Source organism: Acomys russatus, chromosome 32 (assembly GCF_903995435.1).
Source record: "Acomys russatus chromosome 32, mAcoRus1.1, whole genome shotgun sequence".
Classification (NCBI taxonomy): Eukaryota; Metazoa; Chordata; class Mammalia; order Rodentia; family Muridae; genus Acomys; species Acomys russatus.
In genome coordinates, this window is record NC_067168.1 from 39,659,242 (window position 1) to 39,786,809 (window position 127,568).

The 127,568-nt window shown below is 46.1% G+C and overlaps 2 protein-coding genes across 4 annotated transcripts; one reads left to right on the top strand and one right to left on the bottom strand.

Annotated features, from left to right (window-relative positions):
- Positions 1-397: 397 nt before the first annotated feature.
- On the top strand, positions 398-45,138 carry Ubp1 (upstream binding protein 1). 3 transcript variants are annotated; one of them, XM_051140742.1, is made up of 16 exons: positions 402-671; positions 14,248-14,399; positions 18,483-18,559; positions 23,599-23,704; positions 24,304-24,410; positions 26,250-26,402; positions 26,492-26,602; positions 27,041-27,148; positions 32,909-33,012; positions 35,113-35,167; positions 36,476-36,569; positions 39,066-39,156; positions 39,885-40,003; positions 42,313-42,455; positions 43,104-43,155; positions 45,058-45,138. In XM_051140742.1, exons 1-16 carry the CDS (start codon positions 559-561, stop codon positions 45,093-45,095), a joined length of 1,623 nt encoding a protein of 540 aa, XP_050996699.1. In that variant the 5' UTR covers positions 402-558; the 3' UTR covers positions 45,096-45,138. The 3 variants fall into 3 exon arrangements, with proteins under 3 accessions (XP_050996701.1, XP_050996699.1, XP_050996700.1); XM_051140743.1 differs by lacking the exon at positions 27,041-27,148 and having other exon boundaries at positions 403-671; XM_051140744.1 differs by lacking the exons at positions 39,885-40,003; positions 42,313-42,455; positions 43,104-43,155; positions 45,058-45,138 and adding an exon at positions 39,326-39,856 and having other exon boundaries at positions 398-671.
- A 3,096-nt stretch (positions 45,139-48,234) lies between these two features.
- Fbxl2 (F-box and leucine rich repeat protein 2) lies at positions 48,235-97,378 on the bottom strand. Its single transcript, XM_051140397.1, has 16 exons — positions 97,263-97,378; positions 96,843-97,071; positions 90,478-90,539; positions 72,682-72,736; positions 72,377-72,451; positions 69,495-69,589; positions 62,415-62,483; positions 62,221-62,316; positions 60,445-60,571; positions 60,262-60,336; positions 57,836-57,966; positions 56,676-56,736; positions 55,875-55,919; positions 55,293-55,349; positions 49,730-49,942; positions 48,235-49,085 (listed from the first exon to the last, which is right to left on the bottom strand). The coding sequence occupies exons 1-16, from the start codon at positions 97,376-97,378 to the stop codon at positions 48,978-48,980; spliced, it is 1,614 nt and encodes a 537-aa protein (XP_050996354.1). The 3' UTR covers positions 48,235-48,977.
- Between the last annotated feature and the right edge of the window lie 30,190 nt (positions 97,379-127,568).

The window sequence follows — 127,568 nt, forward strand, 5'->3', positions numbered from 1 at the left end:
CCTGGGAGGGGAGCGGCCGCGGGGGCGGGGCCGGGGCGGGGCCGGAGGAGGAGACGGAAGCGGCGAGCGAGCCCGAGCTGGAGCCGCATCGAAGCTGCGTCCGGGCCGGTGGAGCGGCGGCGGCGGCGGGGTTGGCCGGGGCGAAAGGGCGCTGGAGCCTGGGCGGGCGGGCAGAGGGCCGGGGGGGCGCGGCCCGGGAGTGGGAGACGGGCGTGCCGGGGGGATGCGAGCCAGGGCCGTGGGGCGGGGCGGGCGGCGGCCGCGGGAGCGGCGCCGGGGGCGGGCGGCGGCATGAGGCGCGGGGCCGGCGGCCGCGGGAGGGCGGCGCGGCCCGCGGCCCGGTCGCTCCCGCTGCAGCTGCTGGCCGGCGCGCTGTGCCCTGACAGCTGGGCCTCGGCCGCTCTCGTCTCAGCCGCGTCCCGGGCCGCCGCTGGTGACCACTCGCCGCGCCGCCGGAGGCTTCACCCGCGTCCTCCCTCAGGACGCGCCCGCGGAGCTCGGGCGCCTTCGCCCCGGACCCGGAGGCCGCGCTGCGCGGGGCGGCGGCGAGGCCGGAAGATGGCCTGGGTGCTCAGTATGGACGAGGTGATCGAGTCCGGGCTGGTGCACGACTTCGACTCCAGCCTGTCCGGCATCGGGCAGGAGCTGGGCGCCGGCGCCTACAGCATGAGGTAAGGGGCGCGCGGCTGCCTCCGTCGGGCGGGGCCTGGGCCGCGGGGTCGGGGTCCTGCCGCGTGGCGCGGTGGTCTGGGGGGCCCGACGCGGGGTGGCTGGCGGTGGACCCCGCCGCGGCAGCCCGGGAAGCGGCCGTGGCTGTTGAGGTTGGGTCACAGGAGAGAAAGGAGCTTCCTTCTCAAGTGATTTACGAGTCCTTTTAGCTGGCATAGGCTGTACAAAAGGCGCCGCTTCTAATGGGAGAGCTGCAGCCTTTCCTACGGTGCGTGCTAGCGTGGCCCATGGATTTCAGCCGCTTGACTTTAGAATAGTAAGTTATATTGTGAGCGAAAGGAGCCCCGAGGGCTGGCGAGCGCATTGACTTGCTTGTATAGTCTCCTGATTGTCTGCGAATGAAGTTGGGCCCTTGACTTGGTTTCTTTATTCTCAGAGTGACTCCCCTCAGGCTGTTTCCTGTTGCAGAGGGTTTTTAAGATTGTGCCACAAACAATAGTTTAGTCACTGCTGTCTGCACCAGCAGCTGTTCCGTTTTGTGTAATTGGGAGAGTTGGAAACAGATAGGGGCCAAGTGTGTGTGTGTGTGTGTGTGTGTGTGTGTGTGTGTGTGTGTGTGTCCCTGATCCCCGAAAGAGTTGAAGACTTCTTCGTGGCTCAGAAGCTCTTTGCTTTGATATTGGAATATGACTTGTGTAGTAGTGTATAGTTTATCCTAGGAACCAAAACACTGAGTGGTCTTTGAAATTGGTGTAGAATTAAGTGAATTAAGTTTAAAGCACACCACCTGTGTGCGATGCGCAGGGCCAAGTGCCGTTTCCCAGTACTCCTATCTTCCTGCCACCCAGGGGAGGGCGGAAGCATTAATACCCCACGAGAAATGGCCTGGGTCAGAGCTGGTCTGGAGTAGTCCAGCCCAGGCTCATCCCTGAAGGAGTTTGGCTTAGCTCTGGCCTACACAGAACTCAGAACAGTCGAGAGGTTTCTTGGCCCATGGAAAGGTGGAAAGCATACTAAACTGAGAATTAAGCCGCTAGCATCTGACCCTGATTTGGTCTCTGCTCGCCTCCCTCAACTTGGCACCTCCTTTCTCTCCAGTTGTGTAACTAGAGGGTTTTGGATGAGGTGGATTGTTTTCCAGAACAACTGTCTTGGTTGGTGAGGAAATTGAGCTACTGAAAGTCTCCATGTGGCCCAGAGAGAAGTACTGAAGAGGAGGCTTTTCTGTGGAAAACCTCCAATTAGTGCCCTTGTCTGCTTGAGAGCACAACATGGGGCTGCTGGAAAGCTTGCTTATTGGTAGTTTTTAGAACTTGGCTTGTTTCTAGGGTCTTCCATGAATCTGCGATTGGGTTTTTTGTTGTTGTTGTTTGTTTTCTGGTGATTCTGCCAACTTGGCTAATTTGTGTTTAGGGTTATTTCTCTGAAAAGGAACCCCGTCCTTGGTAATAGCCTCCCCTTGGTTGTATTCTCAAGTCAGGCATCTTTGTGGTTTTCATTTATGATACTCCACTTGGGAAAACCTTCTCCCTTAAGTGTTTCTGGCTGTGCCATTAAATCTAAAATGTCCAGGGTCTCAGAAAGTGAATATTAGTTTTTGAGGGGGGCTTGTTTATTTGTTCATGTATAATTGGGTTATGAGAAATCAATAAGAGTTTGCCTCTTGTGCCTTCAAGACCTTTGATTTGGAATTTTCATATATGAGACATTACAAAATTGAGCTGACAAGCAGAATGTCTGAAGGGCATTAGGGTTCTGCAGAACTACCTGATTTGCTGTTTCTCTCCCCATTTACCAGGAGTCCCCTGGAGCAGTCTGCTTCTTCTGCATAGGAACTAGGAAGCAAACTAATAGCTGTAATTTTAAGACTTGGGAGGCTGAGGCAGGGAGATCACCTGAGATCACTTGTGTGTGTGTGTGTGTGCTCGCGCGCGTGCTCGGGCAGCTCAAGAAGTATACTTGAACTTTTGGGAAAATCTTGATAGAAATTTGGTTTGGTGGGCTGCAGAGATGGCTCAGCAGGTAAAGTCGCCTGCCACCAAGCTTGTGACATGAGTTCTAGCCCTAGGACATAGATGATGGAAGGAGAGAACTGACTTCTGCAAGTTGTCCTCTTAGCACACGCATGTTGCAGGCACGCTTATGCTAACTTTTATAATTAAGTGCAAGCTGCTTTCCAGTTTTCTTTAAACTATATTTGCTTTATTTGGATATCTTAAAACAAAATGTATTCTGCCTCTAACCTCAGGGTTCTGGGAATTTAACCCAAGGCCTTGAGTTTACTAGGTCCTTTTTCCTTCTTTCTATTTTTTTGAGATGAGGGCTCACTATGCAGTCCAGGCTGTCCTGGGACTCACTGTGTACCCTAGGCTTGCCTTGAATAGATCCTGAGTGCTGGAATTATATAGGAATAAGCCACTGTACCTAGTAAGGCAAAAGTATTAAAAGTTTTGTTTTCTTTTTGTTGTTGTTTTTTTTTTTCTTTTTCTCTTTTCTTTCTTTCTTTCTTTTTTTGAGAAGGGTCTCATTAGCCCATACAGGCTTTGAACTCACTGAGTATCTGAGGATAACTTTGAACTTCTGATCCTCCGGAGAACTTGAATTATAGGTGTGAACCACCTCCTGTTCTGTGTAGTGCTGCCTTGAATACAGGTCTTTGTGCATGGTAGTGGGCCAAGCACAGTATCAGTTGAACTATGTCTTCTGCCTTATTTAGACTGTTGTTTTAGGTTGTCTTGGAGCTTACAGTATAGTCCAGGCTGGCCTCAAACTTGAGACCTGCTTCTGCTTTCCAAATACTGCAGTTTTATTCCTAAAATTTGTTTCAGGAGGTACTTTTCTTAGTTTTTTTGTGGATGATACCTTGAAAGAATTGGAGAACTGGTTTTCTTCAGATGTATGGCCTTAAATATGTTTTATTAAATAATGTAACATTGGAACTGTGTTTAGGCCACTTTTTGGTATTCCCTTTGCTTCTCTTTCTGTGGGAAGGAGTCTGATTCTCATTTTGCAGATATGTGTTCTGTGGCCAGACTTGTAAGTTCAGATTCCCTTTGAAATGAACCAAGTCATACATAAATCTTAACTTTTTTCATTACAGTATCAATTCTAGGCTGGGGGGTATAGCTGAATTCTTAAGAGTGCTTGCCTGGCATGCATGAAGCCCTAGGTTCAGTCCCTACACTGCCTCAAAGTTGGCACAGTGTTACACACATCACGTGTAGATGGAAACATCAGAAACTCAAGGCTATTCTGGACTATATAGCAAGTTCTAGGCCAGCTTGAGAGACGGGGTCGGGGAGGGAGGGAGGGAGGGAGGAAAAGAAAAGAAAGAAAGCTAGCCCTTACTGATTGATAAAATGATTACAAACCATTTGTGTTACCCTTTTTTTTCTAAACCAAAAACTATTTTGCAAAACAAAACTTAGCCATAAGAGTGAAATTCCTTTTTTTGTAAAACTTAATTTGCTTACCTGATACAAATAAAGAAAATCAGCCTCACATAGAACAGTGCTTAGAAAAGGCAAGTGTATATAGAAACCCTTTTCAGATAGTTTGTGAATATTCTTTTTAGAACTTACCAACATTTGACAAGTGGTAGATTACTTATGAAAAAACTTACTAGGTTGTAAAGATGGCTCAGTTGTTAAGAGCACTACTGGCTGTTCTTCCAGAGGACTCAGGTTCAATTCTAAGCATTTACATGCAGCTTACAACTGTCTTTAACTCCAGTCTCAAGGGATGCACATCCCTCTTATGGCTTTCTCGGACACCAGGCAAGCATGTGGTGCATAGACAGACAGATATGAAGTAAAACAGCCATACACATAAAATAAATAACTTTTCCCCCCAAGACAGCATTTTAAAGTGTAGCTCTGGTTGTCCTGGAACTTACTCGGTAGACCAGGCCAGCCTCGAACTTGCAGAGATCTGTCTGCCTCTGCCTCCCAATTTCTGGAATTAAAGGCAGCCCTGATAAAATAAATAACTTTTTAAAATGTTATTTATTCAGTGTGTGTGTGTGTGTGTGTGTCTGTGTCTGTGTGTACAACTCTAGGGTGGAGGTCAGAGAATGGACAGCTTGCTTTTGTCAGTTGTCTCCTTTTATCACCACATAGGTTCTGCAGGTTAAACTCAGCTTGTCAGGATTGGCAGCAAATGCCTTTATCCACTGAGTGGCCTAGTGACAGTCTCCTAAAGCTCTGCTGACATGTAGAATCTAAAACCATCACATTTCGGTGTTTTCTGTTGTTGTTGTTGTTGTTTTGAGGCAGAGTCTATTTAGCCCTTTTAGCTGGGACTCTCCATACTCCTGCTTCAGAGAGCTGGGTTACAGCTATGTGCTACTGTGCTCAGTAACATTTTGACATTTTTAAGTTACACAGTATCAAGAAGTTTTATTCTTTAATATAGCTGTCTGCACATGGTGGAGACCTAGAGTTTATTACTGTAACTTATTGTCAATTTTTTTGCCTTGAATGATGAGCTCCATTTGTTAAATTTGTAATTTTAAAAATTACATTTATGCCCATGCCTTTAATTCCAGCACTCGGGAGGCAGGGGCAAGTGGATTCCTGTGAGTTTGAGGCTAGCCTGGTCTACAAAGCGAGTCCAGGACAGCCAAGGCTACACAGAGAGACCCTGTCTCGAAAAAAAAAATTAAACTTATTTTTTTTGTATTTGCGTACCATAGGGCATGCTTGGTGTAAAGATCAGAAAACAGCGTTTGGGTTCTCTCCTTCCACCAGGTGTTTCAGGAATGGAGCTTGGGTTGTCAGGCCTGGCCACAAGACCAGCTAAGTCATCTTGCCAGTCTCCACTGGCAATTTTGAGAACATTTCTGTTCTATATCCAGGTCTGAGTAATCATACCTTTTCAGGTTAAATGATGTCTCTTTCTGTCTCACCCATTTGTAAGATCTTTCCCTCAACTTCACCAATTATTAGAGCCCAGAGAAGTAGAGTAGCCTGCAGAGTGTCCCTCAAAGACAGCGGGAGTTTGCAGATCCAGATGAGGACTGGCCTCTGGTCCTTTCCATCACCTTCTTAAGCATCCTCCTGATATGATAGTGTGTGAGCAGTCTCAACATAGACAGAGTGGGATCTCAACAGGAGGAAAGTGGTCTGAGAATCATTTGGGTGGTGGTGTGTTGCGTTGCTTTTTGAGTGAGGTTTTCTTACATAGTCCATGCCATAGCCCATGGTGGTCTCAAGTTAACTATGTAGCTTAGGCTAGCCTTAAACTTGTGCAGTCCTCATGTAGAAGCTCGCGGCTTGGTTAGAACTTATGTTGTTGTGTTACCCCTACCTTGCTTGTTACAAGTCTGATAATTTTATTTCATTCTAAGATATAGGATCTCATGTTTTCTGCATAGCTAGACAGTGTCTTTATTTGTTTGTTTGTTTTGTTTTTCAAGACAGGGTTTCTCTGTGTAGCCCTGGCTGTCCTGGACTCGCTTTGTAGACCAGGCTGGCTGGCCTGGAACTCAAAGCGACCCACCAGCCTCTGCTTCCCAAGTGCTGGGATTAAAGGCGTGTGCCACCTCCGCGTGGCCTTGATAGTGTCTTTAAATGGTGATGGATTTGTTTTTCCTGTAGTTCTAATATTTCCTTCTGTCTCCCTCTTCGTGACGTGTGAAATGGTTTCAGTGAAATGTTGGCCAAAGACACCAAAAGCTGGAACCCTTCGTTATCTTACTGATTTTATAGAGAATGTTTTTAAATTTTCATAAACTGTCTTGTCTCTGTTCTTAGAAAACATTAGCTTTTAGCGTTCTTGTCTTTTTAAGAATATTTTAAAGCAGTTATTTTACATGTGTATGAGTGTTTGCCTGCATGCGTGTCTGTGCACCATATTTGAGCCAGGGACACAAGGAGACCAGAAGGTGTCAGATTTCCTGCAACTGGGGTTATGGATGTGTGTACCACCTTGTGTGGGTACTGGAAACCAAACCCAGGGCTTTTTAAAGAACAACAAGTGGGTTTTTTCCCCCCTCTTCCCTTCCCCTCTCCTCCCCTCCCTTCCCCTGCTCTCCTCTCCTTTTTTGAGCAACAAGTTCTTAACCATGAGCCATCTCTCCAGCTCTCTTTTTACCGCATTTTACTAGAAAGTGTGTGCAGGGTGTGTGTGTGTCTGTGTGTGTGTGTGTCTGTCTGTCTGTCTGTCTGTCTGTACTTGCTACTGCACATATGTAGGAGTCAGAGGACAGCTTTTAAGATTCTGTTTTTTCCTTCTACGTTGTGTTCCTAACTTTGTCAACAAGTTCCTCTACCAGATGAGCAATTTCACCTGGCCTTGTTTTTCGTAGAATCTCATTCTATAGCCTGTGTGGGGCTATTTATTCAAAGGTTGAAGCCAGTCGTGATGACACACACCTGAAATCCTAGTAGTACTTAGGAGTGGAGGCAGTTTAGGACCATCTTTGCCTACTTAGTGAATTCGAGGTCATCCTGAGCTACCTGAGACCTTCTCTCAAGACAGGAAAAAGTTTTGTGAAGTTCACATAGAGTGAATTCTGGATTTGAACTTTCAGCTCTTTTTCAGTGAGAATGTTTATACCTGTAATTTATTTCAGGGACATGGGAATACCCAGATTATCTTAGTTGTGATTGACTTATGGTCCTAGCTGAGTCTTGGCTTCAAGCTGCTCAGTGGTTAGTGACCATACCCCTGCCCCACCGCCACTGCTTTCCTGGAGGGCTTCCCACCTTAGTGTGCTTCCTTTGTGTCCGGGTGACTGACTCCCTTACTTCATGTTGAGTGACAAAAACAACTCTGCACATACTCAGAACTTAGTGTTGTCTGAGCTGAGGTGGGTCATTTTGTGTTTATCCTACTTTGGTTATTTGGGTTGTCAAGTTTGGCATTTGCTCAGCCTTTTTCTCTTCAGATGTTGCCCTGCTGCAGCAGTCTTGCTTCTGGCTAGAACAGGAGGTGGTAATGTGCAGTCTTGGTCAGGCGTGAGCACCCATCTTTAATCCCAGCACTGAAGGTGCAGAGGCTGGCCAGTTTCTGTGAGGTCAGCCTGATCTACATAGTGAGTTCAGCCTGATCTACATAGTGAGTTCCAGGAGAGCCAGAGCTACATGGTGAGACCCTGTTTCAATCCCCTGTTCTTTCTTTGTTTTGTTTTGTTTTGTTTTTCGAGACAGGGTTTCTCTGTGTAGCCTTGGCTGTGCTGGACTTGCTTTGTAGACCAGGCTGGCCTGGAACTCACAGAGATCTGCCTGTCTCTGCCTCCCAGTGCTGGGATTAAAGGCACGCGCCACCACCACTTGGCTCTTAATCTCATTATTAAGAAAAGAAAGTCTGCAATCTTTTTTCTCTTCTCCTTCATATTTCTCATTCCCCACTACCCCTCTGTGCCATCTCTAGATAACTTCTTTTTCTTCATTCTGTTTTTCTAAGTTTCCAGTTACTTAGAGCTGCCGTTCAACCTGAGTTCTTAATTTGGGTCATCTTAATTCCTGTTCTGAGAATTCTGTGTGCTCCCTTTCGCGTTTGCTACACTTGAAATCTCCTGTTCCCTGTACATCTTTCCAGACCTGTCTTTTTTATTTCTTCAAGCTAGGTAAGCATGATTTCATAATTTGGGTCTGATAATTTTAGTGTTCGACATCTGAATCATTTCTATATCCAATTAGGAAAATGAAAACCACTGAGGTGTTTTCTGGTAGAGGTGCTGAGATAGCTGGGGCAGGGGCTCCTGCTGGCTGAGCATCCAGCTCTCTGAGGCCTGTGTGTTTCCTGCCTTGCACCTGCCTCATCTGAAATCTCTCACAAGTGCTTCTCCTTAGCTTAGACTAACAAGATTCCAGTTAGTGAGAAGTGTGCAACGAGTGGTTGTGAGGCCTCTATTCTCTGCAGCAGAGGTAGAAGAGCTGGGGACTGCAGCAGACGGAGTCTGACTGGGTGTTAGCCATCTGTTGTTTTCACTTTGGGTTCTTATTCCTAGAGTGTTGTTTGTCCTTTTATGCTCAGTTATTTTTGAGTCTTGGCATTGTGGAGTTACCTGGAATAATTTGATGCTTGTCAAACTCCAGGAGGGTCTTCCTACCTGGTTAGGTCCTCCTTAAGTCCACATTGAGCAGTTTCTTGGAGCATCTGGAGAAACTACTGTGATAGGCATCCTTGCAGGAGCTTGCTGTCCTTTATCTTTGCTCTCAGACTCTTAGCTCTCCAGTTCATTTGGCAGTGGGAGTGTTTTAGACCCATACGGTAGCCAAAACCATCACAGTGTTATGGTTCTATCTTCAGGCTGGAATGGTACCCTTTGGTAAAAGCTGCTTTGTGTTCCAGGCTTGCTCAAAGATTTTGAACTTTGCTTGTATGTCAGCCTTGTGTAAGGAGAATATTGAGGTTGGAGAGAAAGCTCAGCAGTTAAGAGCACTTAATGCTAATTAAGTGCAGACCAGCCAGTGTTCAGATAACCACCTATAACCCCAGTTGCAAAGGATCCAGTGCTCTCTTCTGGCACACACAATTCTACATACATACAATTCATGCTTGGGCGTGTGCACATACACACTACATAAATAAACCTTTTTTTAAAAAAGAGAACATGTGATATTATAGAACCCTTCCCCATTTGCTGGCCTGGAGCTCTCAGTAGTCTTGGCCTTGAGTTGATGATCTACCTCAGATACTTGCTGTCATGTTCTTTGTGGGGCAGAATTAATTATAGACTGCTCTGTTAGTTCAGACCTCCATGTTATTTCCGTCTTGGTTTTATTCTTATCTTTTGAATTTTTTGAAAAAATATCACATTTTATTTATTACCATGTGTGTGAATGAAGATATGCATATGCATGCCATAGCACACATATGAAAATCAGAAGAAACTTGTTGGAGTTGGCCCTGTTGTTTCACCATGTGGGTCCTGGGGTCCTAGTGGCTGATCACTAGGCTTTATGTGGCAGGAGCCTTTCCTGGATGAGTCATTTAGCCAGCCCTGGGGCTTTTGAATTCTTCAGAATTTCACCTTCCAAGTGTGTTTTCATTACATAGTTTCTCACTAAGAAGGCATCAAATTTTAGCTTATTTTTGAAATCTAATCCATTGCTATAGGTGTGTTCAAAGCTATGAAAGGAGATGTAACACCCCGCTGCATGCGGGGCCCAGCCATCCTCCTGGAAGGCAGCATGCGCTGCTGGGCTTTTAGGTGTTCTTACAGTTCTTCATATAGTCATCATATCAGGCTTGGGGTGTGTGTGTGTGTGTGTGTGTGTGTGTGTTGTTGTTGTTTGTTTGTTTTTTCGAGATAGGGTTTCTCTGTATAGCCTTGACTGTCCTGGACTCACTTTGTAGACCAGGCTGGCCTGGAACTCACAACGGCCTGCCTGTGCCTCCCAAGTGCTGGGATTAAAGGCGTATGTCACCATTGCATGGCTTCTTTTTTTCTTAAGACAAGGTCTTGTACAGCTCAGAGGGAACTGAAACTCAGATGTAGTCAAGGCTGACCTTGGATTCCTGACACCTCTAGTGCTGGGTTACAGGTGTGCACCACCACACCCATCATATTTGTCTTGTGAGACAGAATCTCCTGTAGCCCAGGCTGGTTTTCATCTCCACATGTAGCCTAGGATAACTTTGAACTCTTGACCCTGAATCTGCTGGGATGATGGCAGGCATGCACCACTGTGCCCAACTTCAGTACTAAACTGTGTAGATGGTTCAACTTTTCTCATCAAGAGTTTTATCTGGGTTGTGTGCATTTTGAGGCTATGCAGTAGATACATTGTAGGATCAAATCTGTTGGATCATTCATGTGTGTTTCACTCAAAAATGTTCCACTTGTTTGAAATATCATGTAATGTCCCATATATATGTATTATTTGTCAGTTTTTAAAAATGAAATTTACTTACTTTAGTTCCATTTAAGAATCTGTCCTGGGCTGGAGAGATGTCTTAAGGGTTAAGAGCACTGGCTGCTCTTCCAGAGGACCCAGGTTCCATTTCTAGAATCTACATGGTAGCTCACAACCACCTATAACTCCAGTCCCAGGGGATCCGATGTCTTCTTCTGGCCTCTATTTGCACCAGACATGCACATGGTACACAAACATACATGCAGGCAAAATATCCATACACATAAAATAAAATTAATTTAAAAAGAGTCTGTCTTTAACATTCAAAAGACTCTTCATTTCTGGAATTACAAAGACCATTAAGGGTTAGTACTTTTCATATGGCTCAACATAGGAAATCTTGACTTGTAAGTGTTTTATTGATTCAGCAAGTATTTTTGGCTCCTTTGTATTAGATGACAGTGAAGAAGCAGCTTTGGACGTGGTTAGGCTAGGAAGAGCACAAACCTGTCAGCTCTCTGTGTTAGCAGCATAGCGGGCATGCATAGCAGCCTGCTGCTAACCCTGACTGAGGTAAGCCGTTGGCATGTTCTGTAGAAGAACAGAGCCACGAAATGGCCCTGAAAAAGGCATGTGGAGAGGTGAGTGTGCCCAGGGCCTGCTGAGGATGAGGAGCACTCGGAATGGGCTTTGTGTGATTTTGTTAGGATCCTGGTTGAAAGCAAGTAGAGGGTTTAGGGGAATAAGATGATCTAATTTCTGACGTTTGCTGTGTTGACTGGAACTTTTTCATCAAGAATATTTTTATTACTATTTCTGTGTGTCTGTGCATGTATGTGTTGTGTGAGTCAAAGAAAGTTATAAACAGCTATCAGCTGCTATGTGGATGCTGGGAACCAAACCCAAATCCTATACAAGAGCAAGAAGTACTTAACCACAGAATATCTTTCCAGCCTCTTCTCTTTCTTTTGGGATACATGGTCTCACTGCCCAGACTATCCTCAAACTTGGGGTGATCTTGCCTCAATGCTGTGATCACTAGCGTTCCCTGCTCTGCTCTCTATCCTCTTTTATCAGGGATTGAACCCAGGGCCTTGTAAATGCTAGGCAAATGTTCTGCTATTGCGCCCCAGCCCCAGCCCCTTTTTGAAGCAAGGTCTTATTATATAGCCTGGCTGGCCTGGAGTTATGTAGATCAAGCTGCCACCATGCCCCACATTTTATTTTTAGTTAAGTTTAAGAAACATTTAGCATCACAAGTAACGGTGGTACGGGCCTGTAATCCCAGCATTTGGGAGATAGAGGTAGGAGAATCAGTTCATGGGAATTCCTTGGCTACATAGTTACTTTGAAGCTAGCCTGGGCTATATGAAAGCCTTGGTAAAAAACAAACAAAACAAAACCACAAAGGGGCTGGAGAGAGTACTTGCTACATTTACAGAGGACCTAGGGATTCTGTTCCTAGCACCCTCGTGGTGCATGTGGTGGCTTACAATGCCAGTTCCAAGGGATCTAATGCTCTCTTCTGGCTTCCATGGGCACCAAACATGCATATGGTGCACACACACGTACATACATACATACACACATATATACATACATACAGGCAAAAACACTCATAAAAATAAAATCTTTTTTTTTTTTTTTTTTTAAATCCTCCCTGTTTTAATGGTGGGCATGTGCTATAGCTGCTCAGGAAAGCTGTTTGGCCATGAGGACTCTGCTAAGGTTCAAAGTCAGAGAACTGAGTCATATCTACACAGAAACATAAGGACATTCCCAGCATTATTCATAGCTGGAACAGCGAAGAAGCCCCATGTCATCAGAACAGATGCAGAATGTGTGTGCCCATGTAATAAAGCAAAGTTGTATAAAGGAGAGAAGTTCTGGTTCTTGCTGAACCACAGATAGACCCCACAAAATGCTAAGTGCAACAGGCCCATCGTAGGAGACTGTATATAACTGATGACTCCATTTGCATTAACTGTCTAGAATCAGCAAGTTAGTAGAGGCAGAATGGAGGCCAGTGATGGGATAATGGGGGTGGAGCAGAAAGAACAGTGAGTCATTACTGTTGGCTATGGGCATCTATTTTTCCCCCTTTGAGGCAGGGTCTTTTGTAGCTCAGGCTGACCTCAAACTGGCTCTGTAGTAAGGCTGACCTTGAACTTCAGGGATTACAAGTGGGAGCCACCATATCTGATTTGAGTGGTGCTGGAGATGGAAGCCAGACTTCAAAGCATAGTAAGCAAGCACTCTACCACCTGAGCCACATTCTTAGCCCCCCTCTTTTTGTTGTTGTTTGGTCTTTTGAGACAGGGTTCTTCTGTGTAGCCCTGGCTGCCTTCAAACTTGCTTTGTAGACCAGGTTTACCTCAAACTCACAGAAATTCACTTGCCTCTGTCCCTCCAACGCTGCTGATATTAAAGGCACATGCCACTATGGCCTTTTTTTTTTTTTTTTTTAAAGAAAAACCTCATCATATAATCCAGGCTGGCATCAAACTGTCTATTCTCCTAAGAGCTGAGATTAATAAAAGACTTGTTGTTATTGTTTTGTTTTTCAAGACAGGGTTTCTCTGTGTGTAGTCCTGGCTGTCCTGGAAACTCACAGAGATCTGCCTGCCTCTGTCTCTTTGAGTGCTGGGGTTACAGGTGTATGCCTGGCTAATAATAAGTGATTTCTTTTTGAGGAGGAAAATGTTTTAGAATTAGATACTAGTAGTGATTGCATGGCTATCAGTATGCAAAAAGAAAAAAGGAATTGAACATTGTTAAAAGATTGCTTACTGTTATTTAGTGACGCTGCTAAACACCAGCATAGCCCCCAAGCCCTGCCCTGCTCAGCTACAAAGCCGCTGTGGTAGGTAGTCTCAGGGGACCCTCGGATACAAGTTACTCCTAAGAGAGAAGGAGTTGCTGTTTCTACTGCCAGTTTGCTTTTCAGTCCTTGTTTTGGACTAGATGAGAAATTTTATGTTCTCAGCTGTAGCAGGTCTCCGTCGGGAGTGTTTTTCTTAAGCGCCATTTTATTTGGTTCTTCTTTGTGATTCCATGATGCTAGTGTGACTGTCTTCTGGCAGCAGTCTTAGTTCCTTCCTTTCAAAACAGGTAGCTATGCACTCTGAATTTACTTTTTTTTATTTTTTAAATAAAGGTCATCTGCAGTTTTATTTTTTACTTGATTGGAACAGGGTGTCATGCAGCTCAAGCTCTTCCGACTGAGCTATATCCCTAGCCAGTGCTTACTGTTTTATTTATTTGGAGACAGTCTCAATGTGTAACTTTGCAAATCTGGAACTTGTTACATAGGCCTTGAACTCACAGAGATCCACCTGCCTCTGACTCCTTGGCTGGGATTAAAGACCTATACCACTATACTTGGCCAGTTTACTGATTTTAAAAGAAAAAAATTTCCAGATGATTATTGTTGTGGTGGTGTTGGGGGTTAAGCCTAGGTCCCTGGCAGGTTAGGCAAGTGTCTCCACTGAACTACACGCTACAGCTATTATTTTACCGTGTTCTTCATGTGCTCTCATTACAAAATGGATAACTTATAGTATCTTTTAGACGAACGAGATTAGCATTAATAGTTTCACTCTATAAAACATCTCTTAAGTTTTCAGTGAAATAATGCATTGGCTGCCTAGCATGTACAGCTTTAGGTCCCACCTTCAGCAGTGGATGAGTGGTGACAACCCTGGATTACGTTTAGATACTTTCAAGTGCCCGAGACACAAAGGAAGGTCAGTTCTGATGTTCTGTTTTTCAGTGATGTATTGGCATTGCCCATTTTCAAGCAAGAAGATTCCAGCCTTTCCTTGGACGATGAGGCCAAGCACCCCCCCTTTCAATATGTAATGTGTGCTGCGACTTCACCAGCTGTGAAACTGCATGATGAGACACTCACGTACTTGAACCAAGGTTAGTATGGTTGGTCGGATACTGACATGTAAAACTCTACAAAGATCTTAAAAGTAATGTTTTGGTATTGTAACATATAGAGCCAGTGATAATTAAGAATTAGGTCCTTCAATTGTACAAGCTTAGCAAAAACTATAGGACTTTTTCTGTGAGCCAACAGTGTTATACATAAATAGCCCTTTCACGTATATGAAATTAAATGGAATCTTCACTTCACTGAACAGTAGGTTTTAGGCTTTATATTTATGGCTTGGTGGCACATGTTTTTAAGCCCAGCACTTGGGAGGCAGAGGCAGAGCTCTGAGTTTGAGGCCATTCTGGTCTATACAGTGAGTCCCAAAGCTACAGAGTTGAGACCCTGTCTTTAAAAAAAAAAAAAAAAAAGATGGAGGAATAACTAGTAATTACCCTGATAGGGAGTTTACAATCATGAGGCTCTTTGCGTTTAACATATAGTACTTATTTGGGCTTCAGTTATTGGAGATTTAACTCTCAGATAATTTTATTTAGTACCGTATTTTCAGACCATAAGATGCACTCCCTTCCCGCCCCCCTCGAAAAGTGGGGCAGAAATTAGGGTGCGCCTTATGGTCCGATAACTGTTTTTATTGTTTTACTGCTCTAAAAACTGGATGTGTCTTATGGTCCGAAAAATATGGTAATTTGTTTGGGGTTTAATATTTTCAGAAGAAACATCATAGAGGCAAGGATATGTATTTAACTTTTTTTTTTTTTTAATTCTGTTGGTTAATTCTGTGGTGTTAGGGATGGAACCCTGAGAATTGTTTAGGAACAAATGAAAGGTGTGGTTAGTTTTTAGCTATTTAATAAGAGGTGTTTTGTCTATTGTTGAGGTGCTTGGGATCCAACCCAGGGCTCTGTTTGTAAAGTAAGTGCTCACTCTATACCTGGCCCACTAAAGGCCTTTCTGGAACAGGGCCCTGTTCCAAAGGGAAGTTCTGAATGCATTTGGAATTGACAGGCCAGGTACTTGTGCTTTCTGAGTTGCAGGGGGGCTGAGAGCGAGGTTCCTAGTAGGTTTGGGACAGGACCCAGGAACTTTGCCTTTCTCTTTCTCCCCTTCTCCTCCCCCTCCCCTCTCTTCTCTTTTGAGACAAGTTCTCTGGCTAGCCTGGAGTTCCTCGAGGTCCACCAAGTGTTGAGGTTGTTACCACACTGTCAGGAACTTGTTTTTCCTGACAGATTGCTGCTGGCTTGGGTACCCTCTAGCCCTCCAGCATCACCTGTTGAAGGATACTGTTCAGAGGAGAGTTGGCAGGTATTCAGGAGTTAATGTTGTGATTTGCTGTCTGTTAGTAGCTTTCCCTTAGGCTCGCTGTTCACCTGCCTCTTGGAGCTATTCATTAGGACTCTGCCATTGGATATGTGAAGAAAACAAAAGAAAGAGGAAACTATATGTAACTTAGGTAGCAGAAACTGGAACAAGAATTCTTAGCTGTGTAGGAGGAGTTTGTTTTCAAACTATATGAGTACCGTGTTTAAAAACTGCAACTGTGGGGCTGGAGAGACGGCTCAGAGGTTAAGAGCACCATCTGTTCTTCCAGAGGTCCTGAGTTCAATCCCCAGCAACCACATGGTGCTCACAACTATCTATAATGAGATCTGATGCCCTCTTCTGACCTGCAGGCACACATGCGGGCAGAATACTTACTAAATAAATAAATAAATAAATAAATAAATATTCTGTGTGTGGGGGTGTGTGTTTAGATCAACAACAGCAATAAACCTGCAGCTGTGTTTGGTTGGTTATGTCTGAGGAGCATTTGTAAGAAGCGTTAGGTCCCTGATTTTGACCCTGGAGTAAAAACTAGTCCAGCCTGGAGTAACCGATTCTCTTTTGAGCAGGGTTACTTTTTGCTAGGGGACTGAGTCTTTGGAAGGGGGTGTGAGTGAGACCTATTCTGCTTTACTGCATTCTGGATTACTTGTAACCACCGGAGCATCGGAAGCCATTCCCCGATCAGGTTTCCTGACACCAGGTAGTGATGCCCACCAGCCTCATTTCTGGCATTCCAGTGTATCTCCAGTATATTCACTCTATGTTTTCTAAAAGTTTATTTAGGTTTTAGCTGAAAACACTTTGGATAAAAATTTAATCTCTGTAAGATGATAAATGGTTTTTGCCACAAAGTAAACATAACAATAACAAAACCCCCCAATTGTCAAATAATTGAGAAAATGATGATAAAGTGTCAGTATACTACATCTAAACTTAATACATTTGTGATAGAATTAGTTCAAAAGAGATATCTGGTGGTGACATGGGACATCTACACAGGCCCAGGCTGCCATAAGACCATGGACCAGGCATGACCCCAGCCTGGGCCTGGATGTCCGCATGACCTTAGGTAGTAGCTCAGACCACTCAGATCAACTTCCTCACTCAGCCCTTTCCTCCTGTCCCCATTTCTTTGCTTCCCCTCCAGCCACCCAGCACAGACCACAGATGTCAGCTTGGTTTTAGGTGGTAACTAGTGGTGGAGATAGCAACGCAGACTCCAACTGCAGCAGAACCACAGACCTAGACATGGTCCTTGGCAGCACCCAGGCCAGGACTGCACCGTGGCCTCATATCTGCCTGCTCCTCACTCCAGTCCCACCTTTCTCCACAGTGTAGAAACCCCTCAGCCTTGCTTTCTCTTTCATCTATCTCTCCACCACATACTTCATCTTTCCCCTCTCTCCACCTCACATTTGCTCATCATAGTGGAACAAGTGCTTGGGTGACTTTCTTTTTGGTTTTTTGAGACAGGGTTTCTTTGTGTAGCCTTGGCTGTCCTGGACTCACTTTGTAGACTAGGCTGGCCTCGAACTCACAGTGATCGCCTGCATCTGCCTCTGCTGGGATTAAAGCCACCACCGCCCAGCTGCCCGGGTAACTTTCTTTGGGCCTCCCTGGGCCAGCTAACACCGTGAATTTGTTTGTTTGTTTGTTTGTTTTTTAATGCTTAGGCTTAGCCAGGTGGATTTTAAAGTCTGAGTACTCACAAGGTAGGTAGGGATATGAGTTCATCATAGCAGCTTTCTTTCTTTCTTTCTTTCTTTCTTTCTTTCTTTCTTTCTTTCTTTTTGTTTTTCGAGACAAGGTTTCTCTGGTTACCCTTGGCTGTCCTGGACTCACTCTGTAGACCAAGCTGGCCTCGAACTCACAGAGATCCCCTGCCTCTGTCTCCCATAGTGCTGGCTGTTTGTTTTTTTTTTTTTTTTTCCAGCATATTCCTAATTTTTAAAATTCTCTAGACCAGTGTGTAGAAATTGTGTGTGTGTGTGTGTGTGTGTGTGTGTGTGTGTGTGTGTGTGTGTGTGTGTGTATACACAAATGAAGCAATGGGCAAATGTGACTTGGATTCAGTAACACAGAGAGGCTCCAGCTTAAAATTGGTGTTGGTCCATACAAAAAATGGTTTGTCCATGTTCACAGTACCATTTGTTGTCACCCTAAAATTGGGAACAACATAAAATATACATCATTTGATGAGTGGATGAATAAAATTTGGTCTGCTCATGCAATAGAATCTTTTCTGGCAATAAAAAGGGAAATTTTCATTAATTTACATTCAGTAAAAGAAATCAGTCTCCAACGCCTCACATACTATGTTTTTGTTTATATCCATGACTTTAGTAGTGAGTGTCTGGGAGCACAGGAAGTGACTGCTGCTGGGTTTGGGCTTCTGTTTAGATAATGAAAATACTCTAGAACTGGTAGTGGTGATAGTTGAACAGCTCTGAACATATTTACAACCTCATGAAGTTTAATGTAAAAGTAAACATGCTATAAATTAATATTTCAGAAAAACAGAAAGTTAGTCTCAGATCTATGTGCAGTAAAACAGTTCAGGAGACTAGCAAGTGAGAGTAAACTGACAGATGACCTCCCATGTGTAATTAAGAGGATAGAATGGTGTGATTTTTCAGGGAAAAAAAAGAGAGATTTGCTTCTATGGTGCACTGATACATACTCTCATGTAGCTAGCTGTATATGCTAAGGTCCACTTAAGTTACGCAGAATGGAGTAGTGTTCTTTACATGGATTGTTTTTGATACATAATTTCTTTAAATTAGGCCAGTCTTATGAAATTCGGATGCTGGATAATCGCAAAATGGGAGATATGCCTGAGATCAGTGGAAAGTTGGTAAAGGTAAGGACAGTCTGTCTTAATTGTAATAGCTACTGTGGTGACTGAGTAAAGTGGCTCTTTCTTGTGCAAGAGGTTTCTTTTTTGTTTTGTTTTTGTTTTTAAATGTGTGTCTATCTTGTGAGTGTGCCACTGCCACAGCATGCCATTGGAGGCTGCAGGGAGCTGGCTCTCGGCTTCCACCATGTGTGTTCTGGAAATTGCACCTAATTCCCTGAGCCATTGCTGTAAGCTTTTTTAAATAAAAATTTTAAAATATCTCTTTAGAAAAATGACTATTTTAAAAGTTTGGGCCTTTTAAGCTATATTTTGCTTACTCGTGTGTAACATGGAAATTACAGTTGTTGGGAACCAGGAACCAGTAAAAAAAAGTTAGTTTAGTTATGCAAAACCCATCGCCACAGCTAACCCTGAACTCTTTAGATTTTATTTATTTATTACTGGGGGGAGAGAGGTCACAGTGCACAAGGGTGTACATTGCCATATAGGAAGGCCAGAGGATAAGTTGGAAGTTTGTCTTTGCCTCCGTTGTGTGTTCTGGACGTTGAGCCTGGGCGTCAGGCTTACACTGCAGGCTTTTACCAGCTGAGCCATCTGACCACCCTGAATCTTTAATTTGACAACATGTTGGTTTTTTGTTTTTGCTTTTTTGGCTTTTCAAGACAGGGTTTCTCTGTGTGATAGCCCTGCTGTCCTTGACTCACTGTGTTGATTAGGCGTGAAAACACACTAATTAATTTTTTAAACATCCTTTTATTTTACTTTTTAAATTTTTCTTCAGAAGGACTTGGAATTTCAGCTTAGCTACTAACATATCTAAAGGGGATGTCAGTCATCCTACATAGCCCTTGTCTGGCCAGTGAGGATTGCTCCTCAGATGAGGAATACACACATTCTCACATGGGTCACTTGAGTGAGTCCTTATAGCTATAAACACACCACAGCACTAAAGGCAGTGAGCTCTGTAAGAGGCTTGTTGGGAAGGTAGAACCAGCATCATCAGCAGGATGCTGCAAAGCTCAGCTATATAATGTACCCCACTACTCCCAGTGATAATTTTTTAAAGAGGAGATATGACTGCATTTTTCAGTGAAAGTTAAATTTGATAACTGTAGCATGCTCCTTTTACAAAAAAAAAAAAAAAAGTGTTCTTATTGATGAGTATTTGATGTGTCTTGGGTTGAGCCCTTTGAAACTGGACCCAAAAATGGTACTGTCCATGTTTTGGGACAGGGTGTCATGTAGACCAGATTGGCCTCGTTCATCGTGTAGCCTTGAATTTCTGGTCTGTCTCTGTGAGTGCTAGAATGCTAGGTGAGTCCCACTGTGCTCAGAGTGTACACACTGGGACACTACCAACTGACAGTTAGCTCCAGCCTCCAAATTTGTTAGAATGTCTTAAAAACCTTTTGATTGTTCGGTTTGTTTGTTTTCCTCTTTGTATTGAAAATTGAACCTAGGGTGCCATGTATGCTAGGCAAGCACTCTCTCATCAGTGAACTAAATTGCAACTCTATTGGACTTTTAATCTCGTAACTATTTGAATAAGCTGCCTTGAGCTCCCTGTGTAGACCAAGCAGGCCTTGAACTTGCAATCCTCCGGCCTCAGAGTTCCTAAGAGCAGAATTGCTGGGCTTTTTTTTTTTTTTTTTTTTTTGTAAACTTTGAACATACCCAGAATAGAGAGGAATGGCTGCCTGTTATGTGGTAGTGTGTGTCTATCTTTCTCCTGACAGATTCTCTTGTCAGCAAAGACAGTTACCAACAGCTTTCCAGCCTTGTTTCACCTATATGTTCTGTTTTAACAAGAGTTTTTAAATGTGTGTTTGTCTGTGTAGTGCACTGCACGTGCATGCTTGTGTAAGAACCTTTAGAGGCCAGAAGATCCCTAGTAGCTGGAATGAGAGTGCTGGAAACAGAACTTGGATTTTCCACAAGAGCAGGTTCTCAGCAGTGACTGCTAAGCTGTATCTCTTGTCCTCGTACCCCTTATGTTCCTCATATGCATGCTGGGTTAAACAGTTCACTAATTCATGCTCTTGTTTAGGTTTTCATCCAAGACTGTTGATGTTTGATATCCACACCAAATGTTAGGATTGGATTTTTGTCAAAGCACGGAAAAGTCAGTTCTAAAACACATGTCATTTACCAGTGAAAATTGGCTTTTTTTTTTTTTTTTAAACAATGGGATTTCTCTGTGTAGTCATGGCTGCCCTGGAACTCATTCTTGTAGATCAGGCTGGCCTTGAACTCAGACCCTCTTGCCTGTGCCTCCCAAGTGCCAAAATTAAAGGCATGTGCCACCACACCTGTTGAAATTGGCTTTCTAAGGCAGTTACTTGATTGAGAAATAGCTAGATAGGTAAGATGTGTTTAAAATAATTTCATTAAGCTAGTTAAAATGCCTGTCAGATTGACTTGTTGTTGAACTACTTTGGATTTACTTCCAAATTAAAGCACACAGAAATATATCAGACTAAATAACTCAAGTGAAGAAACAGCCAGTTGGATCTGTACTGCTGACATCATACTAGTTAATATTGACACTGAGCACAGAGAGAAAGAGCTCAGTTTAAGATGTTTTCCTTCCAGAGCCAGGCGTGGTGGCTCACACCTTTAATCCCAGCACTCGGAGACAAAGGCAGAAGGATTGCTGTGAGTTCGAGGCCAGCCTGGTCTATAAAGTGAGTCCAGGATGGCCAAGGCTACACAGAGAAACCCTGTCTCGAAAAAAACAAAAACAAAACAAAACAAAAAAGATGTTTTCCTTCCAGTTCATGTTCAGTTCATAAACCATACACTGATTTTTTTTTCCTGTTGAATATGTTAGAATGCACTCAGTTATATCCTGAGGGGTAAGATTAAAAGCATAGATGACTATAGGGTGAATTTATTGAGAATCACATCTTTTTAAAGTTTTTATTTATTGTCCCTGTGAACTTTGAATATACAGCTTAAATTTGGAGGCACCTGGTACTCAAATGGTATGTTGTCAGAGGTGCTACGGAAGTTGCGTGTGTTGATTGAACATACTTGATGTGTTTTTTATTTATGGATGATGGGGGTCTCACTTTGTAGCCTAGTCTGGAGTAAGACTCCTTATATAGCCCAGGATGGCTTTGAAGTCAGTATTGTAGCCTAGACTGACCTTTGTCTCCTGATCCTACTGCCTCGGCCTAGCCTGTGCCTTTTGTACCAGGTTCTGCCCCCATAGCCTTGGCTTAGTAGTGGCTGTGCACTGCTCTGCTCCCTTGGCGCGGTAGTTGGCCCCTTTATCTAGTGCTAGTTCTATAGGTGAAGTCTCTTTTTACTCAGAACATTTAGTTCCCTTCCAGTGTTCTCTGTATCTTCTAATTCAAGCCACTCCCAACATTACCACCCTTTGACGTTTCAGCGGCCTCTGTGGCCTGGCACTCATTCTGTAGCTCAAGCCTCAGACTTGCAATTATCTTTCTTCTCTTTTTATATGTGCTGGACTTATGTGTGTGAGCTGTTGTGCCTGGCTCTACTTTTTTTTTTTTTTTTTTTTTTAATGTTTAAATTTTGAGACAAGGCCTCACTCAGTTGCAAAGGATGGCCTTGAGCTTCCCTTATAGCCTATGCTAGCCGCCTACTCCTAATCCTCCAGTCTCCCAAGTAGTAGGATTCATAGGCCTGTATCACTAGGCCCAGCAAGAATGATCTTTGTAGGTTTTATTGATTTGTTTAATTTAGTTGTATGTGTATGCCATGTTGTGTATGTGTATGTTAGAGGAAAATCTTACGGAGTCAGTTCTCTCTTTCCACCTTTTTGTGGGTTCCCATCATTTATCTTAGGCTATTTGGTAAGTACTTCCCTCTGAGCCATCTCACCTGCCTATCTAAAGAAATTAACCAGCCGGGCACAGTGGCGCACATCTTTAATCTCAGTACTCTGGGAGGCAGAGGCAGGCAGATCGCTGTGAGTTCAAGGCCAGCCTGGTCTACAGAGTGAGTCCAGCACAACCAAGGTTACAGAGAAACCCTGTCTCAAACAAAACAAAACAAAAAAGAAAGAAAAGAAAAAAACTTAGCCATTGTTGATAATTTTTGAGATAGCCTCTAGATTGCTAGAATTGCAGGCATGAGTCATTATAGTTGGTATTAAGGTTAATAGAGTTTACTGTTGTATCTGGGGTTATCTATCTATATTTATAACATTTTTAATCTTTCATAATTCTTTTGGGCAGCTGGTATTTTCTCATAGAAATTAATTCCTACTCACTAATTTCGTGGTTATGTATATTGATTTTTGAATTATAAATATTGAATTACTTTATAAAATTATACCTTTTAAATTTGCACATAATTTTGCTATAATTCCTGGTAACTAAGTGTATCATAAATCAGGTATAGAAAAGTTATTAACAAATAGAACAAAAGTCAGGTGCAGTGGCACACACCTGTATTCCCAGCAATCAAAGAGGCAGTGGCAAGTGGATTGCTGTGAGTTCGAGGCCAGCCTGGTCTACAAAGTGAGTACAGGACAGCCAGGGCTACACAGAGAAACCCTGTCTCGAACAATCAAAAATTAACAAATAAGAATAGAGAAGTTCAGCCGGGCGTGGTGGCGCATGCCTTTAATCCCAGCACTCAGGAGGCAGAGGCAGGCGGATTGCTGTGAGTTCGAGGCCAGCCTGGTCTACAAAGTGAGTCCAGGATGGCCAAGGCTACACAGAGAAACCCTGTCTCGAAAAACCAAAAAAAAAAAAAAAAAAAAAAAAAAGAATAGAGAAGTTCACAGGCAGAATTTCTCTTATTTTGGAAATAAGATGTCACTATCTAGCCTGTGTTGGCTTTGAAATGTGACCTAGGCTGGCCTTAAACTTAAAGTACTCTTCCTGCCTCGGCCTTCAAGTGCTGGGATTATAGGTGTGAGCCATGATGCCCAACTTCACGGAAGGCAGATTTAAAGCAGACTCTGGTTTTGTATGGGCATCATCTATTACTGGTTAATATGGATGCTGCTGCTGCCACCTTTAGCTGAGTGGTTGAAATGCTCACTTTCCTCCCTTTTTTCACAGAGCATCATAAGGGTGGTGTTCCATGACAGGCGGCTACAGTACACAGAGCACCAGCAGCTTGAAGGCTGGAAGTGGAATCGCCCAGGAGACAGACTTCTCGATTTAGGTACAGGTCACCGTCAAAAGAGCGTGGAAATAAAGGTGCTGTGTAGCTGTGTCCATTGATGTGTTGGCACCATGTAAAATCAGTGCTTGGATGCAGTCGGTGTTAGTAGATCTTGATCTTGAGAGTTGTGTTATGCCTGAAGAGTGAAGTAGCTGTGCAAAGTCACCTCAACCAGGAATTGTATGGTTTGAAGCTATTTTAAACCTCAGTTGGCACCGCCCATCATACTCTTAATGAAATGAAATACGAGCCGTGGTAGGAGAAACTGTGATTCTTGTTAGGTGGATTTGATATTGAAGACAAGGTTGACTACGGAGAACGTTGAAGGGAAGTTCAACATGGATTAATTATTTCCATAGAGCATAATATAGTAAGTTTTAAGTTTTGTTTGTTTTGATGTTTTTGTTTTGTTGAAATGGGGTTTCACTATGCTTCCCAGGCTGCGCTTGAACCCCTAGGCTCAAACCACCCCCTGTACCCCAGCCTCCGAATAGCTGGGACTCTACTTGGGTGTGCTACCACACCAGGCTCAAATCGTAAGTCTTCTAGTTACTTAAAATGGATGCATCTTTTTTTGTAACTTGTGTTTGAACATACAGATATTCCAATGTCTGTGGGAATAATTGACACAAGAACAAATCCAAGCCAGTTAAATGCAGTTGAATTTCTGTGGGACCCTGCAAAGCGCACATCTGCCTTCATTCAGGTTTGCCTTTTTATGTTGTTTGAAGCATACTGCCCAGTCATTTAGAAGATTAAATTTCTATCTCATGAAAATATTTCCTATTAGTAAATTACAATGTAATACCTTGTTTTTTAAAATACACACAGTCAAAATGAGTTTAATTTACTAGATTAGTCATGAAGACATAAAAGACATTTGGTTTAAAAAAAATTTTTTTTTTCTTTTTTTTCTTTGTTTTTTTGAGACAGGGTCTTTCTATATATCCCTGGCTGTCCTCAAACTCACATCAATCCACCTGCTTCTGCCTCCCAAGTGCTGAGATCAAAGGTGTGCACTACCACTCCTGTGGGTTATTTTTGGTTGTTGTTGTTTTTTGGTATTTGTTTGTTTTGAGACAGGTAGCCTTGGCTTGGATGGTCTGGAGTTTGCCACCATGCCTGGCTTTTAATTTTTATTTTTTATTACTGGTGTTTACAATAATAGAAATTTCTATTTTTTTTCTAATGTACATTTCTTTTGAATAGAAACTGCCATTTAAAAGATTACTATTGAAAAAAGTAACCAGGCTTAATTTTTTTTTTCTAACATTATTTAAAGTGTGTTTATAATGAAACTTTAAAACCTCCACAAATGAATAGATAATGATAGTGGATTCTTCATGTGACCATCATTCTTTCTTTTTCTTTCTTTCTTTTCTTTTTTTTTTTTTATTGTCATTGGTTTATTTTATTTTTTGGACAGGGTTTTACTATGTAGCAGCTCTGGTTGGCCTGGAACTTGCTATGCAGACCAGTCTCAACTTGAGCTCACAGAGATCCACCTGGATCTTCTTCCTGAATGCTGGGATTAAAGCTTGCACCATCACACCAGACACTGCTGGCATATATTCAAACAAATCCCACTGTATGTTATCCGTAAACACTCCATGTGTTCAAGAGATAACTTTGAAAGTAACATGTTTACATATCCATTTTAATATGTACTGTGTGCAAATTTGTAAGTGGTAGAGCTTTAACTACTGCATAGATAGAGTCATTATACTTGTTGACCAGCTTGCATGTTTGCTGGATCATTAGCATTCAGTATTTGGGTTGTCTCCAAATATTACCTATCAGTTAATGATGATATGATTCATATTGGTTGAATATTGTCAGATGCTATTAGAGTCCAATAGAATAATTAATTTTGTAGTAAATAAAACCGATAAGACCTGGCCTTATCTCAGATTGCACAACCTTATTTCAGAGGTGAACTTTCACATTGCATGTGATTTGAAGAGGGCACGTCTGTGTAACAGTCTGTGGTCTTGTTGCTTGCTAAGTTTGTGTTGTACCCTCAGGCTGTTTTCTGAAGTGGGTGGGTCCTTAACATAAGTATTGTTCCCAGGATCCTGACAAGACTTGGAAGGGTTGGCCTGGGGAGTTTAGGTGGATAAGTAATGGGCTTTAGGGACTGAAAATTGCCCAGGAAAAGCATCGCAATGTGCTGTATGCAGGGAAGTGGTAGCAAAAAGCTTGCTGTCTATAGCACAGTGGAGGCAGAGGTGAAATAGGCCTTAGGGTGCGTCCGAGATTGCGTGTGGTAAGGCTGGGAGGCAGGTAGCACTACATACAAGTTTCTGTGCTATTTCCTCACTGGACCAAGTTCCCCATGAGAGAAGTGCTTCAGTTTGTGCCCAGTGTTAGAGATGGTAGAATTCTGAAAGGAAAGCCTATATTCAGAATAATTCAGGAAATTCATGAGATAATTTGACTGTTTTCTATGTTTTGAGTGATCTTGAATGCACAGCCATGAGGGAATGGAGTAGAAAGTGCCTCAGTGAAGGCTTTTGAATGTAGTTAGGCTTGACTTGTTTTGTAGGTGCACTGCATCAGCACAGAATTCACTCCACGGAAGCATGGAGGTGAAAAAGGAGTGCCTTTTAGGATCCAAGTTGACACCTTTAAGCAGAATGAAAATGGGGAGTACACAGATCATCTTCACTCAGCTAGCTGCCAAATCAAAGTTTTTAAGGTAAACAGTGGAAACCATGATGCTCAGCTTTGCTTGTAAAGCTGTGTGCAGCCAGGTGAATGAATGAAGTCATCTGCTTTTTCTTCAAGCCTAAAGGTGCGGATAGGAAACAAAAAAATGACCGAGAAAAGATGGAGAAGAGAACAGCTCATGAAAAAGAAAAGTATCAGCCATCTTACGACACCACCATCCTCACAGAGGTAATACAGCACAGCATTTGGCTTTGGAGAGAGGCAGAGGCTTGCGTGTTAGCAGGACCTCACAGATGTGTTGCAACAAAGGGAGTGGGAAAGCTGGGTGGTGGATTGACATGATATTCTGAGGATTTTGTGGGCACATGTTTTACCTAAGTTTGGGGTTTTTTGAGTTTATTTGCCTGGGTGGGATCTTGAATGAAGATGCTGAAATCCCAATGAGGTCTCAGAATAGACCTTAAAACTTTGAAATGGACAAGAGATTTAAGTGGGGGCTTAGAATGTCCAATTTTTGTCACTGCTGGGGTTTTGCATTTTTTTTTTTAACTTTGAATCCTGCTAGTCATACATTTGTTTTATTGAGCACAAAGACATGAAACAGGGTGTTAGGTCTTTCTTTGTATAATAAATAGACATTGACCCCAATCTTTGGTGTTTGTCCAGATGAGGCTTGAGCCTATAATTGAAGATGCAGTTGAACATGAGCAGAAAAAGTCCAGCAAGCGGACTTTGCCAGCAGACTACGGTGATTCTCTGGCAAAGCGAGGCAGTGTAAGGGCTTCTGCTTCTCTTTTCATTGTGCAAGAACCCTTGTGCAGTGTTAGATATAGGACCAACTTCCATGGAAAAGTAAAGCCGAAATTGTTTTTGATGTCCATGTCTTGATTTAATTTGCTTTTGTTTAGACTTTCTGCTTTCTGTTTGTCCTCATTGAGGAAAATTTCCTAAATCTAACACTTTAAAACAAAGCATAAACAATGTTGACCATATTGGGTGGCTTTGGAGGGAACAACACTCAGAGATGTTTTCCAACTTGTTCCCTTGTTCCCCTCCCCTCTCCCTCCCTCCCCCCTTCTCCCTCACACACAGCTCCTTCAAGATAATTGAAATTACTTGACTAATTTTAAATAGCTACCATTTTTATGTAGTTAAAGATAAGTTTGGCTTTTTTCAGATGCACACCTAATAAGAAAATTTTGTAGATAGTTAGATGATGACAGCAAGCTTGACATCAACATGTGCAGTGCCTGTGTCACATCCCCTGCATGCACTATACGAATGTGTGTCTGTCTGTGCTTTTAAAAGCCTCTTTGGCAGCACTGGTAAAAGAACATCTTTGACTGTGTAGTGTTTCCTCTTGGTATCTGCATTGTGATGTAATGCTTCAGACCACAGTGGTGACCTTGCTGCACTTGCCCCGGACCCTCAGGAACAAGCAGCCAGTGAGGGTTTTTAGTAGAGCTTTGTCACAACTCTGTCCAGTGGTCCATGGAGGATTCTTCTGGTTGCAGATTTAAAATAGTTTGCATACCCTTATTAAATATGAGTGTAATATTAAGGATTTTCTTAAAATAACTATTTTGACCACTCTGTTCATTATTGCACTGTTTATATTGTTAGGGTCCCCAAATGGATTTTCACCTTTTACCTTTATCTGTAATTAACTGTGGACTTTGAAGGTCAATATCACAAGCACTATCACAGGGATGCCATTTCCATTTTAAAGCAGTGTTTAAAAGCTTCTTAATGCATGCGTACATCCCAGGATACTGGGAGCACATGCTGCATTTCCACTTACTTATTTATTTTTATTTATTTTTCTTTTTTAGACCACTAGCGTAGCATGGTCTGGAACTCACTATGTTGCTCAGGTTGGCTTTGAACTCATGGCAGTACTCCTGCCTCAGCCTCCTGGGGACTAGGGATTGCAGGTGTGAGCCACTACGCCTGGTTCTATGTATTTTCTTTAACTGAGCTGTTCTGGTTTAAATCAGAGGTAGTCAGAACCACTGAATGCTCCTTTTCCCAAATGCCTGCCCTCCAGTTTTATGTTATATCATCTTCTAGTTTTTCTGAAAACTTAAAAATGTTTTTAATAATTTTTTGAGGGGCTCATGGGAGCTTAAGTCACTTGCCATATAACTTGCCTGCAAGAAAGAACTTAGCTAATTTAAAGACATTGGTTCTGGTGTGTTATAACCCAGAGCCAATCTGAAAATGAGGAAGTCAGTGGTAAATTCTTAATGCTTCTTAAGTCTGAATATGCAAAACGTCAGCAGTTCATGCCTGGGATTTCACATCTTCTTAAGTGTGTCCCCTGCCACCCTGGCTGCATTTGGTTTGTGTATGATGCTTCTAAAGTTGGTTGGACCTCAGGCTGGAAACATGTTTTCAAAATGCACGGTCCTGAACAAGAATCCCTTAACCAAGAACATAGCTGGAGCACTTTATGTGTCTCTTCAAATGCCTGTGGCGGGGCTGGGGGCTGGGCAACCTTTCTTGCAGTTCTGGGCAGTTAACAGTTGGCTTTTAGTTAAAGAGCTATATATCCTGAAGTCCTGACAAAATCCAAAAGGTGCTGGATGGCAGGGTCCCACACTGAATCGTCACTCCTACTCGTTCCCAGGAGATGATGCATAACAAAACCCTTTGTGTGTCTTTGGATCTTTGGCTCACCCCTGGGCTGCAATGTTTGATGCCAACACTGGGTCCTCATTCTTTAGTCTCTGTGGGAAAACACTACATTTGAACTACCCTGAAATCGGAACTGCACAGGTCCAGACCATTGGCAGTAGCTTCAGGAGCATTAGCACTGTACTTACCTCAGCTTGCTGATAACAGCACCTCTGGGCTACAGGTGCCCACTAGTGGTACAGTGCTTGCTGAGCACACATCAGATTCTGCATCTGCTCTCCAGCCCCATAAAGCAAACAAAACCCCAAATTAAAAACTCCTTGTGATAGTAAAAGCATCTAAATTTGTAAACGTGGAGTAGATGAGTGTGTGGTGAGTAAATGGGCTGCCTGCACTGTGCCACGCTGACTTGAAGTTTGGGGATAGCTCTGTTTTCTCAAAGAACTGGCAATAATTACCAAGGTAAATGTGTTTGGGGGAGGTGTTTCTTTGAGTATCAAGAGTTATCTAGATGTGCATGTTTGGTCATATTGTAATATGTTTATTAGGAGAAAGCTGGTGTAACAGGAAATCCTTGCTTGTAGTGAAGTGACAGTCCACACTCCCTTGGTTAGATATGCTAGTACAGGAGTGGGCACTTTACACTGTGTAAGCTGAGGAGAAAGTGATACTTAGCAAGGTAAAAAACAAAGGCTCTGCTCTTAAAACAGGTGTTTTAGTGTGGAATGTCATGTGTAGGAAGGTCACTCCTAGAGTTGACTAGCCATGCTACTTTCTGGTAGTGGTCTTAGGAATAGCGTCTGCAGTGAATTTTTTTTCCCTCTTTTTTTGAGGGTCCGTGCTTGGGTAGATGTGCAGACTGTTGAGGATTTATTTCTCTTTCCCTACCTATGCTTGGGTTTAGTAGGGGCTAAGACATGTGGTTTCTCTCTGAAGCGGTTCTTAGTTCAAGCTCTGTGCTTCACATTAGTGGTCACAACACTTTGCTAAGAATATGAACGAGATGATTTTTTCCCTTAAAAAAATAAAATAAAATAAAAAACCAAACTACAAAGTGAGTTCAGGACAGCCAAAGCTATACAGAGAAACCCTGTCTCAGAAAAAAACAAAAACAAAAAACCAAACTGGCAACCAAATGTTTCACTGTAAATTTGAACAGTTGCAAAAAAAGCATTTCTTGGCATGATGAATATTTGTTATTTATAATTCTTAAGTTACAACTATTAAAACCTATCTCTGTGAGTTTAAGGCCAGCCTGATCTACAGAGCAATTTCCAGGACAGCCAGGGCTACACGGAGAAACCCTGTCTTAAAGAGACAGAACTATTAAAAAATTAGAACTATTACTAATCTGGATGAAAAAGCCTACAGGATTCAAGTATCATAGAAATTTCAAATTCCTTTTGTTTAATACAGAATTTTACTCTGCTCTCCTCTCTTGGTGTCACCATTGTATTCTGTTCCTTTTAAATGTTGCCTTAATGTGATATATTCCTTTATGCCTGGAAGTCTTTTCATGATAACTTCAATTGTTTTAAAGGTTTACTTATTTTTATTTTATATGTATGAGCATTTTTGCCTACATGCATGTCTGTGCACCACATGTGTGCAGTGCCCAGGAGGCCAGAAGAGGGCATCGGATCCTCTGGAACTGGAATTACAGATTGTTGTAAGCCACCATGTAGGTGCTGAGAACATATCCCAGATTCTTGATAAGAACACGTGCTCTTTACTACTGAGCATCTCTTGAGCCCAATAGCCCCAGTTCCTTACAATAAAATTGTTGAGATTTTTATTCTTACTCTATAGCCCCGGCTGGCCTTGAACTCATGGTAGTTTTCCTTGATTGGCCTCCTGAATTCGGGATTACAGTTATAAGTGACCACCACTCCCGGATACAATACATTCTTGTAAATTGGGAAGAAGGCTGTGTTGCTTTAATTTTTGTTTTGTTTTTGAGTTAGGGCTTCATGTAGCTGAGGTTGGCCTTAAATTTCTGATCCTGCTCCCAAGCCTGTTACAGACATGTGCTACCAAACCTGGCTTGAAATTTAATTTTTAAAATTTCTTAGGACTATAGATTAAGCTTGGGTAAGAATTAAATATTGGTCCAAGCCCAGCAACCTGAGTTTGATCTCTAAGACTCCAGTGGTGGAAGGAGAGAACAGACTCCCCAAAGTGTCCTCTGATCTCCACATATATGGGATGTCATGCACGCACACACGCACGCACAAATGTATTTTTAAAAAGAAAAATTCATTAGGACAAGTTTATTAAAACAATTACACAAATTGCGTAGAGACATAACAGGCATTTTTTTGTTGTTGTTGTTTTGTTTTTGTTTTTCGAGACAGGGCTTCTCTGTGTAAGGGCCTTGGCTGTCCTGAAACTCTCTTTGTAGACCAGGCTGGCCTCAAACAAACATTGATCATCTGCCTCTGCCTCCTGAGTGCTGGGCCAGACATAATTTTTAAGTATTAATTTATTTTATGTATGAGTGCTCTATCTGCATGTTCACCTGCATGCCAGAAGAGGGCATCACATCCCATTATAGATGGTTATGAGCCACCATGTGGGTGCTGGGACTTAAACTCAGGACCTCTAGAAGATCAGCCAGTGTTCTTAACTGCTGAGCCATCTCTCCATCTCCCAGATATAATTTTTTTAAGACTAGGCTAGGCTGGCCTGGAACATCTTGAGTGCTAAGATAATAGATGTGTCACCATGCCCAGCTTAGATTTTTTTTAAGAAATGGGTCTGAGAATTTTTGTTTAGGTAACATTTGTCAATATCATTCAAGATTTGGCATTCGTTGTGAGTCCTCTACAGATACAGCAGTGGTCTTTGTAGATGATTTAGTATCTGCCAGGTGACCATAGGTCCTCCCGAGTACAATAGAGTAAGAACTGAAAGCCACATTACTTAGAGAAAAACTTTTGAAGTTATTAGAATCGTATGCTTCAGGCTAGTCTATTGTCATTTGGTTGGCTGTGGAGTCTTGAACCCCAGTGCTGAGGTTAGATGTGATGCCTTTCTTTTCTCAAATGAGAGCAGGCTGATTATAAAGGGGAGCTCTTGAAACTGACACCCTTAGCAGAATACCTGTAGGAAGAATCCTGGGTGTTAGGTAGACCTTTGGGAAGCTCAGCAGGGACGGTTTCTTCTTGATTACTGTAGCCTGCTTAGCATGCCCTGAGCCTTCACTTACCAGATTTGCAAACTGTAATGTGTTTCTGTATCTGCTCTGTCTCTTGTCAGAACTTTGCCTGGGGTTGAGAGATACTCAGTCCACCATATCCCATTCAGAACACATACACATACTTGGCAGCATACACACAATTAATTGATAATGCTTTCCTGTTCAGTATGGTAGCCTGTTCAGTAAATCTTATTTATATCAAGGTGGGTACTGATGAGTACTGATGAGGCTGCACTGGCAGGCACAGAGAGCAATAAATAGGAACTAGCTACACCCAGAGCATTGTGTGACATCAGATGTTGCTTGTGAATCCCTTCGTGTCTGCTATTTTGAAACCTTTAGCTATGTCTGCTGGAGCATCTGACAGAAGATACTGGGGAGGGAGGGAGGAAGAGAGAGAGAGAGAGAGAGGGAGAGAGAGAGAGAGAACGTGTACGTGTGCACACGCATGCTCGAATGTGTATAAGCTTTTAGAAAGCAAATGTCTTTATAAATGTTGCTGTTATCATCACTCAGGTCATCTTTAAGCTAAAAGTGTGTCTTTTGCTGCACAGGGTGAATTTGACACATGTCTGTAGGTACCATGCATCTGGTGCTTTATAAGTGCGTATTGGGTTAGTTAGAGACCAGATTACAAAAGTGCTTCTTCCACATACTTAAAGAGCATGTCATTAACTTATTTCTGTTTCTATCCTTAGTGTTCTCCATGGCCTGACACCCCTACAGCCTATGTGAATAACAGCCCTTCCCCAGCACCCACTTTCACCGCCACACAACAGAGCACGTGCAGTGTCCCAGACAGGTACCTGGTTTGTGTGGCCGTATGCTTGCACCTAACTGTTGCTCCTGCAAGTCCCTATCCATGCGGCCTCATTTCTATGTGTTTGTCTCAGGTGTTGGAAAATAGCCTATGTTTAGGTCATAGTGTTTGTGCACCTAGTCCTGTCTCTCATACTTTGACAGCTATGGTAACTGTAGAAAGGAGGTAGAGGGGCAGTTTCTTCAGCGACTGAAACAGGAAATTTATGAGTTTGAGGTCAATCTGGTGGCTACATAACAAGACCCTATCTGAAAAAAAGGAAGAGGAGTTTTAAAGATAGCCAAGGAATTGTCTTTGAGAGTTTTAAGAATGTGTTAGCCGAGTTCAGTTACGGACACAGGGTGAGTGATTAGTGTGAGGCTCTGGTAGGAATATATTATTAAGATTTCATCAGTTACAAAGCACAGTGGGCTTTGTGTTTGCCACATGACAGATCAATATACTGTTTCTTACCCTTTCTACAGATGTAGGGTTTTTTTTGTTTGTTTTTGTTTTTGTGTCCCATGTGCGCCCCCTACCACCCCCACCCCCATCCCCACCTCCCCAAACAGAGTTTCTTTGTGTAGCTCTGGCTGCCCTGGACTCACTTTGTAGACCAGGCTGTCCTCAAACTCAGAATGATTCAACTGTCTTTGCCTCTCTGAGTGTTTGGATTAAATGTGTATGTCACCACGCCCAGCTTCTTTCTCTCTTTTTTTGGTTTCACAAATGTAGTTTTAGTTGTATATTTAAGATTAAAGGAAAGACCTTCTGTTTTCTAAAGACTATATAGCTTTCAAATTGGGACCTCTGGATTTTGTTGAATATGGTATCTGGCTTTTGCAGCTGGGAGTCCAGGGAACTCAGATGGGAGCTGCCTAGGCCCAAGGCCTCTATCAGCCTTTGGCTCCTGCAGCCCTGCCAGAGGACAATAGTTCAGAAGTTCCTGCTTCTAGGAAGTTTCTTATGGGGCAGAAAAAAATTATGAAAGCTTGAGATGGCAGGGGAAAGTTCTGTGTCTAGTATATAGTCTTTTGTTGACAGGGTCAGGTAAGAAAAATTAGAAAATTCTGCTTTCTCTCTGTGGAGATGGAAGAACTAGCTAGGAGCCAGTGTCTGTAATTAGAAACATTCTCATGAGCCAGAGGGACCAGAGAGCCAGTGTGTAACATACAAGAAGTCTCTTTTGCTTCCTGTCTGCATATGTTAGCAGGTGGCTGGGATCTTAAAGCCTCAAATTATATACCTTAGTTGTCCAGAAGTTTCCTGGGAGCCCACTGTGTTCCCAGTATGGTCCCATGTGCTAAGAGATATATATGACCAGACAAATTCCTGTTGGAAAGGGCGTAAGTTCTGGTGATTGGAGAGTAATGTGAGGCCTAGGAGGCAAGGAGCTGGTGAGAAAGGAACTCTGCTCAGGAATGGGGAAGGTGCACGTTTTCTGTGCAGTCATTTGCAGTTTTCTTTATACGTTAGGCTCACAAAGATGGTGGCATGTGTTTGTTTCGTGTCCTCATTAACTCATGGGTGGATATATTAATTAACAAGGAAGATTTATATATTTACCTAGATCACTGATATTTTGTTGTTGTTTTGGTTTGGTTTGGTTTTTTGAGACAGGGTCTCTCTGTGTAGTCTTGGCTGTCCTGGACTCGCTTTGTAGACCAGGCTGGCCTTGAACTCACAGCGATCCACCTGCCTCTGCCTCCCGAGTGTTGGAATTAGAGGCGCGCACCACCACACCTGGCTAGAACACTGTTTCTTATAGCTTATAATTTTCTTAGAATGTTTTGTGGTTATTTTTAGCTGTTTATCTTATTTAATTTCACATATTTTCCTAACTAAAACGAATGCATACCTTCCTCATTTTCCTGGCACTCATACAGAGGGCACACTTGCCAGTGACTGCTCACACATGGTGATGCTGTTGCTATGTCTGTCACATCCTCATACTTTCTCTCCTGTGTTGCATTCTTGTTGCAAGCTCACATAGCTCTTTCCACAGTGTTGTCCTATTTCAAATTGCCTATGCAATAGCCTTTAGTTTCTTAACTTAAAAGAAAAAAAAAGTTAAAAACCATTCCTTCCTTTTCCTTTCTCTAGCAATTCTTCATCCCCAAATCACCAGGGAGATGGAGTTGCACAGGCGCCTGGGGAAGTAAGTATCCTTCTCTGAACCCGTGAAATACCTGCTAGGGTCTTAAATTTTAAAGATTCTAGCCAAGTTATGTGAGGTGCTCCACCGTCAGATTGTGTTCTGACTTCACATTTTAAAGCCTTTTTAGTTTTGCATAAACATTCTTCATGATGTGATGCAGCAGAGAGGGCCAAAAACTAAAGGCATCCAGGGCACCTTCCTCCTTCCCCTCAAGAAAACCTTTTTACATCTCCATCCCTTATTCCACTTGGATTTCCTCTTGCAAGGAAGCCCGTTCGTGTGTCTGGGATCAACTGTTCATAGTCTTTTCACACTGCAGCTTTGAGAAAACTCCATCCCTTGGCTTGTGTTGTCTCAGTGTGCAGTTACTGCTGTAGAAAAGTACCAATAGCTTCATTTCATGTAAACACCGTAACTTCCAGACACTTGTGTAGAGGACTGACAGCACAGTTGGTATTTAAGTAATCTGAACCAGTTCTGCAAGTGGCTGTGTTTTGTATTACTGTGAAGATATGGAAATGTAGTGCATTACAATTTAAAGTGATTGTAATAATAACTTCTTGATTTCTACATTCCCGCTCTGACCCTTCTTTGGGGTTTTCCGAAGCAACTTTTCCGTGCTCTTACTACACACGCCTTTTCAGTAGGAATCCAGAAGTGTTAGATTGAATGGGAAAGCACTCAATGCACCTGGGATTGGGGTCACAGATTGAAACATCTCCTATGTCCCATGTTCTGGAGGTTACATCTGTCAGTGACAACAGGGAGCTTCCTTATGCATTCTTCATTTGCTTTTGTTTAAGTTGACAACGTCCTTCCCAATTAAAATTCACTTACACCTCCTGCCTTCGTGGCTCTGGTATTCACTTTACCTTGTAATAGAAGTAGCATGTTGCTGGCGGAATACGAGCATTGCTTTGGGCAAATTAAAATGCACGTCCTTTCTTAATACACTAGGAAGGGGAAATAAAGTACACAAGCCCAAGTCAAACTTTAGTACTTTTTCATGCAGATATGTGCACATGTGAGAGGGTGTCCAGTTTGTCCAGTGATTGTTCTTTAGAGAGCTGGACCATCATATTGTGTGTTTGCTAATCATTGACTGTAGTCCAAAAAAGCCTTGTGAAAATGTTATGCCCTATGTAACAGCAGAGTAACATAAAATAAAACTACATTTTATAAACCCCCCCCCAAAATTTTTTTTCTTCATGATGTGCCAGTGACTTGGGTTTTGTTTTTTGCTTGTTTTTTCAAGTTTGAATAGTTTTATCTATGCTCCTCCCCCCCCCTTTTTTTTTTTATTAATAGCAAATTCAGCCTTCAGCTACAACCCAGGAAACACAGCAGTGGCTGCTCAAAAATAGGTTTTCTTCTTACACAAGACTGTTCTCTAATTTTTCAGGTATGTATGTATGTATGTGTGTATGCATGAGAGTATTTTATTTGTTCTTGTTATTTTTATTAACTAAGAATTTTTGAAACTTTTGAAATGATTTTAGATAAATATATTACAAACAAGAAAAAAATGTATCTTCTCCCAGTTCTCCTCAGTTGTGACGTCTGTTAAATTCCTTCTAAACCAGGAAATTAACATTTTTCTAGTTCACTCACTGTAGATGTATTTAGTGCTATGTGGTATTTTTGTTCTATTTATTTTTATTACTTTAAACTTAGGTATGTAAATGTGTGGCTGTACCTGGGTATATGCACATGTGTGCAGGTGCCCTCAGAAGCCCTGTGTCAGGTCCCCCGAGGCTGTAGGTAGTGGTTATGAGTTCCCCAACATGGGTTCTACGACCTGAGTTCAGGTCTTCTACAAGAGCAGCAAGTGCTCTTAACTGCTGGTGAGCCGTCTCTCTAGGCCCAGTTCTAACTTATTTTGAGATAATATTTTGCTTAATGATAAACTGTAAAGACAATTGGGAAATGATCCAGCATATAGTCTCTCAGTTTCTCACAGCGTAGAGTAGAGTATCACAGCCAGAAGTCAGCACTAGTACCCTCAGTGTATAGACTTGTCACCGAGACATGAGGATAGCTGTACAGCCACCACTGCAGTGAGGATACAGGTGTACGGTGTCTGTTTCCATAGATGCTCTCTGTCCTTCTGCCCCTTTGTAAGGTCACTCCCCCACCCCACACACACCCCTTGCCCACATACATTGAACTGTCCTGCCTATGGTTTGGTCATTCTGAGAATGTTTTATTGGTGGTGGTGGTGGATTTTGGTTTTTGTTTCTTTGAGACAGGGTTTCTCTGTGTAGCCAGGGCCTTCCTCTGGAGGGTTCATGCAGGGCTGCTCTTTGGCATATCACCTGAGCCACACCACTTTGAGAATAGCAAGGACAGTGAGGTCTCTTAGGCAGTCAGTCACATGTGGAGAGCTGTGATAAGCCATCTGTCTGTCCCTTTTTTCTTCATGGGTTACAGGTGTCACAACTGAGATCCCTGCTTCAGAGCTGTGTATAATAATCTCAGTAGATAATCTCTTTCTCTGTTTTATTCTAAGAGTGACTCCATATAGGCTCACATCTCATGAGAGTTAGGCTTCTCTGGTCTCTATTCCTTTTACAAGCTGGAACTCTGTCAGGCTGTCCCATTTGAGCCTTTGTGGGGGGAGGGGAATGGACAACACCATTATCATGCTACATGGGGGAGTGGATTTTTTTTGTTTTTTTGAGACAGGGTTTCTTTGTGTACTGTTAGCTGTCCTGCACTCACTTTGTAGACTCGGCTGGCCTCGAACTCCCAGTGATCTGCCTGCCTCTGCCTCCTGAGTACTGAGATTAAAGGCGTGCGCCACCACTGCCCAGCTGGGAGTTGATATTTATTGTATGAAGTCATACCTGGAATTCTGGAAGTATGGCCAGGCATGGTGGCACACATCTGTAATCCCAGGTGGATCTCTGTGAGTTTGAGGCCAGCCTGGTCTACAAAGCGAGTCTAGTACAGCCAGAGCTACACAGAGAAACCTGTCTCAAAAAGCCAGAATTCTTGAAGTGTATGGGTCTTGACTGAAATTAAAAGAATAAAACCAAGGTTTTTGTGGACATGTCCAAATGTAATGCTTATGAGTACGTGAAGAACTTACTGTGACCACCCCGGCTTCACTGTTACCCAGTGCTTGCTTACTCTTGCATCTACTTCTCTCGTACACACACTGGCCTGTTGTTGCTTTTGTTTTTTGTTTTCGAGACAGAGTTTCTCTGTGTAGCCTTGGCTGTCCTGGACTCGCTTTGTAGACCTGAGTGGGAACTCAGTGATGCCTCTGCCTCCCGAGTGCTGGGATTAAAGGCGTGCGCTACCAGGCCCAGCTGGGCTTGTTGCTTTTAAGGCAAATCCTAGATACCAAGTAGTTACAGAAGATATCTGAAAGAACAGGGTGATTATCTACTATACTTAGAACTGGCTGTGCAGATGGAGCTATAACAGTGTCTAGCTTGAGATTGCACATGGTGGTATAATGAGACCCAGTTTCCACTTTGCTTCCACCTCACTGGTGACTTTGAGCAAATTCCCCAGATGCTAGAATTCCATTTATATTCCCCAAAAAAGGAGAAAAGCAGCAGCAGGGAAGTGGGGAGGGGCTAGGGTGCTCAGGTCAGAGTGGAGCCAGAAACATGGTTAGCCACAGCCCAGCAACAAGGAAAGGAGGGCAGTACAGGAGTCTTATATTGGGAACAGACAGGCCTTCTGGCCATGACCGATGCTGTATCGGCTTCTGGCACCTTGTTAACCATAGCACTTGTTTCTCTGAAGGACAGATATGTATTTCTGTTTCTTATGGGTGTGTGTAATCCAGGACACCTGTTGGCTGCTTAGAAGGACAGAACCGTGTGAAGCAGCCTGCTATATCCTTCCCTTTCCTGCTTATTGGAGGATCTCTCTTATTTTCCAGGTGCCGACTTATTAAAGCTGACAAAGGAGGATTTAGTTCAGATTTGTGGTGCAGCCGATGGAATTCGGCTCTATAATGCCCTGAAGTCAAGGTAAAAAATACTGTAGGCTGTTCTGCGTGACCTGAAAATGGGACCTTCTCTGTGTGGGGGATTTGGCGGGCAGAATGTGTTTCCACGCTAGGTTGGCGTGTGCCTGTGTGCGCCACCAAGCTTCGGCAGCATCGTGCTCACGAGAAGACTGTTTTGTGTACACCTTCAGGGCAGGCACTGATGAGGGCAGAGGTAGACTAAGACTGGTAGCAATGCACATGGGCAGGACTGATTTCTTGAAGACGACTGGGTTTGTTGCCAAGAAAACAAAACTTCTAATTTAGGTGAGCTCTACAGAATCTATGGTTTTCAAGGTCATGATTATTGTTAAGCAGTTATTAAATGTGAACTTGTAATGTCAGTTAGAATGCAAGAATTGTGACTGTGCTGGCTTTGAGACCCACTGCCTGCCATTGCTGTCTCTAGACTTGTGTGCTAAGAGTTTAGTGAGCTCGAGCCTTACTGATTGCAAATTGCTTAATCAATCTTGAAACTTAAATTTACCAGCATCTGACAGACCATCTCAATGGTTTAGAGTCTGGACCTGTGATAGTTGGTGTGAGGTGTGTGGTTTTTATATTTTTATTAGAAAATTATTTTGCATAATGAAATAACACTGTAAAGTTCTCATAAGGAAAAATAGACTGTAGATTCCTGTAGTTGTTGATTGTACATGTGCTGAGGCAGCTTGCTCTTGTAGTCTCATTGATGGCATCTTCTGATTACAGGTCGGTTAGGCCCCGCTTAACCATCTATGTCTGCCAGGAGCAGCCGAGTAGCACTGTGCTGCAAGGGCAGCCACAAGCTGCAGGCAGTGGAGGTGAAAATGGCAGTGGGACACCCTGCGGTGGGTATTGAGGGCACGTCCCTTCCCCTGTCCTTCCTAAGGGTGTCAGACATGAGTTGGAGAACTGCTGTAGGGTTGCAGAGTTCCTGCTACAGAGTTAACAGCAGCAGCAGCAGCAGCAGAGGGACAAGTCCTGGGGAAAGGAGGGAACTAGAACCTTCCTTTGTTCTCAGCTATGCATGCTGTAGATCTTTTTATATGGCTTCTGTATCAGACATACCCAGAAAACCACACAGTAACTTGAACATGCTGAGGCCTTCTGGATGAATGTCACATTGTCCACTTGCTGGGAAAGCAAGAGGGTTTTTCTTTCTTCCTCCATTTCATTGGCTAGATTGGGTGGGGGTGGGGGGTCCCGAATTTGACATATGAGCAAAGGTGGGTCTGTGTAGCAGTCTTCCCCCACCTGGGGTGAGCATCCATTGTGTTCCATGCAGGCAGGAAGGTGGGTGCTGTCTTTGATCAGTGTTAGCACAGGCTGTGCCTTCTGACTAAGGAGGGCTGCTTCGCCCTGCAGATTTGTCCGAGTTGGACAATATGAAGCAGGCTGGCCTTTCCTGTCTCCTCTTCATTCCCTTCTTTGATTATAAAAGTTTTGGGAAAGGGAGAGGTGGGAACAAGTCTTCCTGGGTAGTCTAAGTTGGTCTCAGAGCTGCTGTTCTCCTGCTGCTTCCTCCAGCGCTGTGCAGCACCACACCCTGCTCTCACTTGGACAGTGGTAGTCATGTCTTGTCTTCTCTTTTTGAAACAGAATGACAGTGACATTCCACTTCAGGGAAACAGTTACAGAATTCAGAGAGGCAGTGACTTACCCTGATATTAGGTGCAGCTCTGAAAAGCACTACATGGCTTAGATTTCTTTTAAGTAAGTGGAAGAGCAGTAACTGCAACTGTGGGCTTTTCCATCAGTGTAATTAAAACCCCAGGCATGAATGTGGCATTTAAGACCAAGGCCACAAATCTTAAAGGAGCTCTCAGTATCACCCCAGCATACGCAGCACTCCCGTTCTTAAGGAGTGTAGTGTTAGGGAATGTGCGTCCTGAGAGATGAGTATTGTGGGGATAGGTGAGGACATGGAGACCTTTATCCGGACCATTCACATGTAGTGAGCTTAAGGCCAAGCAGTAACACTTGAACCCTCAGGGCTTTTCTGCACTGAACTCTGCTATCACAGCCCCAAAGAAGGCATGATGGCATGTAAACAATAGCTTTTATCCTGTTCCTAGAACGAGAAAGTCACTGCACTTTATTACAAGAGCCAGAGGGCAGGAACCGGTCCCCAAACATTGATGTGGTAATCTTTCAGAGTTACCTTTAGTTTTGAGCTTTTATTCTAAGCTACTCCAAGTGTGTAGTTGGTGAATGTTCCTGTGCGCATAGCTGCTCATTTGCAAAGGCGACTTTTCAGTTTCCCTATTGCAGATCCACGCCTGGCTTGAGTCGGTGGTTGAGCAATACTTACTTGAGTGACACTCAACACAGATTCATGTTGAGTTCAAGGCATAGACAGAAATACAAGACAGTGAATGCTGAACCAAAGCTGGGGCGTTCCCTAAAGAAGAGACTTCACTTTCTGTATCCTACTTTTCATAGGGTGTTGTCTCTATTTCTTCTAATTTTGTGTGTATATAGGAAGTAACACAGATGATTTTTACTCTTAAATCTTCATTTGGAGGATTACTGGTTCAGACTCTTTTTAGATTTCTTCTTATGCATCATTAGAAACACATTGGTGAGCTAGGAGGCAGTGGTACACACTTTTAATCCCAGTACTTGGGAGGCAGAGGCAGGTAGATCTCTGTGAGTTCAAGGACAGCCAGGGCTACACAAAGAAACCCTGCCTCGAAAAAAGAAAGAAAGAAAGAAAAAGAAACTGCGTTTTTTTGTTTTTTAACAGCTTGCTTCTGGTATACTTTATACAGCAAACTCCTCCCATTGTGTCTGCAGCGTGACACTTTAGGCCATGTACATATATTTTCATTCTTTGCTCCAATCGCTGTAAACTCCCATTACCCTGATTGCTGTGCTCCCTGGTGCTCTTATTCCTCAGTATATGAGACTTTGGTGCAGAAAAATATAGTCACATGGCTTTATGCAGGGTTAGTATTTATTATACGTGAGCATAAACAATGTGTTATTACACTTCAAGTAGGTGGGTCGAGAATTTAAGGGGGCAAAGAAATAGTGCCTTGTCCCTATTTAGTTAGTTTGAATTTTCTTTTCCACTTTAAAAAGATGTACTGTGTAGATCAAGTAAAAACCAGATCAAACATTATTGTTAAAATGCCATTTTTCTTTTTTTTTTCAGTTTATCATGCAATCTACTTGGAAGAAATGGTTGCCTCAGAAGTTGCTCGAAAACTCGCCTCAGTGTTTAATATTCCTTTCCACCAAATTAACCAGGTTTACAGACAGGGCCCCACTGGTATCCACATTCTTGTCAGTGACCAGGTAAATCAAGCAGTTAGTAGTCACTCTTCTGTTACCCTGGCACTCCTGGATATTGTCTGAACTGTAAGAGATGCTGCTGACCTCTTTTCCAACTACTAATGCTCATTTTTGAAGAGTTAAGATCAGAATGGCTAAGAACCTATAACCAGGAATTATAACATCCTAGTAGCAGAAGGAACACAGTTGGAGAAAGTGAGCTGAGCGTCCCCTAATCTTTGTGAACTCAGCTACTTCCTGGGATCTAAGGTTTGAGGCAGACTTCGGTCCTTTCTGGGGGTGAAGCATTAGGTAGCATCTTCTTTTGTACATTCCTGAAGAACAGCATTCTAAAAGCATGGAATAGTAGCAGCACATCCTACCCCTGCTCCAGCTGTGTTCACAGACAAGCAGTGACAGTAGGGGGCAGCCTGCATAAGCTGAGTGTGTGTCATCCACAGGACCTGCCACAGTATGTTCCTCAGGCTCATGGGTGACACTATAAACTTTTTTACTATCTCATATCGCCATCAGGAATTATTTGGATCCTTATTTGTATAAGAAAGATGCATAGAGTATGTTGTAGACATTTAAGTACAAATATAAATAACTTTTGGTCAGTTAGGACTGATGGATCTTAATTACACTTAAACATCTGCTTTATCCTTCTAGATGGTTCAGAACTTTCAAGACGAGAGTTGTTTTTTATTCTCCACAGTAAAAGGTACTTTTCATGTATGTTTGCCTTGGTGTGTTGTGATCATGAAGGACATTTTGCTCCTGATTTGCAGTTCTTCTGTGTATGTGCATATTCTTGAAACAGATATCTTTGCTATGGATGAAAAGTATTTTTAGTGTTCGTAATAGAAATTAGTGAGCAAATATAGAAAGGGTTGGTTTTTCTAGATGACTAGAAACAAACACTGAGTCCATTCAGCCAGTGTTTGCTGAGCATTTTGTCCAAAACAGTAAGTACTCTGCTAGAGGTTGAATGAAACGGGTTCAGGGAATCCCACTGTCATAGGAAAAGAAAGTCAGAATTGGACACAGGCACAGAAATTGACCTGTGTTAGATGCCATGAAGGAATAAGAAAGTGTGGCGCTTGTGGAGATGGGGTAAGCATGGAGCATTACAGAAGGTCTTCTGAGGAGGTGGCCACAAGGGCTGGCCCAGAGCAGAATGAAACTGTGCAGAAGAATGCCCTTGGCTTCTGCGAGGCCTGGAAGGCGGCCATGAAGCTGCTATATGCAGGGTGAGGGTGAGCAGAGCTGCCACGTGGGGTCAGGGAGGGCGGCAGGCCTGCCATACAGTAATGGCTGGTGATGATGGTCTTCAGATCTTCTCTCTGATGGGTTGGAAGGTCAGTGAAGTGGCTTAAACAAAGGAATAATGGGATTGGGGTTTTTCTTCTACTCCAACTGTGGAGACAGATTACAAGATGACAAAACTGGAGGGAGTCCATGTAGGCCAGAGGCAAAGGGAGTGCATGGACGTGTGGACAGGGCCAATTGAGGTCCCTGTTTGATGGGGCAGTAGTTGTGACTGCCAGAGCATGTGGCTCCTCATCAAAGAGTTGTCATCTTCGCACAAGCAGGCAGCTAATTGTACCATTCTGAAGTGCCTTGAGTTTGAGGCACTGTTTAGAAAATTTTAAATGTCAGTAGTGACTGAGAGCTGAGCAGGTTGTACAGAACTAACTAGGGAGCAGTGTGGGAAGAGGTCCAGGCCAGGTCAAGTGAGTTCCAGACTACAAGGAGTGTGGTGTTAGGGAAGGCAGAACATGGGTTAAGATCAGTTATAGTAGTCCCATCCCCTAGAAGAGGAAGAGATCTTGAGTCACCTGGTAATGACTCTGGAAAGGAGCTGTCCAAAGGGATTGAAAGTACAATTTTGCCTTGTACCTGACTGGGATATATGCCTGAAGCCACCTGAAGTTCTGGGGTGACGCCTTATGTCGACATCTGCAGCATCCTTTACCTGCACATCTGTGGCAACAGGGGATTGGCTTACTGCTTTTTCATGCAGAAACAGCTTTAATTTCAAAATAGAATAACTTTACCTTTGCCAAATTCCAAAAAAATCAGAAACTCGTGTTTAATCAAGTACTTGTATATTATGGAACTAGTGGGTGTTGGCAGCATTAGCTCTCACAGGCTTTCTCTCCAGTCTTAGTTTCCTGTTTGTGAGACTTCATCCACATGAAAACCTTTATTTTTGTCTTTATGAGTACCTTCACTGTGTCTTAAGATTTTCTGGAGCCATTTAGGCAAACTTTTGCTCTATCTCTGAGGGTTCAGTTTTCCAGCAAAAAGATGGAGGTCTGTAGCAGAACCTGTGGGCTGCCTGCATGCTTTGGACAAAGCTTTCTCAGATCTGCCCTCACGTGCTGCTTTGGCCTATTTTTGCCCTAGCATACAGGCACATCTGCGCTGTTCAGTCCTTGCTCTGTAAAGCCGGCAAGTGATGGTGTAGGGCTAGGCTCCCTGAGCAGTGTCGGAGGGAAGAGCTAAAGCACTGCAGTCAGCTTTTTATCAAGCCGTAGCCTCTAAAGCAGATTGTACATTTTCATCTTTAATTCTGTATTTTTTCTAAGCTTAGTTAACTTTTCCTTTTTTTTTTTTTCAGCTGAAAATAATGATGGTATTCACATAATTTTGAAGTGATACCTTATTACAAACTGAACTCTTATTCAGTACCAAATAAAGTCATGCTTAAAAGTGTGTGAAGACTGAATCCAAGAAGTCTTGGGATTGGATTTTACTGTGAAATGTTTCATATTGAAAACACAAGATGACCTTCCTAATGAGCTGTAGGAGAGACAAGTCTCCTTATTGTCACTGCCACAGCCCAGCATCCTCATGAGAGCGAGCATGTCAGGCGACATGCAACTAGCTCACAGCCATGGTGTGGGCACGAGTGCTCGCTTCCCTAGCAGGGGCCAGCAGACAGAGTTCCCAGAAAGTCTCTGCTGGCTTTTTACACTGTATACGGTTTGAAATGAATGTAAAAACTTAACCGTGGGCATTTACCTTTCTGTGCTAGTTTGGCTTTTGTTGCCTGACCCTTATGCTGACCTGGGGAGGAGATAGGGTGTGCCTCTGGGGAGCTGCACTGTGCTGGCAAGGCAGTATTGGTCAGGTAAGAGGGTGAGCACCTTCTCAGAAGCGATCGTGTCTGAAGGTGTGCATCAGAGGGGATCATGCCAGACCAGGGAAGAGCCAAGCTGAGATGATGAGCAACTGTACTTTCAGCAGTACCTTGAGAGAAGTCAGTGTAAACCCTAATAGGTACAGAGACTTGGTCGTTTGGCTTTTGCTTCCATTTTTAGCATTTTAGTTTCTGGATTTCACCTTTTGAAACCTTTTTGCCTTTTAAACTCATGTGCTTTCCTTTCCCCATCCCCCCAATAGCTGGGACTCCAAGTGCACACTCTTATTGTTGTTTTTATTTGGTTTGGTTTTTTGGTCTTTTGAGACAAGGTTTCTCTGTGTAGCTCTGGCTCTTCTGGAATGCACTGTAGACCAGGCTGGCCTTGAAATCAGAGATCCTCCTGCCTCTGCCTCCTGAGTGCTGGGATTAAAGGTGTGGGACACTGCCACCGCCCACCTGGCAGTCGGGCTGTGTTCTTAAACATGTTTAAAGCCCTTTCCAAGACATTAGAACTTGGTGATATAACAGGGAAACAAAGTGTTATTGTTGATAGCTTCTGACTTGGTGTTAAAGGGATTTTTTTTTTTTTTTTTTTTTTGAATGAGACGAAATTACCCATGGAAACACTAGATGTCATAACAAGACACTAAAATGTACCATAACCCTCCTTTTCTCCCCTCACATACAATCATGATTATGCACTCTGATAATTAGGGGCTTTTAAGATACTCTGCATTTTTGCTGCTTTGTCTATAACAGGTGTGCCTCTTTACGGAATCACACGTGCTTGCACACCGCTCTGAAAGGAACTCTGGCTTTTCTCTTCCTCCACTGCCATCACCTCTCATCACTCTCGACCTCTCATGAGGTCTGTGGCATATCTGAGTTTTTAAAAACTTGCATTTTTAATGATGTAGCATCTCTGGCCATTTGCTCCGTTGCTGGCTGTGAATGGGCTTGTCTGACCCTTGTTGTCCAGGTGGGTAAGAATGATTCACTTTTAAGTGGAATCTCTTCCAGAAGACAAACTACTTCAGTGGGTGAAGGCTTTAATGTCTTGTTTTATTCATACCGGGGGTTAATTATTTGCCACAAACAAAAGTCTGTCTCAATATTTTCATCTTGGGTTTGGCAGTGCTGTAGCTCTGCAGGCCCTTTAGGAGGGGAGCATTTCCATCAGCCCTTCCCTTCGCTTCTGTGTGACCACATGCTTTCTGTACCAGTCACTTATTGGGAAAGAAGTGAATTTATCTCCTAATTGTTTTAAGAGTTTTGCTTGTCTATTTAGCTTTCTTTGGATCTCATGATTTGTGGAACAATAAATGTCATTTAATGCTGTGTGCTATTTTGGATTCCTTATCAGGTTTTAGAAGTGGGGTGAAAGTACTTGCAGGCTCCTCAGACTTGAAATTGTGCTGAGCAGCATGAAGTGAAACTGTACATAACCCATGACCCCAGCAGTTTGCTACTTTGGTTAATAGGATGTACAGTTCAGTGAAATAAATGTTTTCTGATTGTTTTGTAAACGTGTCACTCATTTAAAATCTAAGTTGTACTAGTGTCAAGGAGCTAATGGCTTTTCTGAGTGTGGCCTGAGCATACCCTAGATGACGTGCTATAAGAGGTTCACCCCCTCTTTTTGCCACTGATTTCCAGAGGTGCTACAACTCAAGGCAAGTAATGACAGGAACGGCCGTATACTTGGAGTAGACAAATCAGGCTTTTACAAGAGGTTCCTCTAGGCTCTGTGGTCACTCAATCTCAAGTCCAACCAACATCTATGATAGGCTGCACTCTAGCTCAGAAAAACAGGTTTCATGAATCACCAGAGCAAGGTGGTGCAGTTATTTACATAGCTGTTGTGAGCTTCTTCCATCATTTCCCCCAAACACACAATAGACACACACACACAGTGGTACAGTTATTTCATAGCTCTTGTGAGCTTCTTCCATCACCACCACCACCACCACACACAGTAGTACAGTTATTTACATAGATGTTGTGAGCTGCTTCTGTCACCCCCCCCCCACACACACACACAGGTACAGTTATTTACATAGCTGTGTGATAGCCATGCAGCCTTCAAGAAATACTGCAGCAGCCCAGGAGGCAGTCCTGCAGTCCAGCTGATGCTTGCGGGGATTCTGGTGAGTTTCTAGGATGTGTGTATCTGCTTTCCATCCTAGAGTGCAGATGAGGCAGGGTATCTGTACAGATGCTACAACACTGTCCACAGAGACACAGAAAAAGAACTCTTTTGCAGTTTGGGTTTGGAAGTGATAGCAAAGGAAGGTTCAGCTACCATTAATCCATTAGCATTGAAGGCAGTGTCGACGGCACTGATAAAAGACAGGTAGGTCATCCTACCCTAGTTCCAGTGACACAGAAATGCCTGTGCTTGGAAGGTGGCTCTGCCTCCTTTGTGTCACAGGAATAAAGCCTCTGACTAAGTCTAGTGAGCACTGTAATGCTTTATTCACTTTTACTTTATGAGTAGTTTCAAAGGTGTGCCAACACTTTACTCATTTGACTTTTTCATATGTAAAACTTTAAAATAGTTCTGGTATGATTTCTAAAAATTCAGAGTAAATTTGGAAAAAACCACCCATTCTACATGCATTCATTCATTATTTTTACTTGATTATATTATAAAATTTTTGAGAAGTGTGAACATAATTGGCTTTTTTCCTTTAACAAAAATGCACTATATGCTGTAGCATATGGCTGATCTTATAATCTCCAGTGGATCAATGCAAAGTGGGTTGCTTTTTTAAATTTTTGGTCCCTAGAGTTGGGTATGACAAGTTGACACAAACAGAAAGGTAAAGATCCTGCCCCACCCAGCTTAGAGTCTTCGTTTCTTTGGTGTCTTATGGAAATTTGTTAACATGCCTTTCACACACATTTCTACACATGAAACTACCAACCATTCTGAGTTTGCAGTATATAGTCAGTCACATTGATAAAGGTGCTATTAAGTCTTCAATGTGGACAGGCCCTGAAATCAGCAATTGCTATGAATTATAGTAGGCCACTGGCTGAAGGATCAGGCAGAACACCAACAGGAGGCTCTTTTGCTCTGCTCAGGTTGTGCTAACACTGAAGGTCTGTGTGTAGGGTGCTGACAAAGCCGTGTAAGGGTGTGTGGGCCTTGTTAGGTACCTACCTCTGATGGGCTGCATCACACCACCCTTGCCACATAGGACTGACCCAGGCCTTGATTTGCTTACATCCCAGCAAGGTTAAGGTGAATGGTATCACCAGTTTCTGCAGTCTGTGCTGAAGTCTTTTACCTGTAATGCTTTCCCCATGGAGAATCAAGATTGGGTGAAGGTGGAGCAGCCAGGAGACTGGTCTAACGTGGAGGGCGGGGCCCCTGGCCTAAGCGGCTGCTGTCAGAGTATAACACAACATCTGCACAGTCGATGTCCACTTCCTGCCACTGCTGGTGGGGGCGTGACTGGAGCGAAGTAGGCATGGACTTTGACATGAGGAAGCTGAGCCTGGAAGGAGATGGAAAGGGGGGAGTAGTCTGCCCTGGTATTAGGACTCTTATATAACCTTTCACCCCTAGTCCATTTAAAGTTGACACCAAAAATTAAATAAATAAAAATAAAGTTGACTCCACCTTGGTATTAGGCAGGCAGAATGCTATAAACTACAACTGCTCCTGCTAAGTCCCTCTACCTCCACCTCCAAATCAGCATTTTATAAAGACAAAAACATTTCTCTCCAGGAGTATGATCATCCATTTGCTAATGGCTCCTACACTTAAATCAATAACCTTCAGTTGCTTTCCTTGGGTAGAAGCTTGAGAAGGTGCCAATCCTCAGACTACATGGGACCTCCACCTCTAACAGCAGATGTCTGAAGAAGCCCAAGGTAGCACCTGTGTAATCACAGCAGTTTGCATAAACACACCAGACTAGAGAAGTGGATGGCTTTTTGCTGTCAAGTGCGTGCCACATGTATGTTGAGATCAGAAAACATTTGGGAGTTGGCTCTATTCTACTCTGTACCATGTTCTTGGACTTGAACTCAAGTAGACAGGCGTTGTAGCAAGCACCACTACCTGCCTTGCCCTCTCACCAGCCTGGATGTTGATTTCTGGGTATCCTTCAGTTGCTGAGGAAGGACTCACACCTACCCGCATGCGCTTGATGCCTGCACGAGTGACCTGCTGGCAGTCATACAACTCCAGGCGCTCCAAGCCCCGGCAGTTCTCCAGATGCTCCAGGGAAGCGTCAGTGACAAGAAGGCAGTTGTCCAGCTCCAGGACCCTCAGCCGCTCGTGTCCACAGGTACTGCTGCTCAGGTGTAGGATTCCTTCATCTGTGATGAGCTCACAGTGGGACAAGCTCTGGGGAGGGAGAAAGATGGTCCTTCACAAGACCTGTTCCTGCTGCAGCTAACAAAGCTTGGGGTGGGGTGGTGGCTCCTGAGGTGCCCACAGTAGCTGCTGGCTGTGCGGTGCTGTCCACCTTCCCATTCATTTGTGAGTGACTAGAGGCCTGATGGGCTGGAGACAGCTGCCACTCTTTAATCCCTCACTCTAAGAAACAGTCTGGGGTTTGCTGCATTCAGGCCACGGCAGCTAACTTTCTAACCAGAAAAAAGGAAGTACAGAGGGATATTTCAGAGTTTATTCCCTTGAACAGTTTTTGAATACAGGCTTCACCAGTAAAGCCAGTAGATGTACTGTCCGTGTTTGTTTAAAATGCACAGGGTTAGAGAGGTGGCTCAGTAGTTTTAAAAGCGCATCCCGCTCTTCCAGAGGACCAAAGTTTGGTTCCCAGATCCCATGTAAGGTGGCTCACAGCTGGCTCCAGCTACAGGAGGATCCAATGCACCTGCCATCGTGTACACTTACCCCACACAGACACAATGCACACATTAGAAATGCAAATGGCCACAACTCAGTTAGAGCTATGTGCTGACACCCTGACCTTAGTCATGCATCACTGACCTCTTGGAAGTGGTAATAAAGGTTCAGAAGTAACTAGGGCGAATTTACCTAGCCAAGTTGACTTAAAATTTCAGACTGAACAGTTTCCTCACTGTGAAAATAGGAAATGCATACCAACATAAAAGTTCTTCAGAGAGAAAAAGGAACAGCGTGCCTGAGAGTGATTGACAGGTTTACCCTGATTTGGGGGGTCCAAGTAGTTAAGGGCAGTGTACTTTGAGGTCCAGGCCTCTGGCGGAGAATGTCAGGAGCAGAGTTTAGCAGGAAATAGAGGCTGTCCCTGTATGGAGAGGGAAGTGGGGGCTGGATCACAGGGGAGTGCTGGCCATGTAAGCCAGTCTCTCTCCTTCCCTCCCTCCCTCCCTCTCTTCATTCTCTCTCCCTCCCCCCCCCCCCCCCCCTCTCTCTCTCTCTCTCTCTCTCTCTCTCTCTCTCTCTCTCTCTCTCTCTCTCTCGTCTTGCTAATGCCACAGCAGACATGTGGAGGTCAGAGGACAACTTGTTGCTTTTCTGCTGCCATTTGGCTCACAGGAATTGAACATGGGTTGTCAAGCCTGGCAACAAACACTTCCTTCACTGGGAATACAATGTTACACTTCTCAGAAAAATCATCAGTATAGAATCCTGTTCTTTAAAAGGTTAGGAAGAACTCTATAGCAAATCAATTTATACCTGTACATTTCGGGGATTTAGAGATTAGGGTGAATTTCCTTAGGGTTTTGGGGTTATTTTACATCAGGTGAGTTATTTGTCTATTTTACCTATGTTGACACATTTATGTAGTTGTTCCTCATACAGGTTTAGCATGCATAATGTGAAAATTAACTAACCCTAAGTGAGGCAGGGCACAGTGAGAACACAGGGCAGCAACTGCGAAAGACACATGTGAGGCATTAGGTGAATTTGTGTTTAGATTATGGACCTAGTCGCAAGTACTTAATATTCACACTAGAAGTATTTATAATGAGACCATCTGGAAGCCCAAACATTTTACATAAGGGACACTCATCCTGGATAGACCTGGTGATAGCCCCATTTGCTCCTGATACTAACAGCCTGTTTCCAAAGCAGCAGCAGTGTTGCTAAGATACTGCTGTGTGCTTTTGTTTTCCATTTCTCTGATCTCTACCAGGTTATGTCCTTTTAATTTGGACTTTATTTTGCTTTTTAGTGGCTTCTTGGAGTTGAAAGATTAAACCATTAGGACCATTCTCAAATGCAAGCATTGGTGCTGGAGTTTGCGAGTGCTGTCTTAGTTACCACCTACACATTGTGATACATTGTGTTTTTATTTTCATTCAGCCATCCTTCCCCTTTTACTCTAGAGTCTTCCTCCTTGGCTGTAGTTATCTAGAAGGCTGCTCTTCAGTGCTCACATGTAATCTTTTCTGTTGCCATCTTAAGCTGAAAGGCTGTAATTTCGGTAGTTCAGGTTATTGCTACTGGGGCTCCAGGACCTTTCACAGGGCCCTCACTGCAGGACACATTCCCTTCCCTCAGCCTCTGGTAACCACTGTGCTACCTTCTATCCATGCAACTCTGACTGGGTGTCTCAGAAGTAGAAACACCTACAGAAGACGAAATTGTCTTTGGGGGACTGGCTTACTTCACTTACTGTTGGGTCCTCCAGCTCAGACATCTGAAGCATGTGCCAGGGCTTCCCTCTGTGTGTGCAGCGTAGTGTGTTTACCTACTGATGGGCATTTGGGTTGTTTCCCCTTGGCTGCTGTGGACTAACACTGGATTTGAATGTGCGTGCCGATCTCTTACATCCTTTCAAGTTGGCTTGTGGCTTTTGTTTTGTTTTGTTTTGAAATATACAGGAGCAGCAACATCCCTGGACTATGGGTTGCAGCCTAACAGTCTGAGGGTCCAGTGTATTGCGTTCTGTGGCAGAAGGATCCTTATACATTCTCACCAGCAGCTCACAAGGGTTCCTACATGTCCATGGTCTCCCGACACTTCCTCGCGGGGGAGAGGGGGTGGATTTCCACCACACAGGATTCTGAGCTGAGAATTCTGGGCCTTTGCTAAGGCTGGTTCTGCCCCAGGTTTCCTATAAGGAACTGCCTTTGGTAGCTGCAAGATGGATGATGACGATGCCAAGGTTTGATCCCCTTCAACCTACAGGAACATTTTACTAACTTGGGAATTTTTAGCTCTAGTTGTGGTATCCTAAGGGCCGCAGCGTCTTTTTTCCAGCTCCCTAAGTCCCTAAGCCACCCCTCTTGTTCTTTGTTGTCTTCAGCTGCTTGTCACTTGCCAAGAGTAAGCTGTCCTCCACTCTGCTTTAAGGCTATTCACTGAATTTTCATTTTAATTTTCCGAACAATTCTATATACTCTATCTTTCCCCAGACATTGACTTTCTGTTGGTTTTACAGTGTTTTCATAATTTCTGACTGTAACATATTTCTGAAGTCTGCTTTAAAAAGCTGTCATGTAAGCCAGACATGGTGGTGCACACCTTTAATCCCAACTTGGGAGGCAAAGGCAGATGGATCTCTGGGAGTTTGAAGCCAGACTGGTCTACAGAGTGAGTCCAGGACAGCCAGGGCTACATAGAGAAACCCTGTCTTGAAACAAACAAAAAGCTGTCGTGTTATCTGGACTTGTCATCTTGGTGTTAGCCACCAACCATCTCTTCTCATTAGTCTAGAATATTCTGTTGGATCCAAAGGTTCTGATGTCATATTTACATCTCCTTGCACCAGGCCTATGGCACTGTTGCTGTGGGTAATGCCCTGTTGTGAGCATACAGTGGCCAAGTCGAGTTGTCTGATGCCCAAGGGGCAGGCACCTTGTTACTGGGAAGCAGAGGTAGGTGTTCAGACTGCTCTGAACAGCCCTGACTCAGGTGTGGGAGACATCCAGTGAGGCTCCAGATCTAGGCTCCCTGTGTGGTCTCAGCAGATTGTCACTACTGGGCGAAGATGAAAGCCTCCTAGCCCTCCATTTGCCCTGCACTGGCAGGGTGGGCAGCACAGTTCTATTCAAGGTTACTGTCAGAAAGGCTTCTTGATAGGCCAGCCTTTTCTTGGTCTTTTGATCAAAAACAACAGGTTCTTTGGGGGTTCCCCCCATCTCAGCATCCTTTAGAGTCCCATCTGGGATACACAAAACAAAGAACACCCAGGGACTCACTCAGTCCCCCTGGCCCTAAGATCCCTGGCTGTCATCCCCATCTTCTGTTGGCCTTCTTGATATTTAAATAGAAGTCCTGTGCCTAGGCATTTAGTTGAAAGTCAGTGGTAAGGTAACAAAGAATAAGAAAGATTATTATTAAATTTTTAAAAGGTTTTTTGAGACAAGGTTTCTCTGTGTAACAGTCCTGGCTGTTCTGGACTTGCTTTTGTAGACCAGGCTAGCCTCAAACTCACAACGATCCTCCTGCCTCTGCCTCCCAAGTGCTGGGATTAAAGGTGTGTGCCATCACTGCCCAGCTGGATTTTTTTAAAGACAGGGTCTCTATGTAGGCCAGGCTGGCCTCAGATTCAGAGATCTGCCTACCTCTGCCTCCTGAGTGCTGGGATTAAAGGTGTACACCACCTGACCTACCCAGGAAGCTGGTAAGCTACGGAAAGCTCACTTCCAGCAGAGAAAGGAGGCTGCCCTTTTTGCACTCATACTGGCTTTGCTCTGCGGGTGTGCCAGGAGTCACTCCAGCCAAGGGCCATCTTGTTGTGTAGTCATTCTGTCAATCACACTGAGCTGGCTGTCCATGTAAACATGGGCCCCACTGTACTACAAACGCACGTCAGATAAAGCCTGTACCTGGATTTGCCCTCAGGCTGCTGGGGCGTTAGCCCGGGTCAGGGTACATGCTCCTTCCTCACCCATCCCTTACCCAGAGAGTCAAGCTCCAGAGCTGGGTTGAGGTGGCTGTTGCCCAAGTTTCCTGTATTCTCCAGTGACAACAGTCCCAGGCAAAGGAGCCCTCAGGATACTAGTGAATGCGAGCCTGCCACCTACAGTGTTTCTCTCCCTTCAGCCCTGAGCTGTCATGTCCACTGCAGTTCTAGGCCTGCCTGTCTGCTAGCCATCTTTGGTGGGGTTTACTTTGGGCTCTTCGGTTTCTGGAGTAAGCTTTTTCTTTATTTTGTTCTTTGAACTATGGTCTCTCCATGCCAGCCAGGCTCTGCTCAAACCTGAAGTCTTCTGTGTCGTTTCCCAAGAGGTAAGATCACACCTGTGCACATCACACCACCTGGCTCACTGTGGTGCTCAAGTTCAGTTTTAGTCATAAGTCCCATCTCTAGAAGCAGCATCGGGAGTTTGTGTACATGTGCTCAGAACCTCCCTCCCTCCCCGACCCCCACCGGGGAGAACTCTGGCTACTGTAAGGCATTCCCAAGAAAGCAATCCAATCATGGCTGTTGTTAGATCTTTGAGAACATGCACAGACCTCTTTTCCCCTACAGCTGAGGGAATGAAAAGCAAACCTATCAGGAGGATGGTTTACTCTTTGGTACTAGGTAGTGGTATTTTACATGCCAACTCTCACTTCCCTGACAAGATGAACATGAGGTCAGGTGAAGCGATGGGGCTGTGAGTTCCTACAGCTTCACTTCCTACTGTGTATGCAGTAACACTGAGATACCCCACAGCCCAGGCTAACCCAGCAAGGAGATCTTTAAAACCAAGAATAATAGTGGCTTGACAGGAAGTGGGCTTGCACGGCATTTGCTGTGGGGGAGAATCCTTTCATTCTTAAGCCACTACTCTCACCAGTAAGTCAGACTCACCAGGGCTTGTAGCTTGGGACAGTGGATGGAGAGCTGGATGAGGGTGCTGTCGGTGATCTGGAGGGAAACACACTGTCAGCGTGGCTTCTACGCCATGACTATACCTAATCCTACTTCTGAGCGTGGGGCTCGGAGGGGACAAAAAGCGAACTAAGACCTCATCTAAGCACACTCAGCTCAAACTGACAGCTCCTTGGGAGGTACACTGCTGTTTAGCCTCACTTCTGGTGTCTGAGGGAGCCCAGGGATAAAACACAAAAGGGGAAGACAAGAGGGTTCCCGAGGACACCCTTCTCTGTAGTCACCCTACCACCCAACACAGCGGTTCATTCCATTCCAAGCTTTGTATAAAATAAAAGGAACACTGCTCATGCTTGGAAATGGGCGCTGCTCTCTTGCATGTCTCTGCTGTAGCCTGTCTGAGGTCCTGGAAGAGCCAAATGTATACAAATCCCATTACAAGTGGCCTAATGAGGGCCCAGTCCCCACCACCATGCAGGGTAGTGGTACTCTGAGCTTACTGTGGCAGCCCCCAATAGAGACAGGGCAGCCCTAAGGGCTGGCTGCCAGGAGTCCACTCACCAGGGCGCATTCTTCAAGATCCATCTTCTCCAGGTCATGGCAATTCTGAAAGAGGCCACAAGACACTGCTATGCAGGCCATGTGAAGAGCAGCTCACCAGTTCACTCCTGCAGCCATCCCAAACCAGCAATTCAGAGTGGCTGCCAGCTGAGTCAAGCTCACTTTGGATAATGGGTGTGGCTGCCAGGGCCCTGCCTCATCCTCTCATCCTGGAAAGAGAGTTGTCACACCTTCCTGCACCACAGGTCAGACTCAAGGACAGCCTGGAAATGGATGCTCAGCCCTATGTGGGCGGTGAGGACAAGAGGACACAGGCCATACTACAGGCAGGATGGAAGACAGGGTAGAGCAGGGCCCCAGCAGGGAGAGCTGAGTGGAGGACAGTCTGGGTCATACAGGAAGGGCCCCTGCCACTGGAGAGAGGCCTTGTCAAAGTGGGTCTCGCCGATGAGTGAGGGGCAGGGTCCTATGAAGGAAGGAATGCAGCCTGTGGGCAACAGGCATGCAAGGATAGCTATGAATGTGGACTAGCAGTTTTCTGGTGACTCAACTGCACAGTTACTAAGCATGAACTTTGCAGGTGACAATGCTATGTTGAAAAGTTGGATGTCCCTGCCAGCATCTCCCTAGAGTCCTGGCACGCTGAGAAAAAAGTGCAAAAGCTACCAGAAGGGTTCTAGCCTACCTTATATCTCTTCTGAAGCTGACTTTTCGTTTCCTTGTGCTCCTCAAAACTACCTTGAGTTACTTTGAATTAGGGGTTGAATTACAGCATGGTTTTGTTCAAACCGGATGCCTTACCCGAGCTAAGAGTGTAAAGCCTGCATCAGTCAGTTGGGAGCATCGGGCAGCCTCCAAAATTCTGTAAAGGGGGCATAAGGAGAGACAAAAAGCAGTGCCTGGTTAGCAACATAAACACCCTGCATGGTGTGAATTCTTGTTAGTTTTGTTTGTTTTCGTTTTGGTTTTGGTTTTGGTTTTTTCGAGACAGGGTTTCTCTGTGTAGCCTTGGCTGTCCTAGACTCACTTTTGCAGACCAGGCTGGCCTCGAACTCACAGTGATCCGCCTGCCTCTGCCTCCCGAGTGCTGGGATTAAAGGGGTGCACCACCACACCTGGCTTCACCACTACTGTTAAAAAACCAATTAAAATGGACTCCTGCTAAACAAGATCATCTTGAGGTCCTTGGTGTTTATTTTGTGGTACTGGGGATTGAGCTACTCTAGTTGACTTCTAGGGAATTTTAAACTGTAGGCAATGAAAAACATGAATTAATTCTCTTAAGAATTGAAACCATTTCAATGGAATATCTAAAAAAATAGAATTTTCCCACTGCCTCTTATATGGTTTGTGTTGACTGCTGGGTTTGAAATAAAAGCTATAGGTTCAAACCCTTTCTCCCTCCTTATCCGCTGTGAGATGCAGGACAAGCTGACTCCCTCTGTGCCTCAGTTTCTGCTGAGAGTGCCCACTCACTGGGGTGTGCTGGGGTAAATCAGAGTGGCACAGACCTACAGGGGGTGGCTACTCTCCCCCACTGAGCTCTTGCGTGTGCAGGGCCAGTGTGGAGCCAGGAGGCCGTAGTGCTCCACACTGGGAACCAGCCTTTCTTCCTATATTCTGGAAGACAACAAGATGGGCAGTTGAGACTACCCATCTACTGACCGGCTTAGCAGGCAGAGACCCGCTATAGGATACACAACACCAGACCACTCCCATGGCAAAGCCAAAGCATAGCAGCATGAGGCAAATTATGGAACAACGCATCAAACAGACCAAGAAACAACATATTAGGGTCAGCGGCACTGCACACCCATCCTCCCTTGATGGGGTTGGGTGCTATCTTACTGAAATCCACCCGACAGCTCCTGGCTTCACCGCCCCTCCCTGAGTGCTAGCCAGCCTCTCCCCTATGGCAGCTTAGTCCTCTTGGAGCCACAGCAAAAGTGGGTCATACTCACTGCAGTCTGGGGCAGTTGAGGCCCAGGGCTGTGAGAGATGCATCCGTGAGGTTGCCACAACCTGAGAGGCACAGAGCCTGCAGCCGGTGGCAGCCCCTGCAGAGCCGCACCACACCCTCATCAGTGATGCGCTGGGGAGAAGAGCACAGGAATCAGGCTTGGGCACTGGCTCCGCTGACTTCACCCTGACATCCACAGGCCACATGCAGCAAGCAGGCTGAGTGCAGCAGCACTGGCCTGTAGTCCTAGCACCGAGAAGGCTGAGGCAGCTCTTCCTGGACTTTATAAGCGAAACCCTACTGAAAGAGAGAGAAATCTGTTTTTGTTATGATCCCAAGTGTGGGATGGGGAGCAGTCTTGTGAGAGAACAGATGATGTTAATCCCACTGGAAGGCAAACCATCTCGTGTGGGAGCTTGATTGTTGCCAGCTGAGAAGGTCCATGAATAGACTCAGAGGAGATATATAAGTGAGCCAGAAACAAGAGGCTGGGCCTTTGGAGACTTAGGATAGTTTTGGCTGTTCATCGCTCCACTTTGAGACGCTCCTAGAGAGAAGTGCTTGAGGGAAGGCTTCGGGGCTCCCGGCTCCTGCTGAGGTTCCGGGTTCTGGTTACTCCAGGTTCCAGCAGAAGAAATCCTGCTGCTTATGCCAGGAGAATCATTCCTCGGAACTGATATCCTTACGGTTTTGTTATTCTCTAATCCTCTTTTCCTATTGTTTCGGTTAGTCAGGTTATAAGGGACGTATGCTCAGTTAATAAGTTCGTAATAAAATATATTGGTTAAGAAAACCAAACCTACACCCTACCTCAACAAAACCAAACCAGTCAGGCCTACACCTTTGATCCCAGCACTTGGGAAGTGGAGGCAGGTAGATTTCTGCAAGTCTGGAGTCAGCCTGGGCCAGCTAACAAGTTCCAGACCAGCCAAGGCTATGTACTGAGACCCTGTCTCAAACGAACAAACAAGACTGTCCAAAACCGAAGTAAGAAACAGAAAGCAAATGAGTCTGGGCGATCACTGAGTCAGTAGTTGCCAATATCACTAAACAAACAACAGGGATAGGGGAAGCTTCAGCTCAGCTGTAAAATACCCTAGCAGTGGACATGGAAAGCCCAGGATCCCACCTTGCTTCTTGAGACACACTTGGTTATTAGCTCAGAACGCCCCAAGTAGAGTAGGCTGCCTGGCCAAAACTGGAGGAATGCTGCTGTCTCTGCTGCCCTGGTGCTCAGCCTTTTCACATGGGTTCTACAGGTCGAGCTCAGGTCCCTGTGCTTGCAAGGCCAGCACTTAAGTGACTGGGCTATGTCCCCAGCCTGATGCTATCACTCTCAGTGAGGAATCAGAGAGGTTGTCGGCTATAATGTGTTAAAAAGAAATTACATTGAGATCTTACCAAGGTATAGCTAGGTAGTGACCAGTCACAGCATCCTGATTTTTAAAGAGTCAGCCAGGCATATTTTAAAGAGTCAGCTAGGCATATTGGCTCACACCTGTAATCTCAGCTTTTAGTATAACGAGGCATGAGAATTGTGAGTTTCAGGCTAGCTTGAGTTATGCAGTGAGACCATGTCCATTTGTCTCTCATATATGATATATATGTCATATATATTCATATAAGTGAATAAACATGTTTCTGTCTAAATATGAATACAGGTATAGAAACTAACAATCAAGTCTTGAAAGAATGAGAAGCCTAGAAGATTTTTTAAATTGGCTAAACCCCAAAGGAAGCACGGAGCATTTTGACTAACACTGCATGGTCTTGGCGTCAGCCTATCTGAAGTCCACAAAATTCTTTGAAGAAACAGACCTAAAGGAGATTCAAGCTCACAGCTACAACCAGAGATAGTTAGTCTGATAGCAACTGACACCGTCTCCCTGCCCTGAGATGGGATTACACACTTCCCTGAACAAATGGCAGAAAAAAAGAGAACAAAGGAAGTTAAACCTTTTGGACCTTAGACCCCCTCATGTTAATGAGTTCCCCCTTCCCCCCTTGGGAAGCACTGGGAAGGAAGAATGTATAAAAAGCCCCCCATGCACAGCCCAGGATCCTGTACTGAGACCTTTGATTTGGGGATTGGGCGCCACCCAGCCCAGGGCTGAATTAAAGATTCCTCTTGTATTTACAGCGGTTTCGAGTCTTTCTGGTTCCTTTTGGGATCAATCTGGGCATAGCAGTCTGACTTGTATGATTTGGGGGAAGTGCCATGTGCTGAACATGCTGCCGCCTTATGGTTTTCTCCCCTCACAGACTCATAGCTCCAATGACTATGGAGGATGAGGAGTCAGGGCAAGGCCATGTGGCCATATGCCAGCCACTTTGGGCATGTGCAGCTTAATGTGGGACTGCAGCGCAGGTGGGGCACAGGTGCAGCGGGCAGTGCAGCTGCGCACAGCTGCCAGGGTCCATACTTACTGAGCAGGACTGCAGGTTGAGGCTCACGAGCTCATGGCAGTGGTTCTGAATGTGTTTCAGAGCTTCATCCTCTAACTGAGTGGATGGAGGAAATGAAAGAGGGATCCAGGTGAGAGAATGGGTCAGGCATCAAGATGACTGCCACAGCAACGAAAACAGGCTCACCAGATGAGTGCCCAGTACCTGCGTGCAACCTCTCAGGAGCAGGGCTTTCAGGCCCTGGCACCCACGCACCAGCGCCTCAATGCCTTCCTTTGTGATCTGGTCACACCAGGAGAGGTTCAGATACTCCAGGTTCCGGCAACCCTCGCTGAGAGAACAAAGAACAAGAGCACCATATGCGGCCTCCTGCAGACAATGCTGGACTCAGTTCACCACAGAGAGGAGACGAGCCCACAGCCTGGCTGAACCACCACTTCTTCACCCAGTGGAGATGCAGGGAATGCCTCAGACCAAGACACTAACCATACTAGTGTTGGGTTTTGGGTTTCCCTGTGTAAGTGCACATGTGTGTGGGTGCATGTTCTGTATGGCCAGAGGTTGACTTTAGGTGTCTTCCTAAATTGCTTGCCACCTTTTGCCATTAATTTTTAAAAGATCAGTTGATTGCAATTAGCTCACAAGTAAACAAACAAAACATGACACAGGTAGATTAACATACCAAATCAAACACTGGCCCCACCTCAGTGAATATGCAATCAGAAGGGCCATTCCAGGGCTGGAGAGATGACTCAGAGGTTAAGAGCACTAACTGTTCTTCCTGAGGTCCTAAGTTCAATTCCCAGCAATCACATAGTGGCTCACAACCACCTATAATTGATCTAATGCCCTCTTCTGGCCTGCAGGTGTACATGCAGTCAGAGCAGTATACACACAATAAGTAAATAAATAAATCTTTTTTTTTTTTTAAGGGTCATTCCAAAGCCACAGGTTCTTCTCCGGATTTCATACTTTCACTCTCAATTACAGTTTTATGTACTTATCCACCACAAAAAGAAAAAAGAAGATAGAGTTGAAAATAGAAAACAGGAAGCTGGAGCGATGACTCAGTGGTTAAGAACACTGGCTGCTCATTCAGAGGACCTGGGTTCAAGTCCCAGCACCCACATGGCTGCTCATAACTGTCTGTAACTCCAGTTCCAGGAGAGCTGACACCCTCACACAGACATATATACAGGCAAAACATCAATGCACATAAAATAAATCGTTTTAAAATAGAAAACAATTAGCCTTAAAGTCTCTTTTTAAATTTAAAGTGGGGGGGGGGGGGCTGGAGAGATGACTCGGTGGTTAAGAGCGCAACCTGCTCTTTCAGAGGTCCTGAGTTCAGTTCCCTGTAACCACATGGTGGCTCACAATCATCTGTAATGTGATCTGATGCCGCCTTCTGCAGATAAAGTACTCATATACAATAAATAAATAAATTTTAAAAGATAAAATAAAGTGTGTGTGTGTGTGTGTGTGTGTGTGTGTGTGTGTGTGGTTATGTGCCTCTGAATGCAGGTGTGTGTGTGTGTGTGTGTGTGTGTGTGTAGTTATGTGCCTCTGAATGCAGTTGTCCACAGAGGCCAGAAGAGGTCATCATACCCCTGGCTCTGGAGTTACAGGCAACTGTTAGTTGCCCAACATGGGTGCTGGCAGCTTGGCTACCCTGCAGAGGCAGTATGTGCTCTAACCACTGAGCCCTCCCCAGCCTTATATCCTCTTTCGTGACTCACTTGTCCATTTTCCTGCATCTGTGCCTCCTTACCACACAGGGTCTCTCACTGCACCTGGCTTAAGCTCCCTAATTCAGTTAGGCTCCTCATGTCACCACCTCCCCAGCACTCCCCAGGTCACAGGCAGGTGTCATAACTCCTGGCTGTATACGTGGACTCTGGGTCTTCACTGCTGTACAGGCTGAGCTACCTCCTCAGCCCATGTGGCTTCTTTTGACCCCCAAATGTCAGGTACTCTCACCTGATGCCCTTTAAGGAGCTATTGGTAATGGATACGCAGGAGGTGAGGTCCAGGTGTTTCAGCTTGGAACAGAATCTGCTAAGGCTGTAGCACGTGCTGAAAAAAAGGCAGGCACGCTAAAGATATTTTCAACCTTGTTTCTCGGCCCTATCTCCCTGTGGCCACTCTGTCCCCAGACCCATCCTTACTCCTACCTGTCAGTGATTTTCGTGCAGCCATTGAGGTTTAAGTGCTCAATGTTTCGGCAGTTCTGTGCAAAGGTCCTAAAACAAGAGAGAGAGAGAAAAGTTGTTGTGGCTGGTTTTCTCCAAAGTAGCAAAAAAGCTTTAAAGCATCAGAGTTGACGCTCTGAGAGACCAGCGGCTGCATGCTATGAGGTGCCCACTAGGGGGCAGCACAACCATCCACTTGTAAACAGCGTTTTCCAAAGGCCACAGACTCCAGGGCTAGGTAACCAGGAACAGTCTCAGGTGCTGCCTGCTGTAGCCTGGTACCACAGGTTGAGGAATGAAGGCCCAAGCTCCCTGTCACTTGACCTCTTCCAACCCCACCTTGGGGATCATCTGAGCTGAGAGGCATTTCTCTACTGGAAAAGTCCGTTTGAAGCAAGGGGTGAAATCTTTCCTGTACTGTGCCCTGGGCCACTCTGACCACTGTCCATTTCATTAGTATCAAGTCCCATCACTTACTGGCAAGGACCTTGAGTCCTGAAGAACAGCTGCCTTGACTGTGAGTGACAGCAAGGCCAGAAGCAGAAAGCCACACACCACCACCCTGTCCTGACAGGACATGGCTCAGCCAACCTGCGTCTTCCTGAGCTGACTTCAGCAGGTCTCAGGCAGGGGTCCAGTCCTGGCTGTCCCATGGAATACCTCTATAACCTAGCCACAGGGCACAGGCCACCTGCTCACTGTGTCCTGCCAACGTGTAGGGATGGGGAACCCAACTGGATCCCTGTGGGCTGGGCAGGTGGAGCTGAAACCTAAGAGGTCCATTGATGGACAGTGGTGCAAGTGGAGCAGAATATGCCAGCAGCTGCCATGTGTGACCATGACATGCACACGTGAGCAACTGCCTATGGCTGGGGTAAGAATTAGCCAGAAGTATGAGATCGGAAGAGCACCAAGGTCCTGGGGGGCGGCGGGGGTGGGGATACAGTAGCTACTTCCACCTGCAAAAACTTAAAAATGTGTCATCGCTTCTGGAGTTGGGCGGTGAGAAGTTTCTAGGTGCAGGAATGCAGAAGTAGCCTAAATGAAATTTGTCTCTGCGCGACCTAAGGATCTTTTGTTTTAATTACTTAATGGGAGCTGAAGGGATGACCCAGTGGTTAGGAGCACTTGCTGCTCTAGCAGAGGACCTGAGTTTGGTTCCCATCACTCACGAGGCTGCACACAACCATCATAACTGCAGTTACAGGGACTCCAGGGTCCTCTCATGGCCTCTGCAGGCACTGTGTGCGTGTGCTGCATATTCGTATGTGCAGACACTTATACACGTAAGATTTAAAAATTTAAGTCTTTAATTAATTAATGGTCTGAATGACTTTTGTTTGTTTGTTTGTTTTTGTTTTTGTGGTGCTGGGGTTCATGGGCCTCCCAAGAGCCGCAAGAGCTCTCGTTCACAAGCTACACCCTACCAACCTGAGCCTAACAAAGGATGCGACCCGCAAAAAGAACAGTGAGAACAGTGCAGCTGCCTCCTAGAATTAAGCACAAAAGATCACTCGGAGGAACAACACTGCTCCACACCTAAGATGGCGGAGCTCGTGATGTCTGCCCACACTGAACAAAGCTGTGAAAACACAGCATAAGAAACACAGGCTCATCCAATCAGTCTACTCGGAACAGACACAGCAGCCGGGCGGTGGTGGCACACGCCTGTAATCCCATCACTCAGGAGGCAGAGGCAGGCAGATGTCTGTGAGTTCGAGGCCATCCTGGTCTACAAAGTGAGCCTAGGCCAACCAAGGCTACACTGGGAAACCTTGTCTCAAAAGCCAAACCAAAGCAAACTAAACCAAACCACCAGACACAGCAAAGCCAGTGGGCAAGGGCGTCGAAGGTTATCACTGCATCCACACTGAGTGCTGCACGGCTACAGGGCTGAGTAAAGGTGTTCCACACAGACGAGAGGAGAAGACAGGGTAAACTTTAGATATGAAAACCAAATGCTGAGATGAACAACAGATTAGATATGGCAGGTAGAAAGAGATCAGTGAGTGTGAAGGTTTCTTAGGGAAACTAGCCAAAAGAAAGCAAAGTGCGGAAGGCAGAGGATGTGCTCAGAGGTACAGGGTCTGCCTGGTGTGTATAAGGCTCTGGGTACGACCTGCAGTAACACATGGACTCATACACAAACACACAGGTGTTAGTGTGGGATAAGGCTCAGGTGTAAACCACATATGTGACACGTATGAGTTTCCATCCCCAGCACTACAGGAGGGAAAAGCAAGGGATAGAAATTAATCACTTTTTTATTTCTAATGAGCAGTGAAGATGACTGGAATAAAGCTTACAACTTGCAACCGCACTTCAGAATATCTAGAGGCAGGGTGGGAGAGATGACGCAGTGGCTAAGCACTTACTGCTCTTGTACAGGACCTGAGTTAAGTTCCCAGCACCCATAGTAGGTGGCTCACAATCCCTTTAACTCGTAACTCCAGGGGAATCTGATGCCCTCTTCTAGCCCTCCTTGGGTATTGCACCTAAATATACATACCCCACCCCCAAGGGAAAAACATGTTCACATAATTTAAAATAAATAATCTTAAAACAATACTTAGAACTAAGTATGAGAAATTTATATACAACTTTCACCCTACTCAGTGCAAGCCGTGAGGACTTGAACACTTAAATATGCAAACACTGTGACTGATCTGTTTGTCAAGAAGGCACTTCTCTCCAGAAGGATCGGCAGTTTCAAGCCTGCCCTGAAGGAGCTGGCAAGCTGGTCCTGAAATGCACTGGGGAAGAGCAGGGTTGAAGACCAACTGTGTCTGATTTCAAGACATGATGGTGCTGGCTGTTAAAGTGTGTGTGACTGCCTATAAGACAGATTGTGTAAGAATAACCCACACTCGAATGTATACCCTATACAATATATACAGAGCAACTCTGGTCAGGGGCATGGCGCAATGGGGAGGTCCATGGGCTCAGCAGCCAACGGCTGCCCCAAAATATTCTAAATAGATCTGCGTTTTAATTCCAAAACTTGCTAGGTGTGGTGGTGCACGCCTATAATCCCAGCACTCAGGAGGCAGAGGCAGGCCAATCTCGGAGTTTGAAGCCAGCCTGGTCTACAAATCGAGTCCAGGACAACCAAAGAAACCTGGTTATCCAGAGAAACCCTGTCTCGAAAAAGCAAACCAACCAAACAGGCAAAAAACTGTACAATTGAGTCACCAAAAACTGCTAGGCCACATTCATAGCTATCCTTGCATGCATGTTGCCCACAGGCTGCATTCCTTCCTTCATAGGACCCTGCCCTCACTCATCGGCGAGACCCACTTTGACAAAGCCTCTCTCCAGTGGCAGGGGCCCTTCTTGTATGACCCAGACTGTCCTCCACTCAGCTCTCCCTGCTGGGGCCCTGCTCTACCTTGTCTTCCATCCTGCCTGTGGTATGGCCTGTGTCCTCTTGTCCTCACCGCCCACATAGGGCTGAGGATCCATTTCCAGGCTGTCCTTGAGTCTGACCTGTGGTGCAGGAAGGTGTGACAACTCTCTCTTTCTGGGTTGAGTGGTGCAGGGGGTGGGGTGGAGGGTAGCCACAACCATTGTAGCCATGCCCCAGGAGCCATGCCCCACTGCAGCAGATCCATGACTGACACTGGCTGCACAGGACCCCACCGCAGCAGATCCATGACTGACACTGGCTGCACAGGACCCCACCGCAGCAGATCACTGACTGACACTGGCTGCACAGGACCCCACTGCAGCAGATCCATGACTGACACTGGCTGCACAGGACCCCACTGCAGCAGATCACTGACTGACACTGGCTGCACAGGGCCCCACTGCAGCAGATCACTGACTGACACTGGCTGCACAGGACCCCACCGCAGCAGATCCCTGACTGACAGTGGCTGCACAGGACCCCACTGCAGCAGATCACTGACTGACACTGGCTGCACAGGACCCCACCTCAGCAGATCCATGACTGACAGTGGCTGCACAGGACCCCATCGCAGCAGATCCATGACTGACAGTGGCTGCACAGGACCCCACCTCAGCAGATCACTGACTGGCACTGGCTGCACAGGACCCCACTGCAGCAGATCCATGACTGACACTGGCTGCACAGGACCCCACCGCAGCAGATCCATGACTGACACTGGCTGCACAGGACCCCACCGCAGCAGATCCATGACTGACACTGGCTGCACAGGACCCCACCGCAGCAGATCCCTGGAGTAACAAGTGGTTGGACTTATGACTTTAGTGATTGTCTGACATTTTGAATTTTGGTTTCTCTGCATTAGGTAATGCAGCACTAATGTCTGAATCTGCCCTGTTTCCACAGCTGTACACGTGGAACACTGGGTCCCTTAGAAGCTGTAGAATTTTGAGGACAGGGAGTTAGCTGGGGAGCAGGTGGCTAGGGGTGGACACTGAATGAACACTGAAACCTCCCCAGAGACCATTTTGTGTTTGGATGCAGATGCCTATAAATGCAGATGTGCAAAATATAGAAGATACTCACAGCTATACATACTATGAGACAAGCTTAGTTTCAGATGATTTTGCTCAACTCTGTGGTCACAACAATATCCTATGCACACCTAAGGCTGGCTAAGCTTGGAAGCTCAGGAAGACTGGTGTATTAATGCAATTGTAAGAGGTTACTTTTATTCATATGTCTGTGTCTGTGTCTGTGTGCCATGTGAGTGCAGGTGCCCATGGAGGCCAGAAGGGGGCCCTAGATCCCCTGGAGCTGGAGTACATAGGTTCTGAGCTACCTGACACTGGGGCTGGGAATTCTGCAAGAGCAGCAAGTGCTCTTAACACACCATCTCCCCAGTCTCTTAAGACAAGCTTACAGGGCTGGAGAGATGGCTCAGTGGTTAAGAGCACTGACCACTCTTCTGGAGATCCTGAGTTCAAGCCCCAGCAACCACATGCTGGCTCACAACCATCTGTAATATGATCTGATGCCCTCTTCTGGTGTGCATAAAGGCAGTGCACTCATACACTGTGAGACCAACATCTGTACAGCATCTGTACATCGTAGGATGGGTTACTGTTCATCTGCAGAGAGGAACAAACTGTCAGAATCTACAGCAAGGTGAATGAACGGCCAGGCCACTGCGCTGAGTGGCAGGACCCACGCACAGAGGGACAGAGTCTCTGTCTGATGCACAGCTGTCTAAATAATCAATAAACAGTTTTGGCGTCAAACTGAGAACAAAGCAGTAAACATTCTTGGCCTCTCAACAGTGCTTTCCTACTAAATCGGGGTTTTCATTCCACAGTAGGAAGGTATTTCTCATTGGGAGGTGGTGGTGCACACCTTTAACTCTAGCATTCAGGATGCGGAGGCAAGTGAATCTCCGTGAGTTCTAGGCTAGCCAAGGCTATTTCCTGAGACTCTAAAACAAGCAAGCAAGCAAGCAAATAAATAGCATTTGGTAGTCCCTACCAGAAACCCACATTTTCACCTTTATTTTGTTGTCTTCCATGGGACAACTATTAGATTTATGTCATACATTGTAAGCTACACCAGGCCTGTTAGTACATTCCTGCTTCCTGATAAACTAGATCCATCCATCTCTCTGACGGACAAAGCTGCTCAGGCAGAAGTCTGGCCTGGTGGCTGAACCAGTTTTTAATTTATTAGTGTATCTACACTGTCCCAGCGACAGTTTCACTGTGGTATCTTCTCTCTGGTAGGTCCTGGGTGTTGACCACAGTCATGACCTGCATCGGCACTCCCTTCCCTGTCCCAGTAGCGCGGCCTCTACTTTCTACCATATGTTTATTTTAAAAACCCTCCTGGACGCTGAGTGTGGTGTGGGTCTCTGTGAGTTCAAGACCATACTGGTCTACATAACAAGTTCCAGGGCAGCCAGAGCTACAAAATTGAGAGACCCTGTCTTAAAAAGAAAAGTCCTTCATGGGCTGGAGAGATGGCTTACTCCCTAGTCATAGATACCTTCATCTGCGAATGCAGAGAACCTTAGAGTCAGTCACCAGGGAAGAGGGAACCTCAGATGCACAGCTATGTCACTTAGACTGACCTGGGGCCAGGTCTGTGAGGGTGGTTGTTGTTGTTGTTTTGGTTTTTCAAAAGATCTGTATAGCCTTGGCTGCCCCAACTTGCTTGGTAGACCAAGCTGGCCTCGAACTCACAGTGATCCACCTGCCTCTGCCTCCCTGAGTGCTAGGATTACGAGCACGCACCACCACACCTGGTAACATTTTTCTTAACTGCTAATTGATGTAGTGCTGACCCAGCCCACTGTGGGCGACACAATCCCTAGGCGGGTGGACCTGGGCTGTATAAGAAAAGAAGCTGAAGCCAGGAAATGGTGGCACACGCCTTTAATCCCAGCACTCGGGAGGCAGAGGCAGGTGGATCTCTGTGAGGTCAAGGCCAGCCTGGTCTACAAAGTGAGTCCAGGACAGCCAAGGCTACACAGAGAGATCCTGTCTTGAAAAACCAGAAAAACAAAAACAAAAAAACAAAAAGACAGAAAAGAAGCTGAGCCAGCTAGTGATCGGTGCTCCCTCCATGGCTTCCGCTTCAGGCCTTCGCCTTGGCCTCCCTCCATGATGGGCTCAAACTTGTAAATCAAACAAACCACACTACTTAGGAGAAGAGGTACGCATTTAGCTGTATGGGTGCTATTGATAGCAGTAATCAAAGTGACGTAATAATCCCGTCCCATCACGAGTAAGCAAAATTCTATCACCATAAGGCCATCTTTGAAAGAACTGCTGTGTGTGTGTGAGTAAAGTCTTGTAAGGAACTAGGATGATGGGAGGGTAGAGAAGGGACAGGGCGAGCAAATACAAGTGCCAGTGCTGACTTGGTGCATGCCCCTGATGTTCCACGTGTGCTCTGTAACCACCCCACCAACATCCAGGAGAGAGTTCACACTAGGCAGGCGAAGCCATTTGTCCCTCAGGACAGTGGGTCGTTCATCCAAAGGCATAGCTCTCATTATGCAAATTACCACAGAAAGGACCAAAGAAAAGCTTAGTGTGGGTTTGCTCTGCCTTTTCTGATGTCAGCCATCAGCTGCTGTGGCCGTCACTGTGGCTGCCACTCACCTCAAGGAGGTGTCCCCAACGCCAATGCAGCCACGCAAGCTGAGCTTTCTAAGGAAGCCTCCGCACCTCTTAGAGATGTTTTCCACCACTCGGCCCTGAAGTGGAGAAAAGGAGGGAGTGGTCACTCTCTCTCTCTCTCTCTCTCTCTCTCTCTCTCTCTCTCTCTCTCTCTCTCTCTCTCACACACACACACACACACACACACACACACACAGAGAGAGAGAGAGAGAGAGAGAGAGAGAGAGAGAGAGAGAGCTTATACTCTGAACTGTAAGTGCAGTAGCAGAGTCCCACTGCGGACACTGAGGACTGCCTTCCCTTGGGCATGCTCTCCCCAGACTCCCAGCTATTCCAATGTATCGGCAGTATGTGTGCGTGTGGCATGCAGTTATGTATAGCCATTCGCAGAGGCCTAAGAAGGACTGCACACACTGCTGCGCACACTGCTGCCTGGCTAACATTCCAAGCCTGAACACCAACACTGGAAGTGTTCATTATGTTTTCTCAAACATTACCTGGGCTAATTAAATATAGATATTTTATTTTAATTTCTGTGTGTGTGCTGAGTGCCCACAAAGGCCAGACAACAGCACCAGATCCCTTGGAGTCTGAGCTCACAGGAGCTTGCAAACCACCCAACATGTGTGCTAGGAACTGAGCTTGGAGACTTTAGAAAAACAGGGAGCACTTTTTAAAGCCCTGAGACACCTCTCTAACTTGAGTTTCTTTAAGCAAAATCCAAGATAATTGCAAAATAAATTTTTGCTACCAAAAAGGGAGGGACAATTAGGACTTGAGAGCTAGGAACGGAAACACTTAACAGCCAGAGCCCATGGCAGCATTGGCGCGTCGCCACTCTGAGGGTCTCTCTATTCTTTCTTCATGGGAGCAACAGTTCTTCTACCAGAATTAAAAAAAAAAAAAAAAGTCACCGGACATGGTGGCTCACACGTTTAATTCCAGCACTCAGGGAGGCAGAGGCAGGTGGGTCTCTGTGAGTTGGAAGGCCAGCCTGGTCTACACAGCGAGTCCAGAACAGCCAGGACTACACAGAGAAACCCTGTCTTGAAAAACAAAAACAACAAAAAAAAAAGTCATGTACTGTTTCTAAGAGGGGAAAATATAACAAGACTTTTGCCAGTTCAGTAGTTATTCAATAACCCTGTTACCTGCTAGACACAGGCATATCAGGACCAGAGGCTCCGGGAGAAAAGGGCCTTTTGTTTTGTTTTGCTTTTTGAAACAGTGTAGCCCTGGCTGTCCTGGACTCACCTTGTAGACCAGGCTGGCCTCAAACTCACAGAGATCCGCCTGCCTCTGCCTCCCAAGCGTGGGATTAAAGGTGTGTGCCACCACTGCCCAACTCAAAAAGGGCCTTACCTGGGCACCAGCACCCCACGTTAACACAGCGTGTGGTTACCCCTCACTTTTGACCTGGCAGCACTCTTTAGTTAGATCTTTGAGAACCCTGTATAATCGTTCCCCCCAGCTCCTCCCAGATCCACCTCTTTCTTAGTCACCCAACTTCTTGGGCGGTTTTGTTTTTTCGCCCATCAAGTCCAATTTGTGCTGCCCATACACCTCGGTCCTGTGCCATTTCGCTGGAGCATGGCCGGCTCACCAGGGGCAACGTCCTGAAAGAAAGCCGACTCCTTGCCCTTCCCACAACTACCAACTGTCAACAGCTCCTCAGCGGTGGGTGACTACAGAGATGGATGTGGGATGCCCAATATCTTTATTTTAGTTGTTTGTTTATCTATACGCATATAGGTGTATAAATGCCATGGCACATGTGTGGAGGTCTGTTCTCCCTTCTGCCACGTGGGGCCCCAGGACTGAGCTCACACAGTCAGGGTTGGCAAGCAAGTACCTTTGCCCACTGAGCCATCTCCTGGTCTCACGTGTCCAGTCTCTCAAGACATGGAACCGCCTCACCTCAGGGAAGCATGGACACTCCCAAAGTGACAGTGGAGGGAAGACCCTAAGTTAGCATCACTTAAACAACTCCTGTCTTTTCTATGAACCCACAGGTGTGTAATCCTTCCCTGATAGTAAGTGCTTAGACTCAACCTATTTGTTCCTCAGTTTCTTCAGTCTGGTTTTTAAAATTAGTTTCTCTTATTACATGCTCGTGTATTTGACTGTGAGTTGATGTGCACAAGATGAGTGTAGGAGCCTTTAAAAGCATCAGGTCGCCTAGAACTCAGTCACAGGTGGCTGTGAGTCACAGATGGCTGTGAGCAACCGTGCGCTATTGGGAACAAAATCCAAGTCCTCCACAGGCACGGCCAGCACACTGACCCACTGAGCCGTCTCTGCAGCCTGGGATTGAAAGGACAAACTGCTGTAATGCACGTGGCATGCTTAGAACATGTGCGCAGTCAGGGGCAGCGGCTGTGACAGGAGGGACACGTGGTTCCTTGGCCCCTGCCTCCTTTATACTCACACGCCAAAGCATGAGGAGGAATGCAGGGCTCCTGGGTGAAGAGTGAGAGCGATGTGCTCTGCCCACTTGGCCCACTTGCTGTAGGTGTTCTCAATGCAGAGACACCCTGTCGCTCAGCCGCTGAGCCATCTCTCCTGCCCAAGAGACCCTGTCTCAAAAAACACCACCACCACTGGGACCAAAAAGATGTCTCAGTAGGTAGAGGTGCCTGTTCCAAGCCTGAAGACCCCAGTCTGATCCTCTGAACCTACTTAGTGGAAGGAGGGAACCAACTCCTACAAGTTGTCCTGTAACCACTTATACCCCATGCGCCTGTGCACATACACACACATACATGCACACACATGCATGTGCGCACACACACACACACACACACACACACACACACATACACGCGCACAATAAATATAAAAATAATTTAACTGAACTGACTTACCTCTACATCTGTTTGAAAGTTAAAAAGATCTATTCTTTGCCAGTTGCTTCCATCCAGGGCTAAGATGTTCCAGGCCTGGGAGACGGACATAAAAGAGGAGGCTGGGTGAGAGGCACACGCCTGCTGAGCACTGACATGTCATGTCTCTCATTTCCAAACTATTATTCTTGGTGTAGATCAAATTAAAAGAAAACAGAGAAGTATAAAGCTGTTACGTTAGGGAGACAACATTGAAGTGTAATGCTTTGTTTGAACCAAACCCATCTGTCCCGTTGATACTGAGTGACAATCAGGCAAGGCTCTACCTTGGAAATCTGTGCACATCGGCATAGAGTTACGATATCCAAGAAGGAGAATATTCTAGAGAGAAAGAGAAAAGGTGAGAAGATGAGATGGTGGCAACATCTTAGGACGATTAGAACTCGAAAGACCAAATCCGAACTGACACATAGAGGCACAGACTTTCAAGAGCCCTCGCGCTGCTGGGGGCACCAAAGCACAGCGGCTTCCCGTCTCTGTTGGAAAACTGACTGTGTGCGCCTCTTCTGCTTAGTTACCTAACTTCTCTTTCTCCCGCTCTGAGAACCAGATGTGGAAAAATGGACCACCTTTCTTCTTTCTCCTTGAAGATGAGCACTGAGGTGCTGAGGCTGGGCTAACCAAATCTCTGTCCTGCCAACGTGCCTAACGCACAGCACCAACTCCTGGTGTAGCCTCCTGAACAGGTTCAGATTTAGAGCCTCAAATAACGTGGTTCAAAAGGTTTGATGAGAAAACCCATTTGGGAAGACATCCGTTCACCCAGCAAAGAGCCCCAACTCTTTAAGTGGTTTTCCACACAAAAGGAGCCACAGGAGATGAGGAAGACTGGGAGCAAAGGGACAGACTGAAGCCTGGTGACATCTGTAATGGCTTTGGAGGAAGGTGGCCATGAGCATGGCAGGGCCTCAGGGGGTCCCTCTGATAACTGAGGTGCTGATGACAGCACAGTGAGTTCACTGTGTGCGCAATGAAGTGCTGGGGTGGGGAGGGGACACTGTGGGAGGGTGGGTGTGCTGAGCACAGGCACGATACATGGGAGTGAAAAAAGAGACATGCAAGTGTGAGGAGTGGGACAGGGTGAGATAGCGAACAGACATCAGTGAAGTTCACCAAATTCTTCAAAGTAACAGCCAGTGTTGAGTTAGAACCCTGTGGGCTCAGGGATGGACAACGGAGCCCTAGGATGCCGCAGTGCTGCACACTACCACAGTGGAGCCACGCAATACCATGGCACTAGAGATGACAAATGTTGCTCTCCAATGCTCTGTGAACACAGGAGATAGAAGCTTAAGGCTGTACTGGCCTTAACAGATGGTCTAAGTACAGAAAATGATGCGTGCCTACGTAGAGATCCATTCTCTTTTTTTCCCAACATAATATTTTTTATTGATTATTTGGGAGTTTCACAGAATGCACCCACGTCACACTCACTTCCCATGCCTCCCAGGTCCACCCCAACTCCTTGGGACCTCCTCCCAGAAGGAAAAGAAGGAAAAATATCAAATCCATTTTGTGTTGCCATATACCATTGGAGCCTGGTCAAACTCCAAAGAAACCAAACTTAAAGAAAACCAAGTTCTTCCCCACCCCTACCAGAGCCGTCAACTGGGAAGAGATACACTTCCGTATCCTTGCCACAATTGTAAAGAATTCTCCAGCTGGGTGTTGGTGGCGCACACCTTTAATCCCAGCACTTGGGAGGCAGAGGCAGGCGGATCTCTGTGAGTTCGAGGCCAGCCTGGTCTTCAATGGCTTCTAGTCTAGACTTTCTTTATCTTGGGGTGTGGGGCAGAGGTGGTCACAGAAGCCTTCATTGTCAACTGTGAGGCTGCAGGCATTGATAGCACTGCCACAGACTCACACTCTTACGTCAGGGTCACTGTTCCCCTACATAACTTCTATGAGAGTTTATCTTTCTCACTCTACAGGGCCCTCTTACCCCAATAGCCATGTTGCTGGCCCAAAAGTGGCCCCACAAACTACCCACACACACACACATGCTGGCGTCCAATGCAAAAGTATATGATAAAGATTTAAAAGGTCGGGGCTGGAGAGATGGCTCAGGGGTTAAGAGCACTGTCTGCTCTTCCAGAGGTCCCGAGTTCAATTCCCAGCAACCACATGGTGACTCACAACCATCTATAATGTGACCTGGTACCTTCTTCTGGCCTGCAGGTGTACATGTGCATAGAGCTCTCATATATACATAAAGTAAATAAATATATATTTTTTAAAAAGATTAAAAAGGTCTCCTTGAACACTGCCAAAGACATATCATGTGCAGAGTCAGTCTACTGTCTCACAGCAACAGAACACTTCTGATTATAAGGACAGATAGCCATTGATGTGCTCCATGGGACATGTGAGTCACCTGTCACAGCCACACGAGGAGAGGACTATTGCGCCCATTTCAGAGATGAGGTTACCTGACCAAGCCACGGAGGTGAAAAGGGTGGGGCTGGAATCTGAACCCAATAATCTGGCTGGCCCAAGAGCCCACGGCCACCCACGCGCGGCCTGGGACAGGCTGACACAGCGATGTCTTCCTTGAGACTTGGCTGTGCACTGGGTGAAGAAGTTATCTTTGAGTGAGCATGCTGTTTGGAAAAATCTAGACTTACACGAGAACGAGACCTTTGTATATTGAGACAGACAGGAACCCAGCGGGTCACAATGCCTGTGCCTGCTGTCGTGCAGGCTGCTCCGCTTTTGCAGTACTTACATTATTTTTCCCTCACACGTCTTTACACTAAGAGGGAGGGAGGGGGGGAGAGAGAGAGAAATTTATAAAGTAAAACCAAAAAAGAAACAGTTGGCTGAAGTAGGAAGCAGTCATGGCCCCTTGAGGGCGTTGCTTCTGAAAAGTTCCCAGCTTCCCCTGTGACAGCACCCCGAGAGTGTACAAAAGAAGTAGCGACGATTGCTACGGTGTTGACAACACGGCAGACTCTACGGTCACTGGGGAGACGGCCTCTAGGCGTGCCTGGTGAGTGGGGCTACCCTCACCACTTGAGAAGGGAAGCCCGCAGTGTGGCACCAGGGGCTGAGTCCTGGACAAGTCACTCCGTGGGAGCTGAGCGCCAGCATTTGCTGCTCTCTGTTGACTATGGCTGCAGCATGTCCCTTCCCCAGAGTGGATGGACGCAGACCACTCTGTGGCCCGGAACAGACCCTTTCAGCCTAAATTACCTTAGTCAGAGCATCTGATCGCAGCAGCGGGGAACGGCACAAGTCTACTTGTAGACATGAGAGCTGTCCCTTGATCTGTCTGTCCTGCTCCCTGACACCCCATGTTAACTGGAGCTCTGGCCTCTGTTTTGAAGCCCCAATTGCTCTTTACCAGGCTCATCTTCATTATTGTCGACCCTTTAAACTTAATTTCCATTTACACCCTAGAACCATGTCAAGTTGCATGGAAAATTTTTCTGAAACTTTTACATTGGTATTATAGTGAATTTGCAGGAAACCTGGACAGAATCAAACTTTCTAGAGGACTGGGAAGAACAAAACCCACACACACAAAACCAGTCAACACCTAAGGCGGTTACAGAGGTAAAGCGCACGTCCACCTCCCTGCACTGATCTTACCCTGCCGGTCCCCGCTGGAGACCTAGTGACAGGAATCCCTTAGCACTTATGTGGGGGTGGTTGCGATGAATCACTTGAAAAGGCTTATTTTTAATTAAAACTTATTATTTCTGTATGGTGTGTTTGTGAGCATGTGCGCGTGCGTGCATGAGTGCGTGTGTGTAGGCTGGAGCCACAGCACACGCATGGAGGTCAGAGGACAAGTCTGAGGAGTCCACTCTCTCCTCCCACGAAGGATTCTGGCATTGAATTCGAGTCACCAGGCTTGCACCACAAGCGCTTTCCTGCTGTGCCATCTCACCAGCCCAGATTCTTTTCTTTTTTTTTTTTTTCCTGGTTAATTTGTAAAAATTAGTACTCTGTGTATGTGTGGTGCCCGGGTATGTGAGTGTGGACAAGTCATAGAAGACATGCAGAGGTCAGAGAACAGCTTTACGGAGTTGGTTTTCTCCCTCTACCTTAACATGGGTCCCAGAAATGCTGGGGTTATATAGTAAGTGCCTTTACTCTGCTGAGCTGTCTCACCAGCCCAGGCTTTTCGTGGTGTGTGTGCATGTGTGTGTGTTGTTTTTTGAGACAGGCTCTCTTTACATAGCTCTGACTGTCCTAGAATTTACTTTGTAGGCCACGCTGGCTTCAAACTCAAAGAGATCCACCTGCCTCTGCTCCTCTGCTTAAATTAAAGGTGTGGATGACCATGTCTGGCTCCAGGCTTTTTTTTGGTTTTTTGAGACAGGGTTTCTCTTGTAGCCCTGGCTGTCCTAGACTCGCATCGTAGACCAGGCTGGCCTCGAATGTGGAAATGCGCCTGCCTCTGCCTCCCGAGTGCTGGGTTTAAAGGCGTGCGCCACCATACTGGGCCAGGCTTTCATTTTTAAAAGGGAACATACGGGCCATATAGTCTTAGGACAGGAGACTTTAAAAGCATCTCTCCTTTTGAATCACTGCCCATGCGCCCCACTGGGCATGTCCTTATCACTGCCCATGGGCCCCACTGGGCATGTCCTTATCACTGCCCATGCGCCCCACTGGGCATGTCCTTATCACTGCCCATGGGCCCCACTGGGCATGTCCTTATCACTGCCCATGCGTCCCACTGGGCATGTCCTTATCACCGTTCTTTCACACATATAGTTCGTCTGTTCAGCTGTCTGGGGTCTCTGTGCTTTTGAGTACCGTGGTCACGTGTGTTCACTGAATTTTGACCGGGGCTGTTTGTGCTTTGGGGCCATTACTTTGACAAACATTTGAGTGACTTTTCCTTCGCTTGACCTTTTTCTTTTTGTTGTTGTTTTTTGCTTTGTTTGTTTGTTTTGTTTTGTTTGAGATAGGATCTCTCTATGTAGCTTTGGCTGTCCTGGGCTCATTTTGTAGACTAGGCTGGCCTCGAACTCACAGTGATCCGCCTGCTTCTGCCTCCCAAGTACTGGGATTAAAGGTGTGCAACACGACCACCTGGCTCATCTTTTCCTTTAGTTGTTGTTGTTTTGGTTTTTTTGAGACAGGGTTTCTCTGTGTAGCCCTGGCTGTTCTGAACTCGCTCTGTAGACCAGGCTGGCCTCGAACTCACAGATCCGCCTGCCTCTGCCTCCCTTGCCTCATTCCAGGTCCTGTGGAGCACAGAGCATTTTAGTTTGGCTTATTGCACCAACCTCACTGAGGCTCAGCGTCTGCTCTCTCAGTTTCCCAGTTCAGCTAAAACTACACTCAGACGGCCCGCCCACGCTGAGCCCAGCACTCTGGGATTTTAACTACTGTAAGGGAGACAGAAGAGGTTGGTTGCAGCTTAGTTGCCTCTTGCATTCAAGTCTACAAACTCTTCTCAGTATTGGGGCTGTGAGAATCCAAAGCCCTTGGCAACTGCTGGCGGTTCCGGCCCCTCCCAGCAGCAGCTTAGGAGAAATGAATGGGGAGACATTTTAGGGCAAAGAATTTGCTGTATTTGGGGCTCAAAAACATGGCTGGTTTAGTTTCTATAAAACTCGAGAAGGCCCGTGGATAAAGGCGCTCACTGCCTAGGAGAGAAGCCACTCCTGTCAGCTGTCCTCTGACCTCCACATGTGTACCAAGCATGTGCGCACACACAACACACACACACACACACACAAGCAGACACCAGACTAGGCCTAAAAGCCGCTCTGCTCCCTGATCTCTCTCCATGGTCCTTAAGACAGTCAGTCCCGCAGGCCTCCCAAGTATGCTGCTTTTCACTGGCTCTAAGTAAAATGGGATTGATTTAACCTTTCTGTCTATAATTAGTCTTCTGATCCTCAACGAAGCAAACATTTTCATGGCCTCCCTAACCAGAAAAACAAACAAGAAAACACCTTTCTTTCTTACTTTTTTTTTTTTTTTTTTTTTTTTTTTTTTTTTTGAGGCACAGTCTCACTCTAGCTCAGGCTGACCTAGAGCTTGCAGGAATCTTCCTGTCTCCTGCTCCCAAGTACTGGGTTACAGGTGTCAGCCACCACCCCAGCATCTAATGATGTTTCTAACCTCCAGGTATGTTTTACCGTGCATTACTATCCCTGTAGCCTAAAACTTTAAAACTTTAGCAGCAGCTCCATGCTGTAACCTTCGCTGCTTGGGGCACCCTCTCCCTAGCCCCCCCCCCCCCCCGCTCTTCCCAATTCCTCTGCATGGCAGTCATTAACAACATTTTCTTTCTTTTAAAGCAATACTTAGCTGAATGTGGTGGCGTACACTTTTGATCCCAGAACTTGGGTGGCAGAGGCAGGAGGATCTCTGTGAGTTTGAGGTCAGCCTGGTCTTGGGAGTGAGTTCCAGGACAGCCGGGGATGCATAGGAAGAGCCTGCCTCTAAACAAAGCAATAATAATGAAATAAAAATAAAAATACTGCCATTACTAGAGGATGTTTATTGGAGATTTACCTTCAGTTTCTTACTTCCTGGTTAGCACTCTGAAGTAACATATATTGAAATCCATCCTTAACATTCCCCGCCCCGCCCCACCCCAGAAAGGTTAGCCCAGACACTCCCAAGAGATGCTTTGACTGGATGAGCTAAAATCATGCAACATAAAATCAACCACTTAAACCACACAATTCAGCAACTACTGGTGATACACACACCATCAACTCTGAGGTTGAGTTTAAAAACAGTTTTGTCACCCAAGTGAAAAGCCATATTCTGTAGCCAGCCACGACCCTGAGCCCCTAGCAAACGCCATGTGGATGTGCTTCCGGCTGCAAGGTGCATCTCTGAGCCTTCGGGTAAATGAACTTATTGGACCTTCGGATGCACACTTGCCAGGTGGCTTGGGCTAGGGGAGGCACAGGGCAGTAGTGTGTGTGCCCGAGAGAGGAGCTTCCACTGTGTGACTTTGTTTCTTTTTGAAGAATTGTCAAATAGCTACACCAATATGAAAAGGACTTCATTGTCATCATTACATCTTCATTTTAGAATGACTTAGCCCAGGAAGACAATTCTAGGTCTCTCTTCCACTGGGCACATGGAACAGATGCCACTCTTTTCCTTTTATCACTGCGGCCCAGAGACCTGCTGCTGGTTGCAGTTGACTGTCTCATGTCAAGGACATCTTGGGCTTCGGTGATGGCTCAGCTGCTACACCCAAAGGTCTGAGTTGCGTCCCCAGAACCTACACAGTGAATGGAGAGAGTGTCAACTTCCACCAGTTGTCCTCTGTGATGGACAGTTTTATGTCAAGTTGACAGAAACTACAGTCATCTGAGAGGAGGGAGCCCTAATTAAGAAAATGGCTTTTCAGCTGGGTGCGGTGGCACACACCTTTAATCCTGGGAGACAGAGGCAGGTGGGTCACAGTGAGTTCGAGGCCAGCCTGTTCTACAGAATGATTCCAGGACAGCCAGGGCTACACAGAGAAACCCTGTCTTAAGGTGGGGTGGGAGACAAAATGCCTCCATAAGATTGGGCTGTAGGCAACCCTTGGGCCATTTTCTTCATTAGTGATGGATGGGGCACTGGGGAAGGCCCAGCCCCTTGTGGGTGGTGACCTGCCTACGTTGGTCTTGAGGGCTATAGGAAAGCAGGCTGAGCAAGCCACAAGGAGCAAGCCAGCACCCTCCATGGCCTCTGCATCAGCTCCTGCCTCAAGAGTTCCTGCCTCTCCCTGTTTTTAATGATGAGCTGTGAGTGAAATCAACCCTTCCCCCCCCCGCCACCCAACTTGCTCTCAGTCAATCTGATGATTCTCCGCAGCAACAGGAACCCCAAGACACCTCCTCTGACTACCTCATGCACACCACAGCGCCTCCCCAACCAACACACAGTCACACAAAAGAAGCAACAGTTGGAGAGATGGCTCTGTGGTTAGCGCACTGGCTGTTTTTCCAGAGGATTCAGGCTCAGTTCGCAGGACCCAGATCAGACAGCACACAATCACTGTAGTTCCAGCTCTCAGAGACCTGACAGCCTCTTCTGGTGCACACACATACACAAGTGCACATACATAGATATCTTAAAGTATAAAAAAAAAAAGTAATAAAATAAGGCTTCTCATGCTTGAAGTCTGCCATTTCATTATAACTATGTAGGTATGAGTTTATCCTTCCTGATCCTGTTTGGTTACTGATGTCCTTCCACACTTTGAAGACCCACACCTGGAATCCATCCTGAAAAACAACTCCAGCCATGACTAGTTTAAATATCCATGTTCTTTTTCCATGATTCCCTTTAGAACTCGGATCCCACCTTCGGGTCCCTTGGAAGCGTTTCAGTGTTTCTGTGACTGTGTCCGTGTGCAGGTTTCCGGCTCCCTGTGACTGGACCTATGCTGTGGGTTGCGCTCCCCTACAGTGAATCATTTCCTTACACAGTGCTAAATGCTCATCATGGCTCCATTTTTACATCACTGCTGAGGTGCAGAAGGCTCAACTATTCTATTAGTGAAATTCCCCATTACAGTGTTTACGCCTGATTCTCCCACACCGTCGCAGAGTCAAGTTAGCAGGCACGCTTTGTAGACCAGGCTGGCCTCGAACTCACAGAGATCCGCCTGCCTCTGCCTCTGCCTCTGCCTCTGCCTCTGCCTCTGCCTCCCAAGTGGTAGGATTAAAGGCGTGCGCCACCATGCCCGGCAACAGGCATTTCTAAGCACAGACTTTCTGAGCTACTCATATTTGGAAGTAGATTTGTTTCGGTTGTTTTGTTCTGAGACAGGCAGTGCCGCCTAACCTCACACACTGAGCCCCCTGCTTTAGCCTCCCAAGCACTGCTTGGCTGTGACCATCAGGACAAACTTTGCCCTCCTTCACCCAGAGCCCTGAGCAGAAGGTATGTTTGCTGGTCTCATCTATTTCCCACCGTGAATGGCCTTTCAGGGGCGCTGCTTACCCACTGTCATAGGTACCTGCTCACCAGCCCCGCCCCCTTACAGACAGCTGGAACCTGGCTCACCACCCACTCCAGTTATGCGCATCCCAACACAAATCAGTCCCTTGAGCTAAATAATTTACTTTATCTTTTATGTTTTTAAATGATCTATTTACTTTTATTTCAATACACTGGTATTTTTTGCCTGCATGTCTGTCTGTGTGAGGGTGTTAGATCTCTGGGAACAGGAATTACAGACAGTTGTGAGCTGCTATGTGGTTGCTGGGAATCGAACCTGGATCCTCTGGATGAGCAGCCAGTGTTCTTAGCCTCTGAGCCATCTTTCCAGCCCATTGTTTTCTGTTTTTGCTTTTGTTTTTTAGGTTTGTTTTCTATGTGTCTTAGTTAGGGTTTCTATTGCCGTGATGAAACACCATGACCAAAAAAATCAAGTTGGGAAAGAAAGGGTTTTTCCAGCTTACACTCTTCACTGTTCACTGAAGGAAACTGGGACAGGAACTCAAACAGGGCAGGAACCTGCAGACAGGAGCTGATGCAGAGGCCATAGAGGAGTGCTGCTTACTGGCTTGCTCCTCATGGCTTGCTCAGCCTGCTTTCTTACAGAACTCAGGACCACCAGCCCAGGGATGGTACCACCCACAATGGACAGGGCCCTCCCCCACCAATCACTAATGAAGAAAATGCCTTACAGCCAGCTCATTTGGAAGCATTTTCCCGGTTGAGGTTCCTTCCTTTTAGACGACTCTAGTTTGTGTTGGGTTGACAAATCTGGCTAGTACACTGTACATGAATGTTCCGCCTGCAAGTGTGCATGCTCCCCACATGCGTGCTGAGCACAGAAGGGAATGTTTGAGCCTCTGGAACTTCTGCTATGGATGGTTGTGAGGCACCTCGTGCATGCTGGGAACAAAACTGTGTCCTTTACAAGAACCGCTGAGCCTCCTCTCCAGCCCCACTTCACTTTATCTTACCATTATTTCTACATGCATTTTCAGACCAGGCCCACAACCAGGTTCCAGAATCCGGGCATCAATCGGGCTCTTTCTCTTTCATGACACCAACAGGATGGATATAACACAGTCTGCACAGCAGCTTCTCAACTCCCTTTACTTCTACTGCAATGGGGAACTACGGCGTTCATCTGGATCCACGGATTCTAGTGCGGAACAAGCAGTGGAAATGGTGTTTGCAGCCACTGATAGGGTAAGATTTAGGCCAACGAACATAGTGGCGCACACCTTGCACAGCACTCGGGAGGAAGAGGCAGGCAGACCTCTGTCAGTTCAAGGCCAGCCAGGTCTGCAGAGTGATTTCTAAGACAGCCAGGACTGTGTAGATGTGAGGATTTGGAGGATTTCTGTTGGACAACAAGACCAAAACATACTGCACACCACTTTTATAAAGCCTGTAGAATGATGCTTACAGAGGAAAAACACATGAAACTTGACACATGTGTCCTTCAAACTCCCAACTGCACATTCTTACTTCCTCTGGAAACTGGATGAAGAGACATCCTGCCTTTTGAGCTTTTCTGTTTTGTTTTGTTTTGTTTTGTTTTGTTTTCCTGAGACAAGGTTTCTCTAGCCTTGGCTGTCCTGGACTCCCTTTGTAGAGCAGGCTGGCCTCGAACTCACAGAGAGAGATCTGCCTGCCTTTGCCTCCTGAGTGCTGGGATTAGAGGTGTGTGCCACTGGCTTTCTTTTCTTTTCTTCTCATCTACATATTGAACATTAGTCATGTCTACACTGCCTCTTCAAGACACTGCTTTGATTATCAAGTGATCATCAAATTGCTACAGTGACTAAGGAAACCTTATTTTTGGCCAGGCATAGCGGCGCACACCTTAATGCCAAGCACTCTGGGAGGCAGGGGCAGGCAGAGCTCTCTGAGTACAAGACCAGCCTGGTCTATATAGGGAGTTCCTGGCCAGCACTACACTGTGAGAACCCATCTCAAAACAAGGAGAAAACAGAAAGAAAAGAAAGAAACTGAGAGCCAAATGGATGGTGCATAGTAAGGAGTTTTTTTTGTTTGTTTTTTTTTTTTAGATGTATTTATTATGTACACAGTGCTCTGCCTGCATGTACACCTGCAGTCAGAAGAGGGCACTAGATCTCATTATAGATGGTTGTGAGCCACCATGTGGTTGCTGGGAATTGAACTCAGGACCTCTGGAAGAACAGTCAGTGCTCTTAACCTCTGAGCCATCTCTCCAGCCCTCCCCCTGCCTTTTTTTTTTTTTTTTAATGAATTAAAAGAACTATGAACATGCTGAAGCTGAAAAGCCAGGTCCTGTCCTAGGCGCTGACTCCAGCACAACACTTTAATGCAAAGATCTGACTTAAGGAGAGTCAAAAGGCTGAGCACAGAGGCACATGCCTATAATCTCAGTGGAGGAAGGCGGAGGCAGGAGGGGGACGAGTGAGGCTGAGCCTGCCTGAGCTACATGACACCATGTGCCAAAAAGCTAAAACAGGGAATGGCGAGGTGGCTCAGTAGGTTCAAGCCTGACGCCCCACATTCCATCCCCAGAAGTGATACAAAGGTGGGAGGGATTTGTTCTCTGACCTTCACAGGTACGCTGTAGGACACACAACACACACCGTAATAATAAATGCAACATTTTTAAATACTCAAAAGAAAAATCAAGAACATTATTTTGTGACAAAAGATGAAAAGGATGTCTGTTTGAGGCAGGGTCTCACTATGTAGACCAAGTTGGCACTTGAACTCACAAAGATCCACTTGCTTCTACCTCACAATTGCTGGGATTAAAGGTCTGCGCTACCATGTCAAGCCAAAAAGAGAAAAAAGAAGTAATTTTTAAAAAGCCAAAAGAGGCCGGGCGTGGTGGCACACGCCTTTAATCCCAGCACTCGGGAGGCAGAGGCAGGCAGAGGCAGGCAGATCACTGTGAGATCGAGGCCAGCCTGGTCTACAAAGTGAGTCTAGGACCGCCAAGGCTACACAGAGAGACCCCATCTCGAAAAAACAACAAGAAAAAAAAAAAGGCCAAAAGAAAAATAAAAAGGATTTGGGAGAAAATGATAAATAAGGAAGATGGGCAAAGAATATTCAATTTACAGGATGGCGTACATTCCTGGGGGGCAGATTGGTGGAGCACGCAAACAGCAGGAAAAGCAGAAATGGTGACTTGGAAGACTTAGGTATTTTATGAGTGTAAGTATGAGGCCAGAAGGCATTTGGAGATGGGGTTGCAGGTATTTGTGAGCGGCCCAATGTGGGTGCTGGAAACCGAACCTAGTCCTCTGCGAGAGCAACAAATAATTTTAACTGCTGAGCTCTCTTAGCCTCTTGTGGAAAATTAAAAACTGACTTGAAGCTATGTATTTAAAGAAAACATACGTTCTGAGAGGTTAGAGAAAGCGTCGGATCCCTGAAACCACTTGCGCAGCTGTGAGCCACCCATGGATGCTGGGAACTGCACCCGGGTCCTCTGCAAGAGCAATACCTCCCACTGCTTTATCTTAAACTCTGTACTCTTCCATGCCACTGACCCAGAAGGGTGAGGGTGAATGTGTGTGTGTGTGTGTGTGTGTGTGTGTGTGTGTGTGTGTTGTGGTAATCATTTGCTAAAAAACAACCTAACAAAGCAAATACACACAAATGTTACAGGTTGATAACCTCAAGTGCTGCCCTGCGCCCGCTCAGTGAGTAAAGCACTTTCTTCCTGTGTAACACTGTGTTAAAGGTTCTGTAGAACAGGGTCTCCTCGTGCCTTTCCACGCTATATTTTCTGGGCTGTTCAATAAATACAGAGCAAACTCTATCAGGGACAGGCAGCAGAGATAGACAACACAAGACGATCTCGATATCTCTCTCTCTCTCTCTCTCTCTCTCTCTCTCTCTCTCTCTCTCTCTCTCTCTCTCTCTCTCACACACACACACACACACACACACACACACACACACATTTGGGATCACTGCTGGTCTAAACTCCAAGAGGAAAACTATTTTCATCCTTAGTGTGCTATCGAGAAAATGGAGTCACATATCTAAATTAATCAGGAAGAGGAATTATGAGCCAGTTTAATATCTGCTGGGTTAGCTTCTCAGCGTAAACAACACAAGGTGACTGTGTGTTCTGTCAAGGTGACAGGAGCCAGTGTCACCCAGGGAAGAGAGACTCTCAATTGTGAAAATGCCTCCATATGATTGGCCTGTGCAAGTAAGTACGCGAGGCATTTTCTTGACTAATGACTGCTGTGGGCGGGCCCAGATCATGGTGGGTGGCACCACGCCTGGGAAGGTGGCCCTGGGTTCTGTAAGGAAGAGCTGAACCGGCTATGTGAGCAAGCCAGCAGGCAGCACTCCTCCAGGGTCTCAGCTCCTGCCCTGACTTCCCTGGATGACGGACTAAAGTGCGGCATGATACAACTCTCTCCTCCCAGAGTTGCTTTTGGTCACAGTGTTTCTTCTCTGTAATGGTGAGAGACAGTCATCCAGGGACTGGCGACACTATTTCTCCTCAGGAATCATTTCGAGACAAAGCATCACAAATCAAAACGACTACACAGAAACTGAGCACACAGCTTGAGACAGCCAAAGACAAGAGCCCCAAACCAAGGGAACTACCACATCTTAAGGTGTCGCGCTAACAAAGAAGGCTGGCACCTCAACCCATAAAATCCGACTCCAAAAGCCAAGAGAGATCGTAACAACGTGGAAAATCCATGTACTAAATCTTCAACTAGTATAGACAATTACACACACTCCCATGAAACGCAACATGCAACTGACTGGCCAGGGACAGGAAAGGAGTGAGCCACTGAGCTGTGTGGAAACAAAAATCAGAGAACTTTTGTTTTGGTTTTGGATTTTGCTTTTTGGAAACAGGGTTTCTCTGTATAACCTTGGCTGTCCTGGACTCACTTTGTAGACCAGGCTGGCCTTGAATTCACAGAGATCCACTTGCCTCTGCCCCCCCACCCCAGAGGAGAAAATAACTTTTTAAAAAGAGGTTTGTTTTGGTGTTTAATTACATGTATGCATATGTGTCCTGTGTATGGGTACAGGAATGCGCTTGCCGATGGAGCCCAGAAGGGGCTGCTGGATCTGCTAGAGCTGGAGGTACAGGTGGTTAGGAACCACCGGATGTGGGTGCTAAGAACCAAACTCAACCCTCAGCAAGAGCAGTTTGTGCTCTTAACCACTGAGCCCTCTGCCCAGCCCTAAGAAAATCTTTAATTCATGAAAGGTGTATAGAAAAAGTCAAGTTGTATAAACTTAATAACAAAGTGTGTGACAGGAATATGTGAATTAAGAACATCAAGTATGGGCCTGGAGAGATGGCTCAGAGGTTAAGAGCACTGTCTGCTCTTCCAGAGGCCCTGAGTTCAACTCCCAGCAACCACATGGTGGCTCACAACCATCTATAATGTGATCTGATGCCCTCTTCTGGCCTGCAGGGATCATACAGGCAGAACACTGTATACATAATAATAAACAAATACATTTTTAAAAAAAGAACATCAAGTATTCTTAGAAATTATCAATAAAAACCACCAGATGAGGGCAGGACAGTGGTGGTGCACACCTTTAATCCCAGCACTTGGGAGGCAGAGCCAGGTGGATCTCTGAGCTTTGGGGCAGCCTGGTCTACAGAACAAGTTCTAGGACAACCAGAACTACACAGAGAAACCTTATCACCAGAACACCTAAATAAATAAATAATAAAATAAAAATTTCAAGTTCTCTGACTGGTTCCAAAATAAGAGCAGAAATGTGGGAACTCAAACCCTCCAGAAAACATGATGGACATCTGCACTCAAGTGGTGATTCATTTAACAAAATAATTGACACATGAGCCTGTGCATGACTTAAAAGCTATGCCTGATAGCCACAACCTCCATATTCTTAGCAACTGGTACACTGTGGGTGACTGTTTATTCTTTCTTTCTTTCTATCTATCTATCTATCTATCTGTCTATCTATCTCTGTATGTGGATGTGTGTGTGTATACCCATGAGGGCATGTGTCGGAGTCTGGGTTACCACCAACATATTGTTTGTTAATCTCCTCTCCTCTTGACCTTATCTTTTGGAGACAGGGTCTCTCACTAAACTTGAGGCTCACCATTTCAGCTCAGCTGTCCAGCCTGTAAACCCCCAGGACCATCCTGTCGCACCTCCCCAGCACAGAGGTTAAGGCATATGCCAGGTCTATCCTATGGCACCTCCCCAGCACGGGGGTTAAGGTGTGTGCCAGGACCGTCCTGTCGCACCTCCTCAGCACGGGGGTTAAGGCGTGTGCCACTGGGCCCAGATACTCACACGCAGGTCCTCATGTTTGCACAGCGAGCCCTTTACCCACTGAGCTGCCTTAACACCGCCACAGTCCCTCTTTTGGGTCATTAAGAAAAATACTTTTTTAAACAACATCTCACTGTATAGCCTAGCCTGGCTTAGAATTCACAGTGATCCCCCTGTCTCTGCCTCCTAAATGCTGGGATTAAAGGGGTGTGCCACCATGTCTGGCCTAATTTAGATCATTTTACTAGTAGAGACAAGATAATGTTCAGCAGATGTAGACAAGGAAAAGCAGCACACAAGAAGGCCAGCTTGCCGGGCATGGTGGCGCACGCTGTAATCCCAGCACTCAGGAGGCAGAGGCAGGCGGATCTCTGTGAGTTCAAGGCCAGCCTGGTCGACAAAGCGAGTCTAGAACAGCCAAGGATACACAGAGAAACTCTTTCTTGGAAAAAAAAAAAAGAAGAAGAAGAAGAACAGCTTGTCAGCAGAGGTAAAAGTACTACATTTTTGTTTAAGAAATGTTCCGAATCCCTAAGTTATCACATTTTTTTCAAAGATCAATTCTTCCTGGGTTACTTTTCATTCAAAAGATTCTGGGCGGGGAGGGGGCTAAAGAGCTGGTTCAGCAGTTAAGAGGGTATATTGCTCTTGCAGTGGCCCTGAGTTCAGTTCTCAGCATCAGGCAAAACACAACCACAACTGCAGCTCCTGGGGATCCGATGCCCTCTTCTGGACACTGCAGGCACTGCACTCACATACACATACACACATAGACACATGTACACATGTTTAAAAAATAAAAATAAATCTTTAAAAGCAAAACAAAAAGACCCCAAAGACCAAAAGGAGAGACTCTGGATAGCCACCAGCAGTTCTTACAGTTTTCTCTCAGCCAAGGCCTGCACCTGGGGCGTGGAAGGACAAACCTCTGCTCTGACTTCCCTATTTGCACTGAGCTTGCCTCTTGCTTTCACCGAGCTCCCTGCTTCCCATCCTCTTCCATGCGTTCATTCTTCAAGCATTTTCTCACCTTCCAACCAAAGACCGTCATTGCAATGACGAAACAATTCTAGAACATCTGTGACGCTCACCCACAGTTAGGTCAGCTGCAAGTGCCATGGGTAAAACACCAAAAACAAAAAACAAACAAACAAACAAAAAAACTAACTTCTAACCGGGGTTTAGAAATGGCTACAGATGCCAGGCGTAGTGGCACATGCCTATAATCCCAGCCCTCAGGGAAGCCGAGGCAGGTGGATCATAGTGAGTTCGAGGCCAGCCTGGTCCATAATGGAAATCCAGGACAGCCAAGGCTACACAGAGAAACCGTGTCTCAAAAAAAACCAAAAAGAAAAGAAAAGAAGAAACAGCCGCAGAGAGTGACAGAATCCTTATCTCTGTCTTTGTTCCTTTGTGTCAGCAAATACAAACCACTCTGGTTGAGCTTAGGGGCCAGCCCTAACCCACAGGGGAGAGGGAAGCTAGTGGCCGTGAGTCACAAGCGACAGCAGTATTCATGAGAAGGGTGGAGTTTACCACAGCCTAGGGGTGAGTGGCTCATGCACTGTGCCTGGAGCTGGCTATGGCTGCCCAGAGCACCAACACAGCCTGAGGCCTGGGCTGGAGGGCACTTGTGCTGAGGCTAGAGGCACTTCCTGGACCAGGTCCCCTGCAGGTGTATAGTGACAACAGTCCACCCTGGACTCAGTCACATTGGATCCAGTTGGCTCCTCGGTTCTTCTGGAACATGTGTTGGTTTATACCAACTCACATGGTGTCGGCTGACCTCCACAGGTGCACCGCCTCAGGTGTGCATGCCCCTACCCCAAACAAATAAATGTAATATAAAAAGAAGTACCCCCAATAACCAAGCAAAACATTCACTTTTGAACTCTGAAAAGATGCCACACAGCCAGGCGGCATGGGGATTGTGTGCCACCCCCCCCCTCCCGGATAGAAACATCTTCTATAACTCCCATGGAATACTGCAATAACTCCTCATCACACACTGAAGAAATGTCCATCCTGTCAGAACCTGTTTTTGTTTTGAGGGATATTGGTGACAGTTTGGAAAATGCCACTCAAAGATTACCACATGTACAAAAATCAGTTATTTCTAAGTAATGAAGATGTGACAGCTTCCACAACTAACAACAATTTGACAACTGCAGAATTAAACAAAAACCAAAACCTAAGAGCAAACAGTGTCACGGTGGCAACAGGTGTCACCTGCAGACTCATTTAGTAAAAAGACAAGTAACGGCATGACCAGAGATGCTCTTCTGTGCTACCTGCTCAGTGCGGGGACAGCAGGCGACTGCTCAGTAAGGACATCAGAACCGCTGTCCAACAATCTATCACTTCGAAAATGCCAAGACTCTCTGACACAAGAGCCCACACCTAGTCAGGCATGGTGCTGCACTCCTGTAATCTCAGCACTCTATGAGGAAGAGGCAGATGGATCACTGTGAGTTCGAGGCCAGCCTCGTCTACAAAGCAAGTCCAGGACAGTCAAGGATACACAGAGAAACTCGAAAAAAAACAAATAAACAAAAAAGAGCCTGCACCTATAGCAATCACGTTCCCCCTCCCCCATACTAATCAATTTGTGATTATCTATTCATACCCAACAGGGGCACCTGCTGACGACTGCTACAATACCTATCACACTACGGAATGATCCATACTTAGTACAGTCTGGAGTAAACCAAGTAAAACATAGCAACAAGCTAAATGGCATTTTATAAGACAAAACCGAAAAGTAAGTGGGCCCTGTGCCTTTGTAGCTCAGGACTACACTGAGAGAGAGGCCACCTTGCAGCTGGAGGCAGGAGCCAAGCCCAGCTCTCTAACATGCACACGTACCTTAGCAGGAGTTCCTTGGGTAACTTTTTGTTGATAAGGCCATCATCATTGCTTGAGAAAACCTGCAAGGAAGAGAGAAACTGGAAAACGGTTCTTTGCCCATTGTATGAAAAACTTAAGCCACATGTTTTTTTCATACTGGATCGGAACAGCACCACTTACTACAGAAAACAAAAACCAACAGCACCACCCTTCACAACTGGAGTTCAGTTCCCAGCAGCCATGTCAAGTGGCTCACAACCACCTATAACTCCAGCTCCGGGGGATCCAACACCCCCAGCATCTGTGGCACCAGCACACAAGCGCATCTACCACCCCAACCCCCACAAACATATATGCATAATTAAAAATAATAAAAAATCTTTTTTAAAATGTCAACACACAGACATCTGTGTACTGCATTGTGTTGGAGACTCTGGTCAGTAAACAGCTGGATGAACAGGGGTTGTAAAGGGAGTAAACAGGATGGGCGCCACTTAAAGACACAGCATTGTATGTGGACAACTCTAGAAACCCGCAAAAAACATATCAGAACTTGTCAAAAAGTGCAGTGACACTACCCATTTATATGAAAGAAATATATTTTTAATTTTACTTTTAATTATATGTGTGTGTGCGCGCGCATGTGTGTGCAGCACCCTAGGAGGCCAGAAGAGGGCACTAGATCTCCTGGCGCTGGAATTATAGGCAGTTGTGAACTGTCCACAACTGGGTGCTAGGTGTTAGGAACTGAACTCCAGTTCTCTACAAGAGCAGCCAGTGCTCTTTACTGCTGAGCCATCTCTCCAGCTACAAGAAAGTGTATTTCTATACATTATTAGCAATGGACAACCTTGAAATGAATTCAAGAAAGCAATCGCACAATGGCATTAAAATAAATAAAATATTCAGAAGTTAGTTTGACCTGGAAAAAAAGTGTAAGAGTTCCATGCTGAGATGTTACTCTGGGTTGGAGAAATCACTCAATGGGCAAGACATTTTGCTGTGCAAACACAAGACCTGTGTTTGAATCCCAGCACCCACATGAAATAGCCAGGCATGGCTGTGGGTGCTTGTAACCCAGCCCTGGGTGACAGCAGACCCCAGCTCAGCCAGCCAGCCAGGCTGAACCAGTGAACTTCAAGTTCAGTGAAAGACTCTGTCTCAAGGGAGCACTGTGAAATGTGATGGGGAGGGTGTCCTGCACTGGTCTCTACGTGCATGTCCACATGCGCATGACACAAATAAACATATCTAAAATACCTTAATATTCTAGGGTTTTGGTTTTTGGTTTTTGTTTGTTTGTTTTTTAAAGATTTATTTATTATTATGTATACAATGTTCTGTCTGCATTTACACCTGCAGGCCAGAAGAGGGCATCAGATTACATTATAGATGGTTGTGAGCCACCATGTGGTTGCTAGGAATTGAACTCAGGACCTTTAGGAAGAGCAGGCGGTGCTCTTAACCTCTGAGCCATCTCTCCAGCCCCCTTGGTTTTTGTTTTAACTCAAAAAAAAAAAAAAAAAGTTTCTGACTCTGTGTGTGCTTGTTTGAATGGAAATTACTCCCATAGGCTCATAGGATTGTCACTATTAGGAGGTTTAGCCTTGTCAGAAGAAGCGTGTCACTGGCTTTGGAGTTTCACAAGCCCAAGCCAGGCCCAGTGTCACTCTCAGTTCCTGCCAGCTGCTGATCCACATGTAGAACGCTCAACTACCATCCCAGCAGCACGTCTCTACCTGTGACCCCAAGCTGCCATGCTTCCTACCACGATGACAAAGGATAAATGTCTCAACTGAAAGCCCCTATTAAATGCTTTCCTTTATAAGAGTTACATGTGTGCAATTGTGTGTGCAGTGCCCACAGTGGCCAGAAGAGGGCGTTGGATCACCTAGACCTGGAATTACAGGCAGCTGTGAGCAGACACGGCGCTGAAAACTGAACTCGGGTCCTTTAAAGGAGCAATCTTAAGCGGTGAGTCATCTTTCTAGTCTTTAAAAAAAAAAAAAAAAAAAAAAAAAAAAGCTTTTAACTACAAAGCTACAGTAACTGAAACAGTGAAGTCCTGGCATAATTAAGGACAAATAGATTATGTGAATAGAACTGAGAGGCCAGATACAAACTCTTACAGCCAGGAGCCATTGATTTACATGGTAAAGAAGCCTTTTCGAGAAATGGCGCTAGGAGGATAGGCTATCGTCATGAAAACAAGGGGTTGGACTCTACCTCCACCACACAGAAGAGCACACTCCCAGTAAAGGCAGGATCACCAACGGCAACCTTCGAGGTGTGAGCTATGTGACAGTTTAACCTAAACTATGACACCAAAGCACACATAACCAAACAAACAAACAATGCAGGCAAGTTGGACTTCAGCTGGGCATGGAGGCACACACCTGTAATCCCAGCACTCTGGGAGGCAGAGGCAGGTGGATCGCTGTGAGTTCGAGGCCAGCCTGGTCTACAAAGTGAGTCCAGGACAGCCAAGGCTACACAGAGAAACCCTGTCTTGAAACAAACAAACAAACAACCCCCAAAAGATTAAAACTTTCTTGATACAAAGGGCCTTGTTCAGAAAATGAAAAGGGACTGGGTGTGGTGCAGGCCCAGCACTTCAAAGGCAGAGACAGAGGCAGGAGGATTGCCACCGTCTGATGCCACACTAGCATATAAAGGGAGTTCCAGGCCACATAGGGAGACCTTGTGGAAATAGACAGAGTCAGACACAGAAATAGATCAACAACTCATGAACATTTGCAAACAACATGAAAGGAATCCCACAACACACAATGAACTTCTGCACAATAAAAAGGCAGACCAGGGCTGGAGAGATGACTCAGAGGTTAAGCGCTCTGGCTGCTCTTCCTGAGGTCCTGAGTTCAATTCCCAGCAACCACATGGTGGCTCACAACCATCTATAATGTGACCTGATGCCCTCTTCTGGCCTGCAGGTGTACATGCAGATACATAAAATAAATAATAAAAATAAATAAATAAATAAATAAATAAATTCCAAAAGCCAGGCAGTGGTGGCACACGCCTTTAAATCCAGCACTCAGAGGCAGAGGCCAGCCTGGTCTACAGAGAGCAAGTTCCAGGACAGCCAGGGCTACATAGAAAAATCTTGTCTCAAAAAAATAAATAAATAAATAAATCTAACTCAAAACAGCAAACAAAAACTGATCACAGGTCTTTGTGAGGAACTACTACTATTCTAACTGATGATGGCATGCTGATCAGATTCCCTCCCAAACACTTCTGTTTATGCCACAGACCGGCCCGGTCAGCTTTAGTCACAGAGGCTAATTTTTGCAGTGAGCTGCAATTACGGCAGAGATTCGTACCTGGTCAGAACACTGAGCCCTAAAAAGGGCACCGATGTCACCCGCCCCAGTGCTCAAGGAATGTGGTGGACAACGGTGGCGGAAAGAGTGAAGGGGCTGGAAAAGAGGGGTATACTGTGAATGCCATCCGTCCTCTGTGCAGGACAGAGACCGTGCACTCTGGAGCTCTCAATGGGGATGCCAGAGGGGCGCAGGAATTCAAAGGGACTAGCTCAGAACTCAGGCGAAATATGGAAAAAAGCTGCTCCAAGAGTGATGGAAATTATTGTCCATCTCAACGACATCAGGAGCAGGAGTCCGGTCAATGAGCAGAACTCTCACCACAGACGTGTCCGTCTCAGTCAGCACCTCCCCCTGAGGTGCTGGGGACTACGAGCCTTGTGCGTGCCAGGCACGTGCTCTACGGCTCAGCCACAGCCTTCATTTTGAGACAAAGTCTTTCTAAATTACCCAGGCTGGCCTTGGACTTGAGACCTTTCTGCCATAGTCCATGTCAGGAGCATGGGTGCCAGCAATCCCAGCACCCAAAAGGCTGAGGCAGGAGAATCACCACAAATTCAAAGCGGGTCTGGACTACATAGTGAGTTCTAGACCAGCCAGGGCTATGAAAAAAGATCTGCTTTAAAAGATTAAAACAAAACAAAACAAAAAACAACAGCAACAAAACCCACAAGAGCTCAGTTGATAAAGTACTCGTCACGAAGGTATGAGGGCTTGATTCCCAGAGCATACAAAAAACAAACAACAACAAGAACACCAACTGAGCAGGGCCTGGTGGAGCACACCTTTAATCCCAGCACTCTAGGAGGCAGAGGCAGGAGGATCGCTGTGAGTTCGAGGCCGGCCTGGTCTACAAAGTGAGTCCAGGACAGCCAAGACTATACAGAGAAACTCTGTCTTGAAGACAACACAAAACAAAACAAAAACAAGAACCCCAACTGTAGCTTCTGCTTTAATCCCAGCAGAGGAGAGAGGTGACCTCCGGCTCGCTGGCCAGCCAGTCTAATTGGTAAACTTCAGGTTCAGAGAGAGGCTCTGTCTCAAAAAAAAACCTAGGTAGCCAGCACCTGAGGGGCAACACTCAAGGCTGACCTCTGATTTGCACACACATACCCACAAGAGTCAAAAAGGTAAGAAAGAAACAGTCATGTAAAGAGGAAAAGTAAATATTTGAAGTTTTCCCCAAATTCATGCTTCCCAAGCCTGTAACAGGACCCGTACAGACAAAATCAGAGAGTGGGTACAAAATAAGGGGAAACAACAATGAATTAAAATGAGAAAAACATGTTGATATGACATACAAATTAAAAAATAAATTTGTCTTATATGCTGAACTTAAACAACAGCAGATCTCGCTGGCAACAAGGAAATATATTCTACCATCGAGTATGCTCCAAATGAGTTAACTCAAAGCAACCCCCCTGGATGCCTGTAGACAGCAGCCACAGGAGAAAATTAGAAAGAAGGATAGAAAAGGAGGTGAGGAAGAGAAAGGCGAAGAGGAGGTGGAAAAAAAACAAAACTGGGGACTGGAAAGGGGGAAGAAAAGGCTAGGAGGCAACTTTGTACAGACAATGCTGCCCTATCCTGAGGCTAACCTGCATTGTGTAAATCATCAGGTCTGTGACCCAACAAAGGGAGGGTGCCAAGTCCTGAACACTGAGGTGATGGACAAACTTACAGAGCTGTCCTAGCGTTAACACACGTTAACATGGGCAGCTCCTGTGCTGCTAATCCCTTCCCATTAGGGTTTTCCACGGGGTGGGGTGGGGTGGGGTGAGGTGGGGGTGTAGGGTGTGGGGGGTTGCTGAATGCAGAGCCTGGAGAGGGCCAGGCCTGCCCACTCCTGGCCCTCAGCAACCTAACCCAAGGCTGCAAATAAGGCGCAAATCACCCCAGGCCGCTCGGAACCAACGCATCCAAACAAGAAAGAAGCCCCACTTCTACTCCACCGCCATCTCCTCAGGGGAACACGGCACACTCTACAGTACAGCCCCACTTGTGTGCAGTGTCTGTAACCTCAGCGAGGAGGAGGCCATGGGTGGGAGAGGCAGGAAGATGCCCAGAGCTCCAGGTTCAGGGAGAGACCCCATCCAGATAACATGGGCAGGAATGGAAGACATCCAATCACGGGCCTCTGGACCTCACCCCCACAACTATACCTATGCACGCTCACGCACATACACACACATGCCAAGCAAGTCTCCATCTACTTACTCATGGTAAATAGTTTGGGTTTTTTTTTTCTTCACATTTTATTATGTATATGGAGGGCATGCCCTGTACAGAGGTCAGAGGACAATTTACAGGACCTGGCGTTGGTCAGGGGTATAGAACTCAGGCTGTCAACATTGGCAACAAGAGCCTTTATCCACTGAGCCATTTCACCGGCCCTCTAGATGCCTATTTCCTTTTCCTTTTCTTTCTTTCTTTTTTGTTTGTTTGTTTTGTTTTTCAAGTCAGGGTTTCTCTGTGTTAGCCATGACTGTCCTGGACTCACTTTGTAGACCAAGCTGGCCTTGAACTCACATTGATCCGCCTGCCTCTGCCTCCCGAGTGCTGGGGTTAAAGGCGTGTGCTACTACGCCCCACTAGATGTGTATTTCTTAAAATTGGGCACTTCTCTATTAGCTAACCCTCCAATACCCCATTTCCAGGGTGTGTGTCACAAACCAGGGAGCTCACTTCTCTCCGGGATGGAGGGCTCTCAAGACACTACACCTGAACTTGCCATAAAAGTCAGCACGCAGACTAAGTCAATTAAGTCTTTAAACAAGAAGTTAATGGAGGCCAGGTGGTATTCCCACAGCCTTTCAAGTTTATTGAGCAATGCTAACGGCTTCTGTAAGGCGTTTACAACGTACTAATGACAGATTCATTAAATCCCTGAGAGTGCAGCACTCAGGGGGAAAAAAAAGTCCAGTCCAATGTCCCCTATTTTTATAAAAGGGGTGAAGAGGTCTTCCCAAAGCCACCCATTAAATCTCCTAGTGCTGGGAGCCCCGTCAGGACGCTGAACTTGAAACAAATGCATGGTACGGTATTGACATCATGGCATAAAAGCAATCCGAAGTACGCAGACTGAAGAGTGTGGGTATCTATGTAACCACACCCTCTGGTGGCTTCCCGGGCACGCTCCGGCCGAACAGCGTCACGGCGTCGGGGTGGTCCACAGAGTGGAGGTCCCGGGTGTGTGATCAAGACGCGGAGCGTCAGAGAGCACAGCGTCCCGGTGCGCGCCCCTCCACCACCACCCCCAACGCCGGACCTGGGGACCCGGGGTTTCCTTCTTCAGGACCAATCCCATCAGCCTTGCCCTGCCCTGCCATGCCCGGCCTCACCCGGCCCGGCCCTGCCATGCCCGGCCCTGCCCCGCCCAGCAGGCCTTGGCTCTTCTGCACACCCGCCCCTGGGCACCCAGCATCTCCGCTGCCCCGCGGGCGCGGGCCCCAGACTCACCATGGCCGCGAGCGCGCCCACAGCTCGGAGTCACACGGCGCCGGCGACGCCCGTTGTCCTGGTGACGCCAGCCCGGCGCCCCGCCCCGGCCTCAAGGTGGGCTTGGAGGTAGCCATTGGCCTTCGTCTGCCACGTGATCTGTAGGCGGGCCCATCGGCCCTCCCACTTGTGCCCCACGCAGCTGAAAGGGGGGCCTGGCTGCTTCTGGTACTGCACACCTGGTCCTTTCCCATCACTAATGCATCACCTTGGCGCCCTCGCAGCTGACAGGTGCCTCAGCCATGCACTCACTGGGCAGAGCAAGACACCTTTGTAGGTTCTCTCTACTAAAACCCCCCAAAAAAATCAACAACAAAACCCCAAATTGTTGGAGCTGGGGATGTGACTTAGATGGAAGACCGCTGGTCTAGTGTGCATGAAGCTCTGGGTCCCATCCCCAGCACCATGTAAACACAGCGTGGTGGTGCACACCTGTAATCTCAGCACCTGGAAGGTGGAGGCTGGAGGACCAGAAATTCAAGGTCATCCTCAGCAACCTAGCTAGTTCGAGGTCAGCCTGGGATACATGAGGCCTTGTCTTGGGAAAAACAAAAACGAAAAACAAAAACACCAGCTACCCAAGATGGTACTTAATTATTGAGGCCATTATAAATGACCAATGAATAAGATCACAATAAGACCAGCATCTGAAACGGTATTCTAATCTGTTTGCTTTTGTGCTTCCAATCCAATGCACATACAGAAGCGTGCATTTATTCCATAAGCTACTTTTCTTTTAGATTAAAAAATGGCTGTCCTTAAACTGGTGTGCCGTGGCTAAGGTGGAGTTCCAAGTGTTCAAAGCAAAACTGACCAGTATAGACAGACCCCGCCCGCATCTCAAGCACATGAACACATTTGTATGTGTCATCTTTGCAGAGCCTTTACTGATGTGGCCTAAGAAACACAGCTTCTAATATAGTAAGACAGCAATTGGTTGGATGTTGTAATGTGATTGAATAAAATTGAGATCTCCTCAGATCCAGCCCATCGACCAGGTGGGGAAAAATACTTGGTCTGGGAATGAGGCTCGGCTGGTAGAGTGCCTGGCATGCAGAAAACCGTTAAATCAGAGGCTCATGAAAAGAGTCCTGAGAGCAAGTGACTTCTGCTCAACCCTACGCGGGACATCCGCGTGCCTCCCTCCAGGGACGAGTGGCCATGAGGAAAGAAGAGCAGAGAGATTGCAAGCACCAGAGGATGAGGAGAAGTGTCATGATACGGTGCCCTCGGGATATGGCCGTTGCAGCTGGGGCTCCCTGCACAAGGCCTGACACACACAAGGAACATGAAAGTGGGGGGGGGGGGTACCAGTTGGGAGGAAAAGGGGGATAAGAGAGAAGCGTGTGAGGTAAACTTGACCACAATACAGTGTGCCTGTGCCTGTGCGTGTGCCTGTGTGTGTGTGTGTGTGTGTGTGTGTGTGTGTGTGTGTGTGAAATTGTCAGCGAATTTAAAAGGTTTTAAACTGAAACAAAAAGCTAATGGACCCCGCCCTAGTTGCTGGGATTAATGCTTTTATAAAAGGGCCTGAGAGCCTGAGCCCAGTGCCTTCGTATCCTCTGCCACGTGAGGACACAATTTTCATCCCTTTTGGAGGACAAAGCTACAAGATGCCATCTCTGGAGCAAAGAGCAGCCCTCACTGGACACTGAACCAGCTTGGGTTTCAGGCTGGAACTTTGCAGCCTCCGTAACATAAAATACGGATTCCTACTTCTTACAAATGGCCCACCCGTGGCATTTTGTCATAGCAGCATGAACAGATTGACACACGATGGCACCCATCTCCCCTCCAGTGGTATCTCTGGCATTTAAGACAAAAAAAATTATGTTAACTCTTCCAATGGCCTGTGGTCAGTTTCTCACCTCTTCCTGTAGTGAAACAACCCAATAAAAGCAACCTCAGAGAGCAAGGGCTAGCTCTGGCTCACAGTTTAAGGTTATGACAGGGAAGACAGGAGCATGAAGTAATTGGTCATATTGTCACATTGCACCCACAGTCAGGAAGTGGTCGGGGCGGGCTGGTGCTCAGTTTGTTTTTTATTATGTAGGGGACCCCAGCTTATGGATGGCCAGTCCCATGTAGGATGAATCCACCTGCCTCAAGTAACCTAACCTAGGACCCTCTTCAAGGACATGCGCAGAGGTGTGTCTCCTACGTGATTCCGGACCCTGCCAAACAGATGATCAGGTTTTAACAATCACAATCAATAAAGCCCTACACGCTGGGGACGCATACATTCCACTAGCTGTTTGCAATGGCTGGTTCCATGAACCGGAACAGAGACTTCCAGGGCAGCCTGTGCTAAAGTAAAGAACCTGGCTGGGTCAGAAATGTCTGTAGGCACGGGATGGGTAAATGCAGTAAAAGGCTTGGCTAGCTACCTCCCCTTGGCCTCACCTTGGTTTGCAGGAACAGCAGGCCTGATAGACAACCCATCTTGCAAGGGTGTGGAGACTACCCCGCAGGCAGCAATCCTGCTGTACAAAGGCCCAGCCTGATCCTGAGATGTTGGTCAACTGATCGCTGGTTTAAACCCCCTTTAATTAGATATGGCTTCCCTTCCTCGACCATAGAGTCTTTTTGTTGTTGTTCTGGTTTTTCAAGACAGGGTTTCTCTGTGTAGCCTTGGCCATCCTGGACTCACTTTGAAGACTAGGCTGGCCTCGAACTCACAGTGATCTGCCTGCCTCTACCTCCCTAGTGCTGGGATTAAAGATGTGCGCCACTACCACCCCACTGACCATAGAGTCTTGAACAAGATCTTTGCAGCCTGCTGAAGACAATGCCGAAGATGTCACCATTACCTTTTCTGTTTTGTTTGCTGGGGTGAGTGTATGGATGTCACTTTTTGGGACCTCCCAGAGTCAGGCCTCTGGCACAGGACTCCCAACAATACCCCTATACTAGTTCACTTGATTTCCTAAGGATCCTTAAACCTGCTAAACTCCAGTATCAGACCCCTGGCTGTGTAGCCCAGGCTGGCTTTGAACTCATGGTAATCCCTCCACATCAACTTCCCTCTATGCCTGACTCACTACTAAGATGTATACTATGTCTTTTTCTTTCTTTCTTTCTTTCTCCCCCCCCCCCCCATCCCGAGACAGGGTTTCTCTGTGTAGCCTTGGCTGCCCTGGATCGCTTTGTAGTCCAGGCTGGCCTCGAACTCATAGTGATCCACCTACCTCTGTCTCCCAAGTGCTGGAATTAAAAGTGTGTACCACCACGCACGGTGCGTACTATGTCTTAACATCCACACCTGAAGCCCTGATGGTTGCACAGCCCGCAGCCTTTGTGGCTGTTCATCCTGGCCCTTCCTAATCTGAGGGGATTTTTTTCTTTTTTTCTTTCTTGGTTTTTCAAGACAGGGTTTCTCTGTGTAGCCTTGGCTGTCCTGGACTCACTTTGTAGACCAGGCCAGCCTTGAACTCACAGTGATCTGCCATCCTCTGCCTCCCCTCAGGCCAGATGTGGTGACACATGCCTGTGATCCCAGCACTCCAGAGACAGAAGCAGGCAGATCTTTGTGAGTTAGAGTCCAGCTTGGTCTACAAAGGGAGTCCAGGACAGCCAAAGCTACACATCGAAAGCATGTCTCAAGAAACAAAACAAACAACAAAACAACAAAACAAAACAAAACAAAAAACATGGACCTCAATCAAACACATACTACGTACCTACTAAAGCTGCCATATTTATGAAGCCAGGCCAGTCACTCAGCTATTATAATTTTATAAACTTGTTATTACTGATACAAAAAAGGGTGCCTTATAAAATGTCTGCTATAGATGGTCTATTTCTTTCATATTTTTAAATCCGTTTTTGTGGCTTATTTAAGTTGTTATGTGCCTTCTATATCTGCTGGGAAGCATTCTCATGGAAGTTTGAGACCATGGAGAATATCAGGAAGTATTATATAGTAATATTTTTAACATTTTTGTATTTATGGGAGGGTGGGCTATGTGAGTGCCCCAGTGTACGTGGAGGTCAGAGGACAACTTGTGGGAGTCAATTCTCTCCTTTCCCCTTGCTGAGGTAGGATTTCTCTTGTTCCTTCCGCGACTCTGTGTATCCCAGGCTTCCTAGCTGTCTTACTCAGTGTTCTGTTGTCGTGAAGACATACAACAACCATGGCGACTCTTATAAGAGAAAACGTTTAACTGGGGCGGCCTTATAGTTTCAGAGGTTTAGTCCATTACCATCGTGGTAGGGAGCATGGCAGCAAGCAGGCAGACATGGTGCTGAAGAAACTGAGAGCTCTACCTCTGGATCAGGAGGCAGCAGGAAGAGAGAGAGCCACTGGGACTGACTTGAGCTTCTGGAACCTCAAGGCCCTCCCCCAGTGACACTTCCTCCGGCAAGGCCACACCTCCTAATCCTTCTCAAGTAGTGCCACTCTTTGATGACTAGGCACTCAAATATATGGGACTATGAGGGCCATTCGTATCCAAACCAACACAGAGGCCGAAAGGTTCTGGGTATTCTGTATTCACCTTCCGTCTTGCCATAGGAGTGTTGGGATTACAGATGTTAAGTAAAAACACACACACACACACACACACACACACACACACACACACACACACACAACTCACACACCTGTCTTTGTGTGTGGCTTCCAGGGACCATTCTCATGTTACGTGAACAGCAAGTGCAGAGCCTGGTGTCATTATTTTTGATCAATATTGTTTCTTTTTCAGAGTATTCACAGGATCAAGGCTTTTAGCCACTGATGGACTATGTGTAGGTTAGAGACTTTCCCAAACTTTTTGTTAATGTTGTTTTTGGGTGATTGGTTTTGGTTTGTTGAGCCAGGATCCTGCTACTTGGCACGGGCTGACTTAGAACTCATGACACTTCTGCCTCAGCTTAGACTGTAGGCATGCTTCAACATGCCTGATCTAAACTATATACTAGTTAATTGTCAGATGTCTCCTTCAAATCACTTTGTTTTATGTGTATGAGTGTTTCGCCTGCGCATATGTTTGTGTATCACATGTCTGCCAGGTGTCTGCAAAGACCAGAAGGGGGCATCAGATCTCCTGGAACTGGAGTTACAGATGGTCATGAGCCACCATGTAGGTGCTAGAAATCAAACCTGGGTCCTCTGGAAAGGCAGCCAGTGCTCATGTCTGAGGAGGCATCTCTCTAGCCCCACAGTATGGTTTCTTGACATCCTGCAGGCGGATGTGGCCACTTCACTCTTCTGTAAGCTCTCACAGGTTCTCAGCAACACCCCTCTTGACGTGAGACTGAGGAAAAGTATCAGCCAAGTTCCTCAAAGCCATATATATCATCGTAGCAAGGTAGCACAATGTGGGCACGGGAGGCATAGCGATCCAGGGAGATCAGCAGTTGGTGTACTGCTGGGCTCTGGTGGTAGTCTGACACACCTCTGAGGGGGAAGCTAGAATTGTGGCTGCATTGGGCAAGTCCTGGTGGTGCAGAGAAGTAGCAGAGGGCGTGGCTGGCTGGGGTCAAGCTGCAGGCTCCATTCAAACGCCTTTTTTTTTCTTTTTTTCTTTCTTTTTTTCCAAGACAGGGTTTCTCTGTGTAGCCTTGGCCATCATGGACTCACTTTGTAGACCAGGCTGGCCTCGAACTCACAGCAATCCGCCTGCCTCTGCCTCCCGAGTGCTGGGATTAAAGGCGTGCGCCACCACACCCGGCCTCTATCTATTTCTTCTTAATTTTATTATCAGCTCTCTGTCTCTGTCTCTGTCTCTGTCCCTCTGTCCGTCTGTCTGTCTGTCTGTCTGTCTGTCTGTCTGTCTCTCTGTATAAATGAAGTATATGTGGGTATACATGGCATAGTGCTTATGTAGAGGTCAGAGGACAATTCTGTGGAGTTGGTGCTTTCCTTCTACCACTACATGTGCTTTAGAGATCTAAGTCAAGAGCCTAGGCTGGCGCTGGCTCAGGAGTCACCATATTTACCACTGACCCAACAAAAGTTTATTCTAAAGGGTCTGTAGTCTAAAACAGAGGTGGCAAAATACAACTCAAACTAAGGGTTTCTTGTTTGCTGTCCAGGCACACTGCAGTGATTTAAATGAGAATGACCCCCATAGGCTCATATGTTTGAATATTTGGTCGCCCCCCCACTCCCCACCCCTATCCCCACCCCTGGTGGAACTGTTTGGGAAAGATTAGGGAGTGTGGCCTTGCTGGAGGAGGTGCGTCACTGGGGTGGGCTTTGAGGTTTAAAAAGGCCATGGCATTCTCAGTTAGCGCTCTCTGCTTTGCGTGTGGGTCAGGATGTAAGCTCTCAGCTACTGCTCCAGGGCTATGCCTGCCTGCATGTGGGCTGCTGTGCTCCCCACTGTGATGGTCATGGACTCTAACCCTCTGCAACTATAAGCACCTAATAAACTCTTCTATAAGTTGCCTCGGTCATGGTGTCTTATCACAGCAATAGAAAAGTAACTAAGACACCAGGCATTTTTAAAGTATCACAGACTTTTCACATCATTTTAAGTTTTAGACTCCGTATTTCTAAAGGATTGTGCTTACTTTTGCATAGAGTACTCATGAATTTACACAAAGCCAACCACATTCTTCTCAAGATTCCTTCAAAGAACAACTCCGTACGTATATAGAAAGGAAGACATTAGGAGGTTGGGACTGGAGAGATGGCTCAGGGGTTTAGAGTGGTTACTGCTCTTGCAGAGGTCCCAAGTTCAGTTCCCAGAGCCCACATTAGCTCACAATCATTTTAAATGTTAAACTCTAGTTCCAGGAGACTCAACACTCTCTGGCCTCTAAGAGCAACTATATGTGGTAGTCATAAACTTATGCAGATTTTCTCTCTGTCTCTGTCTGTCTGTCTGTCTGTCTGTCTGTCTGTCTGTCTGTCTGTCTCTCTCTCTCTCACACACACACACACACACACACACACAAATAAAAATAAACAATTTTTAATGTCACTGAGTGTAGTGGCTCATGCCTATAATCTGAGCACTCGGGAAGTGGAGGTGAGAGAATTGGTAGTTCAAGGCCACTTAGAACTTCATCTTCAATTCAAGGACAGCCTGAGCTACAGAATGAGGCCCTGCCCCAAAACAGACAAAAGGAAAGAGCAAGGCAAGAGGATTGCTCCAAGTCTGAGGTCAGCTTGGGCTGCAGAGGGAGACTCTGTCTTAAAAAAAAAAAAAAACCAAAGGTCAGGATCAGGAAGAGGGCTGGTCAGATAAAGCAGCAGATGACCTCAGTTCGTCTCTCCTTTGGTGACCGCTGGGCTTTGGTGAACTCCTTTGCTACACTCACAGCCCTTTTCCTTAACTTCCAGAACAGATGACTTCCTAGACAGACTATATGTACTCGGCCCAAAATAACATCCATGGCAGCACAAGTCTTGGGGGGTGGGTAGAGGGGAGGGAGTGCTCAAGATGCTCTCTGCATTAGCTGTCCTTCCTGCAGCCTTACTTAGCCGGTCCAGCAACCACTGCAAAGGCGACATAGAACTCTGGGTCTGCAGCAGCATGAACGCTGACACCAGATGTGTCATCACAGGTTAGCTGTCTGCGCCTGCAGGATGAGCACACAGTTCGGGTGGGAGGATCTGAAATGCCCACCGCTTAGCTTGGATTGGAGGGAGCCTAGCGAATGGCTGACGGGTCACTAGCCCTTGGCTGACATTTGGTGGGCTCCTGATTTGTCCTCATTGAGAAGGTCGCAAGGATGAGGCAGGGAGCAAAGGCACTAGGAGATAGGCAGCCTGAAAACCGGGCTGGGAGTTGGCCTAACAGTTAGAGAGAGGCCTGGCAGTGGAAGCTGCAGGACTGTGGCAGGCATCCTCAGAACCCACACGGCACAGCACTCCTACAGTGGCATGGGAGACGAAGGTGGGAGAATCCCTGGAAATCTGTGACCAGGTAGCCTGGCTTGTGCATAGGTGAACAGCACTGCCTCAAACAAGGACATGTTTGTTCCACACGCACACCATGGCACACACGTGGACACTCACACACAAATGTACGCATGAACATATACAGACAGCCATGCACTATATACATGCAATATGCAAATAAGCAAGTAAACATCCTTTTTTTTTTTTTTTTTTTTTTTTTGGTTTTTTGAGACAGGGTTTCTCTGTGTAGCCTTGACCATCCTGGACTCACTCTGTAGACCAGGCTGGCCTCAAACTCACAGCGATCCGCCTGCCTCTGCCTCCCGAGTGCTGGGATTAAAGGCGTGCGCCACCACGCCCAGCTTAAAACATCTTTTTAAAGACAGGGTCTCAAGTAGGACAGCCTGTCCTTGAACTCGCTATGTGGCCGAGGATGGCCTTGAACTTCAGACCCTCCCTTTCTATCTCATCAGAGCGGGAATTACGGGTGGAAGCTACCACACTAGGTTTATGCCACACTAGGGATCCAACCCAGGGCTTTGTGCATGCTAAGCAAGCGTGTGACAACTGAGCTACATCCCCAGGCCCTAAAGCACTTCTTTTTTTTTTTTAATTTTTATTTGCTTGTTTGTTTGTTTGTTTACAGGGGATGTGTGCATGCCACAGCATGCATGTGGGGGTCAGAGGGGGAACTTGTAGACTCAGTGCTCTCCTTTTACATTATGGCACCTGCAGATCAGATTCAGGCGTCATGGCGAGCACCTTCACCTATCGTGTTAAGGCCTCTTACCAGCCCCCTCAAGCTGTTCATAGGAAAATCTGTGTGGCCGGGCGTGGTGGCGCACACTTTTAATCCCAGCACTCGGGAGACGGAGGCAGGCAGATCACTGTGAGTTCAAGCCCAGCCTGGTCTACAAAGTGAGTCTAGGACAGCCAAGGCTACACAGAGAAACCCTGTCTTGAAAAACAACAACAACAAAAACCCCGAACAAACAGAAAAAAGGTTTCTGGTGTTACATTTTTACAAGAAAAATGAATTCATTTTAACTTGTATAATTAAGAATTTGAACAAGGCAAAGGCATTTTGGGATTAGAGCAGAAAGCCTTTGTGTGCCAGACAGCTTCTAACATTTGGAGCATTATTATTATTATTATTATTATTATTATTGTTATTGTTATTATTATTATTTTAAACTTGAGTGTGCTTGCTTGGTCTTTTGAGACTGCATTCTGGCCTATAGTTTATCACCCTCTTGTGTTGGCCTTGAGTATTGTAAGTGGTTGCCCCTTCCTAGGCCCTCTGTTTCTATAGTATACTTCGTGATGGGAATTCTTTGTGTACACGTATGTTTGTGTGTGTTTAGGGGGAGTACATGTGCATGTGTGCTCATGAGAGGCATTTGAGTAGAGGCCAAAGGACAGCCTTGTATGTCATTCCTTGGGTCCATTTTATTTTTGAAATAGGCCTCTCATTGGCCCAAAACTTAGCAAGTGATAGGCTGGTTGGCCAGTGAGCACCAAGGATCTGCCTGTCTTCATTTCTCTAGCACTGGGATTACAAGCATATGCTACTAGGCCCAGGGTGTGTGTGTGTGTGTGTGTGTGTGTGTGTGTGTGTGTGTGTGTGTGTGTGTATCCTTGGAGGCCAGAGGTGTCAGAACCCCTGGAGCTGGAGTTACAGGGGGTTGTGAGCCACCTGGCTTAGGTGCTGGGAACCACATTTGGGTTCTCTGGATGAGCAGTCTAATCTTAATTTCTGAGCCATCTCTCCCCAGGCCCAGCTTTGTTTGTTTGTTTTTCGAGACAGGGTTTCTCTGTGTTACCCTAGCTGTCCTAGACTCACTTTGTAGACCAGGCTGGCCTCGAACTCACAGCAATCGCCTGCCTCTGCCTCCCAAGTGCTGGGATTAAAGGCGTGTGCCACCACCACCTGGCTTAGGCCTGGCTATTTAAGTGGGCACTGGGTGTTGAACTCCAGCCCTTATGTTTGCCTAGCAAGCATTTTGCCAAGTAAGCCATCTCCCCACCTCTGAGGATGACTTTTAATTCTCTGTTCATAGTATATTCCCCCTACAGTGCTGAAAACGCCCCTCCTGCTCTTCCACATGCCCCAGTGTTCCGTCCACACAATCACCTAAGCCGTCCAGACCGAGTGCTCCGGTTCACTGCAGCAGGAAGCTGACAGAGGAGCCTTTCTTCCCACCCTCCCTTTCTGCTCCTGTAGGCACACATTGCACATTTTTGTGAAACATGGAGTTAGAAGCTGCTTATTTTTTCTTCGTGAAAAATGGAGATAAAGTTCCAAAGCTGTCCAAGCAGATACAAAGCAATCCTTTTATTTGCTCATTTGCTCCGGCAGGGTCTGGCGCGGCTGCTTTAAAGTCAGGAGGCAGGAGAAGACGTAGCATTGAAACACAATGTAATGAAAAAACAAAACAACAGTGGGCTTTGGATCCTCTCCCAAGGCTATTCCCACCTCTGCCAATAAACAAAGACCAGCGGGCCCGCCTTTCTAGTGGGCAGCATAGAAGTAAACAGGGGGTGGGTGACAGATGGCGTGCCTAGCAGTCTGAGAGGTAGCTGATGTGGGCTTTGGTCAGGTGCTCGCTGGATTCACAGCAGCTGTATGCCTGTGGCACTACCCAGTACTCTGTAATACTCTCCAGATCCCAACCACGACTCAGCCCTACAGTTGGCCTGTCAAACCAGACTGTCTCCTCCACATCTCACTGTGTCAGCCTCCCGTCTTCCATCACTTGTGCATTGCACGCAAGCAGGAACCAAGTGCCAAACAACTTGTTTCCAGCCAGGGGCTCTTTGGCTTGTCCTATCATCTCTCTGCTGTCCACAGTAAAAGGGAAACAGAAAAGGATTTCTCTTGCTTTGAGGGCCTGACTGGTTAAAGTCAGTTCTGCATTGCTGTTGGACTAGGGGGGGCGGGTCTCCTCTGAGAGAAACGCTCCCTCCAGGAGGGAGGAGAAGGCTCGCCAGCCTCAGGAAGTAGACAAAGCTCAAGGGTCTTGGAGAAAAGAACAACAATTTGGATTCTTGTTTGTTTGTTTATTTGTGTGTTTGTTTGTTTCAGGACAGGGTTTCTCTGTGTAACCCTGGCTGTCCCAGAACTTGCTCTGTAGACTAGGCTGGTCTTAAACTCAGAGATCTGCCTGCCTCTACCTCCCAAGTGCTGGGATTAAAGGTGTATACCACCACTACCTGGCTAGACTTGAAAGATTCTTTTGTTTTAATAATGTATTTATTTCTATTTTATGTACATTGGTGTTTTGCCTGCATGTATGTCTGTGTGAAAGTGTTGGATCCCCTGGAACAGGAGTTACAGACAGGTATGAGCTGCCATGTAGGTGCTTGGATTTGAACCTGATTCCTTTGGAAGAGCAGCCAGTGCTCTTAACTGCCAAGCCATCTCTCCAGCCCTGAAAGACTCTTGAGGGTCCCCCCCCCCAGCAGTGTTAGCAGGAGCTTATTGTGTAATTCAAATAATGATTTCTGGACCCCGCCCACATATCTGGTTGCAAGCTTTGTTCTGAGAATCTCCTGTCTCAATGTTATATAAACTCTGCTCCCCCCAATTGTCCCCTTGTTTGCCAATAAAGCAGCTTACAGCCAATCACTGAGCAGGGGAGAAAATAGGGCTGGACTTCCTGCCAGCCATGGGAGGAGGAGTTATAAGAGGGAGTAGAGGATTCAGCCACAGGCAGAGGTGCAGGAGAGATGAAGATTCGGGTGGAACAAAGAAAGAGCTAAAAAGCAAGTAACTTGGGGATTATGGCAAAAATGGAGTCAGGAGAGCATAGAGGTCTAAGAACAGATTTAAACTGCTCAAGATTGTGCTGTAAAGCCTTATAAACAAATATAAAAGAGTCTCAATTATTTGTGTGATAGCAGGGCTAAGAGAGAAACTAAGAGAAACATCACTTATGTAAAGATAACTCTAACACAGCAGAATAAAAATGGAGTAAGCCACCTGAGAAGGAGAGAGTGACCAGTGGACAGCACAGAGCAGACGTTTGTCTGTTGGCCTGCCTTCAAGCTGTGCAGAGAGCTCCAGAATTATACCTAGTGAGTTGTCATCCTCTGTGTTGTGGTGGCTTTCTTGGTGATGCAGCTATTTTGAGTCATCCCTGTCTTTATTTAACAAAACAAACCAGAAACCCTTCACCTCTATTCTGGTTCACCAAATGGGACATTGGTGTAATTCTAACCCCTCTGTCCCCCATGGTTCCCTTTCTGGGGTGAACAGGTATATCCTGTGTCTCCCCAGGAAAAATCTACCACACCACAATTACCTAGAAAACTTACATAACTCTTTTATTCAGTAGTGTGTGTGTGTGTGTGTGTGTGTGTGTGTGTGTGTGAGAGAGAGAGAGAGAGAGAGAGAGAGAGAGAGAGAGAGAGAGGATGTCCTGTTTTCTCAGGGATCAGAAGGAGGTGTTGAATCTCATTACAGGCAGTTGTGAGCCTCCTGAAGTCAGAACTGGGACTTGAACTTGGATCCTCTTCAAGAGCAGTACACATTATTAAGCACTGAGTTATCCCTTCAGATATACTTTCATACTTATGTAAATATGCCTGTCCTGTAATTTTTAGATAAGTAAACTAATTGTTATTGATTTGCTATCTGGGTAGTAAGTGGATTTAGCACCTAGTATGCAATGTTAAAAATAGAAAATATTACATACAGTTTTATATCCAAAATTAAATAATAAACGGAGGTTCCAAATGAATATGCATACCTTTAAAATACACAAGTTGGTCAGACACAGTAGCTACACTCTCAGCATTTGAGTAGCTAGGACAGAAAGACTACCACAAAATTCTGGGTCAGCCTGGGCTATATCCTGAGTTCAAGGCAAACCTTGACTACATAGTGAGTTTGAAGCAGGCAGAGCTTTCATAGCTAGAGCCTGTCTTAAAACAAATAAAAAGGGCTGGAGAGATGGCTCAGAGGTTAAGAATACTGCCTGCTCTTCCAAAGGTCTTGAGTTCAATTCCCAGTAATCACATGGTGGCTCACAACCATCTATAGTGAGGTCTAGTGCCCTCTTCGGGTGTGTAGGTGTACATGCAGACTGAGCACTCTATACATAATAATAAATAAAATCTTTTTAAAAATACAAAGGAAAAAAATACAAAATAAAGCAAAGCTGCCAAGGGTTAAATATGGTGGCATATGGCCATAATCCTGGTATTTGAGAGGCTAGGATCATTGTGAGTTTGAGACCAGCCTTCGTTACAAAGTAAATACAAGCCAGCCAGGGCTACATACCATAATCCTCTGTCAAGAAACCAGGAAAAATAAAATAAAATAAAGAAACCAGGAAAACTGGGGGCTGGAGAGATGGCTCAGCGGTTAAATGCACTGACTGCTCTTCCAAAGGACCCGAGGTTTGATTCCCAGCACCCACATGGCAGCTCACAACTGTCTGTAACTGCAAGATCTGATACTCTCACACAGACATACATGCAGGCAAAACACCAATGCACATAAAATAAAAAAACTAAAAAATAAAAAGAAACCAGAAAAATAGAAACTAATGTGGAACAAGAGCGATACGCGGATTTAAAAGCAGGCAAAACACCAATGCACATAAAATAAAAAAACTAAAAAATAAAAAGAAACCAGAAAAATAGAAACTAAGGTGGAACAAGAGCGATACGCGGATTTAAAAGCCCACGTTCACTTTCAGCTTCCCTTACTCTTTTAAGATTTGTTTTTGCATGCAGGTACCCTCATAGGCCAGAAGAGGGCGCCAGATCCCCGGAGCTGGGGTTCCAGGTGGTTGTGTGTTACTTGATCTGGGTGCTAGGAAACCAAACTCAGATCCTCCGCAAGAGCAGCCGGTGCTCTTACTGGAGTAATTTCTCCTGCCCTGTAACTCTCAGTATACCCTGTGGTTTTTGTTTGTGCTATTTTGGGGGGTCTCTCACACACACACACTTTGGGTAATCATTGAACTGCTTTTCTTTCTCTCTTTCTTTCTCTTTTTTCTTTTTTTGGTTTTTTGTTTTCTTTAATTTTTTTGTATTTCGAAACAAGATTTCTTTGTGTAGCCTTGGCTGTCCTAGACTTGCTTTGTAAACCAGGCTGGCCTCGATCTCACAGCAATCCACCTGCCCCTGCCTCCCAAGTGCTGGGATTAAAGGTGTGTGCCACTACTGCCCAGTTCTTTCTTTCTTTCTTTTCAGTGCTGGGGATCAATGCAAAATCTTAGCATGCTAAGCAAGGCTCTACCACTAAGCTACATGGCCAGCCCTTGGATTTTCAAGGGGTTGAAGCCTAGCTATGTAGCCCAGGCTAGCCTTGCATTCTCTGCCTTGCTATTTCCATTGCAAACACAGTGTTGGTTCAGAAACTGATGTGAGACAGCTAATGATCAAAACACACAACCTGCTTGTCACTCAGCCTTCTCTGCTGGTTTGGGCTCCCACATCCATCGTGGCCACGTCTCTGTTTTGAAACTCCTTACATCTCTTGACCTTGAACAGCTTATATAAACCTTACTCCTCTTTCTGATGAGGGTCATTGACTGTTTAGATGGCCCCTTGTGGCAAGCCCAGGATAACGTCGTGCCAACGCGCACTCTAGGGTGGCACAGGTTTGGGTCTGCGCTCTGACAAGTTTAACAGTGTGAGCTATTAGTCACCACTGAGTCGCTGTGGCCGAAGCACAAGAAGGGGGTGTGCTTTAGCTCTCGGTCTGGTGGTTTCCATCTACCTCAGCAGGGAGGGCAGGCTAGCCCACTGCAGAGCAGAGCAGAGGTGTTCACACCATAGCAAATCAGGAAGCTGAGCACAAAGAGAAACCAGGGGTGGGTGTGACCCAAAAGAAGCCGTTCCCTAAACAGATTCTACCAGCTGATCCTCACCTCCCCAAAGCCCAGAGTTTCCCAAAATAGCAGTGGGGACTAGCAGCCAAAATATGAGTGTGTGTGTGTGTGTGTGTGTGCGTGTGTGTGTGTGTGTGTGTAGGGGAGGGTATTTCTGATTCAAACTGTAATATGCAGGCTTAGAGATCCCAGCCTGTCCCAATAGGAGATACCCTAAATTCAGGAACGAGCTCTGCCTGAGGGAAGAGGCCTGTGACCGCCACCCCACCCCAAAAGGACAAGTCATCTCTGCCTTTGCTGGGCTTTGTGTAGCAGAACCAGAAACAGCATACAAAGAAATGATCGACACGGCAATAGATCGGCAACGTGCATTCGATCCCGGCCAATCTGGAACTCTAACCACATCTTATCAAAATAAATGGGAAGTCCCCTGTGGCCATGTTGGAGATAAGAGCTCAGGGTACTGTTCGCCTAGCATGGGTTCAAGTCCCAGTACGTGCCCGGACAAAGGAGGAGAGGCAGGAAGGGAGGGGTGGAGGTCAGAAGGAAGACAAAATAAATAAATAAAGGCAGGAAATGCTAAAGCTTCAAAACAAAGCCAGAGCCAGCACAGGCTCTCAGGCTGCCTGGGGACAATCTGGGATGTCCAGCCCCTAGAAGGGCTGCTGCTGTGACTGGCTGAGAGGACCACAGAGAAGTCATGGGGTCAAGGAAGGATATGTTTTCACTGGCTAGGTTGTGGTCTTTAAAGTCCTCTTGTTATTTTTTGATTCGGTGTATATGTGGGTGGGGGGTGCTCATGAGAATAGGTGCCCACTAGAGCTGAGGCAAAAGATCCTCTGGCTTTGGAACTGGAGTTAAAAGGTAGGAACTGGGGGCTGGAGAGACAGCTTAGCGCTTAAGAGCACTGAGTGCTCTTCCAGAGGTCCTGAGTTCAATTCCCAGCAACCACATAGTGGCTCACAACCATCTATAATGTGATCTGATGCCCTCTTCTGGCCTGCAGGTGTATATGCAGGCAGAGCACTGTATACATAATAACAAATAAATAATTTTTTAAAAAAGGTGGGAACTGAGCTCTGGTCCTCTGCAAAAGCCATACACACTTTTAATCACCGAGCCATCACTCCAGCCTGCAAGATCCTGCTTTTAAACAAACAAAAAACCTAGGTGACGTTTTTGTTTGTTTGAGAGGAAAAAAAAAAAAAAGAGGTCCAGAAATGTAAAAAACAAAAACAAAAACGAGGCGCCAAGGAATCTGCCGATTAAATCACAAGAGCCAGAATTAACCACAGGTTTTAAATGTGATATTTTACCAAAACTGCCCCTCTCAAGACCATCTGCATCTCAATAAAAAAAAAGGAAGAAGGAGCCAGGCTACCATCTGGAGCCTGCAGGGACTTCCTGGGAGCCTGGGAACTTCCTAGGGTCCCTGAAATGCCGGCACAGAAGCAGTCGGCGACAACACCCACCAGGAATAAGACCCCTCCTGAGTGTGCCAGGGTCTCTCCTTGGCAGCCCTGAACTGCCTTCCTTCCAAGTCCAGGCGGTGCTTTCTCAGGGTCTAGGCTACAGCACCCTTCTGAGGACCCATCCCTGCCTTGCCAGCCCTGTGAGTAAACAAGTCTCCTGTCGTTGGCAGCTTGCGGCTAACGGCTAACTGGCTTCTCCTTGGATGGTTTCTTTTAGTTAATTTTTAAAAGAGGCAGGGAAGGTAAGTTGAGGGTTGGGAGGCAGGGAGCTGTCTTGGCAATGACTTGGGTCCAGCTGCAAATCGGCTTCAGACCCGGGAGCAACTTGAAAGGACCCCAGTGTCCACAATGGCTCTTCAGTGCGCCCTGTGTTTACCCGGGACCCAGCCCACAGCCTCCGGGGCCTCCAAGGCAGCCCACATGTCAATGCCACATTGTGCTCTGGGTTTTTTTCAGCCTTCGGTGGCTGCAGGCTGGTAGCAAGATGATTTGTAAGGCTGTTGCACACCAAGCGGGGTTTTGAAATTCTATATCGGCTGGTATAAGGCTGCCTGGCAGGCTCATGGGGCCATCCTCCCACTTAGCGAAGCTTAGTCGAATGTGCGCGATGTGCCCCCGTCCTGTAGTAGCCACAAGGGGCAGGGAAAACCCAAGAATAGGGCTGTTGTCCTATAGAGCAGACACTGAGGGACTGGGGAGACCGTTCAGTTGGTAAAGTGCCATGCAGGCGGAAGGAGCTGAGTTCAAATTCCTGTCGCCGGTGCAAGGAAATGCAGATAATCCCAGTTCTGGGAAGGTAGAAACAGGAAAATCCATCCAGACCAGTTCAATTGATGGGCTATGGTCCAATGGGAGACCCTGTTTCAAACTATAAGGTGGAGAACAGCTAAGAAACATACCCAGTTCACACAAACATGCCTACGCACACACACAAAGACGAATATACAAATAACACACAGAACAAATATGAAAACCAAGTATGCAAAAGACAGTGGGACCAATGAATCTCTTGCCATAGGCCGTGCTTTCTCCTGGGGCCTTCCTGAGTTAGTCTGACAGACACACTGGGCACATTACTACATGATACTGTAGCTGAGGACCCACTGTGAGCTTGGCTCTGTTCAAGGCACTGGGCACAAAAACACAGAAAAGTAAGTTGGCCCAACAACTACAGACCTCGGAACCTGGAGCACATGGTTCCGCTGGGCCGGCTGACCAGAGAACTCTGGGGAGCTTCCTGTCTCCGTACCCAGGGATGGGTTACAGATGAGCACCGCCCCCTGCCTCTTCACCTGGTGCTCAGCAACATAGGCTTGCATGGAACAGCACTACTCACAGTTAGGTGGCTCTTCTCGATTGACCTACCTAGCAATCCCCTCAGGGACACATCGAGAGGTTTGTTCCCTGGGTGAATCTAGACCCCGTCAGCTGTCAACACAACCATCATTCGCGGGATGGAATTTTATCTACCTATAAACAATGGAAGGGAGGGGCCGGAGAGGCGGCCTGGTGCCAGAGAGCCAAAAAACTGAGCTTGGTTCCCTGCAGCTCACAATGCCCTGTGACTCCAGCTCCAGGGGGACCTGATGCCCTCTTCTGGCCTCCTTAGGCAACTGCATGTACGTGGTACACATAAAAATAAGTATTTTTTAAAATAATGCTGGAAAATGGATGGAATTTGACAGCATCAGATTAAGAGAAATAAGCCAGATTTAGACAAATACCACATCTTTTTTTTTCTTTTTTTTTTTTTTATCCAAGGCAGGGTTTCTCTGCGTAGCCTTGGCTGTCTTGGACTTGCTGTAGACCGGGCTGGCCTCAAACTCATAGAGATCGGCTTGCTTCTTCCTCTCTAAGTGCTGGGATTATAGGTGTGCACCACTGAGCCTGGCTTAGAAGTCCTTATAGATGTGTAAAACCATATATAAATATAAATATATAGACACACACACACATATATGACGGAAGCAGGAAGGAGATTAGGGGAGGGAGGAGACTAACAGGGAAGAGGAGAACAAAAAAAGGGAACAGGAGGGGTGAGAAGGTCAAAGTACAGAACATGCTAGAAAGAAAGTTGCAGTATGACCTCAATACCCTGTACAATGAATATACGCCAATAAAAGAAAAACCGCATCCTTGATCATGCAACTTAAACAAAAGCAAGCAACCCAGGAAGAATGTAGTCTGCTCTCCAGGCCAGTTAGAGTTAGCGGCACAGGTGAGACCGATGGTGGGTCTACGGCGCAAGTGTTCTGTTCAGGAGCTGAGTTACTGAGCTCTACAGCTGTCCAGGGCAAGGCGTAGGAGGAGGTCATCTGCGGAAGGAGTGGGCTTAGTGACCAGGAAGATTGCTCGGTGCAGGCGCTGCTGGCACTGGGCTCTGGAGAGCCAGAAGGGCAGGGCAGTAGTAGACCCTAATGATGTGGAGATTGTAAAACCCTGTCCTCACCCTGTGGGTGGGACAGACGCATAAGCAGTCACAGGGGCCCCACTGTGCAGGCACGAGATGTCCCAGATGGCTTCTCTCTCATATATACTGATACAAACTGGGCGGTAGTGACACACGCCTTTAATCCCAGCACTCGGGAGACAGAGGCAGGTGGATCACAGTAAGTTCGAGGCCAGCCTGGTCTACAAAGTGAGTCCTGGACAGCCAAGGACTACACAGGGAAACCCTGTCTTAAAAAGCCAAAACAAACCAACAAACAAAAACCATATACTAATACAAACAGACTCTCCTTATCTTTTAATTGTCTTTCCTTCCCTCCCTCTTATCTTTCCTCTTTCTCTTCCTCTCTTACTTTAAAAAAAAAATTAAGATTTATCTTTGTTTGTATTTATGGTTTTGTTTGTTTGTTTGTATTTATGTACATGTGTGAGTGTCGCCACATGTGTCCAATTTCCTGGAGCTGGAGTTACGGGCAGTTGTGAGTGGCCAACCTGGGTGCTGGGAACTGAAGTCCAGTCCTCTGGCAGCGCAGTTAGCTCTCTTAGCTGCTGAGCCACCGATCTGGGAGTTAAATGCAAGGCCTCCTGAAATGCGAGGTAAGCAGGCCACCACTGAACTACTTAGTCCCTTTTTCCTCATATTTAACTTTGAGGTAGAGTCTTACTAAATTGCACATGCTGGGCTTGAACTCGAAATCCTCTTGTCTTTACCCCTGCCGGAGTTGTTGAATTGCAGCCACGTGCTGCTATGCCCAGGTCAAAGGAAACCCTTTTGAATGTAAGCAATGGGACTCTGGAGTAGGCCTGCTGCTAAAATTCCCTCCCTCGGCAAGCTCTAAGCATCACTTCTCTTACAGTCCCAAAGTGTGCTTCTGCCAAAGTCCACGCTGGGGAAACAACCAGTGAACCAGTGTGTGTGTGTGGGGGGGGGGGGGGGTTGGTCTGGTGCTATGTATTCTAATGATAATTACCAGCCCCCCCCGCAAGATCTGGTTACCCCCCAGATGAGCACATTCTCACACACACACCCCAAGAGATACTGTATAACTTTGCTCCCCAGTTATCCCTGATTGGCTAATAAAGTCGCTGACAGCCTGGCTGGGCAGAAGGGATGTAGGCAGAGCTGAGGTTCCCAGGCTTGGGGGTCAGAGGTGGACCACGGAGCTGGAGGAGGCGGGGAGGAAATGGGGAAGGAAGTCACGGCCTGATGGAGCAGATCCCGCCCAGACAGGACAACTTATTGGGCAAGTAGCTTGGGCTGTGTAGCCGCGAGATAGCTACGTACCTTAGAGGGTTGATATCCGGCCAGCTCCAGGGCTTCAAGCTTGTAAAATAAATCATAAGTCTCTCTGTGTCAATTATTTTGAGATGGCTGTGAGTTCGAGGCCAGCCTGTCTACAAAGCAAGTCCAGGACAGCCAAGGCTACACAGAGAAACCCTGTCTGGAAGAACCAAAGAAAGAAAGAAAGAAAGAAAAACAAAAACTGGAGCGTCTGCACCAGCTCTTTGTGCCTGTGTAGATGGAGCTCCCTCCCTGAATCTTTCCCCACCTATAACCCCTAGCCTCTCCCAGGGACCCCAAGGCCGTGTGCAATGAGGGCAGGATTGCACACAGCTGGCTGAGAGTGGTGGCTGGATACCCAAGTTGAGTGTCTCGTGGCCCTCCCCATCCCCCCTTCCAGGAAGGAAAGGCAACAAGCCCAGCTATGATCTTTGGAAGATGGTATCACTTTGCCTTAGGGAACAGTCCCGCATGGCAGGGTCGAACGCACTTTAGTCTTCTCTGTATCAGCATCTCGGAACTCTTATGAGTGCTGGGTGCATTTAGAGTTATGGTGGAAGCCAAGGGGAGCAGAGACCTAAAATGGAGGATGAATTTGACAATGAGAATAAGGACACAGCCGGGCGTGGTGGCACACACTTTTAATCCCAGCACTCGGGAGGCAGAGGCAGGTGGATCGCTGTGAGTTCGAGGCCAGCCTGGTCTACAAAGTGAGTCCAGGACAGCCAAGGCTACATAGAGAAACCCTGTCTCGAAAATTCAAAATTAAATAAATAAATAAATAAATAAATAAATAAGGACAGGAGACAGGCAGGGAGAAGACACAGAGAGATGGTAAGCAAAACAAAACAAAACAAAACAAAACAAAAATAATCAAGTTGGAGCCAGGAGGATGGCTTGGTGGGTAAGTAAGCCTGCCACTCTAGCTTGATGTCATAGTTACCTTCAGCTGTCATTTTATACTAACTTAGTGTCACCTAAGAAGAGGGAGCCTCAGCTGAGGAACTGTAGGCATGTCTGTGGGGCATTTTTTTTTTATGCTAATCCATAGAGGACTGCCCGGCCCATTGTGGATGGTGCCATCCCTAAGCGGGTGGGCATGGGCTGTGTAAGGAAGCAGGCTGACAGATCCGGAGAGATGCACTGGCTACTCTTGCAGAGGAGTTGGGCTCTGTTCCCCACACCCACAAGGAAGCCTACACCCATCTATCACTCCATTCCCACGGGATCTGTCGCCCTCTTCTGGCATGTTTGGGTACTGCATACATACCGGCAAAACACCATCTACATAAAATGAAATAAAGCAAAAACTGAAAAGAAAAAGTAAGCGTGGGAGCAAGTCAGCAAGCAGGGCTTCCCCATGCTTTCTGCTTCAGTCTGAAGATCAAACCCAGGAGCCTCCACACACCAGACAAATGCTCTACTCAGTGAATTATATGTTCCCTTAGGACAATTTCTTCTTCCTCCATGTTATTGAGACTGTTTGCAAACCCGCTCTTGTGCTCAGTGCAGATAACTAGTGGTCACCTTGTACATTCCTATTCTTTTTTTTTCTTCTCTTTTTCTTTTTCTTTTTTTATTTTTTTCTTTTTTTTCTTTTTTTTCTTTTTTTTTTCTGTTTTTTTTTTTTTTTGAGACAGGGTTTCTCTGTGTTAGCCCTAGCTGTCCTGGACCAGGCTGGCCTCGAACTCACAGCAGTCCGCCTGCCTCTGCCTCCGGAGTACTGGGATTAAAGGCATGCGCCACCACGCCTGGCTCCAGTCCCATTTTTTATGCTGAGGTGAGGTGAGGGTCAAGGTCTATACGCCTTGGTTGGCTCCAGCTTCGTGCCTGTGTCTTTCTGACCTGCCTCTTGGGACTGGCAGCTTTCGGTGCTCAGGACAAGCCGTGAGGTCTCATACAGGCACATGGGCCTCGCTCCAGATTGGCTGGCCATTCAGTCTCGTCATCTTCACCCAACTGGTGGATGGAGGATTCTGCTCCTTGGGTTCTGAGGATGGCTGAGCACTTGACACCCTGTGCTGATCAAATGAAAACTGACAGCCATTCATTAGGCAAAGATGCCACACACTGCACTGACCACCCAGAGGCTGCAGTTAGCAGCAGAATCTGGTAAAATAAGAGCATGCAGTGAGAGGAAGGCTTTGTGGTCACAGGAGGGTGGGGCGATTCCTGCTCACACGGCGAGGGTGCGGTTGGCTCGTTTGAATAATTTCCAGCTTGCTACTCGGGAAAAACAGGAGCCCTGCTGCTCTCCCTGCTGAAGGCGGGCATTTGGCTGGGAAACCTCATCCTTAGAGGCTCAGTGAAATGGAGCATCTGAGGTGAGGCCGCTTGAGGCAGGCAATTCTGTTTCACCAGACGTCTTGATTCTGGGGAAATTATTTAAACACATTACCGTGCATTGTGTGTGTTATGTAGGGAGATGATGATGGTGGTGATGGTGACGATGATACAAAACCCATGTTTTTGCTGTGACCAAGAATTCCTGGAAAGTAGCTGTCTGCAAAGGCTGACTGCAGTGATGGCCAGGCAATGATGGTGCATGCCTTTCATCCCAGCACTCGGGAGGCAGAGGCAGGCGGATCGCTATGAGCTCGAGGCTAGCTTCGGCTACAAAGGGAGTGCAGGACAGCCAAAGCTGCCTCAAAGAACAAAACAAAACAAAAAAGCCAGCACTCAGAAGGCAGAGGCAGGTGGATTTCTGTGAGCTGGAGGCCAGTCTGGTCTGCATACAGGACAGCCAGAGCTGCACAGAGAAACCATGTCTTGAACAAACAAAAAACCTGCAATGATCCAGAGAGGTTGGAACGTTGCAGGTCCCAAAAGCTAAATATGTCACCAGATAGCGTCGGAGGCCCTTAGAAGCTTTCCCTCTCTGATTGTCTTAGTTAAACTTTCTACACCATGACCAAGGACATTTATAAAAGAAGCATTTCATCTAGGGCTCATAGTTTCAGAGGAGAGTAGACTCTGTGACCAACACGGTAGGAGCATGGCCATGGGAAGGCAGGCTGGCAGGCAGGCAGGCAGGCATGGCACTGGAGCAGCCGCTGAGACCTCACATGTGACCCACAAGCACGAGGCAGAGAGAGCTAACCAGGAATGGTGTGGTCTTTTGAAACCTCAAAGCACACCCCAGCGACACGCCTCCTCCAACGAGGCCACACCTCTTAATCCTTCCCAAACAGCTCCAACCAACTTCAGACCAAGCATTCAAACACAGGAGCCTATGGGAGCCATTTTCATTCCAACCACAACACTGACGGACTCACCAATATGTTTTAAAACTTTCTTTGATTGACAGGGCTCTTTGTTCTGTGAAACTGCAGACCTGCTTCCACACTGGAATGTGGAATTTGGGGTAACCTAAGTCTGTGTTCCTGGGCCACGGCCATTTAAGTGGCTCCAAAATAGACTGCTTCTTGTTCCCTTTAAGGTGAGAGCTGTGTGTTTTGCCGTTGTTGTTATTAAGTGAGAAGTCGCAGTGCAGTGTAAACATGGTAGGGTGATGGTTTGGGGATTGTAGTTTCTTCTCTGTATCATTTGGGGGACACGATCGTGAAAAGAAGTGATTCACTGAGCTCTCATGGTAAACACTTGGATGATGCCGAGGTGAAGGAAAGTGTGATGCTGGGAGATCTCAGGGCCAACATGGTCCGTCAAACCAACTGACAGTGAGAGAGTGCTTAACCCAGGAGGGCTTTCAGAAGAGTGTACCTGGTCATCTAAGGCTGGGAATGAGCAATGAATCTGGAGTCTGTGGGTTTATGTGATGAGAAGCCTGTATCTCCTTCACGTAAAAATTTGAAATAACTGTGTTTGGTTGTGGGGTCCACTTAAATTCAACATAACTCAAATGCCAGGTCAGTGCAGATGATAAAAATTTATCGTCTTCAAGCTGCTACCGACTGATCAGGGCAGAACAGACTCTGGGAGCTAAACTGTGACCCTGAAGGGCCAGTGTACAGCATGTTTAAAGGATGTAACCTAAAGCAAGGGGGATGGGGCGGTGGGCTGTAGCACTGTCTAATTGTATTTTGACATAGGGGGTTGAGCAAGGGAGTTTCCATCTGCCAGGATAAGAGTGGGTCCCTGGGCCTGGGACCATGAACTTAGTTGACCCTGCCAGCAAGATGGAGAAGTTGTCCCTGAGATTGTCTGGTCTCAGACAACTGTTTCCTCACAACAGAAGCTGTTCAGCTATTGGAAAGTCTCCAGCTCCCCTTGGGCCTGGAACCTTGAATTTAGTATCTCCCTATGATTAAATGGAGTCTGAAAATGAAATGGTAGGAACTTAGAATAAGTTCTTTTGCTTGTTCCCAACAGTTGAAAATGGAGATGTCTCAGGATTTTGGGTGGCTCTTTGCTTGGTTGTCCCAGTGTCACTCAGTGAACCTCAAATGCTCATGAGCACTGTCCTGGTGACACACACCTTTAATCCCAGCAGAGGCAGGCGGAGCTCTATGAGTTCGAGGTCAGCCTGAGGTGACTCAACATACTGAGTTCCAGGCTAGCTAAGGTTACATAGTGAGACCCCGTCTTCAACCCCCCCTAACCCCACAAGCTAACCCTGCTGGTCTCATGGAGATAGGACTTTAATTCAGGAAATAGAACAAAGCTGGGTGTGGTGGGCCTATGGCCTTGGCTTATGTAGGAGACAGAGCAAGGAGGGTCCCTTGAGCCTGGGAGTTTCAGCGAAGCCAGGCTTCATCTTTAAAGAGAAAGAATGAAAAACAAAGGCAAGGCTCTCCAAGAAACAGAATAGGACAGGGTACTGGAACCTTCTACACTCCGGAGGCTAAGGCTGTGGCACAGCAAGAATCCTGGGCTACATGGCAAGACCTTGACTCTTAAAACAAAGTACACGGGGCTGCAGAGATGGCTCAGTGGTTAAATGCACTGACTGCTCCTCCAGAGGTCCTGAGTTCAATTCCCAGCAACCACATGGTGGCTCACAACTATCTATAACGTGATCTGATGCCCTCTTCTGGCCTGCAGGGGTACAAGCAGGCAGAGCACTGCATACAGAATAAATAAATAAATCTTTAAAAACAAACAAACAAACAAAAACAAAACAAAGCACACACAACTGGGTGTGATGGCACACTCCTGTAATCCCAGCACTCTGGGAGGCAGAAGCAGGCAGATCGGAGTTTGAGACCAGCCTGGTCTACAAAGTGAATCCAGGACAGCCAGGGCTATACAGAGACAGTCTGCCTCGAAAAACCAAAAACCAAACACACACACACACACACACACACACACACACACACACACACACACCAACTCCAAACCAAACAAACAAACAAAAAAACAAGTACACACGAAGGAGGAAGCAGAGAGTACAGAAAAGCCTTCCCCTGGAAACCGAGACAGCCTGGAACAGAAGGCCTCAGCAGATGGTGACACCCTGCTGCAGTTTCCTGGAGAGAGGATGAAAGATGGAAAGCAGAGGGGGGAGGTTCCGGGAGACACCGTATGGTGAAGGGTAGAAAGGCGGCACTATTTCAGCTTATGGAAATCCTACTGTCGATATTTATTTTCTAATTTTTCTATTTTAGGGTTTTTGCCATGGTTGTTATTGTTAGCGTCAAGGAGTCTTGCCCCACCCAGGCCCTGTGCATGCAAGCAGCCTTCCCACCCTGGCTTTGTGGTGCCTTTAGACTGTGAGCTTGACACAGTGTGCAGCCACTTGGGTAGAAGTCACAGAGAGAGAGATTGGCTACATCAGGGAGGCTGTGAGCATGTCCGTGGGGGGTTGCCTTACTAAGTCAGCTGTTGTGGGAAGACAGTGAGCACCGCCCCTCCAGGCTCTCTGCATCAGCTCCTGGCCCAAGCTTCCTGCCTTGTGTCCCTGCTTGCTGGACTGACCTGTCCCATGAAGTCAACCCTTTCCTGCCTGTGGTGGTTTGAATGAAAGTCCCCCCTGCTCCTCTCCCCCCACACAGACTCACAGGGAGTGGCATTATTAGGCGATTTGGCTTTATTGGAGTGGGTGCTACCTTGTTGGAGGAAATGTGTCACTGGCGGTGGGCTTTGGGGGTTTCAGAACCCCAAGCCAGGCCTAGTGTCATGCTATCTTCCTGCTGCCTGGGGATCCAACTATAGAACTCTCAGCTACGTCTCCAGCACTGTGTCTGCCTGCATGCTGCCATGCTTCCTGCCATGATGTTTATGGACCAAACCTCAGAACTGTCAGCCAGCCCCAGTTAAATGTTTTCCTTTACAAGAGTTGCCATGATCACGGTCTCTTTGCAACAATAAAGCCCTAACTACGACAATAGTTAACAGCAGAGAGAAATGAATGCATGCATACTTGTTTGTTTGCTTGCTTGCTCACCTGGATTTCTTTTCTCAATATCTTTCAGGACCCCTTGCCTATGGGTGGCACTGCCCATAGTCAGCTGAGCCCTCCCACATCAATCTTTGATCATGAAAATGCCCTACTGGCATGCCAACCACAGCCCAACCAGGACAGTTATGGGCATGATGTGACTTTCTGTGTCATGTTCCTGCCACTGTGACTCACTCCCAGGTTGCTTTTGGTCAGTGTTTTATCACATCAAAGAAAAGCAAACTGGAATAAGGTCTCTCGCTGAAACTTGAGATCTCGAAGCTCAGCCTACCTGGCTGGGTAGCAGCCCCAGGATCTGCCTGTCTCTGTCCCAGCAGTGCTGAGACTACAGGCTGGGGACCTGAACTCAGGGCCTCCTGTTCACACTTGCTCTTTCCCAGGCTGTGGCTCTGTTTCTTGCCTAACTTGCTAACATCCCAACCTCCCCTCCTTCTCAGGCGCTCTACCCCAGAACTTCATCGTCCCTTAACCCCGGCCACATCTCAGTATGCGGTCTTTTCGGTCTTTTCATTAAACTTTTTTTTTTGTTTTTGCTCCTCAGAGAAATAATTCAATTTGCTGTTGTCCGTCGTCATCATCACCACCACCACCACTATCATCATTATTACCATTATTATTATCATCATAATGTTATTGTTACTTGAGACAGGATTTCCTGTGTAGCCCTGGCTGTCCTGGAACGAGTGCTGGGATTATGGGGCGTGCAACCACAGCATGGTGTGCATTTTATCATTTTTAAACTATTTAATCAATTACTTGTTGAATAACCACTCAGCAAACCCTGAACACTTCAAATGCATCACCACAGAGGCGGGAACAATACTCTAGACTTGTGTCCCTACCCTTCAAGGGTGTGGCAGAGTTAGAGGCTTTCCTAGGGAGACCACCGGAGCAGACATCTATCCACCCCGACAGGAGACTGTCAATAGATCAAAGAAAGAGTTCGGCCCAAGTCTAGCTCGGTGAACCAGGAGTTTATTTGGGTTAACTAAATGAATTAGTAACGTGGGTCACTAACATGGTCACCACTAAAAAGCCCACCCCGGCGTGAATAATAACCCTGTAGCCCGCTCAAAGTGCAGGCAGCGCAACTAAGGAGTCCTCCCGACCCCACAACTCCCCCCACTCCCAGCAACTGCTGATTGCTTAGATAATCTTGGTTGGATAGGACCCCAGTTTGTTTACATTTCTGAAGCTAGGGCTTCCTAAGCATCCTGAATCCTGGGATCCTTCCTCCCTCCAAGGCGTAGGTTACATTGCAGGAAGCAACTACCCAGTACAAGAGGCCGTCTCATCTCTGTTGTAGGAATTATAAAATATCTAGTAATGTTTATTATAAAATTAGCCTATAATTATTACGACAGTATTATCTAACCCACTATCATAATCAATAAAGACACAGACACCTGCCTGCTGTATTTTAGAATCACCTCATTTTACCTGGGACTGGGCAGACGTTAACCCTCTAAACTATCCTATCACTTCCCAGCCCCCATCCCAGGCCATCTGCTATAATCGTTCCTACCTGGGCTGCTTCCCATACATAATTCCAAAATGCTTTCTAGTGTTCTTCATCTGGGCCGCTTTCCTCCATCCATGCCGATCCTGCCATGTGCTTCTCTCCATGCTAACCCATCGCAACCTCTTCTTTCTTCCTCCTCCTGCGCCTGTCTCTTCTTCTCCTGCCTTATGGTCCACCTACCTCAGGCCTGTGAACCTCAAACTCCACCTCCCCCTCTTCTGCCAAATGCCAAGCTTCAGAGTTGTTTATTAACCAATCAACTTTAAACAGGCAGAGCAAGGTTCACACAACGAGGACAGGTGTCTGTGAGAGTGGACTCCTCTGGGCAGCAACTAAGTCTTGGGGACCAATAATTAGCACCAGAATTCATAGCATTGCCCAACACCTAATACATCTCTGATTTCTTTTTCCTTTAAAAAACTGATTGGTTGATTGACTGATTGATTGATTGATTGATTGATTTTTGAGACCGGATCCCACTGTGTAACTCTGGCTGTCCTGGAACTCACTCTGTAGTCCAGGCTGGCCTTGAGTCCCCGAGAGATGCTCCATTTTCTGCCTCCCAAGCACAAAGGCGTATTGTATCATACCTGGCCGTTATTCCCCTTACTGAATCAAATTTCTTACAAATGGCATGAACCCTTTTCCATTTGACGTCTTTTCCTCAGTTTTTGGTTTTGTTTGTTTGGGTGTGTGTTTTTGACATTTATTTATTTACTTGTAGATGTGTGGGTTTGTTTGACACAATTTGAATGTGGAGGTCAGGGAACCACCCAAGAGATTTGGCTCTGTCCTTCTACCGTGTGGGTTCCAAGAACTGAACTCAGGTCATAGACTTCTGGGCAAGTGCCTTCTCCATTTGGGACACCTTGCTGGCCTGTTTTCATGGGATTTTTTTCACAGGCTCATCCTGGCCTTTGATAGAGCTAAGAATGACCTTGAACTTCTGACCCTTGAAAATCCTGCCTTGGGGGCTAGAGAGCTGGCTCAGTGGTGAAGAGCACTGTCTGCTCTTCCAGAGGTCCTGAGTTCAATTCCCAGCAACCACATGGTGGCTCACAACCATCTATAAAGAGATCTGGTGCCCTCTCCTGGTGTACAGGCACACATGAAGGCAGAATACTGTATTTGTTATAAATAAATAAATCTTTTTTTTTTTTTAAGTGTAAGAAAATCCTGCCTCTACATCTGAAGTGCTGGGGTTGAGGGTGTATACGGCCACACCCAGATGATGCAGAACTGTACAAATGAGGCAAGGGTCCAGCCCTGGAGCATTGGGTTTCGTTCCTCTCCTTGCCAGCTGGTATTCCACTTGAACACCTCACCATTTGTCGTTCCGTTCATCCACTGATGATGCCTAAGCTGCTCCTGAGGGTGCAAATGAGGGAGCTGTGACTATTTTGTACAAATTTCGTTTCTTTTGGATGTATACCACCGTACTTTCTGGGACGCGAGGCAAGCACAAACTCATGGGAGACAGTTGGATGGCTTTCCCCAGTGCTTTCCCAAATTATACCTCTAGAACATACCATTTCCCTGGAGGAGGGCAGGCCAAGACAGACCTGAGCAAAGATAATGTTTAAAATGCCATCAGAGTTAGGTAGTCAGTTTCCAAATGACTTCTACAATCTTAGCAGGCACTGCCCTCAGATGGGTCTCTTGGCATCGCTCACAGGCAGCCTTCAACGCCTCCTCCAGTCCAGACATGTGAAATCTCACTCCCTAGGTTACCTTGCCAACTGCTAAACTGAAAGTAGCTAAGTAAATTCATTTATACTAACATGTGAATGATTGTCAGCCCTCACTCCATTAACATGCTCAAGTACCTGTCTTTTGGATGGGAAATTTAATTATCTAACGGAATTAATCTCCACTGGTAGCCTTGGCGGAGAGTCTGTCTTTTTGGTATACTCTGAAAGTTATCTGAGGGCTAGCAAGATGGTTTTGGTTGTTGAAGACACTTGCCTTGGAACCAGATGACCTGAGTTCAACCCTGTGGATGTACGTGGAGGAAGGAGAGAATTGACCCCTGCAAGTTGTGCTTTCATACACACACACACACACACACAGAGTAGAGATAGAGAAAGACAGAGACAGAGAGTTATAGAAGTCCTGGGCTACAACAGCACATACCTATGGGGGTACAGACAGGAGGGCTGTGAGTTTGAGGCCAACCTGGGCTACGTATTGAGTTCTAGACTAGCCTTGGCTCATATAAATAATGTGAGCTGAAAAAAATGGTGTCTGTCCTAAGCCGAATGTGGGTTCAACTCCCAGTCCATACTGTTAAAAGAAAACATATTCTTCCTGAGTCCTAGCTCACTAACTACAGCACCACAGACAATTATTCGTGGTCTAGAACCAAACTCTTGTTCAGCCTTTAGCATTTGGCTTGCTTAAGCAGGACTTTTCAAAAGAACAAACTATGGCATCGTTATCACTTGGCACAGGGGCAGCCATACTGTGGGACTTAATACCCATATATTGA

Coding starts and splice junctions, on each gene's coding strand:
- Ubp1 (XM_051140742.1), top strand. CDS start 559: ATGGCCTGGGTGCTCAGTATGGACGAGGTGATCGAGTCCGGGCTGGTG. Junction 18,560..23,598: donor TCAGTGGAAAGTTGGTAAAG/GTAAGGACAGTC, acceptor CTTTTTTCACAG/AGCATCATAAGGGTGGTGTT. Junction 26,403..26,491: donor GCCAAATCAAAGTTTTTAAG/GTAAACAGTGGA, acceptor TTTTTCTTCAAG/CCTAAAGGTGCGGATAGGAA.
- Fbxl2 (XM_051140397.1), bottom strand. CDS start 97,378: ATGGCTACCTCCAAGCCCACCTTGAGGCCGGGGCGGGGCGCCGGGCTG. Junction 97,072..97,262: donor TGGGCGCGCTCGCGGCCATG/GTGAGTCTGGGG, acceptor CCGGGTCCCCAG/GTCCGGCGTTGGGGGTGGTG. Junction 49,943..55,292: donor GTCCCAAGCTACAAGCCCTG/GTGAGTCTGACT, acceptor CTCCCTCCCCAG/AGCTTGTCCCACTGTGAGCT.